Source organism: Centruroides vittatus, unplaced genomic scaffold (genome assembly GCF_030686945.1).
Source record: "Centruroides vittatus isolate TY-2023 unplaced genomic scaffold, ASM3068694v2 contig_10, whole genome shotgun sequence".
Taxonomy (NCBI): domain Eukaryota; kingdom Metazoa; phylum Arthropoda; class Arachnida; order Scorpiones; family Buthidae; genus Centruroides; species Centruroides vittatus.
In genome coordinates, this window is record NW_027120658.1 from 2,763,773 (window position 1) to 2,905,478 (window position 141,706).

The 141,706-nt window shown below is 26.8% G+C and overlaps 1 protein-coding gene and 1 long non-coding RNA gene across 6 annotated transcripts; one reads left to right on the forward strand and one right to left on the reverse strand.

The window, feature by feature from the left end:
* Nucleotides 1–2,205: 2,205 nt before the first annotated feature.
* Nucleotides 2,206–84,536, forward strand: LOC136971950 (ETS homologous factor-like). Of its 5 annotated transcripts, none has more exons than XM_067266500.1 (9): nucleotides 2,206–2,438; nucleotides 75,913–75,976; nucleotides 76,601–76,769; nucleotides 76,837–77,094; nucleotides 79,056–79,181; nucleotides 79,592–79,705; nucleotides 80,001–80,084; nucleotides 81,587–81,782; nucleotides 82,011–84,536. In XM_067266500.1, exons 1-9 carry the CDS (start codon nucleotides 2,314–2,316, stop codon nucleotides 82,147–82,149), a joined length of 1,275 nt encoding a protein of 424 aa, XP_067122601.1. In that variant the 5' UTR covers nucleotides 2,206–2,313; the 3' UTR covers nucleotides 82,150–84,536. The 5 variants fall into 5 exon arrangements, with proteins under 5 accessions (XP_067122601.1, XP_067122749.1, XP_067122684.1 ...); XM_067266648.1 differs by having other exon boundaries at nucleotides 82,817–84,536; XM_067266583.1 differs by having other exon boundaries at nucleotides 2,207–2,438; nucleotides 79,595–79,705.
* LOC136973725 (uncharacterized) lies at nucleotides 59,982–62,214 on the reverse strand. The gene is made up of 3 exons (XR_010880546.1): nucleotides 62,187–62,214; nucleotides 61,392–61,432; nucleotides 59,982–60,065 (listed from the first exon to the last, which is right to left on the reverse strand). It is a non-coding gene; the product is annotated as an uncharacterized lncRNA (long non-coding RNA).
* Nucleotides 84,537–141,706: the final 57,170 nt, after the last annotated feature.

Below are 141,706 nucleotides of genomic sequence, written 5' to 3' on the forward strand. Positions count from 1 at the left end.
AATACATTAATCTGTCCGATGTTCAAATTTTTCTCCGTTGCGTGTCGCTTCGTGTTGAATTTTCGTCGATTTTAAGCCTAACGAAAATTTTTATAATAATAATCGAGGCTATCGTATCGTTAAAAATTATTTCTTTATTTTGTTCAAACAAAATAAATATATTGAAGAATATAAAAACATGAAAATTATACTTTAGAAGTAAATTTAGTATCAAAAACGTTCGATTCAGCACGACACAGTCCGACTGAAAATCGTTCCGATTACCGGCGATTCCGATTACCGGGGTTCCGATTAACGAGTCTCTACTGTACCTCCTAATTTTGCCCCTAGTTTTATCGCCGTTTTAAAACGTATTAAAGAAGAAATTACAAATAAAAAATGTTTTAAATTAAAATAAAGTTTAAAAATATAGAAATTTTTTCTTAAAAGAAATATTGATCCATCAAATTTAGTAGAAGGATCAATTAATTATTGTTGAGCACGGTTGCGGTTGCTGTAGGCTTTCGTGCTTATCATGTTCTATCAATTCTTTTTATTAAACCGCAATTAAAATATTTGAATAATTATAACAAAGCCTAGATCAATCATAATATTTTCGAGTAACGGTTTATAACGGTTTTTCCACTCTAAAGATTGCCCTAAAATTCATTTATATTATTTTAATTCAATATATTCGACCGAAGATTTCAAGAAGCCAATTCTATTTTTATATGGAAAGAATTCGAGGTTCAAACTACATCTACTTATTATCAATGATATAATTATTTTTTATATCCTTTATAAAAGGAAACGAATGACAAAATAGGACAGAAAAACCATTTATTTTCCATTTACGCTAGACAAGAAAATATTTGTCTACAGAGTTTATTGATCTGTTAGTAAATTAGGTTTAAATAATACTTGCTATTGGAATTCGTAGAATCGATTGTTTAATCGATTTTTTTTTTTTTTATCTCGAATCTACTTAACAAAACTAAGTACGAAACTCAATTAACGTAAAGATAAGATTAAACAGAATTACGAAAGGAACAATTAAATCGTCCTGTTACGAATAACACTTGACATAACATTGAGTTTTTTAACCTTCAACCTTTAAATAAAGGCCACCTCCGAATAACGGACATTTTTTCGGGAACTCATAGAAGTTATAGTATAAGGATGTTAAAAGTAGGGATGTGGTATAGTGTAAGGGTATTAAAAGGGTATAATTCTTAGTTTAATATGGTTATAAATATGTTAATTCGCTCTATTAAGGCTGCGTTATCATCTTTATTTATTTTTTGTGTTTTCATAACAGTGATGTCGCTTTCTCTATCCCATTCGTGGTTTAACGGTCAGCGACCTTCACCTTCTCTTCAGTAAATCTAGGTCTTGCGTGACGCGTGACGATCTCCGTTGTTTTTCTCCTTTACTTCTTCTTACCAGCATCGACAGACCGAAACCCCGATTTAACCAATCACGTGATTTGACGTTATAACCGTTTACTGTTTTCCCCCTCTTATTGTAATTGCCATTTTTTGGCAATTAATTTCTCTTCGTTAAGCATATCGTTCTACTTAAGCTATTAACTTATAATTTTCTTATATAATTTTAATTTTTAACTTAACATTGCCTTAAAAACAATTAAATTACTCTTTGGTCGTGATTCTAATGTTATAAAATTATATTAAATTGATAAATTTAATTTAAAAATTTTCCAGTATAATTCTAATTTTATTTCTATTAGTTTTAAATTAAATCGAATAATATTGTAATAAATTATACGCTAATTTTCTCATTTATATATATTAAAAAATATCAAATCAAATAATTTATTTTAATTTTTTTTCTGCTTCCTTCCGTTAAATTTTCCCAAGTAAAAATAAAATTAATTAGAATTTAGTTGCAAGTTCGTTATTTAAAATTGTATATTTATATATTATTTATATTATAAATTATACAGTACAGAAGTAAACAGAACTATAATACAAGGGATGCGGTATGTTATAAGGGTATTAAAAGTAGGGATGTAGTATAATATAAGGGTATTAAAAGTAGGGATGTGGGTAAAAGTTAGTCGAAGCATACAACAGAAAAAGGAATTTTTAAAAAGAATCAGCAGGTGTAAGGGGGAGGAAAACTTAACAGAAAACAAGACCACGTGTTCAACAGGAGGAGGGAGAGAGAGAGAAGACGGCAGCGCCACTGAAACTACACTCCATCAGTAGTGACTGCGATTGGACAGCGTGCTCCGGAGACGCAATCAGTGCTTCTACATTGGACCGAAACACCCGTAACATCGCGGGAACACCGGCAAACAGCCGTATTATAACAATGTATTGTACGGCAAGCGGTCAGGAATATTATCAACGGCAGGATAGTCCAGCAACTGTATCTGCAGTGACCCACGGAGGCATTCCGATGCAGACAGGTGGATATCACCCCACTGGACTTTACAGGTGAGGCACCTCTTCCCTTCTAACACGTAAATTTATAAATTATCATAACTGTTAATGTACATCCTTCCGTTATAGTGTATTGTATATAACAATACAGTAGCTAACGTTTTAAGGTATATCTGCTGATCCCTTGTAAAAATAAGTAAAATATTAATAAAAATACCTTCTTCCAATTTGTTCTGCTTTCATTTTGGTTCAATTAAATATATTTTTCTTCGTTTTATACTTAAATAATTCATTTAAAAAATCACTATTTAAGTGTAATTAAACGGCAGAATTCTTCCCGGATTTATAAGTAATATACACGTCACCCTTACAAAATATTAACTTTAAAACTAAAATTTACTTTAAACATTTATATTATTCGCTTATATTATTTACTTAAAAGTATATTTTATTTTAAGTAATTTTTATGAAGTTGTTTAAACTAAAATTCCTACAAACTCAATTTTTTAAACAGGAAACGTGTTTGTTGAATAATTAAGTTCATTTTAAATTCTATTTAAAACGTACATTTTTAAATTAGGATTATCATTTAAATATAATTTATTCTCTATATAAAACTATAATTATTTTACCTTAATTATAATTAATTTATCTTATATAAATCATGAAAGACTGTAACAGCGAGTAATACAAAGATTAAGAATTTAAGACATTTATGTACAATACAGTATTTCTATAGTTAATTAACAAGCTATAGAACAGTTTTCATATATATACTGTGTTATTCAAATATTTTAAATATAAATTTAATGAAAAAACTATTAAAAATTCAACTAGATTTTTACACACTTCCCCTCTAATCACAGACAAAGCATTGTTAACCTTTGTTACTTTTTAACACATTAATAAGCAAAATGCAGTTTCTCCATACACGTTAGTCTTTATTTATATATAAATATTCATTATTCATGTCTATATGATGATAAGGCTTCCCTATACAGGTGATAGTTTATATCTTTAACCACAGAGGTCGCTAGTATAGCATTAGAGGTCTTATATTTAGTCTAGTGTTTCTTATCTTATAATTTATATAATTTTTCGTATTAAGCCAGATTTATGGATGTTAGAAGAGAAAATTCCGATTTATATAGTCAATTTTCTATATATTTTTTGCTTCAAAATATAACAACGTAATAAAAGAACTCTTACTTGTTTACACTATTTAACTGATCCTCGTATTAAGTCACACACTAAAAAAAGATGGGTTTAGAACCGATTCGTTTCTATATTTTAAATGTAAAAAATTAAATTTAGATTCAAAACAATCAAAATCCTGTTTCTTAATTAAATTCTTCAATTGTTTTTAAACTTAAAATATTTCAGATTTTATTCTTGTATTGCATCTGTGACGTCAAAACTTTGCAGTTTTATACTCTTAAACCTCATTTACGTATCGATTTTAAAATCTATATTCAAATAATGTAATAATTTACTGTATTTTATTTAAAAATTTCTTTATTTGGAGCATTTTTAAATGCATAAAATGAAGACATTCTCATACAAAAATACTAACGTAATGTAGACTTTTTTAGGTCTACTTAGTGTTAATCTAAAGATTAACACTAAGTAGACCTAAAAAAAGATTTAATACAATAGTGGCTTCTTTATAAAGCTGTAAATATTAAAATTTAAAAAAAAAATGTATATAAATATAAGTGAAACATTAATCTTTCCTTCAATTTAAAGGGACAATTGGAAACCTCATAAATCTTACACGCAAAAAACGCATTTTTGTCCTAGACAAACCCAAATTACATCGACGACAATCAAATCCTCTAGTCATCCAGATAGGTCAGTTAAGTTGAACGACTAAAAAGAGATGCGTAGTCAAGGTTTTGAGGCCAGATATTCTGGTTCCTCAATAAAGGCATTCCTGTGCATGGGTGACCATTCAACAACAACAACACAACAACAACAATAAACCAAAAAAAAAAAAAAAAAAGCCTGGTAGCTTTGATGTTAGTGGTAAATCTTTCAAGAAAGAACATTTGGATAACTTATGTACCTACTTAAGATATTTCTTTTATCGCATTCTTAGTGTTTCTTATTGTTGAGCTTGGCCTATATAGAATGATGTTTTTCATGACAGACTAAACTTAATTATCTCTGGTAATAACCTAGAATATAATAGTCTATTTTGTTTAGTTTACATATATAATATATCTGTATACTCAGCTATTATATCTTTATACAGAAGTATGGAAGTAAGTTTTTAACTTACTTTTTTTCTTGATTCATTAATCAGTGGGTGCTTCTAGGTTAAGTGTTCAACATAAAATAAAGTAATATGTTTTTACGTTCATCAAACTCTGTGTTTGAATTATATCATTAAATTTTCTATGCTTTTCTGTTATAATATATAGCCTATATTTATTTAATATTTTCTTAGCCTTAATATTCTGTTATTTTATGAAATAATTAGGTATTTTGACACTAGATAATTGTATTTAAACATGACTTAAATACAGTTAAAATTTTCTTCGAAATTGTATAATTTTACGGCTATTTAATTCTAATATGCGTACGTGTAGGGTACATAATTAACACATAAATTCTGTATCAAAATTTTGATGTGGTAGGGTTTAATCCTTAACTTAAACCGCATTAATTTAATTTTACTTAGTTAAAACGGTTTTATTTTTTATATTCTTCTTCGTTCGTATCTTGTTTATCAAATTCCATTAATTCAAAACAAAAGTAGGATCATGTTGAATTAATGGCTAAATTATCTCATATCGATCTCCACTTAGTACTTAGACAGGTTTTACAAAGCTTGTCCAATTAATTTAGAAAACATTTGAATTAAATATGTTTAACCTGTTTAAATATGATATATTATACTAGTCAAATCAAACCATCTTATTATCGTGTCTAAGGAAGCGACCATTTAATTGTTATAGATCCTGTGTGTATGTTATAATGCGTGAGTATGGCATTATTTCCAAATATATTTATATTTGTTAATGATTCTATTAACTAGTTAAGGGGTATAGACGATGAGAAAGACAACTGTTTAAGTGTCTCAACTTATTACGTTTAACGGTATAACTTCGAGTAACACTTAAAAGTCACGTCTTACTTTAAACACTAGTTTTTCGGTCATTCACACAGGAGTAGTGTCGAAGTTCTCGACACATGAGCTCAGCTTTGCTTCAGTAGTTTGTTAGGCAATTAGTTTAGAGACTAGAAATTATCATTTTGCTTTCGTGTTATTTAGTTTTTAAACACTATAACGAGTGGAGGACATTATTATATATTAGAGCTTACACTGTCAATTAACGCCTAGGTGGGCCAATTTCCTTCCTGCTAAAGATCTTTATCTGATTTATTAGTTGTGTGAAATTTATTTTCCACACTCAATATATATTTTGGTGTAGACAGAATATTCATTTTTTGGGAGGGTTGTTGTTGTTGGTGTCTAAAAAAAATTATGCTGATTTGCATATTTAGTATGTAAGTTATTAACTTTTATACATTATTACACATTATAAATTTAATTTACATGATATTTATCACGTTAAAAAATGCCTTTGAGTTAGTTAAATGGGAGAATTTTTAAGTTTAATTTGTTTTAAAGGAGCTTTAAATGTGTAAAAATTCACTTAAATTATAAAATATAAACGTATTTAAAAGTATAAAATGAATATTATTAAATAAAATATCATAAAATTAATAAATTGTACACTTTCTTACATTGTTGAAGTCGCATAATTTCAAATTTAATTGCCATTTTGCTAAGATTTTACGTATTTAATTAATAAATAAGTAAAATTTTTAACTATTAAATTAAGCTTAATTAAACTAAATCAAATTAACTGAATTAAAAAATAAATTATAATTAAGTCAAAAATATTTTCTACTTTAAAACTTTTTGAGATAAATGAGAGAAAACGGTTGTTCAATAAAATTCAAGGTATTGCAAAATATTGAAAGATACGACCAATCAAATGTCTTGTATTTTAACACCTCATAATAACACCATTGAAGAATAATATACGTGATTTTAGTTCAGCCCCCTTACCCTGACCAATCCAGTTTTCAATGTCGCTCTTTACGTCACAATCGTTTCACAATCATCGATTGACATTTTACGATGATTATTGTCTTGCAAAAAAATAATTAAAAATTATAACAGAAAACCTGCCAATAATTTATTTATGAGGCAAATTGTTATTTGGAGTGTGATAAATAAAAAATAACACTTATTTTTTCTGGTGCATACAAATATACAAATTATTATTTTCTAAATAATAAAAAAAATTTTGATTTTTATCTTATAATAATTAAAAGATTTTTACATGTATACTTTAAATATTTTTTATTTATATGTATATTTTTTTTCTAGTATTTCCTCTTTAATAATTTATAAGATATGTTATATAATTTTAAATTTTGAGCATAGAATTTTAATTTATATAGCAAATAAGCCTTTAAGATGAATAAAATATGTATAATAAGATACAGAAAATTTAATTATATTCAAGCTTCATCCTTGAAGAGAATTTTCCTTTCATTATTTAACATTATAATCCTTTAATTTATATTTTTAATCCTGAATCTTTGAAGATAATTTACACTTTTTATAACTTTTTATTGGATATAATTGTGGTAAAATATCCTTATATACTTAAAATTTTAGTATTGAGAGACTCAAATTTTAGTTTCCTGGTAACTAAACTCTCTTATGTATCAAAGTTTTAATAGGAGAAACCATGGGAATCTTCACTCTTGATGATAATCTAGAGAAGGTTGAGGAAATCCGAGCATCATAAGTAGAGAGAACAAGGAACATGTTATCATTCCTGTACACGGGTGATAATATGTATCTTTCTCTCGACAGATGACTATACGCTGTTAATCATTATACTAACCAAAACTGGATTCATCACTTTTTTCTCATAGCTATAGGTGACAGCTCTTCTTGTTTCATACAAGAATTCAAACTAATTTAAAAAAAAAAAAACTTTTATGCTTACAATAAAGAAAGAATCAGATCCCTCTACAAAAAATTTTTAGATTAACTTTGATAATTTATGCTGCTATTTATACAGTTAAATTTTTTATGATTTAATCTCTACGTCAATCCTTGCTTAGATTTAAAGGTTTATGAAAGCTTTTATTTAAAGTTCTGATTAAAATTCTCTCTTAGAAGTCATTAACATTACTCTGGATCTTTGTACTAAGAATTCAGTTCTTTCCACTAAAATTTTATAGTTTTAACAGAGACATTTCGCTTAAATTTTTCATAAATCTACAAAATTTCTATAGATTTTAACTTTATCTCAAACAATTTTGATATTATATTATATATAGAAAGTTATGGCCAAAGTTTTGAGTATCGAGTCCGTATCGATTCAATATAACATTTATAAAGTCAATATCTCCGTATATAAACTAAAATTTAAGGAAAATATTTAAAATTCTAACAAAAATTGTGTCTATTAGCAGAGTAAAAAATATATAAATCATTAACTTTTATTAGAATTTTTAAAATTTTCCTTAAGACATTAATTAAACTTACATCACAGTCAATAAATCTCCGAAGAAAATTAATTATTCGCTTCAAAAGTTGATGTATTGGCAATGTATATTATCATTTTAAAAACAATCTTAAATACTTAAAATTGTAAATTTAGCTTTATTAAATATTTTTAAACTTGCTTATAATTTTTAATCATATTAATAAAATTTAAGCTTCATTAAGGGTGAAGTCTTGATTCAAACACTCGAAACTTGGAAACGAGTGAAGTTTTTATTGTTAAATAAATTAAATTATACGCTTTTAACTTTATTTTTATAGCTTAAAATAAATTAAGTTACTTCTAAAAAAAGCTTTTGGCATTTATAATTCCTTTTTTTAAATATTTTTTATGATTCTTAAACATGTTTATCAAAGGCAGTATTGGCGACCTTCATCATCTTCTAGGAAATGGCCATAATTTAGTACTTTCAATTGTAATCCTATTGTACTGTTTTTAGTTTTGTTATGCTACCAGAACTCAAAAACAGTAGAAGAATAAAATAACATAAATAATGGAAATTTCTAAATTTAAACAATGGAAAAATGGCCATTCAATAAAAATTCCTTGTCTCTGCATCATAGCTGAGAGCTGAGAACATTAATATATATATCTTTTTTATTTTTGAGTTTTTTATACAAAATATAACAGTAATTTAATGTAATAACTCGTTTTTAGCCTGTAATAAATTTAAACTTGTGTTAAAATAAATAATGTAGCTTTTATTTTAGTTTACATCCCATATTGTTGATTTATCTGTATAGAAATCTATTGTTAGTCCTAGTCTCTACACACGCACACGCGCACACCATCATAGACAACACACACAACATACACAAACTAATACGTAAAGGGTCTATATATATATAAAATATATGCTATATACACTTTATGCAGCTTACATGTTTATAAAAACTGTATTGGTATATATATAATTCGTTATACCCGTTTAAAATTCACAATTAAAAGCAGTAGACGTAAGACTCAATTATAGTGTATATACCACCCCAAAAGAAAGAAAACTATTTTTAAATTAATTGTTTTTATTTCTTTAACCAGTTTAAATTAAGTATAGTCAAGCAAAGTAACGTTTTTTAATACGTTAATTACGTTTAATTACAATTAACATCGCGTGCAATCGAATATCATTTAAAATAATATTAGATTTATTAACTTATCCTATATAATTAACCCATAAAATGGATTAATCAAGTAACATTTCGTGATAAGTCTATAGACAAAACTCGATTCTACCAACACGTGTCTTAGTCACTGCCCTTTTATTCAATAATGTACAATGAATAAAGCTGATACAAACGATAAAAATAAACAATGGTAATTTTTACGTTTCATCGTTACAGTATATTTAATATAGATTAATAACGGTGCCTCACAAACTTGGCCTTATTCGTAGTGTTTATCTGCTCAATGAACTGAACCACAAAAGGGGGTATCCTCCTCCTCCGTCCTCCTAAACTTTTATGTATTTTTAGATATATATATATATATATATTTTTTTTTTTTACAGTTATTTCCTACAAAATAATCAATGAATCGAATCTTTGCCATTTGAGTCATAAAATCTAATATTTCAAAAAGTACATTGTCTTACATCATTTCATCTAAAATAAGGCTATTTTAATATTAAGGTTTACCTCAAAAAATAGCTGCTGGTCTATTTCTTTAACTTAGAAATAAAATTAAGTTTCTTAATTCTTAAATTTATTTAACTATTAAACGTTAATTTTAATTGCGTTTTAAAGCTGTTAATTTTATTTCTGAGTTAAAGAAATACTTCAAAGGTTTAAAACACAATTAAATTTAATGTTTAACATTTAAATGGATTCAAAATAAATGAGAATTAAGAAACATAATTTTATTTTTAACTTCAAGTTTCTTAATTCTCATTTAATTTTTAATGAATTTAACTATTAAACATTAAATTTAATTGCCTTTAAATCTTTTTTACATACTTCATTTCGTATAATTTAGTCAAGAAGAATTCTTCTTGTCTATGTTGAGTAATGCTACAAGCGAAGTTTCGTAATTTAATATTTCGTACATAATTAACGTTACATAATTCAATAGAATTAGTGTATTTTAAAAATAGTAATAGACTTGACAATTATTTTATACATCTTCTTATAAATAATATTATTTCCATTAATTTATATAATTATAAAAATGAGACAATATTAATAAAAATCTAATTATATTTTAAATTGTATGTACAGTAGAGTACAATGACGAAATGCTTGTTTTATATATACTTTAACACTAAATTTTATATTATAAATGTTATTTTTAATATTAAATATGGAAAAATTCGTCGTCAGAATTAAAATTTTACTCTTTTTTTACGTGTTTTAAGGATTAAATTTGATAATTCTTTGTAGTATTTAACAATGTAAGGACGTATTACTTAAATTATACGTCTGAATAGATAAGTTTGCTTTAAGATAGTATAAAAAGGAATTTTTTCCTAATTAAGTTACCATGTTTTTTCTCAATTCTAATCGCATAAGACAGTACTTCTAATGTTTATGCGTGCGTGAGATTTAGCTTCACGACCTTCGATAATGCAAACAAAAGAACACACATCATCATCCCCGTTCTTGCTTCTATAACTTTTATAAAATAACTCACAAAATTCACTAAAATATTAAGTAAATATTCATATTTACGCCGAAACATTCATAATTAACATACACCAACTAGTTTTAACACTAAATACGTTTAATTCAACTGAATTAACCTATTTAGTGTAGCTCTGTATGAGTCTAATTAACGAATTTTAATCGATATTTTAAAAAGTTTGATATTAAAATTAATGTTTTATATTAGTTTTAAAGTGTATATAATTAAATTATGTAAAGATTATGTCGAATTTTGATGACGAAAGCGGTCTTTGCCTTCAATTCCGGATGTCCCACTGCTCGTTGAAAACAGGTTTGCTTCTCCATAAGTTTATTAATAAGATGAACAGTAGATCCATAAAACTTTAGAGTGTTTTTTTTCTATAATAAAAAATAATATGTAGTTAATTTATACAAATCCTAAGAACAATATTTTCGTGTGTAAAATACTCGAAACACAATTTAATTAAGATGAAAGTAATTGAGAGCATTTCTAACCGCTTCTGTTATTATTATTACAAATAAAATTTTGTTAAATTTATAATAAAATATTAAAATTTAAAAATTCTATAAAAAGGGAAAGGCAATTTTAATGGTTATTAAATATTATAAATAGCAATTTTCTTGTCGAGATGTCAACGTGTCTCAATCAGAATTTTCTTCAGAGTAACTTCACGAGATAAACGATAGGACAAAAGTACTATTTGGGTTATTGTTAGGGGGGTCTACCGGCCTATGGATGTTGAAACAACATGTCACGACCCAGAAGCCGTGACCTAGGTCCCTGCAAAGGTTTCCCTGAGGATAAGCGGCTGTGGGCGGAAGTATCTGATTGATGTCATTTTAATGGATGTCTGATGGTCTGTAGATGTCTTTTCAACCGTGTGCGGTTCTTACCTTCCGATTTAATATTGAGAATTTACTATAAAATATATAAATATATATTTTCTTTTACTGTACACAGTTTAATTACAATTAAATTCTGTATAGTACAAATTTATTTTTATCAAATCACTGATTGCTCCTATCAAAAAGCTAATTTCATAAAAATTTTTATTAAAATTTAAATATTAAAATAAACATTATAATTATCATTTAAAACTCTTAAACTAAATTAATTATTATTCATGTTGATTCATTGAGTCTTATTCTTTCATTTTTTTCCGTTAAGGTCAATGCTCTTAAATTTATATAATAATCATTTTATAAAATTACTTAATATTAAACAATAATAAAATGCAACATTATAAATAATTAATATAAATTTAGATTCTCGTCGATCGTGTTCTTAAAGAATAGAAATTGTTTTATTGATATTTTATAGTTTTATTTAATATATTTTATCCGCTCGTTTAGTGTGATGTATATACTTCATTTAATTAATTAACGAATATATGCATTTATTAGGCTTATATAAATTATAAAAATATAATTTTATTAATATCTGCTCAATCTCTACCCCACTGGATCCTTCTCCCCTCTTTCTCATTCCATCATTCTTTCTTTTGGGAGTACAGCCTATTCAAGGCTCTACCCCCTATATTAAATTATATTAAACATAATATTATATAGATATAATTCACGCTAATTTAAATATAGGTCTATTTTATTTATTGTAAACCTGTCAGAGTTTAGATTTATGTTTTATTTAAGAAATATAATTATTCTATAAGAAAGTCCCTTAACGTCACATCGACGTATCCGTGATTTACAACTCTCATATGTCACTTCACTAATTGTTTGTTACAGATATAAATTACAGGTTTTGACCTTCATACCTTCTAAAGTAGTGTGATGAAACACAAAGTACAAATTAAATATTTTTATAGGATTTTTTAAACATATTTACCTAAAGACGAATTCCTGATAATTTTATAATGAACAGGCAATGAAATATATAAATTCTCCCTTATTTAAACATGAAATAAATGCAATATTTTCTTTTATAATCGTCAAAGTAATATAAATTTTAATTAGAAATAATCCCTAAAACACACACACAGCACACAATAAAGAACAAACATACACAAACATTTAAGTTTATCATTTGAATACAAATTAAATTTTATTTTGTAGCACGTATTATTTTCATTAACACTTGACCAATTTTAATTTTTTAATTAAATTTACAATTTAATAAATGTATAAAGTAATAAAAAGAATTGCACTGTATGCAACCTGTGTAAAATAATAATACAGAAAAACGTTGCAATCAATCAATCAATTTTATTGACCATGAAAAGGGGAGTCCCCTTTAAAGGAACAGGTATTAGCCAGGCTAGTGCTGTTATGTTAATTAAGGAGATAAAAATACTATTACCATTAAAAATTTATTTAGTATTTTACATTTCTTCTATTGGTCATATTTATGCATGAAAATAATAATAATAAGTGCATAAATTTCAATTTTATTATTGCACAGATCGATAATGTATCGAGATAATATAAATAATTCTTATCAAGAATCAATAAAGGAACACAGCAAGACGAATTTTGTTATTTTTATCTTCTATATTTTAATATTATTGGCGGAAATTCTTAGCAGAAATATGACGAAAATTCACGCCTACGCTCGACATTGGCAGGAAAGAATAAATACCTGCAATCTTTTGATTTATCTTCTCATAAATTCTTAAATTCTTCGTATGAATACTACCAGCAGATTCCATCTTTACCTACATTATACATTATAATTAGTTATATTCTTAGAATTCTAATAAATTCTGTAAATAAAATGCTAATTGCGTTGAATATACTGTAAAGTTGCTTGATACTATTTCTAAAAATATCGATAATTATTTTAGTTTATTCGTATAAACGTTTTAATGTGTAACAGTCAAACCTCTGAACTACGGACACTAACATAAAGAATGGCCGTTGTTTGAAAGGTATTTAATATATAGTTTTGTTTAACGTTTACTGAAAAAAATAGCGCCGTTTAGAGGCAATTCGACTGTATTTGCATTGTATTTAAAAAATCAAAACAAAAATTAAAATCTAAACTCACGACAGACACACAAACATACACAAATATATACGTAAAGATATTTATCGTATAAATTAGTAGCTAGTAACAAACATAATTATCAAGCTTATATACACTTTTTTTGCATCAGGAAAGCGTATTTAATTATAATTAACTTCAAATTCGAGGTTATTATTTTTAAAAAATCAAAAAATTTCTATTGTCTGCATGTACTTAATATGTAAAATTTATTGAAAACAATGTTACCACAATATTATGACTAAGCTTAAGAGTTAAGGATGTGTAATAATTTATCGTTTTTGCTTAGATCCATTATTTTTTTAAAGCCGTGATAAAAAAAACTAGAACCGATAATTGCCTGGTGTAGAAATTAATATTCTTTCCACGAAATATTAAGCATAAAAAATTGAAAACGGGAAGCCTTTATTTAACATAAATTTATGGCCTCTGTCAAAAACTTGATAATGTGTAACACACTCCAGCGAAAGATACGCTCTAGTAGAAGGGATATCCTGCATTTTAGAATTTTAAAATAAAGTGTAAAGCACACCTGTTGAGATAAATAAAGTTATTATAAAATATTTCCTTAAAAAAAGAGGAAAAAAAAAACATTTAAAAAATTTACTTTTTATCGTAACTTTTAAGAGCAACCTATCATACTTCGAATGGTGTGTTCAACGTCACCAATTGATTTACATTGATTAAGGTATTGATTTACATTAAATAAAAGCCTTAATTACGTTTATAAAGTATAGTTTTTAAGTTTTATACGCTTATATAATCGTGTTTTCGGGTAACTACACGTTATCAAAAATCAAATAGAATAAAGGTACACCTTACATAATAATCTGTTATGTATTCTATATAATTTATATAAACCCTAAATTATCTGATATGTAATCGCTAAAACTTGATTTCGGCGAATTGAGACGGTATAAAATTCAACTTCGATTATTAAAACTTCTACAAATCATTGACAATGAATGACAGATGCAGTTACATCAATTCTGAAGCTTCCTTAGTAAATAAGCACCTGCCAATAGGAAAAAAAAGTCATAAAGCATGAAACCTTCACCTCTACCATAAAGCTGCATCTTGATTAACTTATCCGAATGTTTCAGAATAGTTACACAATAAGAGGGGTGAACGCCTTTTCAAGACCAGATAATGATCAACTGAACAAGCTATCCATTAAGTAAAGTGTAACAATGAAATTATAGTGAGCGCCTCTCTCTCTCTCTGTTGTTTTTGGTTTGTTTAAAGTAGGTTAAGTTGGTCTTCTGGCGTTGACCGCAACACCTATGACGTCACTAGGATCTTGCATTCTTATATTGTCATTGATATAAAAGGGGGCGAAAACAGGTAAAAAGCTTTATCTTATATTGATTAAGTGTTATTTTCGGTTTCAGTTTAAGTGTTTCTATTCGAAAATGTAAGCCAATAAATGGACTATTGTGACTTAAATTAAATAGAGAAGTTAATTTGTATATTATAATACTAACGTGCATGAAATTCTGTTATTTATCAGCTTAGTATAATTAAGAAAGTAGCGTATAAGCTCTTAAACACCGAAAATAATGTATATAATTTTATGAATATATCAAAATTATTCATTTTACATACATTATAAACTTATTATAATTCAAATAAATATAAATTATAACATTATAATTACATTTTATCGTTTATTACTGCATAAAAACAAGCGGATTACGAGGATATAATTAAAAACATTTTCGTATTCACGCAACCTTTTTTTATAGTAAATAATAAGATAATACTTTATTTTATTATTTATTTTCCTGTTATAATTATAATAGTTTTGCTCACTGATTCATTTGTTTAAATTACTAAAACACGGTTTTAATTCTTTATATATAGACCTTCTATTGCTGTCAAATATGTACATCTGTTATATAAAAATAAAAATAAATTGCCTTTATTTTTTTTAAGTGTATAAGCAAGAACATATAACTTATTTAAGTATAACGTTATAACTTTATTGGCTTATTCCCAATTTTCTTATGAAATATTCATGAGTTATAAATTAAAATTTTAACCAATCGGAGCTCATTTTAGATAAAGTAAGACATTTATATGACTTTTATACGTTCCAAAATTTATATAATTTAACCTCTAATTGTTTAATTTTATGTATTTTTAGACGTTATAATAATTTATCAAAGATATGGCTAAATAATTGGAGCAGGTAGCTAGGAATTAATAAATTATCGTAATTTCTATCGGCGATTTATTAGATAATTCTTCATTTCGGATGTCAAGATATTATCTTTATATGACAAAAATTCAGAATTAAAAGATAGATTTTTTTGATTTTTATCCGGTAATATATATATATATTTATATTTAATTTATTAGCCATTTTTTAAGCTTTAAAGCAAAACATTTCCATTCTACTGCTTAAATATCCAGAAAAAAACGTATTTTTTTTGCAAGCTCTTTAAGCCGTAGAACAAATGGAAAAATAATATAAATAATCGTCATTACATCCTTGATAACATGCTGTATGCTTAGCCCATAATCCTGAACTCATCTATAATATCTATAAAGCATTTCTACTGATTACATTTAATGATTTAAACAATTTCGACCTTCTGATAGAAGAATCTATTTGTCGTAACCTCACGCATTATTTATATTATAAAAATATATATATACATATATATATATATCAAGATATACCAGATATCTATCACTTATATAACAATACACGCTCAAAAATAAATCTACGTAGAGTGCATAACTGTAATTTTATGGGTCAAGGGCCTTTGATATAAAGCAGGCAACTGACCATACAATGTTATTGCCTCCTTAGGCGCTTTCAGTAATTTCGTAGTTTGATAACTCGAAAAATATGGCACTTTTTTGTTATAAATTTTAATAAAATTATTAATTTAACGTTCAGAAAATGGAATAATAATAATTATAAGTGTGTATGTCCCCTCGTCCACGTGTTATTTGTATCATCTAACGGTCTAGAAATATTAGTTGCTATTCACAATATTTACATCATTGTATAGGGAGAAGTTAATATTAGATATTTTTTACGTGTTTATGACGTATTTAAGCATAAATATGTACACTAACAGTACATAAATATCATAAAATAACAGTTTTAAGTAACTATGCATTGACTTTAATCTGACATTACACTTGCATTTGCATCACCACCATAAAAATCAAAGTCTGTACCTTTCTAATTTTAAATATTTTATATTAAAAATAAATTTATTATAATATTTATGTATATAATTCATATTTTTTATACATAAGTTATTTGAATTTAGAAAACAACTTTATATAAGTGCAAAGTACTAGTTGTTACGAAAGTCTCGTGCAATTAATCAATTGCAATTAACAGAATACAATTAACTAAATTATAATTAAACTGATTAACTCACTTACTTTAAATACAATTATAAAGTTTCGTGATAAGTTTATAGACAAAACAATTAAACAATAAAAACTTTATTCGTTGATTTCTTATAGGGAGCTATCATTTTACAATGGTGCATCTTATTGTATCTTATCATTTATCATCACATTTCTTTTACTTTTTTTGTAGATCTTATTTATGTATGTAGAAAATATTATTATAAACTATAAGAAATCTTACAAACGGGTGATTGTAACCATAGATACAATAGATATTGTTTACCCTTGTATTTATTTAAGGGTTCTTACCCCCTTAGTTGATATTTATCTCAATTTTATGCGGTCCAATTTCTTCTTCTATCAGTCTACATACTTATTTATATTATTTTCCTTGTCTACATACATTATCATCGGTAGGATTTTCGACGAGGTGTGAGCTGCCCGCATTCCACCCATAACAGATCATACGAAAGGAAAAAAATATTCATAAATTCACCTTTAAATCGAATTTATATATGAAAATTTAATTAAATAAATACGTATTTTTAAAAATAACGTTTTAAATTTTTCAAAGCTGCAGTTCTCAACCGGTAGTACGCCAGAAGAATCTGTTAATGCTACAGAAGGTTGGGGTAGTACGGGAATGAAGAAGGTTGAGAAGTGGCGGTGTATAAAGGCAAACGAATTTGTTTACTCCGAAAAAAATATAGAAGAAACATTCAAAGAATAATAATACAGATGGTTTTTCTTGTCATTACGATAATCCTTGGTGTAAGATTGATGTGACCCTTACGTGGAACTACTTTTATATGTAAATATATCACGATCGTGATCGAAGGATGAATTTACTTATCGCTTGAAATTAAAAAAAGTAAATTAAATTATAATTAAAGAAAAAATTATTTATATAAATGACTTCATTCTATAAAATTTCGTATATATTATCACGGCGCAGATTAATCTGCATAGGTTAAGGTCCATTTTTATATTTATGTTTCGAATATATCAAATTTTGTAAACAATTTAAACGTGTCTTTATACAAAAGAGTAATTTATTTTTCAAATGACCATAAGCTTTCTTGTTTGTCCGAAATGGGTCAGTTACCATGGAAGTTCTAGGCTAAGTTTTCATTTAAAGTATTCGGGACAACGGCCCTTTTGCATACACATCTTGGGGCGACAACAAAAAATAAAAAATAAAAACAGATTTAAAAAGTCGTGTAAGTATAGGTTAGAGAAAGATAGACTTTAAATACATACCTGCCACTCCATATCCAGTGAAGGAGAAAATCGCCCATGACTGACAAAATGCTGATAATGTAAACTTATGGAATTACTCTTTTGTTAAGTTAAAAACTTTTCCCAAAATTAAAAAAAGTAAAATAAAAAATAGTCTTTAAGATGCCAGACATTTTAAAATAAAATTAAAAAAAGTCAAAATTTAATTAAATTTTTAAAAAATATAAGTTAATAAATTTCTTATTTTTAATGCATTTTTTAAAGAAATTCAATACTTTAAAACAATTTTTATTAATTGTAATAAAATAAATTTAATTAATTAAACTTTTTATATAATTAATTAAATTTATTAAACTTTAAAAAAGAATTTAAATTTATTAAATTTATTAAATTTTTTATAAGAATATATGTATATATATATATTATTTTATTTTATTTAAAGTTGAAAAAATGACTTTTTACGCTTAAACTATAAATAAATAAATAAATAAGGATGTGTTGTGTTATATTAGTAACAATTGCTTTATGTGAGTTGTATTGTTTTCAATTTTATTTTAAATTTACTTTAAATTAAATAAATTTTCTAGAAAGTAAGGAATTACAATTAAAATTTCGAGTGGTGTGACAAAAATTAAGAAATTTTACATAAATATTTATCTTTTATTCAGTTATTTTAAAAAGTAAATTAAATTTTTACACAATTTAACTAACGTTTCAAGCATTTCGAAGCAACAATTTAATAAGTAAACTACTATTTCTTAGAACCTGTCAATAACGGACTTTGTCCTTGGATGTTGTGAATTTACACAAGTTTATATGAAGAATTTTTTTCTATGTTTACTAGGAAAAAAGTCAAATAATATTTAAAAAAAAGCATTGACTTGCTTTTCTGATAGAATCTCAAGCATAAATATTGCTCATTCTTTCCTTATTATGAAGTTTTATGAGATGAAACTCAAGATGAAAGAGGGAAGAATATTCTGTAATAATATTAAAAATTTTTAAATTATACCTTATATTATGATATAGAATATAATTAATTTGAAAATTCTAAAATATACATCTAATTAATTAAATAAATTAGTTGAAAAATTTACTTGAGAGTAAATGTGGCTGATATAATTAGATTTTTTTTCATTAATTCTGTTTATGTTATTAATGCTATTTCAGTAATTATGTCCATGGGCTCTGCTTAATTGACTTCACATTCATAAAGTTTGCATTGCTTAAAACTTAATTGAAATCTTAAGATTTTAATTAAGATTCTAAGCAGTAATTTAAACTCTATTGAAACTTCTATATATAACGCATCTCAATTATTAATTTTAAAGATCTTTGCATCGCTAATATTCTCGGAGAAAATTAGCTTATAACACTAATTAAAAAATATTATATAAACTTTAATTTTCATCTAGTTTATCCGTAGAAGTATCTTCTGTAACTAGTGGACGTGTACTTAGCGAAACACATGTCATCAAACACCCCAAACTTGTGAGTAAAATAACTCTACAGGCACCTACTTAGCGGCCCATACTTATATTTCATACTACCGTATAAATATATGAATATATAATATTAATACAGTCGAACCTTCAATAACGGCCACCTTTAAACGGCGGCCATTTTTTCCCGTCAGCAGCCGTTGTTCAGAGGTTTGACTGTAGTAAATTTTAAAGATTATTGTTAAAGATTCCTCTAAATAAATTATTTATTAGAATTCAATGAATTACTGAAAAAAAACGTAACTCTAATTACATCGCTTAATTTAATTTTAACGACGTTGAACACAGTTTTTTAGACTTCATTTAAGTATCATTTGCTTTAGAAAATGCTTTTAAAAAATGAAAAATAAAATAAAATTTAAAGGCAGTGATTCAAAATTGATGTAAATCTTTATTTTTTTCTGAAAAAATAAAAAATAAAAATAAAAAATTAGTTCATTTACGTAAGAGTGCATTCGATCTTGATGGCATACTTAATGTGATCATCAAGGACGAAGAGATTCGAGGTTTCAACGGATCGTTAATTTAACATCATAAAACAATAACCTCATAGCACTGAAACCAAACCAATAAAAACCTTATAAAAGTATAATAAAATAGAAGGCTGCATGTACTAAAAACGGCACCCCTCCTTAATAGAGTTCACTTATTTTTTATTATTATAAACCATAAAATAACAAGCGAACAGCAATTTACATACCAATTAATTAAGTTAAATGTGTAAAATTTATTTTATTTTTTCAATAATAAATGCACGAAATACTATCCCTTTAAAAAATTGATAGCGTGAATCGTTTTAGTACGTATTTAATTATAAAAATAAGCGATAAATTAAAGTAGGAATTGTTAATTTTATTTGAAATGTAGTAAGGTAAAGTAAACGAGTTTCTGGTTAAATGGAATAAGAATATTTAATGAATTTAATAGAAGAAAAATGAATAAAAGAATAATAAGAGATGTGAATATGTTACAAATTTAACTTGCACGTTTCTTGTACTAGTTGAAATGACTTGTCATTGTGGAAAGACATAGATTAATAGCATAACAGTCACGGTGTTTGGACCTGTTACAATAGTTAGTAGTTCTCAGAACAGGTACAATGATAATCACTGATTATTAATGCTACAACTTCTTCTGCTCTATCAAAAGAAAAGTCATCCATTTGATTTTCTTCTTTTTTATCAAAAACATGTCAAAAATTTACCGTAAATAAAGATAATTTCGTTTAAATAATAACAATAATCGAAGTTAAACATACTAGAAAAGTAGTTTACATTTATATAAATAAAAATTTAAGTGTTTTTTTTAATGCCCTTTTACATTTATTATCCATTAAGTTACTGGCAATCATCAATCGATTAGTGCTGGAAATTTATGACATTTCTATAAAGACCTGTAAGAAAATCATTTATTTTATTAAATAATCTCTTCGTATTATTTTTTAAATAATGCATTTAATCTCCTTTATAAATGGATGCTCTCTCTTTCAAAGAGTAACACTCTTCATCATTAAAAAGGGAGTAACGGTTAATTCTCTCCATGTATTTACGTATATTACAAGAAAATAATTAAATTATAATAAGTTAGATACATAAAAAATTTTTTAAATATTAATTTTATATGTTGTAATTTAATTTATCTGCAAAAGTATTATTAAAAATTAAAATTGGAAAGGTCAAAATCTTGTGTGGGAAGATGCGAATTTCGAGCTAGATTATAATTCATTAGTTAATTAACATTACAGGTATACAAAATTTATAGTCTTTAAAAGTTTTTTAAACTCTTAATTATGAATATTTAATGCAAATTTTTATTTAATTTAACTTAAAAAACTTAATTTATTGCCTTAGAAAACTAATTCCAAATTTAAGAGAGTTTAGAAATTGTAAAACTTAATTTATGATTTTAATTAAAGTCGAATTAATTAGAAAAACCCTCTGAAGCTTTAATAAGATTATTAAAAATCAATTTTAGATTTTTTTTTTTTTTTATTTGATTTACGATAAAATTTTACTTTATTTTATGCCATTTACAGTAACATAATCTGTCTTTTACTGGTAATTTTCTTTATTTTTTTTCACAAAAAGAAATCAGAAGAGGTAATGCATTAATGCTTCGTGAATTTTTTATTTTAGGAAACAAAAGTCCAATGACATTAGATATGATATCAGTAGCTGTAGAAGAGCATTTAAAATTTCATCTTGTTAACACAGTTAAACTATAAAATATATATGCATAAGAAAGATGAGATAATGAAGGTTTAGGTTATATAAAAAATAAAGTATTACTTCTGTTACTTCATAGTAAATCACAGATTAATACGTGATTAGTTAGTGTAACCCTGTGAAGTACGTTGTTTTCTGACTAATTCTGGGAAGATTCTGTCTTCTATACGAAAAAAATGAGAATTTATTGCTTATTTTTAGTGAAAAATTCATTTTTACCCCTTATAAATGACTGTGATGCTCTGGAAGATGCAATGGTTCTTAGTGGATCATCATAGGTCGTCGCTTTTCTCAGGCTTTGAAAAGTGAAATGACTGAATGGATTTCAAGCTAAATAAAGAAAAAAACAAAAGAAATTAACTTTTGTATGGATTAACTTTTCGTTTTCAACTTGACCTCCTAGCACAAACTGTCCACGCTTCTATAAATGGAGCATGACTAGTGTCATGGTATAAAGTCATTGTACGTCATTTTTGACATAATCAAAATTTCTTGTCGATTTTAATTAAGTTTTTCTTGTTTCTTTAATTTTCCTCTTCTATATTTATCATTTAATGTAGATAAAAATGTTGCAAACGCGTCAAAAATCTTTTATAAAAGTGAAATAGTTCTCCCTCTAACCTAGTGTAAAGTATAATGTTTAAACTAGTAAACGTATTTTTTGATTTATTTGAAGGGTTTTCTAGAAAAACGTGTTTAAAAACTTTATGATTTCACTTCTAAAATCTGACAGAATACAAGTTTAAAAAATGTAATATGGTGATGTCTTGTCAACTGGAATGGCTTCTTAATCGCTGACAAGATGCAAAAGTGATAATAGTTGTATACATATTTTACAGGTACAGTCAGTAGAATTTCTTTAAAACATAATTATAAAGGATCTTCAATCATTTTTAAAGATTTAACTAATGATTTAGGCCTGAATCTAAAGTAATTTTAATGCCCTAAATAAATAAGAATGAACTAAGATTCTTATTTATTTAGCGCATTAAAATTTCTTTAGACCCTCAATCATTAAGAAAAAATAAACATGCCAAACTAGTTTTAGTTCGAATTTAGAGTAAATATGTGAAAAGTATTTTGAGTAACATCAATGGACCGTATTTTTAACCTCCATTGCTTTACAAAGTGATGCGTAAGTCCATCTTATTTTTAACTTAAATCATCATCCAGGCTCTTAAGATGATAATGGTTCTACTGTTTGCGAATGAAGAATTATATAAATCATGTCTCTGGAAGTTGAAATGTCGTTTCTATTTTTAAAAAAATACGGTTTCCTTTAATGATCTTCATTAATTATTAGCACGAAATCATGTTTATTGACTTTGAAATCGTGGCACTGCTACATCCTACAGATTTCATTTTTATAAATCTTATATTTCGTTGAGAAATTTCCTTATAATTTGTGTATTTATATTGTTATGTAGCTACAAAGATATAACTAACAAAATAAACTTTGCATGAAAAATTCGTGGAGGAAAAATTCGGTTTGTAAACATTGTGATCTTAGGTTATTCACTTGTATTTGATAACTCCAAGATAATAGTAGTATGATTCATGCTGATGCCACGTGCCCATCATCATCATCATCACTATCATCATAAATAATTCAATTAATTAAAATATATTGATCTATAATCGTCTTTTAAGATAAAATCTATGAGAAATCCTTATCCAATCTTCTTGTTTTTAATTCTTCGGACAATTTTAGAAAATTAAATTTGCAGATACTTAGTATAATTTTAAACATTTTTAAAATAAAATAAATGTATTATTTAATTAATAATTAAGGCTTTACATGCCCTCTAATTTAATTAAGTCATATCCGATTAAAATATACGAAAAATCATCATAAAAGTTTAGTCTATAATTACTGTACAGTAATCGATAGATGTGATGAATAAATTTACATCCTGTAATGTAAATAGTGTAAATAACAATCTAGATATAAAATAAATTAAGAGCAACACGCAAAAATTAAAAATAAATAAATATAAATTAAAATTCATGCTAAAGATAATCAATAATTGTAAAAGCCTGAGGTGATACAACCTTATCTTTTGCATTATTATTATTCACTTGTGGATAAGCCGAATTTGCATTTATCACAAAATATTTTCGGTATACTTACTACTTACAGGCTATAAAAAAATGATGATAAATTTATTTTTATATTCAAGCTATAATTTAAAATATAATCTACATTTTTTAAAGTAAACCATTGATAAAGGACACAGAAAAATATTAAATTTGACATTCATAAATGGTATAATCTTATTTTATAAATAACTATATTAAAATTTTATTCTGTGGACTTGTTCATAATTAAATAATTGCTATAATTATATATTTTATGTATTAAAAGAAGAGAAATTGTCTCTTGCAATGGACTTCGACTTGTTGTGGTTCTAAGGTATAATCTATAACAGGCCCTTCCACTTTAAATAATGATAAGTATGAAGCCCCTAAGCTAGGTAGGCCCTAAGATATACAGTCGTAACAGGAGGCCCTAAATTGCAGCTTGTTTAGCTTATCTACAAATTCGACCCTGGTCTCATCTTATACACAAAAAGCACAGTTTTCTCCCCTGTAATTTGATAGAGGTATTATTATTATGAAAATATATTTAAGTAGTTTCTGTGATGTTCGATAGGTATAAATCAATGGCATACTTTCGTGAGATAAATAATTTATTCGGTTTCGTATAGAAGAATAATAAATTATTTATCTTATTTTTTTTTTTAAGTTGTATTTTGTTAGAAAATTACTTTATTCTAATCGCATTCTCTCTCTCAAGATGTTGGATGATTTATGCTCCAGACTCTATTAAAAAAATAAATAAATAAATAAAAATTTAGCCTAAATTTATTATCGGAAGCATCAAAGAGTAAACCACTAAAGAAAATAAAATGATTTATGATTTTATTTATTCTTTTTTATAAAATTATTATTTAACTATAAATGTATCTCGATTCATTTATGCAAAATAACCTATGAATCACATTAATTTTTATTTTAACAGAAAAAAAAACATTTTACATTTATTAAAATTAAAAATAATAATTCATTAAGCATTGTTTCTACTGTTTAATTGTAATTTTTTAAATAAATTATTTATGTTGATTTATTTATTTATTTTCCTCTTTCAAATGTAAAGTGTAAATTAAGATTAAAAATTTTGTAAGGACACCCGCTAAGATGCCAAAATTTTTTTTTATTTTTTTATTTTTTACTTTTATTGACACCTATTGTCTGTTTCTATATGAATAGACTAGTAAAAATTTCCGTCTTTTATATTATATTTTAATATTTTAAAAAATTTATACATATTACTTCGAATTTAAGCTCTATCCCCCATTTTAAAAATAGCTATTTTTAAGAGGAAAATGCATAATAAATAGAAATAAATATAGTTTAATATGCTAATAATATACATAATTAATATGAAGTATAAAATAAACATTTTCATTATATACGGATATTTGTAAAGTGACAAAGAATACCTCAAAATTACGACTCATCTCCCGCTTTAAAGATGTTTTTAGAAGAAAATAATTGAATCAGAGAAAAATTTAATTTTAGTAATTTCTTTATTAAAAAAAAAATTCTTTTAATGTATTAAAAATAAAATATAACGAATTGAAAGTATAAAATTTTCATAGAAAGATTCGAATTTGATGCACTCCCACTTTTATATATGATTTCTAAGATAAAAAATGGAATAAAAATTAAAAGAAATTGCGGTTTAAAGAGCAAAATACACTAAAAATATGTTTTTAGAGTATTAAATTCGGACTTTAAAGACTTTGCATGTAAAAAGCATCACTAATTTAAGATGAATCCCACCTTTAAATTTCGAAAAACACGTAAAAAAAAAAAGGGTCTTGAATTTGAATTAATGTTGTATAATTTTTTATAAAGATATAAAATTAATAAAATTTACAAGAATTTTTAAGAAAAGATGTGCACGAGGAAGGAATTTTTAAAACAAAACGGGTGGAGAATGCATTATAAATTTTTTTTATTATTAGTTCATTCCTATCTAATTATTACGTGTACAAATACAAATATATTTTAAAAATATGTCTCCCGAAATCTAAAATAGCAAGGGGTGTAGATCTGAAAGACTTTTTACTTCAATTTATTACGTGTCATTGATCAAAACGAGGAAGAAGTTCAAATATTTTTACCAGAGCTATGCGTCTTTTAACATCGATTCTCTTCAAATCAAATATTTGGGTCAAAAATATTCGTGGATCATAAACATTAGACTGGATTGAAAGTTCAATATCTCTTCTTCATATTTAATTCCTTCTTAATTTTTTTTTACCAAGACATTGAAGTTTATCTTCTTCCTCAAAGTGAGATGCTCTGAGATTTTCGACTTTCTTGCAGTTTTAACACTCTTAAAACTTATTATTTAAAGAAAATAACTTAATAAACTGAGTCCTAAATGTTTTAATAGTTTAATAATTATAAAAATATATATAATTTTTTAAAATTAAATTGTCTCATAAACCAGTGCATCTCTCCAACAGATGATGTAATTATTATTATTATTATTTATTAAAGATTTCATCTTTAAATATTATTTTATAATTTATTTTGTTATAATTTGGTATTAAACTTATAAAAAGTTTAATTTTTTAATTTAATTTTCGATTTATTGCTGTATAAATTTAATTAAATAAGCGTTAATTGTGATTAATCGCGGTCACTGAAGAGGATTATAATTTATTAAGTACAGATAAACGTATAAAAACGACTTTTTAATCGAAAAAAATTATATTAATTATTTTTTAATTAAAAATTTCGGTTTATTAATTAGACAGATCTGTTATGTAATTTAATCATCATCATCGTCATCTTGTGTTATTGAAACATTAATGAAAGGTGGAAGTAGGACTGGACTCAAATCCTAAGCTATAGTATATAACAGGCCCTTCCCCACTGAATAAATGTGAGACCCTACCTATAGGCCTTAAACTACAGCTTATTTAGCATATAAATTAATTAATAATTAAACGAATTTAATTTATTTTGTTGCAATAAAATATATTTTATGTATTTTTCAAATTTATTTCAATTCTCTATTAATTCGAGGCACATGAACTTTTAACAATACGATGCTTAAATATTTAAATCTTCATCTTATGGAGGGGAGTGACCGCCGTTCACATACGTAAAAGACCAGTATTGTTCTATTTTCAGCGATATTTGCTCCACTTGGGCATAACGTGAACTTTATGGTTGGATAATTTGGTTGACTTTAGCCTAAATTACATCTTAACAGCATCTAAACAGTCTTAAATTTCTACCGAGATTACTGTATCTTACAGATATTCGATAAACATAAATAAATAAACTCTTATAGTAGTAGGCATAAAATATAACTTATGGCCTCGAACTTTAAGAGTACAACTTAGGGCCTCATGCGTTTGCGAGAGGAAAGGGGTCCAATATACATATATACAGACAATAGGATGATCCTACTGTAAATTTTTACATTTTAAATCAATTTACAGATAATAAATTGATATTTTTTAAGTTTAAATGCTGTTGTTATTTACCGAATAATTAGAAAAAAACACATGATTTTTGCTTATTTGCAGAAAATTATACGAGAATATTCATTTTTCTAATAAAATTTTAAAAATTTTAATAAATTCTCTTAATTCTCAAATATATACATATATTAAAAAATCTGTGAATTAAAATTAAATTCTTTTAATTAATGCAGATTTAATCGTTTCGTGCTTTTTATATCACGAGTTTTCTTAATGAGTAGTTGCATTCAAGCATTAGTTGTTACCGAAACCAGATTAGAAACCTAATTTAAATCTCACTTAAATATTCATATACGTGTTTGTATGTGTATATATATATTTATATATATATATATATATATATAAAAGAAGCACCTGTGTTGTTACAGGTTTGAAGAACCTGAAGAATTACCTCTTACTGTAGATAGTAGCAAGGCCGACGACCCATCATTTTCTATCTAACATGGGCTAAAATAGATTGAACTCGGCACCCTTGGATTCTAACCTCATGAACTTCGGTAACTAGATTCGGGTCACATGTTTATTTTTATTAGAAATGAGGGTACTGTTCATGATATAACAACGACCCCGAACATAGAAAGTGAAGAAAGTTACACATTACTTTCGAATTATCCCCCTTTTTTTTCTCATAATTTTGATTAAGTTAGAGTATAAATATATACAAGTTAGTAATAAATCAGTAACTTTATATCTTATTGATATTAAATTAAATGATTAAAGATGTCTTACATATGAAAGGGCTCTACTGAAAGCTTCGAGCGATTTGTAAGTTATACCGTTAGATATTGTAATTAATATAGCAGTATATTATTCGATTTGTTGAATATTAATCGGGGAATATTCTTAATTATTCATTTATACGTTGTAATCTAAGTTACATTCATTACGAACGAGGAACTTGTAGTGATTTCCCGTTTGACTAAAAGTTCGATAGCCTTTACGAGCTTTGCATAAACAGGAAAAATCTTTCCCTCAAACTTCCATCCCAGTAACATCTACGTGACCATCATGGGGTCCTTGACCATCTACCTAGCGTATCACACAGCTAACTAGACCACTGTGTAACCCACATAGTAAGCAAGCCGTGAGCAGTTAGCTCTATTTTTAGTCAAACGGAAAATGTAATAAAATCAAACGTCGAAAGATGGAGCCACGTTGCAAATTCGTAACACACTCGACTGTTTAATCGCCCCTTGAAGTTCGGCAACACTCGTCTATTTATGCGAATGTAACCACTCGATTTATCTGCATTAAAGCTCTGTATTTATCACGGTAAATGTAGACTTGCATAAGGCTTTAATAATTAAAAAACACGGCTGTAAACGTATTAAAGAAATTATTAATTATTAAAATAATAGAAGAAATTACTTTTTTTTGGATTTAAATGTAATTACAAACTTTAATTTGAAGATAATTTATGTGATATAAATCTTTATTATTATATTTTATCTGTATAATTACTTTCATAATCGTGAATGCAAGCTTGTTATCAATTTGATAGTTTTTGTTGGTGATAACAAAAGAAAAGTCCAACAGTTCCATTTACGTGAGGCAGACAACTGGAACAACAAAAATCAATTGTCACTTGCCTAAAAGGATTTAGTCGACAACAATGAAGTGTATTCCATATACGTCCTATTTACCAATATACACACAGAAAAAAATATATATAAGACGAAGACTATAATTGCAACGTTTGTCCTTGTAAAATAAAAAATAAATAAATAAAAAATTAAAGGAGGTGAGCGAAGAGTGTTAAAGAAATCCATTGTTTAGTAAATTTTATCCCGAACTACCTACACTTTTTGATAAAATACACTTAAAATTCGACTTAAATTTTCAAGGAAGTGGCATATATTTTCTTAAAAATTATTTTTATATAATTTTTTAATAATTAATTTAAAATACAAAAATCTGCGTATCTTATCTATTAAATGAGACTTTTTTCAATATTATATACCAGTTTTGTTACTTTTATTTTAAATTAAGACTAGAGGTCTCCACACTTTAAATGTCATTGCCCATTTTGGGGTGGGAGGATAATTTTTACACACTATTATATATAACAATTTTTTAGAGTAAAATATAACATTTACACACTTTAATACACATATATTTATTGTCTTTTGTATTATTTAAAGGTATTTAGTTTAGTATGAGTTATATGAATTTTAAATAAGTCGGTAAGTGTAATTTTCACAGATGTTTTTGACAGACAGATGTGCTACCGATTGCTGTTATTTTTCCACTCCTCACACAATTCTATGCACTTACCCAAACCGTCCCTCTATAACGATACCCAGATTGTGGCCACTCACCTAGCTTGGCGACCTATTTCTACTAGGAAGGTCTAGGTGGGTTGGTTAGTTAAATATAACTTGGTAAAGCTATTGGATGATAATGTACAGCGTCATCAGTCAAAGTCAGCGTAGTTCCGTACAGATATGTACTAAGCTTGATTTCGCTGATAAATTTAATACAAAATAAAATAATATATATTTTTTTCTTAAACATAACTTTTCCCATATCTCGAGTCGTATTTTATGTTGATTTTTTCGAAATTTTTTTCTGTAAAAAAAACAATGATAAATGAAGTTAATTAAAGTATATAATTCTTTATTTAAATAAATTTTTTATGATTTTAAATCAGGAATAAAGAGTGATTAAAGTTCATTATGGTAAAATAAAATAGGATTTACGTAAATTAAAATTTTTAAACTTGTAAATTTTCTTTGTAGTCATATAAAATACACTAAACGGATAAAATTATATTTTTGTAAACTTTTTTATATCAGGATCAAAATTCTTGGATTTAAGAAAAATTATAAGTCCATTTAATTTTATTGCCTTATTATTATCGGTTTTATATACCTATTGTCTTCTCTATTATTCGAGATAAGTAATCGAGATAGAATAATAGATTTTTTCCTTAATATCTTTAATTTTTCTTTCAAGGTTTCCTAAAATCAGAAATGATTTTATATTCCATTAAAATAATATTTTAATAGCTTTATAAAGAGAGAACTTTTTCAAGATTATTTCCAAAAAAAAAAGTGTTCCTCCGTAGTAATTTAAGCTCTATCATATTCTACGAATTATAGAGCATGTAACTTCAAGAGTTTACAAGAAATATACCATTAAAAATCATCTTTAATGATATCTGAAGGGTTGTAAATTATCTATTTAATATTTTAAATATAACTAAACACTTAAAAATTATTTTTTAAATACAGTAAATTATTTAAAAATTCGTTTATAAGAGAGTGTCACAGGTTAAGATTTGTTTTTAAATTTTTATTCTAAAAATTCATTTAATGATTTTTATAAGGGTTTTATTTAACTTTATATAAATTTTATTATTCTACTGTGAAGTGTTTATAAAATATAAGGCTGCTCTGTTTATTAATATATTAATTAAAAAATGATTAAACACATAGAAGATTTTTTAATATTTTCTATTTACGATTAATTATAAGTCGCATATTTCATTTAATATAAGTTTATGTTTCATAAAAATCTATTGGTTGATAATCTGTGATAATTTTTAAACTCGTTTAATGATCAGTCAGCTAGAAAAGGTTGAAAACCTCTGTTCTAAATAAATGTAGGACTATTAATTGCTTAATGATTTTATTTATTTTACTTTCATTAACTTGATATTTTAATTATTTTAAAATTTAAATAAAATTATTCACATAATTTTAATATATTTTAAATCATTTTACAATTTACTTATATCTTAATATAAATACATAAATTTCACACCTGTAAGCCTCATATGTACAGATTAACCTCTTCGAATTTTATATTATTTCTGTTTATTATTTATTATTCACCCTCTTCTGGATAATTAGAAGATAAGTAGACAGAAAATATTAATGTATGAATATTTTCTGGTTATTCCTCTGTTCTATTCATATAAAAATATGTAAATATGCAAACAGTAGCCAGAAAATGTTATTAAATAGAGGAAGATAGGAGAATAAGTTTAGAAAATATTATTATTATTATTTTTTGTGTTAAATAAAATGTCACCAGGTTAAATATCTATGATGTCAAGGCTGAGAACACGTATATAATCAATTTATACTAAACAATTGCAACACGAATAATAAATTTTTAATTATTTATTTATTTATTTATTATTATTCTCAAAATATGAAATTTCAATTTAATTTTCTTACAAATAAAAAATTTAATTTCGTTTTATTAATATAATCTTAATTAAAATTAGTAGAAAAAAATTCCTTTATATATATGTAATTACAATTATAGGTGTTTATAGAAAAAAAAAGGATAAAATTCTAGATTTATATTGAATTAATAAAATATTTTTTATATTAAAATTTCATGCTTGATTCAACAGGATCGAGTTAAGGCCTTAGGTCCTAAGCGATAAATAGTTGAATTTTTTTTTTTAATTAAGTTTTCTTGTACAATTTTATATATATATATATATTTTTAAATCGTATTTACCTATAATTTTAATTAAAATTCTTCTCAAATTTCTAAAGTTTCTAAAGATATTTATTGAATTTATATTATTTACTTTTTCATTAACACAGTTTTGATAGTGTAGCCTATATAAGATTTTTATTTAGTCTGGTGTATTTTTTCAGCTGCGTTTGATAGTCTCCCATAACTATAAAATTAGGCCAGTTAGCGCATAATAAGGATAATAAAAAATAAACAAAAAAAAGAATTAAGCTTGACTGAAGTAATGATTTTAAGAACTACAAGTGGTCGTTAGAAATATGGGTCAAAGGATTTTTTTTTTTTGTAAATCTATTCATAGTTATATAAATATTAGATAAACAATTAAAAATGCTCAAAGGAAACAATATTTTATTAATTTTTTAATTAAAAAAATCAGTATATTTTATACTATAACAGGGAAAAACCCCTAAGTTGAGTTCTGGTTAACGTTTTAAGGATTGTTTAGTGAATAAAAGTACTTTTAAAAAATTTGAATTTTAAAATTGGATTTTCTTTTAAATGGCATCTGCAATTTCTTAAGATGTTTACATCAATTTAATAACCTTACCTAACCAGTTCATTTATATATATTTTCTACTGTACTTTGCCTCGGAGGCTTACTAGTGTTTTACAGGCTATATCAAGGCTGCTGCTGAATTGAGAATGTCCTTAATCTCTCCCTTTAAGGCCTCCCTTCATAATTTTGTGTCATCTGATTTTTATACATCGGTATATAAACGATTCGAAAAAAGTTGTTGAGTTTTATTAACAATTATAAATACATTAGTATCGTAAAATTGAGTAATAAAATTCAAATTTTCTATATGCAATAAAAATGTTTTTGCATTGTAAACCAGCAAAATTTTTTTTTGCATTTTTTTTTTGCATTTTTTTAAAATAAAATTTAAATCTTGAAAAATTGATTTTTTTTATCTTTTTAATGTCGGTTTTAAATTAATTCAATAATGGTAATGTTTATTAGAAAAAAGAAGCTCCGTTTTTTCAGTTAATTACAATTAATTTTAATTTTAATTAACTATTTTAACAAAAAAAATGTATTTTTTAATTTCAATTTTTAAGCTAAAATTTAATTTTATTTAATAATAATAATAATATTTATTGGTAAAAAAGGGAAATATCCCGTTGTCCAATAAAAATTATTTTGTAATTATAACAAAGTTATGATATTTTATAAATTCTTCCATGATTTTTGCATGTTTCTTTTTATTATAATTAATGACTTAGTTATGTTTATTATATTGATCTATACGTAATTTTAATTTTTCTTAATTTTATTTTTAATTTATATTATTTTAGAATAAAATAAAACTTCTTGGAAATTACCCATTTATTTGCTTCGATAGACTTTTCTTTTAATATGCCTGTAGCAAGAACAAAGTAATAATAATTATAATTAAAAGATAAAATTTTTAAAAAATAAACTTCCATAGTTCTCTTTTATATAAGTATATTAATAATAGTCATTTAGAATAAAAAATAAAGAATGATATACCTTAATTATTCTTGACTATTTTATATTATATATCCTGTTAGGAACATTATACTTTGTTATTTTAAAAATAACAAAGTATAAATGTTCCTAAATAAAGTATAAATTTATGCTTAAAATATTTAATTTTAAACAAGTAAAAGTGGGATTAAGACACTTTAAATTAGTGTATTGTGTTAATTTATATTTATAAGTCGATTTTAAATAATTTTCCATAATTAGATTTATTTATTAATTTTTTTAATTTACTAACTGCAGAACCATTGAATAAGACAGGAACTTAACAGAAAATTAAAATGGGAAAATAATTTTTCAATTCAATTTTCGAAGGTCACACCTTAAAATCGTGTAAACAGATTTAACGTGTGACCTTCGAAGTGTATATTAAGTTAAATCTCTAATGTGCATAAGTAGCTTTAATCTTCATTAATAAATAAATAAACAAGTAAAACGATGTCACCGGAAGTTAATGGACTTTATAATCGATCTGTAACGATATTATAAATGAATATATCCGTTCTAACACGAAAGAAAGATGAGGAATGTCGTTTCGATACTTTATATACGACATGCTGAAATGACAAGATTAATTATTTATCGTTTCTTCGATGATGCAGTGTATTTTTTATGTGTTAGAAGCGTTAACTCGTTGATCATTCACACACCATTATGCCCATTGCTCTTCCTTCTGTTCCATTTGGCATAATTTACATTAATTCTATGCACCAATCAAAATATATTTACTAACAAAACTTACTCCCTACAGAAAAATTTAAAGGGTGATGCAAACTATTCTTCCAAATTTAAAATTAATTTAATAAGAGTTTTTATTCTCTTATATAATATAAAATTATATATTCAATACTTAAGTATAGATTATAGCTAATAACACGTTGGTGTGGGGTGAAATTTAAAAAAATTAGTCGGTAGAAACAAAATTAATGCGCGCTGTATACTTAATTAATGTATCTGCTGCGTGTATAATTGTACAAAATAATAAAGAAGTGATTGCAATTTTGGTGTTTTTGATTCAAGCTTTTATTAATTCGCAAATTTACAGGAGAGGAAAGATAATTTACAAGAGTTATCTTGCCTAGTATGAGGATAAATTGAAGGAGTTTAGAATCTTATAAACAGCAGAACACTTGATTTATAAAAATATATATATACTTTATTATATTTTTATACACTTATTAACATCACTATAGCCTCTCCATATACAACTCCACATTTTTAATCCTCCCTTTTTCTATTGAAGGGACTTGGAAGGAGGACTTTTAGAAAGCTATTTTTAATACTTTTGCAAAAATATTAATGGTTGTAAATAATTATTTATAATAATTTCAATGTATTATATAAAATAATAATAGTAAATTTTTCATTAATGTTAACTACAGTATTGAAGAAGAATTGGCGTTATCACTTATGATAAGATCAGTTGTTATTAGATAATGTCAAAGTTAATCTAATACTTGCATTATATCAATTTTTGGGTTAGTTTAAATGTAGAAAAATTTAATTTAAATGTTATTAACGTAAATATAGGCTAATATATAATTATATAATTTATTCGTTTAACATTCCTTTAAAATCGATCAGACTTCTCAAAATTTATAAGGATTTTTTAAAATAATATTCATTCATCATCACTCTGTTGTGTTTTAATGATAAATTATTTTATAACAAAGGATTAAAGACATTTAAAAAATCAATATAAATTTAACATTTGAAGGCAAAAACATACATAAAATTTTATTTAAAAACAACATTTCAAATATATCTGATGATAAATCTTAGTTGAGACTCCTGAAAGCCTATCTTTGATAATACTGCAGTTGCACACCCAAATGGGATTCTGATTATCTATCACCTGTGACAGCTTCATTTCTCTACAACATCCACTTACTGACATCTGTAATCTTATGATATTAATCTTGGTCTGGTGTTTCTTACTTTTATCTGTCACTCTTTCAAAACTACATCATCTGTCAATTATTATCCATCAATCCTTTGTTGGCATAACTCTAATTAAAATTTTTCATTAACCTCAGGGCTAAATTTAGTTACATTTATATTAAAAAAATCCATTATTTTTAATACATTTTTCCACAAAATATTCTTTTTACGAACATCTTTCACTGTGTGTTAATTGTAAACATAATATATTGACTTGTTCGTGGTGCGCATTATAATTGAGTACACTTTACAGCCTGTGTAGTCCTATTATTTTATGAATAATCTTATATCAAAATATATTTTTTCCAGCTTACAGCATTTCCTATAACCTTAACTAATTATAAACCTTATAAAATTTTAATTGGGTGTATTTTTTTTATTGTGGGGGTGGTCTACTTTTCTCATTTGGCAATTTTCTGTATAAAGAGCAAATGAATTTTTACGTTATATCAACTATCAAACCTCATAAATATATTATTATAGACCCGAATAATTACATTAAACTAGTGTTAAGACACAGTAAAACACTAAGCAAGCTGTGTTTGCATTGTAATGGAAACGTGTATAAACAGAAGCGAATGCTAGATAGAATCGTTTCGCAATGCCTACTTCTTGTTGATAAATAATTGAAACACATTTATTATATTTTTATACTTGAATAGCAAAAGGAAGAAAACAAACTATTCGTCATTTGTATCTAACATTATTGTTATCTTGTCAAGGATGTGACATCGCGCTAACTCCTGTAACATGTAAGATATATAGTAACACATTCTTCCCTTGTTAATATGTGTCAAGTGAAAATGCCGCTTTTGTGGCATGAAATTAAACCATTTAGTTAAGACACTTTATAATCGGTAGTATCCTGCATTATGTCAGAATTCATCTTTAAATTAATTCCCTTTTTTATACGTTAAATATGCTATTTATTTTATCCCTTTGATATCTAATTTATAGCTAAAAATATCATTTATCTATAAATGTAAAGCATTTAAGCTGAATTTATTAGGATTTTTCTAAATATACCCTTTGTTTATAAATTATAATAAATATCGAATTTATTTATGTAGAAAGTATTAAAAAACAAATTTTTTTTAAATAATGAAAGCATTATTTTATGTTTTTCATGAGTAATTTAATATAATACAACTGAGATTTTGATTAAATATCATATTTATTAACCGACAGTTTGACTAATAGTCACATCCTGTGACTACTCTCACTGTCATATAATATCATAAAAATAAAGAAAACTCCGGAGGAAGTTCATATCTTATCACTTATTTTTTTAAAAAATAAATAGAAAGTAAATTTTTAAAAATTTTTTAATTAAATACAATTAATTAAGCTTTTCGTTTCAAATTGTAATAAAAGTTTTCTGGTTGTTTATTCTAAAACTTACAATATTTCACTTTTAATATAAAATATACCCTTTATAAATCGATTTTTTTCTTAATATTTGCATTTATTTATTAAATTTACGCAATTTTTATTGAAGAATTTAACTCTCTCCCCTCATTGTTGATAGATTGAGCCATATATTATGGGTTTCCTACAACTTGCATAACGAAGTTTCGAAATAAATGTATGAAAGAAGAGAAAAAATAGATCAAAATACCAAGAATAGGAGACAAGAATTTGATGAAAATAGTGGGCCTCTTCTTTCAAAAACAGGAAAACTTCTTTCAATAAAAAGTTATCAAACTTAAAAGGATTTAATGTTGCCCTTATATTCAGAGCGCATTGTACTTTTTACGAAACAGGGCCTATATCAATATATTTAGTTACAAAAATCAGGTTAGGGGTCCGCTATTTGCCTTAAGCATGGGGCCCCATCTATCCCACACTTGATCCTTTTTCCAGCTGCATGTCCAGAACAAAACTGGGCCAAGAGAAAGACATGAAAAACAACAAAGAGCGAACATGTTTGACATATCTGTTCGATACAGCAGCAATCCTCCCACCTGCTGACCGCATTCGCCAAGCTTCATACTTCCCTATTGACCTCCACCTTCAACTTCTTTGTCTAAATTCGACTCTCATCTTAAACTTAGAAAGTATTTTCTTTATATTTAGAGCCGCAGCTTTCTTTTCTAACGCGAAATTCTATTCGTAGATCGTCACAAGAATAAATTTCATACTCCAATTACACGAAACAATATATTTTTATACTTATAATTCCGTACAGGGTCTCGATTTTTACATCAATTTAACTGAAAAATTAACAAGAAAATCTCGTTAAAAATCGAAATTGATGATGATTTCTAGAGTAAAGATGCTGAGAGAATACAAAAAATCTTGAATACCTTGGTTAAAATTAAGGAAACTTGCACACAAAAGCAAAATTCTAACTCGTTAATTTATCTATTGAACTTCATTTCATAAAAGCATTATTAATTTTAAACGTTTGCTGAACAATTAGGGTGGAGTCGCGTAAAGAGAAAAATTAGAAACGAGTAAGAAAAAAATAAAAAATAATACACTAAGAGCTAGCTAGTTATTAATGGATGAATAATGTATGAAGAGTTAAACAATAAAATACGCATATTTTAAAATATAATTCGTATATCTGCAATGTTGTAAGGAAACTATTTAATTTTCAATACACAGGGGTATTATTTAATACTTTCGTTATATTAAAAGCGTTAACAGAGTGTTTGTAACTTTAAAAACAAAGTCTAAACTCGTATAATTTTATTATTGTTTTATTGTTTCCTTTTTTTTTTAATTAAAGGAATAGTAACTAACTGGATGCAAGTTCAAAAGGAAAGTCTATTCGAAGGCAGTACAAATTCGTATATTAATTGGTTCGGTGACATTTCCGTGTAACACTGCCCTGGATACAACCCCCACTGTGGACCCCTTCTTGTCTCATGGGCTCGGGTTCCAGGCCACTAACCTTTATTCTGACTCATGCCAGAGGCTTTAATTCTACCTCGTTCTATACAACATATTCTCTAGTGTATTAAGTAGAAAGGTGCTTCTTTATTTCCTCGTTGATAGTTTTTCTAAGAATTTTTCTAGATATAGGATGTTATACATAACTCGTTGTTTATTATCTATTATTAGATTACATCTGATAGTTTTTATTAATTATTAAATTTATAATTAATAATTCCTTTTTTTAATTTTAATGTCAATTCTTAACTTGCTTCGAGGTGTGTTCTTACTTAAGGCTTTAAAAGGGCTTTAAAAAACCGAGACCTTAAAGAGAATAAGTATTATATACACGATATTTATTGTTCAAAAACTTGAATATAAGAATATATAATGTTATTTTTTTTGTTTACACATGGATAAAAGTTATTAAATTTAATAAGAATTTTTATGTTAGATAATGTTAAATAAGGCTTTTACTGATAGGAAGATATGTCGTGTTAATTTATAATTTATTCTAATTACTTTAATAATTAACTGAATAATTAATAGTATGAATAATTAAGTATTTATAATTCTTCTATATTTGCATATTTGCGTTCAATAAGTTAATGGAGAACAAAATAATTTAAAATGATTTAATTTATTTGATGTAAAGATAAGTCTCTACCCTAAAATTTTTTATGAGAATTTATGAATATTTAATTTAAAATTAATTATATTTTAAACTTTAAAAGCTTTTGATGTTCCTTTCCTACAAATCAATGTGATTGAATCATTTTTGATTGATTTGTAGGGGACATCAAAAGTACACCATTTGGATCACCTTCGATGAAAGTGCACTCGTGAAATTTTAATATAGTAATTTTGATGAAATTTTCAATTAATATTGATTAGATACATAGTGATTTAATTTAGAAATTCATTGATATAGTTAATCAGATCTACAATTAATTAATATACAGAATGATATAGTATAATTAGATCGTACTGCCCAATATGCGCAGTTGGGCATAATGGGCAGCTAGTTTATATATATGTATATATATATATATATATATATATAGTATACAGTATAATATAAATAGATATTTATTCAGTTAGTTACTGCAAAATTTAACCGAATATTCGCTTAAATTAAGAGTTCTGTGCTGAAAATTAAGTTTAAGTTCTTATAGAGTCGTACAGTACATATAAAGTGAATAATTCCTTTAACTATTTAATAAATCTTGCTTTAAATTTGACTTTTTACCGTATTTGTAGATCGATGATCTTAAATAAAATGAATAATATCGCTAAAAATCTAGATGTTTTTTCATTATTTTTCTGAAAAATAAAGATATTACATCTGATTTCTGTCCTTGATTAACTCGGTGAATATCGTATAAACAATTAAGTTGAATAATTTTTATAGTTTATATTTATTCATAGAAAAATAAATACGTAAATTAAACGATAAAGTCATATCTGACGATGTATCGCTGATAAAAAATTACAGGATTTGAATAATTTTCATAAAAAGGAAATGAATATAAAAATGGTTACAGTTAATTTAAATGAGTTTAATTCTATGTTTAAATCTTTACAAATTTTTTAATCAAGTAAATAATTTCTAGAATAATTTCAATTAATTAATTTAATTTATAATATTTAAAAGCTAAAAATAGACAATAATACACAGTCTACCCACGAATATTTTTTATTCTGCTTTATGCATATTCATTGAGAATAATACTAATTATTGGTGTAATAAATTATATTATTTATATATAAATTAGTTATAAATCTACGCATTTTAATTAGTATCGGTTATATAACAATACCGTAATTTATATAGACATTACGTCTCCTAGTATAATTAAAATATATTTATTTTAATTCTATAATTTCGTGAAGTATTTTACTATTTGAAGAATTCCTTAATACTTGCTACCTAGAAAACACTAAGAAGCAAAGTGTTATGAAATTAGAAGGTCTGAAAACAAGCACTTTGAATATTGTTTTTTTGACATTGTGTTTACTTTAGTTTATTCGAATTGTGTCCTCGGTAGTGGATGCCATATTTGTAGAAGTACTCCAAGGTGCAACCATGTTTGCATAGTTGCAAATACGTTCTTAATGATAAATATAGCTCTTCTTCTTAAGTACAATAGTCATTGTGTTGTTCTATGACGTAAGTATGCGGTGTTTGTACCCCTTTTTTTGGAGGACAGAAGGACTATTATAGATACTTCTATTCTTCATTGGGAAAGCACTAGTCAACCATCCATGAGATGTCGCAATATTAGTTACGTGATTTCATCAAAACTAGTTGATGACGTCAGATGATATACAAAAGGGTCTTTCAAGGCCTTTGCATAATATAACAAAGATATGGACGATTATTAATGATTTCATATATATCATTATTAGGGAAAAATATATTCGAATTTTAATAATAGAATAATAATAATAATAATAATTTAGACAAGAGTTAATGCCATAACGGGAATAAATTTATTAAAATTTTTATATTAATTTTTTAAAATAAATTCGTGATTTTTGTTTTCAATATTGACATAAATAAATGGTGATAAACGTTTTTAATTATGAATTCAATCTTAATGACATTATTTACTGACTAAATTATGATCATTTTAATTGTAAATTAGATAAAAATAGAGATGTTTATTATCTTATTTTAAATCAAAATATATTCTCAAGTTATGTAAAAATTTAATTATGATTCATAACCTGAGATGGTGAAGATCGTTATCCTCTAAGAACTGGTTTCTTTGTAAAATACCAAACTTATCAAAATTGGTAAATTCTCCCCACAAAATATGTCTCATATTTTAAAAATGCATACAAAAATAGAAATTTTATAAATTATTTTAATATATATTTAATTTATTGGTAAAAATTTCGTGGTAAATTATCATAACTTCATTATTAAATGAATGAAAATTTTACAGTTAACACTTGAAGAAAATTGTATAACTTGTTTTGTATAATGGAATTTATGAGAATACCCCCAGAATACTACCCGCAATATCGTTAGTAATGGCTATTTTTTAAAAATATTTTCTTAGAAGATTCTAATTTATATTATATTTAACATTTTTATGTATGTAACGAACAGACAAACACCCGTTCTATAATGTACTGAATACATCCACGGTGGCCAAACTGCTGCTCTTCGACATCCTTCTAGTATATCAGACCCCTAATTATCACTTGGGGGTAGGACTTTCTATATGTACTGTACAGTATATAGGCTCCCACGTGTTTCTGGTACGCAGTGTATGGCACGTATCGTGACAAAGTTCGTATGTGTATAAACTTTTTATACATTGCTGTAAATATAAAGAAAAAAATATTTATAATAATTATTATATTTTAAAAAACTTTGATTCAACAGAAAATAAATAACAAAGTTCATAAGTAGACCTAAAATGTAGGATGATGTAAATATTGCGACAGTCAAGCTGCAAATAAACATTTTCGTCAAGCTTCTGTTTGTATAATACTGTTAGTGCCTATCCTCTACTTCACAAGAAGTCCTAAAAATCTTTCTTAGAACTTAAGTAAATTTAAATATTTAAGTAATAAAAAAGAAGCAATGAATATCTTCTTTAAAAAAAATAGAAGCTTCTAGTTTTAACTGTAGTTTAAATATTTAAAAATTAAACAGTTTTTATGAAGTCTTTATAAGTTCTTTTTTTAGTTATTTTTAAGATAGGCATTAAGGTAGGTATAAGGTAAGGTAATATGTTTAAGATGGCTCTAAACCTATCTATCAAGTCGTATAACTGAACAATGAGGTATACAAATCTTTAAATTCCTCTCTTTCGTGCTTTCTATGACGTAGAACTTACCTACACGTATCAAAATAGGTTTTACATCATGGATAACCCACAAGTCAAATATCTTAGTATCATTGACGTTGTGGGCCACTCCGGTGTGTAATACAGTCAAATTTCTACCAATGGTCACCTCTAAAAGGCGGCCATTTTTTCAGGATCCTTCTTTTTGAAATGCATACAAGAAACGGCAACCTGTGAATAGCGGCCACTAAAATGGCCTCTATTCACAGGTTGAACTTGTATATATATATCATAAAGAAGGAGCGTATTATATACAGTATATTTCGGTAGAATTTGATATAAAATTATTTAAATTTTTTATTAAATATATAATTAAATTGAATCATTTGTTCTACTTACACTATATTTTATAAATTAAAAAATCTTTTCATACTTTGTAATTAAATAAATTTTGTTAAAATAAGTAAAGTTTTAAATTAATTTTCCTTATTTATTTATACGAAAATAATTATTTTAATACGTATTTTTAATTCAAAATTAGTATATAGACAGACTTTCGAAGTTAAAAATAATATATACTTGTATATATGGTTAAAATATATATTATTTTATTATTGTATAATATATTTTCTTCAATACTTACTAAATTATATATAAATACATATAAAGTCTCGCAATATTCGCTAGTTTACCTTGATTGAAGTTGTCTGAGTTTATATAGCTTTTGATGGTTTACAAATAAAATAAAATAAATTAAAATTAAACTTCCGTAAACAAACAAATATAAATTTCAAAATACGAAGATTTTTTTTGTATATATATATGTGTGTTTTTAATTATAATTAAATATTGCATAAGATATGACCCTTTTTTTACTTGAATTTTTAAGTAAAAAAAGGGTTTGAAGTTTATCTCTTATCATTTATTTTAAAGTTAAAACATTGTAAACAAATTAAATTAAATATTTTAAAATGTAATTTTTTAAAATTTATTTTTATATTAGGTAAATAATTTAAAATCTTAAAAAATAAAATAATAAATTAATTAATGTAAAATATATTTTTTTAAATATTACAACTAATTTTTGTTAAATTAATTGATAAAAAATCTTCTCCAACTTTATCAATTTTCTGGTAATAAAATATTTTAAATTAATTATGTTATTTTTAAATAATTAAGCTATACTTGAAAATGTTAATAAATAATTTATTAAAGTTAATTTTATAGCTCTATTTTTACTAGGGATAAAAATATTTATTTCTTATTTGTAGCGGATTTAATAATATTTTCAATGATAAAAACGTAAAAAATATATAGAAAATTGTATAAAATTATTTTATTAAAGTTATATTATCAAAATTTATTATATTGTTTTATAAGATTTTTATTATTATTTTAAAAATCAGGCTGAAGTTTTGACTAATATTAATCCTTTAAAAAACTTTTCTTAATTTATCATAGATAAATGATAATTTAAATATAATTTTTTTAATTTGATGTACTAATAAATATGTTATTAAAGTTTTTATTTAAAAATATAAAAATAAAATATAGATTAATCACTTTACATTATCTTTATAAATTGGCACAAAGTAGGATGTCAGACATGTGTTGATACCCTGAGGTTTTGCAGTTCAGCACTACTTTAAAACATTGCTATTGATAAATCCGTCTTCATTTTATATATTTATATACGTGTAAATATTCATGAATATGTCATTAATATATAAAGTCTTCTATTCCTATTTACTCGCTCCTGAATTTTTATTTATAAATATTTATTTTACGTGAAGCTAGCTTTTTAATTATAAATTTCTAATTGATTTTCCAGGCTTAACGTCCATATTAAATATTCATTTCTTCCCAAATTTCTCTACCAATAACGAATATAAAAATTGCTAAGGCATATTTTAACTCGTAATTTTTTTCTAATTTATTAATTATTAATATATAATTAATAAAGAAATATTCTTAGATATACTTTTAGATTATAATTTAATCATCGCAAGCTTGTTTCTTAACCAACAAATATATATATGGGTCTATACATTTTTTTATTTTATAAATTACTTTATTAAGTAGTTTTAATGTATCTTATTTTTATAAATTACCTTTAATAACTCCATAAACATGTAAAAAAATAATTACTGTTTAAAGTCGAGAATTTAAACTTTTTTCCAATATTTTAATTATCCGTATAAAAAATTCTAATAAAATAATGATATAATATCACATATATTCTTTGGAAAAGTTAAATTTCTCTATTAATTCGAATGTAAAGAGCTTATTGATTTAATTTACCTAAATGTAAATGCTAAGAACGTAACAATGGTAAGTTGTTTGAGGCTTTAAGCAAGCCTAAACTTGCAAGGCCTCTTTTTATATAATATAAGGCCTATATCACAGTGCACCTGATAATATACAAGAATTAACTTCCAGTACTTAATATACAGCAGAGTATAGACACGCACAAATACATATGCATATGTATTTGTGCGTGTCTAAAGTTCTTAAAATCTCTAGGCCCTAGGCAAAACGTAAATTATGTATGCTTAAAACCTCCACTAGCTAAGTGGTAAATTTATTCCTAATTTAGAAACTTTAAGCTAACTAAAAAATTTCTAAAGAGCTTCATAATCTGAAGCAAAAAAAGGCCAAGAAACTAAATTAGTTCTGAATTAAAAATCCTCTGTAAACCTCTATAAAGAAATTAATATCCTATAGATAAATATATTCTTTTTTTAAATTTTAAATAATGGCTCATAAACATCGCGGATAACATCGGTTTACAATAAAAAAATAATAAATCATCATCTCATATCATGAGGAACATCATGCCATAAAAATGATATGTCCTTGGTTTTAGTTTCAAAATATGCTTAGAATTATGACGATTTTAGAAATGAATTTTATTTAAAGATATATTTATGTAATTGTATACATAATCATAATAAAATACATTTCTAAATATATATTTTTTAATTTATAAGAATAAACTTTGCAAAGACCACTTGAGCTTCCTGTAAGGAAACCAATCTTTCGTGGCAACGTTCTTTGAAAAACCATAAGAATTATGCCACCGTTTGAAAAACCATAAAAATATAATTTAATATTTTAAATTCTCATTAATTTTTATGTAAGTTAGAGTAATTATAATGTTAGAAAAAAGTATAAAATGTGTACAGTACTGTACATGAACGTGTTACATACTTTAATCAGATCCATCAAAGTTTAACTCGGTAGAAGTTGTTTCGGTTTACTAATTTATGAAATTTATACGAGTATTTACATGATAATTTAATTCATTTTATCATTACATTAATAAATCGAGTAGCAATCGATGATTTAGTATTGAGACTATTGGACTTCTTCCTCAGATTATGATTAAATTAAGACAGATTTTCTGTATAACACTTATTAAAATTTGTATTTATTTATTTTTTATCATAATTTAATTTGTATTTATAAATTATTTTTAATTACCTTCCTATCAAAATTACTTTCAAGCAAGTAACACGTTTAACAAGTTCAAGGATACGTTCCATTATTCTAATAAGCACGAAAAAAAAAAAATAATAAGATTGACCAATTTAACTATTTACAATAATTAATATTAAAATTATGCTCTGAATAATATATAATTTGCTTTATAAATATGCTATTTATGAATTTAATTTCTTTAGAAAATATAAACTACATTTGTAACGACATTTTGTGTCTACAGAAATATTCGGTATTTTTACCTTTAGTCAACGTTTTAAAAATGCAAATTGCTTAATTATTGATACAAAAAATCTTATTTTTCTAAGTATTATGCTTATTTTTATTAATAATTAAATCAAATTTAAATTTAAACTTAATTTATAAACCTTATCGATTCGAAGAAGTGAAGTCAAAATATCAAGACATGCAGTCTATAAATCCCGTTTTTCATCAAGATTATTTTAAAATATATTATTAATTTTAATTATATTCGTAGTAAAAATAAATTTACATTAAATTTTCTCGTTATATTTACATTTATTTCTCCGAAAAATCATAATTTACTATATTTTATGAGTTAAATCATCCTGTGGTTACGAATTAATGAGTTTACATATATTTCGAAATTCTTCCCAAATTAATTATTCATAATAATTTATAATCACTACTTCCAATTAATTAAATAAAATTATAATTGTTAAACGTTTTCTAAGTAATTATTAATTGTGTTTAATTATTATTCCCTAAATTTTAATTATGATAAATTCAAATTTTTGGGGGTTTGTATCACAGTTTCTGACCTCTTTCATCTAAATTATCGCCCATTAAAATTCTATATTAATATATCACTGTTTAATTTTAATTAAGAGCATAGAAATATTTGTTAAATCCATTTAATACTTCGGTTTTAAATATAATTAAATGTTAATTGCAATAAAGATGTTAAAGTCCTTTATTACCTTAAACATTATTAATCATTTTATGACATCCTTAAGATCTTTATCAACAGGAATTTTAATGCTGTATAAAATTAAATATTTTTTTAAAATGTTTTACACGTATAAAACTTACTGTTTTATACGTGTAAAGAAGGTAAATTTATTTTAAAAATCTCAAAAACTGTTTAAATATGAATCCATGCCAGAAAGAAAATCCCTTTTAAGCAAGTTTTTTTAATTTTAAAAAATTAGTTTATAAGGGGGAAAAACTAAATAATTTTTAATTTTGTTACTCTTTATTACAAAATTAGAAAAGTTAATTTCTTTCAGGTGATGATGATGATGGTGATAGCGACGTGTCACGCTTAATTTTTCTATGTATTTTTAAAATGTTTTCTAGGATAATGTTGATTTATTTATATATAGGCTACATAAATGTATTGTTTATTATACTTAACTTAAGAAACAATACTTTTATATTTAACTTTAAATATGAACAACCAAACAGAATTAGGTTACGTCGTCATTTTGAAGGTTTTAACATTAAATAAATTTGATTTTTCCTCCTCCAACAATAGCAGTTTTTATTGTTATCTTCTTTCGATTCCACATTTTTCTTATAAAATTTTTAATCTTTTTTTTTATTTCTTTATAATTCTATGGTCAATTTTTTTATTTATTACGAACAATGTACGTTTATGGAATATATATAACTTACATACACTCCATTACCGGTTTTTTTATGCAATGTTAATGATAAATTGTACGAAATCACGAAATTTTATTTTACGCTTGACCTTATTTATCGACAATTTGTTCGATTAAAAATTTTTACCTTTTTTTTAAATGTGAAATTTAAAGAAATATTTGTTTTTATTCTTTATATTTCACATATATTTACCTAGTTTACCGTTCTAAATAACTAATATATTTCTATTTTGATGTATTAAGTATTGTTATGTACTATACAATACTATATTGTATGTAGTATAGTCATGGTAAACTTATTTGCTGTGGCCCTAAAGTATAACGTATAACAGGCCCTCCCCCTCTACCAAATCACAATATATGTAAAAATATGAGGCCCTAAGCTATAGATCATAACACGAGGCTCTAAGCTGTAGACTCGACACAAGGTACTAAAGATGAGGCCTGTTTAGCTTCGTAAATACGATCCTGTCAGCTGATGGCAACACGTGTACAGATTTTATTCACCTTCCATTATATTCTCTTTAATATGAATATTAATCTGTAAACTTTATTTCATACAAAAGTCAAATTATATAATTCTTGACGAGAATCTAGTAGAAAAAATCAAATAAATTTCATAAAATATGACGTATTATATATAAAACCCGAGTGACTTTCTCGTATCTGGCGCTGAGTAAATTTTATCCGATTTTCGGTGCATTAACCAATAATAGTAAATTGAGTATTCACGTGACAATGGGAAGTTCAAAAATAAAAATCATGGAACATCATTTATGCTTTCAGTTTATGTTGAAAGTAAATGCACTGATTTATAAAATATCGAAAAAAATATTTTAGAAACATGTTTAGTATAATAATTGGAGACAGATTTTACAGGTAAATTTATTTATTTATTTGTTATTAATTGTTTATAAGCCTATATTTTTCTTTTAATAGTCTCTTTACATACAGTAATTTATATATATCATTTGATGATTTTTATAATGATCGGTTCACTTGTTATCTGTCCGATAATAAGTGAATTTAATATAAAATTTGAACGATAAGATCATGTGATACTACTCTGGCAGGGGAGAGAACAATTTTAGTATTAAGTTCCAAACTTGTTAAGCAATGACTCGTCCCTCTACAGAAAAACACATCAAAGGAATTTAGGAATATAAGATCAGGGAACATAATTAACTAAGATAATCTAATTATAAATGTAACTATTCCTCAGTTAATTATGTTTCACTTATCCTTACTTATATTCCTAGTTATAGCCCCTTAATTTTTAATAATATAACTACTAACATTCTTCTAATTCTTAGTGTTGTTCATAATTATCTTCCCCAAATCTCAGTTGTATTCACAATTACATATTCCTAAGAATTAGGGAAATATAATTATAAATATAACTAAGAATTAGCATAATATAATTAGTAATAAATTAGGAATTAGTAGAATTGGCCTATTAAATCCGAAAAAAAAACGAATGACACCCGTTATAAAAAATTATAATAAAATTCTTAGACCATTTTTAATGTGTAATTTACTAACTCCAATCTTTGTAACCACACTACTAAATAAAATATAAATTAATTTACTTTTAAATATTTTATAATGATTTTTAAAAATATTTAATGTATTTGTTATTTTTTTTTTCAAGGTTACTTTTCTTTTTATATTTAGATTATGGTAAGGTTGGTTTCTGTGTTGAGTAAACATTTTTATAGTAAATGTGCGACTAGATAGGTGTGTAAATTTATAAATTAATTTCTTAGAAATTATAAATGAAAACAATCCTTCTAAGAAATTTTAATTCCATTAAAATTTTCTGAAGTTCTGCAAAGATTTTCGTTTTAATTAATTCTTTAAAAAAATTACCTAAAGTACTTAAATTATTTCATTAAACTTTAATATAAAAATTTAAAAATTTTACTAGTATAAAAATTAAAACAATTAATTTTCTAAAAATTTTATATATAATTTTCAAGGATATAAATATTATCTTTAAATTAGAATTGACACGAAAGGATTTTTTAAAAACATATTTTAAGTATAAATTACGCGATTAAATCCGTTTAATATTTAAAATTTGTGATTTATCGCGTCATAAAATTCAAGAATATTTCCAAATTTATTTTCGTTTTTAATGCTTAATTCTCTAAAATCCCTTGATTTATATATGAAATTATGCAATTCAAAATAAATGCATTAAACATCGAGAATTTATTTTAATGCAATTTAATTAAGAGTAAATTTGCAGTTGTCCTTGGCATCAAAGCCAAACCCTTTAGAATGAAATTCATTGTCATTGATTGGTTTATAAAGTTTTGATTTGGCTACAACTTAATAGCGCTACATTCGTAATTTATACGTATTATAAGAATTTATTTTTATTTTAAAATATATTTATATAAATATAAATAATAATAATAATAAAAATCATGTGAACTTCAGGTTTTCACTTCATAAAATATTCATTTCTTCGCTCATCTGTTATTTAATTATAGACAATATTCTAATTTTTTAAAAATAAGAATATAGTTAAAAATTAGAAGGAACAGGATGTTTTTTTTTATATGAAATAATGTGAATCACTGATTCTTCCTTTCTACATTAGTTTATTGTTGAAAAGATTTTTTGTTTCACATTTAAAACGGAAATTAACGGTAGGAAACGAAAGTAAGAATAATCAAAGGATATCCTACAGACCATATTAATTATGCATAAAAGATAATTATCATAATAAAGCATCGTCTTCAAGAATATTTCTTAAATTTAATCAATCTTACCATTTATATTCCTATTTATTCCTATAATTAGATCCAGGACTGGATCCTAGAACATTTTTAGTCATTTCTTCAATGTCGGGGGGGTCCATGAACTATTGTATATACGTAATTAAAGAGGGGATTTGCCAAAAGTATATTGTACACAACATGAAGGGGGTCAGAATTGTCTTAAGAGCTGTACAGGTAATTAATGGATGGATCGTATAAAATATTTATTGTAAATAATATAAATGCACTTATTAATAATTTAACGAATGATTTAGATTCGAATCTACCAAGGTCAGTAAAGAAATTAAAATTAGAAACATAACTCACGTATAAAACTTTTTAAAATTGTATTACCTTAAAAATGTGATTATTCAAGAATAAAGATATTATCACGTGTAGAATAATGAAAATAATATTTGTAAATTAAGAATATTTAATTGGGGAGACTTAGATGAAGTGATAAAAAGAGTATTGTAAATCGAATAATTTCCATAAAATAATAAAAAAAATAATTTATATTTCTCAATATTGATTCAATTCGAAGGTTTCCTGAAATTAAGCCAATAATTTTTATCTTCTTAATTATATTTCATGAAACATTTCCATTTAAATGTTGAAATTTAGTGATATTTTTATAAGAAGAAAAATTATAAATAATTCCTAAATTAATTGACATTATAACATTGAAAATATGCCAATTATCCTAAAAAGTCCCACTTTTTTATTTTCAAGGTAACGTCGGTAAAAACTATTTTTTTTAATGGCTAAAACCACGATTTTTTCTTAAATACTTACCTTGTAAGCAAGCTTAAACTGTAATGTAAAAAAAATAATAATAATAAACTTTAAATAAGTACATACTTAAAGGAGGAGCAGACAGGAAAAAGTTTAAGAGCGTAGCTTCATTATACAGTTTAAAGGTGTAAGGTGTGACCAAACTCGCTCCTTAATTGCAATCTAAATGCAATTTGTCTAATTTTGTAGTCTGCACATCAAGCCAAGCTCATTGTATTTTATTATGTTTTGAATTTTTAGAACAACTGATGCGTGGATAACACTGTTGACAATCTCGTATCAAAATGTCATTAAAATATTAACTAACTAATCAGATGACTTTGATCGTATTTTATTTATTTAAATCTCTATTTATAAATTACTCCTTTATAATGATTATGTGAAAAATTACATTATTTTCTACAGTTAAATAAATGCAATTTTAAAAAGAATTAACAATTTTATTCGCTAGAAAATTAAAGAAATAAGTAGAAACTTTGTCTATTTTATAACTAACTTTTAAAAAACAATTTTTAATTTTAATTTAGCCATAAATTTTCAATGGGTTTATTAAGATTAAAATCGAAAAATTAAATTGTCTAGCAGTGGGCCCTGAACTTAAGGGTTACCAATAACTATAAATAATTATATATTAATAAAAATATAAATAATTATATATTAAATGGAGCCTTCAAAGGGCCTCAAAATTAATTGGCCGTTAGCCAAGAATGTTAATGTATCTTGTTTCTTTTTTTATTTTAGCTCTATATTGTTTAAAATTCAATAATGACTCGATTTATTTAAGCAAAATATCTTTAATTTATCTAATTACATAATTATATTTACTTATATGCATTCCGATTTAACATATCTCCTCAAATACCTTCTCTCCTCTTCCTTATCCCTTCACTCTCTTCCTTTCTCCAGTTTCTACCTGTATGATAATAATTACTTTATAATAATCATAGACTATATTCGATAATTTAATTTGTGACAATACTCTATACTCTAGCTCATCTATACCCTTGTTTAAATTAGCCAATAGGAAGAGTTGACGAAAACACATAAGACACCTATCCTATACCCTACAAGATAATTATTTAAGACAATTAATAAGAGAGTATTTTATTGAAAATTATTTTATAAAGAAGAAGATGTAGACATTTTCTAGTCTTCACATCAAGTAGCAAGTAAATTTTTAAGAATATAAAAATTTCAAAATAAGGAAAAATTTTATTATTCTAGTTTTTGTTATAATTAGTTGTGTGATGCAATAAGAAAAGAAAAATGTAAATTATACAATAAGAAATCAATAATGTAGACATTATGAAAGTAGGGTAGAATTGATGGACTAATGTAACGCAACATCTAGGGGGTGCCTAGGAAACTGGCCCTATTTAATTGTTAAACACGTGAAGAAAACCTGGGAAACTCCACGTGGGCGAACCCATGACCAATTACCAGTGTTTATTGATGTTATCCATTCGATCATTGGTGGGAACCACTATGAAAGTGTAGTTAAAGAATTGTGTTTTAATTTTAGGTTCGTTAACATTCCAAAAAGTTTCGTTCTAAGTAAAATTTTATACTAAAAATATTTTTTTAAAATTCTTTTCAATTAATAATTTTTAAAATTTATAAATTTTATAGTTATAATTAATTAAAATCTTTGTCGTTCATACTTGAAAAAGTAGATTAATAATTTAGGTTTCATTTGTATTTGTTAACTTTAATACAGTCAAACCTTTGAACAACGGCCACTGATGGAAACATAAAAAATAAGGTCTCTGTTCGGAGGTTATTTTTTTGAATTTTTTGTTCAAGAAATAATTGTTGTGAAATTTATTGTTACAAAATAAATAATGGTCGTTATTTGGGGTGACCGTCATTAGAGGTTCGACCGTATAATTATTATATATTTAAAAATTATGTTATGTTATTTATATAATTCCCAATGATTTTTATATTATTTACATAAATCATTGAACGTTTCGTGTTTTTCTCTTAATAAAATATAAAAAATAATACTATTTTATAACTTAACCGAACCTTCAATAACGATCACCTCTAAACAGCGGCCATTTCTCCCTTTTCGGAAAGTATACGAAAGAACCTTCAAACAACAGACACCTTTTGCAACGGACATTTCTCATATTCCCCGTCAGTGGCCCATTTTATGTTCCGTTCTTCAGAAGCTTGAATTCACAATTAAAATCAATTATAATCACTCTTCCCATTAAGAAATGATAACTCAAATAGTAAAATTTAATAAAAACAATTTAATTGTGATTAAAAATACTCTTTAAACGATTTTAAAATAAATTCACAAATCTGTTTGTTTTACCAGAATTTTATATTTACCAGAATGAAGTGTTGACGTCAATACGACGTCAACACTTCATTTCTATAATACGATTGTATCAAAATGACGTCAAATTGACGTAAAATTATGTATTGTCTCAGTAAAATATAAGTTAAAAAATAAATTAATTCACAATAAAAAAAAAATAAATGTTATAGAAATCAGAATAAAAATTAACGTATCAAATTATTTAATTATTGATTTAGAGTTTTTTCATTCTTAAATAAACAACGTTTTAATATATTATCAACAGACTTGTTTTTCTTATAAATTTTGTATTTGATATTTATTTATCCATTTTTTTATTGTGCTATTACATATACACCTGAAGGTTGCCCAAAAGATATCACAAGATTTTTCCTCGTTTGTTATTTATTTATTTTTACTTTTGAAACTTTAAATGGTGTCATACACCCGAATTTTCGGCAACAAAAGCCAATTCTTTAACATAATCTTATTTAAAATCTATGGCCTTATACCACCGAGATGTGAGAAGACGTATTCTTTGCTGCATCTTCTGCAGTGCATTCCTCTATTTTGAAACTGAGTTTCTCCTCTTCCTCAAACCTCGTGTAAGAATTGCACCATTTAAAGAGCCAAAAAGATGTGTACGAGGCAGACGAGGCACAATACCCCAATGAAAGTGAGCGTTGCGCCTCATGTTGTGTGTGGGCCCTCATTGTCATATTATGCAATGGTAGCTATATTAAGCAGCATAATATATACACACTTATATATTAACCATTATAAGATTTTATATGTTTTAATCTAACTAAACTGTTTAAGCATTTATTAAAATAAAGTATAACAGATAATAACTTTAATGATATATCGAAGAAATGTAAAAACCCAAATGACTCACAGTTAAGAATTGTAATTAAGATGATAATTTAGATAAGGAAAATTAAATTAATGTAAGGTTATTCATTGTTAATAAAGTCTATACCACGTCTATAAATAAATCCCCTTATCTTCTGTAATTGTTACATAAATATGGTATAATAATGAATTATAATTAAATCGTTTATTGTGTTTATTTTAATCCACGTGTTTAGCGTGTCTAAATACCTTAAAAATAATAATTAACATAAATTAAATATTCAAATCTTATAAAGAAACAATATTCAAACTACTGGCTTACATCTTAAATTAGGGCTGATTGTTTAGATAAATTATAATCTCTTTAGCACAATACAATGTTATAATGAATATGACGTAACATAGAGTATATACTATATAGAAAAATAAGCAAAAATTATGTTTAAGAATTAAAAAAATTAGTTTACATTCTTACTGTTACATAAAAGATTATGTACTTGATGGAAAAATAAATTAAATTGCAAGTCATATAACTTATAAGAACAAGTTGTTACTTTTAAAAATCAAGTTATTCTAGATTCTTATTTTCAAGTTCATTCATTCCTGATATTTATATTTAATAATATAATATTTAAAGGTGATTTTGTAAGTTTTAAGTTCAGTAAAATTGAAATTATAGTCTGCAGGTCTGTTAAACAGGACTTATGAAAATAAATAAATAAAGTAAATATAATCTGATAGGAAATTTGTATATAATTATATTCAGTTTTTGGTGTATTATGTCATCTTTTATGAAATTTAAATAATGAGTACCTAAAAGTGAATGAGAGCGCCATTTTTTCATCTAGTGGAAGATTCGGGAATTTATTCCTGTTTCAATAGAATTGATCTCTTTGCAGCTCTTTTTATATTTTTGAATCGCGAATAAATTGTTATCAGCATTTCTTATTGCTCACAAGAACAAAAAATTATTCAAGTTTCTGCATGCGATCTTTCTGTTAATTCTAACTAAACTAAAATTATATTGAGAACTAGTAATAAATTATCAAAACATAAAAAAAAAATACTTGAGGAAGGACATGAAAAAGTCTCTCTTCTTATCGTTTTCTACTTCAACTTTCTCTTGAAAATCTTCATTATCATCATCATCATCATCATCATCATCATCTTTTAAATTTATTTAAATGCTAAAACACAATGCTAACTCCATTAAGAAAACTTAAGTTACATCCATTTTCAGTCCATTTTAAAGTAATTTACCATAAAATTGTCCATGGTTAAATGCATAAAGATTCCATGAAAATGAAGCGAGTCTTAGCCCACATTTCTCCTCTTTCAAATTAATTTTTTTGATAGCATAAAAAAGTTATTTCTGTCAATTAATTGCTATTATTAATAATAATCACCACAATCAAAATTAAGTATATAATTAAAATATACAAATAAATAGGTTATCGAATTCCATAGCCTTTTTAAGAACACGATTATTGATTTGGAATGATGTAATTTAAGAGTGCAATTACATTATATTATGTTAATTTATATCCAACTTTATATCTAACTAATTATAGGATGATTCAAAAGTTGCGTTATCCAACATTTAAGTACTCGCCAATTAACATAAATAAATTTTTTGTTTATGACTAACACAGGACAAACCGCAGCATTCTTCAAGAACTTATGACCAATATCTACTGTGAAATTGTTTGTATTGAAGAGCAATAATATGCAAATTATCTGAAAACATAATGAAAAGTTCAAGCTTAAACTATTATAGAAGAGTTTTTTGAACATTTACTGTAATAATGAGAAGATAAATAATACATTTACGTGTTCATAAACACGTAAATGTATTCTTTCTTTATTTTTTTTCTCTGCCATCTTCTTAAAATACCGAATTTTGTCTAATATTCCTTAAATTAAATATTCTCTGCAATTATTTTACTAGGAATTACTTTCCAATTTTTTATGCTAATGGTTTCCCTGTAAAAAGTTTGCATTATCTATCATTAAATTTAATAAATTTTCGATTAATAATTTAATTTAAAATATTATAGAAAATTTAAAAAACATATTGTAACAGAAAGAACAACAAAAATATACAGAAAATTAAATTAAATATAACTTGGGAAGTGTAACCATTAAAATCATCATCATCATCATCACATTGATTTAACAATTAAAGACATCACTGATTAAAATTGATATGCCAAGTATTTACAATTATTACAATTATTTGAGTAAATGTATACACGTATGCAAATGAAATACATGCCTACGCATAAGAGAGCGCTTTATTTTGGTCATGCAAATCAAGTAATTCACGTCTCACACACGACGATTCTGTCATTGAAAAGACAGAGCGTTACTGTTCGAAATTGTATTATCAGAACAACAGCTGTGCACCAGGACGTTTGTACTTGCCTCCTAGCACTATACAAGGTCAAGCAAATATTCTACGTTATTATCCGTAGGCTATAACATGTATTCATACTCAGTAGAACTTTTTTATTAAATGGTCTCAATGACAACCTTTTGCACTTCAAGATTGGTTAGGATTATACTTTGATAACCTTGGAAAGTTTTCTAGACACAAGACTCATTTCTGACTAAAAACACAAATTAAAAAACCCAAAAATATATGGGTTTTATCGTTATTTGACCCCTCGACTCATGAATTTTGCTCATAGGATGCGAATCTCTAAAGAAATTTCATAATTTCAGCTATTGTAAAGTAGCATACATGAGGATCTTTTACAATGCCATTCTTAATTGTATCGTTTGAATACCCCAGAAAACTGAATTAATTAATTAAGAATTTCTTTTTTAAAAAAGACCACCTTGATCCCTATGACCTTTGGCTTTGTGATTTCCTCAAGATAATCTTCACTGTGATAATTTATCGCAACTTTAGCGGATCTAAAGGCGAGCGTATCAGCAGCATCTCGCATGAAATACTGCAATCCACAATAAAACTTGCCATCCTATAGATCAAGATGTGGATAACGTGGGAAATTTTATCGAACATTTCCAATATAAATCTTAAGACCAATTTATGTATCAGCTTTTATACAATGTTAAACTATGGCTACCTAAAAGTGAATAAAACGCCATTTTTTCATCTAGTGGAAGCTTCAACAATTAATTTTCTGTTTCAATAAGAATTTTTTCTCTTCACATTTTTTTTGAATAAAATTAACGGTCAAACCTCGATATAGCGCTGTCCTCGTACACTATTATTTATTATCTTTGTGAATTACCGAATGTAGATTTTTATATCACAAAATAAATTGTCAGTAAATCTTGTGACTTTCAAACTCCGAAACCTCAAAATCGTTTGTGGACATCATTACATTAAATAGGCATAACTTTTATTCTTTGAGATTCTTCGGTTTAGCGCCACACTCGATTTAGTGATAATTTCAAAGACGAACAAACGGTGGCGCTATATCGAGGTTAGACTGTATTTGAAAGCAATTTCAATAGATATTTTACTAAATATTTTACTAAATTTTTCTAATAATTTTTGAGATAATAACATGAAACTTTTGAGGATATGGTGGCTCTTGGAATTGATCAGAATCTGGGTAGAAGGCAGAATGAGATGAAGAAAGCGATCTGCAGCAGAGATCAGACAAGAGTGAGACTAATAAGAAGAATAGTAAAAGTATGAAACTTGAGATATTTCATAATATATAGGGCCTATATATATGTGTGTGTATAAATTCCGTTCATTACAGAAAGGATTGATGGGATAAGGTAATGCAACACTTGGGCGATCTGCCATGGAGGAATGACTCCGGGAAGAACTTTTTATGGGAAAATGTCTCCTATTTAGGCTTAGATACGTGAAAAAAATCCGGAAAACTGCACGTGGCCAGCCCGAGAACCCACAACCACTAGTCACTAGTATAATTTTACAGAGATAAGATTTAAATTTACTAGTTTACTTGAGGAAATGTTCTTGAATTTGGAAATCTCATAGTTATTATTTAATTAAAAAAAAATTAATATTTTTAGTAAATTATATCTCATAGATCTAGTATAAAATATTATACCTGGTATACGACGAGTTCACCCAACCAAATCAATAATATATCATTGATCATTAATCAGATAATTTTGTGCATATTTAATGATATTTGGCATTATTAACTGAAGAATATGAAGTAAATTTTTAAAAATGCATAAAATATTCATTAATTTATATTTGATCAAGGAAAGAGATAACGAAACCGCATAAAATCGTAACACCCGATGGCAATTTTTACGTAAAATTTCATTTCAAATAAATGTTTTAAAAAACATTTTTACGGCCAATAATTTATTTTATTTTAATTATACAACTTATTATAATTATTGTACTGGAATCCCTTAACAAGGTACGAATTTCTGTATTTATAAACTCATTTTTCTTCAAATAATTCTAGAAATTTTTTAGTATTTTTTAATTTTTTATTTTTTACTTAGAAAAATTAACTCTTAACATCAGTACTTTCACTTACAATATTTGTAGATCCGTAGGAAATGCACTTGACTTAGAAGTAGGGTCAAGTTTAGCTTCTCTTCTGTAAAAATACTAAAAAAATAAACCCCCTACTGATTAAACTACTAATTTAACTTGTTCAGAATTGCCTCAATTATCTATAGAAACTAATTTCAAGATATTTTTATTTATAATATAATTTTTTATACATTAATTTCGGGATCAATATACTCATCTTTATCTTACCTAATGCATCTTTTTTTTTTAAATGGGTGAATATACAACTGAATAAAATCTATAATATACTATATACTATATTAAAAACTGGATATTTTACTTCAAGTTTTTATTATATTATAAAAATATTTTACAGATTTCAATGCCCATTTTAACATTGTAAAAGTTTAGAACTAAATGGGTTAGTAGGGCTATAAATTACTTTATCGAATCTTCAAGATATAGTATTATAATAAAAATGACATATATAATTTATTTTATGTTATAATTTTATATTTATACAATATATTTCTGATAAAATTTCAATGATTTTGGTTTTCTTTCTTCGTTAAGTAATATTTTTGTAGTAATGTCAATGCACTGTAATTACATTTAATGAAACGTACAATCACCTTTAAAACTTAGTACTTTAATTAAGTGCAACATTCCATACTTAATATAATGGTTACATCGCTGTCTGGCTTTAAAGACAATGCACATCAAGAACTGACCCAGTTTTGTCGCTTCTAATCAGTCATGGACCGGGTTTTTACTTTTGTTTTCGTTATCAACTTAAATTGTCAAAGTTCTCTTGCTATTGTAATCCATCTTTAATTTAAAACAAGAAATATAATTAATGTATGCTAAACCGAATCTTTCTATATTCTACTTTGTAATTTAAAAACAAATATAATATATTTATTTGCTATTTCTTCACATATTTCTTGTTACTCGTCATAAGTTTGTATGCTATTCTGCAGTAAATTTTTGTTGTTTATTTGCTATTCTCTATACTTCTACATACTTCTTTCCTCTTCTCCATGTTTCTTTACCATTCCACCATATTTTTATTTACTATTCCTTATATATTCTCTCATATTACTTCACCGTTTCATCATACATTTGCTATTTCCTTAAGTATTTATTTGTTACCCACAATAATTTTGTATGCTTTTTTTTCAAAATATTTGTGTTGCTTATTTGCTATTCTCTACATATTTCTTTACCATGCCCCATATTTTTATTTACTATTCGCTACATATTTGTTTGCTATTTTTTTACATATTTATTTGCTACTCACCTTAAGTTTATATTCTGTTTTCTCATATATTTGTATTATTTATTTGATTATCTCCATATATTTCATATGTGGAGATATGGCAAACATTCCACCATATTTTTATTTACTACTATTGTTATTTTTATTATATTTATTTCACAATATTTTTATTTACTATTCCCAAGTTATTTATTTGCCATTTCACCATAAATTTGTTTATCACTCACCCTAAATATTCAAGCTATTTTCCTGTATATATTATTTCCTATATATTTATTTGTTCTTCTCCATATGTTTCTTTGCTATTAATTTCTAAAAATAGTAAATATTTTAAAATTATAAATCAAAATTTCATACTATTCATTCTATAGAAGCTAATTTGCTTTTTAAAAAGATTATAAAGTTATTAAATTATTAAAATTTAACCAAAGGGAAAGAGTTGATTGTATTCTATTCTAAAGAACGTACAACTTGACTATTGTCACACCTGAAAGAACTAACAAGCAAAATTTTACAGTTCGTTTAGTAATAAAAAGGAAAGGTTAATTCAAAAAAAAAAAAAAAAAAAATTATATTATATATAATTTTCAAAAAAAGAATCAAAATGATTTAATTAATTACTTTTAAAATCTATCTCCTAAACTGTTTATATATATATTTATTTAGAGGCATATAACTACGTGTTGGAATCATATAAAATTTGCATATCACCTGTATATATCAAGATTTTTCGAGGTCTTTGACACAGTAATTTTCAAATGTATAAAATATTTTATAGATTTAAATCTATTTTAAGTATTTTAATAAAAATTAATTAAATTTTAAAATTTATTTTTTATAAATTAAAATATATATTTCCCATCCAGTAGGTCACGAACCCTACTAGGTTAGTGTTTCTGAATTATATGGAGTTTTTCAGTATATTAAAAATGTGTTAAATTCTAATAATTAAAATGATAATCTATATATAATTTTTTAATATAAAACACAAAGCATTCTAAATCCACCGTTTCTATAAATCACCCCCTCAGTATTAAATAAATAAATAAATAAATAAATAAATAAAGTAATTTCGTTTGATAAAATTTAAATTTCAAATTTATGTATGATGTAATAATAACAACACACTACATTAGGAATAAATAATATTAATGTGTTGTCAACTATTTTCTTCCCACTAAAAAAAACCCAAAACTTTCCCACCCATCATTATGATAATTGATTAACCTCCCGCGTTCAACGAGGCGTTGGAAATGCAGGAATTTATCTCACTTTCAACTTGTCATCATCGATATGATGCTACCGTTTGACTAACTTCATCCTAACAGGAAGGAAGATTACATCCAACACGATTTAATTCTTATCTTCCTCGTGATATTTAAATATCACGCGCTCAGTTCTTTACTCGTAATTAGTGATGATGATGCTAAATTTTTCTCTGTATTTTTACAATAATTTGAATTATTTTGTATTAAATTATTCCATAAAAAATATTTCAAATTTAAATTTAAAATTACTCAATTTTCAGTTTAATTTTTAAAAAGAAATTATGTTATATTTGTATAAATAAAAATAATTAATAAACTCGTACGTAACAATTTAATTTTTCTTGTAAATTATTATAAAAAGTTCATTTACCATGTTTGTCTGTCCTCTGGATACTTCTAAACCGAGCTGCACTAAATTTTGAAAAATAATAATAATTATTATTATTATTTAAATAATCTTTACAATTTAAAAATTGAAAGAGAAAAAAGAAATTACAATATTTATATAAAATAATTAATTATAATTAATGATGAATATTAAATGATTTTTATTTTAATATTTATTTAAACTTTAATTAAACTGGAATCGATTTAAGTAGATCTTACATACTAATTTATTCATTAATAGATATTTTAAATATTTAATAAATTTTTTATATATTATAAATCATTTATTTATTTAAAATTACATAAATATACTTCAATATAACAATTTAAAATTGACATAATAGATAAAACTGTAATAATTATTATAATTATAAGAAATTATTTTATTTTATTACAAAATGTATAATTTGTTTTGATACAACAAGTAACAAATAACTTGTATTTAAATTCAAATTGTAAAATTGAATACAGTTAGATTTATTTTTTACGATGCTAATTTAAAAATAATTAAATTCTTCCAAGTGAAATGTAAGCACACAGATGAATAAATACGTAAGAAATATCTTATTATCTTATGGTATCCAATTACCTCACACGAAAATTAAAATTAAAAAAAAAACAAATAAATAATATAAATAAATAGGAAAAAAATCCCTATCTTTGCTGATTATATTTGAACAAAATGCAAGTAAGTTTTTGATGGGAAAAAAGATATTGTACAGTTAGTAAGCCATCTTGATAATAGTTAATAAAAGTTATAATTTTTGTTTTTTCCTACTTGGTTAGATAAAAATAAAACAGTTCCCTTCTCATAAACGTTCTGGTATCAGAGTGTAGACGTTATCGAGTCTCGTTTCCAGACTACTAGGAGCAGACGTTAACAAGGAAACAATCTATTGGCTGACAAACTGACAAATCAGCATTAAATGTAGTGACGTCTATTTGTAAGCTCGGGTTTCCCAACTAGGAGCAGTTAATAACTAGTGTAACTTTAGCGCAGGCAGCATCACTTCATACTAAAGTTGTACTGTATACGATTAGTTAGAGAGGGATTTTTCTCGTCTCCTGTAACGTTTGAAAGTGATTTTTATTATTATTATTTTTATTTTTCTTGTTTTTATATATAATACTTTTATATGTCGGACTATTCATGTTAGCCCATTCTTTGTTATTGTGACCTCTACGTTGTTTAACCCTGAACTTAACTACCATACAGGTAAGATCAATTATGTTTTCCACATGTTTCCTGTTAAATAGTAAAATTTAGTGTATGTAATAATATAATTTTTTGTTTTTGTATTATCTTTTCGATAGTAGTTTAAAAATATTAATTAATTTTATTAATTTATTTTGATATATTTTATATAATAAACCCTTTAAAGTTTTTACCTTGTTTAAGTGTAATTCTACACATAATATACTTGTTTTTAGTAGAAATATATTATATAAATTGCTTTAAAATAATGAATATTTTAATTTAGAAAATAATACTTTTTTCCTTAAATTCTTCTAATTAAAATCCTCGTTGCTTAAGTTAATAAGCTTGTCCAAAGTGTCTAAATTTCTCTAAGTATGATCGTATTATTTATGAAATTTTTAAATGATGATATTTAATGATCTTCAAAGCCTTGTAATCTGTTCAATGGCCTGTTATTTGTTAATTGTAGATTAGAATTTTAATAATCAGGAAGAGAGAAAATCGGTGAAGAGGCACAATGAGGGTATACTGGACTATTGGTCCACCTGTCTCCTTGCTTCCTGATTGTACATGGGTCATTTATATCTCCCAAATGTGTGCCTCATACTGGTTTTTGTCCTAAAACAACCTATAGGGATAATTTTTTTTACAGAAATATCTCGGTGCCAGTTTTTTATTAAGCCAAAAAAATATTAAGTCTAATAAAAAATATATATGTATATATATAAATTTATGTGTATATTATATTATTTATATCATTTTTAACTAGTAAACTCTACTTTTTTTAGTGTGAAAATATACTTTAAATATATTTTACTTAATTATATCTTTAATACAAAAATTCAATAAGAGGTGAGGATCGAATTGCCTTAAGGTATCTAAACTTAAGTTCACAAGTAGAATGTGAACTTCTCTTTTGTGGCCCCGTGCATTTACATCGGATGATACGATATAAATCATGAACGTGTACACATTATACATATTTATTATACTAGAAGAAGACAGTAAAATATTAACTATATGTATATATATATATATAATATCACGTGAATGTTCTGGGGGTTTTAAAGTGTCGAATTCAATATATTTTTATTGTTTAGTAGAATAAAGCTCCTTTTGTATTCGCTTATTTTTGTATAGTATCTAATTTCTTATACAGTTAAATTACTTTAAATCATACTTGACTCGTTAACCCAGTAAATAAAATCCTGTTCTGTTCTGTATACCTAGATACCCACTTTTGAATCACTTTATAACCTTGACAATGAGACTATCAATTTAATTATTTTATATTAAAAGAATTAAAGAAATTTATAAATAAATTCTTAATTTTTTAAAAATATTATTTTGTTAATTATACGAAAATGTAAGACTTTTTTTGGTACAAAATATGTCGTGAAATAATGTAAATCTTATAAATTAATATTTATATAAAGAAAATTATCTAGATTATCACTGTATAATCCTATTTAACACGTAGAGTTGCTTGAGATTTACCTTCCAAATAAATAAATAAATAAATTCTTAAAATTTTAATCGTTTATTTCATAAATTTAATTAAAGAATTAAATAATTACTTTTCATATAATACAATTTATTTATTTTTAATTAAAATTTACAAATCTTTACGTTCAACTGAATGAAACTTGTTTAAGGATAACGATCCTGAATTATATAATTAATTTGTTTTTTTTACAATGTATAGATGCTAGATTTATACAAATATATAATAATTTTGCCGGTATTTTATAATATTTTCAAGTAGGTGGAGCCTATTGATAAATACTTGTTTCCAAAGTTTCACAGATTACCTTGAAATCAGCTTTTCACCTTGAAGTTAACATTGATTCTTTCATATTAATGTAATTATTACGTTATGCAATAATTTAAAGGTAAAAGGAATTTATAACTTACTAAAAAAAGTTATTGCTTTCTGTACAATAATTTAATGATGTTTAATACTTGCTTCATCCATTAAACTCCATTCAGATATTGATACACACTTAAATATATTACATTATTTTCTACGTATTCTTTAAAATTATTATTATTTTTTCATCTAAAAGGCTACATAATATAAATTAAAGGCCTATAATCTAAAAATTAAGGCCCCACAATCTAAAGGGACATAATTTAAATAAACTTTTTCTAAATAAATTAATAATTAATTAAATTATTATTTAAATATTGTATTTAATTACAATTAAATTCTGTTCAATAATGTTTGTGTATAAAATTTTAACACTTAGAAGAGTGCTTTGTAGACTATTTTTATTCTGATAATATTAAAATATCTCAATAATATTTGCATTTAATTTTAATAAAATATTTAAGAAATCTTCTAATTTATAATTTAATTGTTATAGATATAATCATTAATTAATAATTAATATAATTTAATTACTATAGATAACAGTTTAATAATTAGAGGAGAATGTTTTACTGTATTTTTCATATAATAACGCCTTTATGATTTTTTTTCTTAAATTAATTTCTACAAAAATATATTCTATTATGTTTCCTAAAGCGTATTCTATATTTAAAAGAATCACAATTAATATTTTATGGTATAAACATATGTATACAAGACCTTAAGTAGAGGAAAATGTGTTTTTTCTCATGATCCCGATTCAAAAATAAAGATTACCAGAAAGTTTTATAGGGAAACTAAAGTTTAAAAAAAGGGAAATAAAATTGGGCATTAGTTTAAATACGTAAACAAGGTTCTAAAATAGCTTAAAATGGCGTATTTAAGCATAGATTCTCACGTTCAAAGCATATTTTTAGGAAATATTATTGCAAGCTTAATTGCAAGTCAGCAATAGAAAAAGTTAATGCAACCCACGACAAAGACAACAGAAAATTGCGTTTTTATATAAAATTCCAGTGAAAAATAATTGAAGAAGAAAAAGAAATAGATAAAATTAGACAAATTTAAAGAGAAAGAATTAAAGTTTTATCTTTCTCTTGTGCAATATCCTGAAAGTAATTCTGGAATTTGAAAAGTGGAAGATGATGTTGCTGCAAGTTGGAAAACTTGCTAGAGAATTGATTAATTCTATAAACAAAAGTTATTACCTGGAGTTAAATGTAAAAACCCGAAAATTTTAAACCAATTTAAAGTAAATTGGTTGGTTGTAACAATTAATCATGTAGAAAGTGCAATGAAGTTGCAACAAGAAAATCGGGTGGAGCTGCTGCTAAGTGGATGTAACTATGATTGTTACATAATTGACTGTTCCTTATTTAGGGGTTTAAATATTTTGCAACTGTTACTTTAAAGATACAAAGGAAGTGATTCAAACTGGAGCAAAAATATAGAATAAATAAAAGATTTCTTCGTTTTTAAGAAAACTATTCAATTAAATATCCACAAACATATTAAAATAATGTGAAAATCTCGATGTAGGAAGCAAAAAGAATGGTAAAAATTAGTTATAAAATGAATTTTCTCGAAATTGCTGTTAAATTTCAGCAAAATTAAAGTCGAAGAATTTTCTGCATCAGAAATTCAACTTATTAAGTTACGCAAACAATTATTTTCTACAGAAATGCAAATTTATTCTGTCAAATATATATATTTGACAGAATAAATTTGCATTATATATATATAGACTCGTTTCTGCAATCTTGAAAGGAGTGTAAAATAAATAAATAATTTATAATTAACGATTGGCAATCTTCCTATCAAATAATCTACAATCTACTAGAATGTTATTGCGTATAGGCCTATGAGTTAATAAGAAGTTGGTAGTAAACCGATTTAGCTGTAATTTCAAGTATAAAAATATGTTCTCAATATAGAAATATTAGGATATTTACCTTTTTATTTTTTATTGATATTGTATACGATCTAATGCAAATTATCAAAAAGTAATTCAATCTTAGACGTTGTACAGACAGAACTTTGTTACCTTAAATGAATTTTTCTTTATGGAGTAACAAGGTTAAAAAAAATAATAATAATAATAAAATCGAAAATAAGAGCTCTCATTAGATTCGTACTGAGGATTATGTGGGTCTACATTATTTTAAGAACATGGATGAAAGTTATGCGACTGTAAAACATAATTGATGCAAATTAAAGCAGCACTTTGTTTCAGTGACCGAGAATTACCTTAAAATACCAGAAGGGTGAATGGCATGTTTATATTTCGTGTTTATCAATTTTTAAAACAGTACCAGCGTGCGTTTTTATGCTCACCCTTTCCCTTTGTTTTTATTTATAATCTCATAAGCAACCGTAAATTTAAATAAAAAATCGATTCCTAATTATTATTACTACTCTAAAATATGGAATAATTATTTAATTTCTTAATAAATACAATTGTTTTGCATCTTATAATGAAGGTTACGTATTGATTTCACAAGTGCAAAGTCCTATAACTGATATACGATAGATAACTCGTGCTTAGTTAAGTATTGAAACTTGTCTATAAATATCAGAAGATTTCCTTTGAATCAAAGATGACGTAGTTTAAGAGGAAAGTGTTATCGTACGCATGTAATTGGTTCAGGAAACCAGGAACTTATGACAATTATATCTGTTCCTAATAAAAAGAAAATAATAATAATAATAATAAGAAGAAAACCCCCTTTCTGTCTTATGTTATAAAAATCGAAAGTTATTTATATCAAGAATTAATTTAATGAAATGTTATTCCATTTATTATAAATTATTGAATTGATTTTCTATAAACGTTAGACACTTTATACGCTTATTGTTTATTGTGTATATTTGTTATAACACGTGAAATATTCATTTAAAACTTCATTTAAGTTGACACTCTTGATTCATCAGTGCACAAGTTCAAGGTTGACATAGTTTTAAGTAAAGAAAATAAAAGTCTGGCTACATGTGTTCTACCCTCCAGCGTGAAGATTCTCTTATTTAAATATCTAAGAATTTCCATTGAAAATTTTCTTGACAGGAAAGATGTCAAGGTAGAAACATCTCGATCTTTAGAAAAATGTAATTGTTTAGATTCATTTAAATGTTAAATTTTCCTGATGTCGTAATAATACAATTTTCCAATTAAATTATTTTTGTTTATCTATCAAAATAATAAAACTAAACATAATATAAATGCGTATATTGTGAGATTTTATTACGAATCCTCATAGGACCACTGGACTAGATAGTTAATATTCCTCGAGTTACTACTTCGTTATATGTATGTTCCATCATAAAATACAGCTGAGAAATAAAGAATTCGAAATATTATTATATATATAATATTTCACATGCTTTTTATTTCGCATTTAATATTATAACATATATTCTAACTTCTTGCCCCATTACTATATTACATTATTGCTTCTTCTATATGTATTTTATGTTTGAAGGTAAATAATATAAAATAAATAACTAATTATAATTAGTGATTTATTTCCCATTATATTACTTTAAACATAAAACACATATAATATAAATAAATATAAAAATAAACTGAAGATTCTTATAGTTAAAGAGGGGATCTGTAAGTTATATAACCTTTGTTTGCTCAATAAGTAAGAGATAAAATAACAATTTCTAAATTTATAAATCCTTATTTTAACATTTTAAATTTATATATTTTTCTAGAATAGAATTATATAACTTGAAAGTATCAACAATACGTAAGTTCTCCCTTTACAAGAGACTGTAATGGAAGTATATAAGACTTTTGAGTTTAATTTAATTTTAATAATAATTTATAACTGTTGATTGGAAGGTTGTTTTGGAATAATTATTTAGATCCAGGCCAACATTAAAAAGGGGGGATTTTTAAAACAAATTTTCAGATTGTTTGCATGTAATGACGTCAATTTGAGAAATCACGCGATATTTCAAGGACGGTGTTTTAAGGTTTGGTTTCTGACTGCTGCTCTCTTTGTATAAATTTAATGTTTTCACTATAACTAAAGCACGAAACGTGTATTCAGATATTTCGTTGCAATTAAAATATCAAAAAATAACAGTATACAAAAATAGAAAATTCGACTGACTTTATGACTTTATTTCATTTTTTTATACTAGATGACAATTATTAGTATCAAAAATGCATTAAAAATACATATAATACGTATAATATATAAATAAATATAAAAATAATATAAATTAATAAACTAAATGATTTTTTCAAGCATGATTTAATGATTTTTTTCTTTTGAGATGTGGAATAAAGGTTTTAATCCCAGCGTGTGGTCATAATTTGTATACAGGTTCAGCGATGTAGAAAACTAAAGTGTTCTTCACCCATTATTACTAAATCATTCAACCGCTTACACAGCTTACAACTGCTACTTCATTATTGATTCTTAAATAAATAAACTTATAGCCACTTAAATACATGTTAAAATATTAATAAGCACATTTTTATTACACATTATTATCTATTTGTTAGTTAAATTTTAAAGCCTTCGTCACCCTCGTAAAAACTGAATTTAATTTTAATTAATAAAACTGTAATTACGCTAAGTATTTATTTTAACGATTTTTATTGCCAATTAAGTGAATTTATCAGATTAATGTAGGAGAATTCCTAGCTTTTTCATGAAACTTTGAGATTATTTTATGTAAAATTTAATAAATTGCTTTAAAAATTAGAAAAATTAGAGTTATTTAATTCTCTATCCCGAGCAGTTCACACACACACAGTTGCAAACAACCTAAGTAATAAGCCAATGGCATAATCTGTTTCATATGAAACGGATTATTCTATTGGTTTGCTTAGTTAAAAATAGCCATTTGTACACAACGAACAGGAAAATACATCTGTATTTCTAAAATATTAAAGTGGCACTTTACATACTCAATTTAAGCTAAGTAAAAATGCCATAAATATATATAAACTGTAAATATTATTAAATAATATACTTAACAGAATTTACAACATTTAATTCTATAAATAACATCTATTTTTACAATAAATTGAAATCTTCAATTGGCAATGAAATATTTATAAATAAACATAAAAATAAATCGATATTTATAAATAACACGATTATAATTTAAAGAAGTTTATTTTAAGTTAAATATAATTATTTAAATATGCTTAAAATAAATTTCTTTAAATTAGCATTAAACTTATAATAAAATTACTTTAATTTATTTAATTATTAAGCATACTTTTTAAAGCATTTTGGATATTAATAAATATTTTTTACTCTTATTTATTTATTTATTTTTTGTAAAATATTATAAAATATTTAAAGGTTAATGATTTTCTACGAATTTTTTATTATATTTTTATTGCGGTAATTTCCTTTATCGTTATCATAACCACAGTTCTTGGATAAGCAAGAATGTCAATTTATTTAATATTAAATTACAGTTTAAACTTGAGTAGTAAAACATAAATAATTTTATACATAAGTAATTTACATTTTATAATATAAAATTTCTCATTAATATAAAAATTTAATTATATATATTATATTATAGGTCAGAAACCTATTTTTTTTATGGAAGTTTACATGATAATAATCGAATGGAATCTAGATTATAGATTAGAACTGTGAATATATAGTGTTTTAATTAATATATCCAATCATTTTAGGGAGAATAATTTATAGTTTATAACACATTTCTAGTGTCTTATCACGTTAGAAATGATAAAATTTGTTATATTGTTATCTCATAAACGAGATTATAACTATAGAATATGTAAAATTTTATCATTTAATTTGTATTTTTGTTCTGTTTTAGTGAGAATATTTTACACCAAACAATAAATTTTCTAGTATATTCTCATTGTTCACATCGATCAAAAAAAAAAATACTGTTCTATGAAGTGACATCCATATTGTTAGACATGTTATATATTTATTATCTGAGAATTTATTTAATTCGTAATATAGTTGCAAGATATCTTTACATTTTATTACAAACATAGTTACTTTGTCCATAAAATTTGTTTATATAACAAGAAATATAAGCTGTTATTTTTATAATAATCATAAAATTATTATATTGTTTGGGAAGATAGAAGATAACACTCATGTATTAGGCCATACTTGATCATAAATCAAGTAAAATAAATGATTTAATGATAGATTTTTTAAATAAAAATGAATACTTTTCGAACAGAAACAAATTTAACGATTTATCGACGATAATTTCCACTTTTTCGGTTTTATTTTATGTCCTACACATGCAAAAAGTCGTTAAGGTAATCAAATCTGGTTTACGATTATCATGATTAAGATAAAGAGCCGAAATTTATCTTATATGAAACTAGTACAATTAGGACATCGATCTCATAATCAATTTAATGCACAATTATATAAAAAGTGAAGAGCTATAAAACTAGTTATTATTATTAGCATTTATCTGATTTAATTTTTTTATTTGCATTGGAAAAATACACATAGAAACTATTTAAAAAAAGGTTATATATTTAATAATTACAACAGTGTAAAAAAATTCTAAGTAGATTTAAGTCAATGTTCTTGAATTTGGATCAGAAACTAATTGCCAATTTTAAAAATACACCTGGTAAGTCTGATAAACATTAATTTATATATATATAACTTACATATATATGTAATTATTAATGTCGTTTTTGTTATTGATAAGGCTCTAAATTACACGAATATATATTTAAATTAATTCTATAAAATATATTTTTAAATTCTTGAGTTTATTAATATTCCATTCATGTGTAGCCTTTGTTGTACTTATAATAGCTTCATAATAACTGCTATTTTATATTATTGCAATAAAATCTATGTTGTATAAATGTTGTTAATGTAGTTTCATTATAATCATGCCATTCACTACTGGGAATACATGAATATTTGATTAAGATATTCAAATAACTGCATACTTGTATCAATTTAAATTATATCTTATTATAATTTTCTTCTTTTAAATGTTTCTAAATATATATACATTTTAATATTTTACTGTTATTTATAGTTTATTTAATATTTAGATATTATTATTCGAATTTTATCTGTTTAAATGCGCGTTATACAGTGGAGATAAAGGGTTGTGTTGATCTGTGTATTCTGTGATCTGAAATTACTTTATTGTAATTTAAACTATTAAACTAGAAGTTACTAAAGTCCTTCTATCTTTATGTTTTGAGTCACCGAAGACAGTAGGGAAATTTTGGTTTAATTTTTCATATTCTTCTCATTTTCCCTATCTGCTCAGTATCCTTATGGAATCTTATCCTCTTACTCATCTCCTTTCTTTAGCCCGAATAGTTTCTACTCCCTAAAAACAATAATAATAATAATAATAATAATTGTATTTTACAAATTTCAATTTCGTTTATTATTTAATTTTATTCAACCATTTTAAAATAATTAATTATGATTATGTAATTGTATTAATGATCAAGTAACTTTGATATTTTAAGTGGGATGTTTAAAAAATTAAAGTTATACTAAATAAGATAAATATAATTCATTTAAATATTTAAAATTTTATTAATTAAATTTATTTGTTTAAAATATAATTATTAATTTATTAATAGATTTTTCTACCGATTATTCCAGTTATTTAACCTTTCTACCTTTTAAATTTGTAGGACTTTTAAACGTTAAAATTTACAAATTGAATTTGGAAAATTCTTTAATTTTTATAGAAAAAAGTGGCTAAATATGTCTAATATATTTTTTAAAAGTAAATATCATATTTTTGTTTAATTTACCAGGAAATGCTTAGCTTCATATAGAGCTATTACATAATAAAAAAGAAGGTTATTTAAGAAAATCCTTGAAAATTTTAAATAATATACCTTCTTTCTATGAAGTATTCAAGGCTATTTATTCCTTTATTGTTTCGAACTGATAAAATAACAGTTACTATTTTTATTTTTAAATCATAAAATAATTTTTTTTTTAATTTAGAAATAAAATACAGTTATTTTTATATACTTTAATATATATAGAAATATTGTGAATAGAGAATAAAGCAAATATAAATATGCGCATTTTCTCCTTAAAATAGCACTCTAAACTCGATATAACGCCCTCCTAAATAGTACCACCCTCGTAAAGTGTTGAAGAATACTCGCAGACGGATCTTTTCTATAAATATTAAAGAGCCTTTATCACTAAATCACGTTACTTTCAGACTCTCTTGTGTTTAGATCACGTGACTGTGTATAGAAGATTCTTCGGTTTATCGCCACACTCGGTTTAGCGCTAAATAAAAGTTTGTAATTTTTAAATCAATGAGAATTTTTGTAATATATAAATTCAATCAATAAATAATAAAAATAGATTAAAAAATTTATTGTTTTTATTCACTTTAACAAATATAATAACTCCTTTAAACTATTTTATATTGTATTGATTGATTGAGCTATACTTAGAACAATCCAAGTATAACAAGTACAGTACATTATTAAACTCGTATCCTTTGTTTTATTATTAAATATAATTTATTCCAATTATTATATAAATATTCGTTATTTATTTATTGAGAATTTCACGTATACAGTCGAACCTCTAATAACGGCCACCTCCCAACAATGCCACCTGTAAATGGCGGCCATATTTTTCTATTAACAAAAAGTTATTGCACAAAATAACCTCCATACAACGTCCATTTTTAATTTCGTTCTTGACAGTGGCCGTTGTTCAAAGGTTTGACTGTAATTTAAATTTTAAGCATATACAGCCACTAAATAAAGGTTATAAATATAAACTTTTTAATGTAAAATATGCAAATTTCTCAACAATTTTTAACATGAAACATTAAAAATAAAAAATTTATGTAGATTTATACTATTTACGTCGTTAAATATTTTTTAAATTACCTTATAAAGTAAAAAAAAATGGCGACGAATTACTCTCATTAAGCATAATTTAAATGCATTATTTTTTGTATAAACGTAAAAAAATTACTGTAAAAATAAATTTAAAAAAAAAAGATAAGAGAAACTCTCATTAACAGCTCCAATTTAAAATATTAAAAAAAAAACTTCATCACACCTTTTTCTTTAAAATGATACTATATTACTGTCACCGACCTTTGACCTAGTTGTGCAGAAGGTTACGTTGACATCCCGGTCATTAAAAGAGAGTTAAGATGTTGGGCACGATCCCGGATGTTGTGGGTCAACGATTTGCGTGCTCAGCTACGTCACAAAGGTCAAGTTTGTCACTAGCTGGTGCATAAGTTAATGAATTGGGTGATCATGCTCGACTCCGTGTAATTATTCAAGATTCTAGAAAAAAAAAGTATAATTAATATCTAGAAATTTATTAATTATTATTTTAATGCAAAGATGTTTAAATGCTTTATTTTGTCGTATAAGTTAATTGTCATTTAGTAAATGTATTTAATTATGATTTTTTTATTTATTTATTGCAAGGGTTGGTGCTTGTTTAGTGGGTAATCACCGCACATCGTTACGGATTTTTATTAAAAATAAATAAATAATAATGAATAATATATAAAATTATGTCTTATATAACTTGGAGTAAATTACAAATAAATATTTTAAAATAATTATTAATTTTTTTCAAATACAAAACTTGGCTTGGCATCAATAACGAAAGCTTAAATTCTCTTTAAATTCTCATTTAGTAATTTAAAAAATGATAATTTTATTTTTAAAAAAATATTAATAAAGAAGAAAGTTTATTCTATATTAAAAAAACATTTTTTTACATTTTCTTTTATTTATAATTTTATAATAAAAATGCACTTATTGTATGGTATATTATTACTTAAATTAAACTCTGACTATTCGTTTCCAGTATATAAAGTTATTTTATTATATATTGTATAACTGTATTTTCTTCTTTTTTATAATAAAATTACGATTCTACGAAGACGTATTATATCATAAAACACTTATTTTATAAATGTACAATTGTATAGATATACGAATAGTGGTTTTTTTTTTAATTCTTTGCTGTTTTCTGTCTTGTTGGCATAAGGCCATATAAAATGCACGCGCAATACTTGCGCAGTATATAGAATCATCTTCGTATGATTGTGAATAAACCACACTCTTCGAAGCAGCACAAATTATAGAACTAGTCGTCTGTGTCACATGGCTACTTAGCTGTTCGTTTGCCGTGACCAAGGTCATATTCTTCCAGCCGCAACCGTGTGAAAGGTGACCTTAAGATTAATATAAGATATTCTAAATATGCTAAATAAAATAGTTTAAATTCTCTATTGTCTCTTCCTAATATATAATAAACATTTAAATAATCGAAACTTTTTACTATAAACTTTTTAATAAATAAGTTTATATAATGGGTAAGAAATTAGGAAATTTTTAAACTATTATTCAATATTACATTAGCATGTGTAATCACTGAAATATAGCTGTAAACTGCTGTATAACATATAAAGAAGAGAAGACCGTTAAGGTCCACAATTCTGGATTATTATTTTCACCAATTCCACTCCCAAAAAAAGGAATTGGTCAAAATAATAGTCAAAATTTGATGGGCCATAATGGGCCCCTTACTGGATATAATTGTATAAAGTAGGGGAGCTCTCTAAGTTTGGATTATTATTTTATGCAATTGTAATTACCTCAAAAAAAAGCAGTAGTTAAAATAATGGTCTAAACTTGGTAGACCAAAATTGACATCCTACCTCATGTATTTTTTTCAGTTTTTATACATTTATACATATATTTTTGCGGTGACAAATGTATACATTTATACGCAGTAGATCGAGTTAAGAGGTAATTAAACTCGACTTTGGATTGTATGTTATGTCTGTAAATTTTGTTGTACCCATAGCCCTGTGTTTCGCTTCATTGTTTTGATGATCCCGCCTTCTTCCGGTGCAAGCAAAATTGCTATCGTGTCTCGCAACTATGTGAAAAATAAAGAAGCTACAACAAGACATGCTTCCGCGAACTTATTGAATGCTACAACCGGAACAACACTTCTCTAATCATATACTCAACGTTTAAATACTAACAAATTAAATAAAAAAAATATATATAAAAATTACCTTTTAATTTAACTTGTAATTTTTTTTATGAGGATTTATTCCATTTCAAAACTTGTATGGCTTACTCGTCGGTTACTCATCACTCATCAATGAGTAATTTTTTAAAAATTTATTCATAAAAAAAAATAGTTTTTCTGGAAATTATTTAATAAAATTCCCATATAAAAATATATTTTTAACATTTATTTATTATGCAATGACTTAAATGTATAAACAGTTCTAGTTTTAGAAATGATTTTATGTAAACAAAAATGTAATATTTTAACTTTCAATTTTAGTTGTAAATTCGATTCGTATTAATTAATTTTGAGTTTATATTATATATTTATGCACTAATTACAATTAAAACACTGTTAATTAATTTAATTTTAATACTTTCAGACCATACTGCGTGGAAGATATACCGTCAAAAATGATGGTTAGCAACGATCAATTAACTCCAGATGTAAGCGTAAATTACTCATTTTATAAAATCAATAAGTATGACAAACTTAAATTATGCGATTATATATGTGTAAGGATATATTACGAAGGTCTATACGTATACTTAAGTAGGTATATTTATAGTATAATCATTTTAAAAACGATAGAAATCGCGTTAATCTATTATGTATCGTATTTATTGCAGAAAAAACTCGTTTCATAAATAAATTGGTGGCATTTAGAGATGACGCAAAATTTAAAACAATAGAAATGACTTATTCGATGTCCAAACTTTCGACCTTCAACAGAAACAATACAAAATTTACGATATTCTTAAAATTTTCAAAGAAAACTTTGGGCAATTCGCGTATAAAAACGCACCATTATAATTCTCCTTGGCCTGTTGAATTATTGCCCATAATTATTGAATTTGTTTATTTATTTTTTGGTAACGTAATAACTTCTAAAGAAATTAGAAATTTTCTCTGTTTATATTATTAGATATAGAAAAAACGTACGGAAATCTTCACACATTATTTACATACGCAAATTAATATCTAAATGTAAACACCGTTAAAAATAGATTTATATAAATATATATATATATAATTTAAATGCATTAATTAAAGTTAATTTGTTTATGTAGTCGGGTTATATGGATGACCAGATGACATTTTATGACGTACAAGAGCCAAACCCTCCTCTGTATTATGATATGTCTTCTCTTCCTCCATACTGTAGTCCAACAGACACAGTATCTACCACGATGGCTGCTGCTCAAAATCAACCATATCACAAAATGCTCACAATTGAAGGTTAGTTTAATTATTTTAGTGAAAAAGAAACAAATTTTCATATTAAATTCTTTATATTTATTTACAGATTTCGTTGAAGCGGTCCCATTAAATCGACGTTGGGAAACTCTTTCACCAGATCAATGGCAATGCTCCGAAATAGCTGATTGGCTGTTAGATTGGGCAGAGAAACATGGTGTGGAACCAGAAGAAATTAACACATTGGGGTTTAGTAGCGTAAGCGGTCAAGATCTTTGTCGTTTGTCAGAAAGAGATTTTATAGACAGAGATTGTCAATATGGAAGCATGCTGTATAAATCGTTTCAAGAACGTCTTAGTTACTTTGGTATGTCACTAATTTAGTATATGTTAATTATATCATATTTATTTGTTCCATACAGTAAGCTCTTATACTAGTAAGTATAGACCAGTGATTTCCAAAGTGGACCCTTTTAAGAATGGTAGAACACTCAAGGTGGCTCTGGAAGGAAGGGAGTGGTAGGGGTATTGGAAAATAAGGAGAATAAAAATTTATTTTGAAACAGAAAAAATATGAGATGCATCAGTTATAGCTTTATGGGGCCCAGGAAAATTTAAATTAGGAGGCCCAATGTACAGGCTTTACTGGATTAAGGGCAAAGAAGACGACGACCCAATGTACAGTGCTGATTTTCTTTGGAAAGATATTTTCTTATAAAAGATTGGAGGGGTCCCAGACAATTGCCCCTTTTGCCCATAGGATAACGCGCAACTGAGAAACATACGCACTAAAAGGGGAGAAGTAATCCGAAAAGTTTGGGAAACACTGGTGTAGACAATAAGTAATATATATTATCATCCATGCAAACTACTAACAATTAGGAAAAAAAAAACGAATTATAATAAAATATTAAATTATATAGATTTAATAATTTTAATTATTAATTATCCCTTCCAAACCGGTGTAAATATTATTACTATTTAAAGATAAAAAGAAAAGGGGAAGAAAAAAAGTGATTTAAAGCAGCAATGGCCATCTGGTTATCTATGAAGTAGGCTAATATACTTTTTGTCTCCTTGAGTGCACTTAAAATAAGAAAGTGGTCTTCGAACATTGTATAAGGGCATTGCATTTGTTAGTTTATATCAGCAGTCTAATGTGCGTGTTTTTTCTTAAAAATAAACTTATTTGTCTCGTTAGACGGCATGGTTCAATCGTTTCGGAGTTTGAGACCTTATATTTTTATTTTAATATATCAAACAATTTATTCCAAAATTTTATGTGCTTTTTATAAGAATCACAATTAGTCTATTAAAGTATTAATATTGCTGAATTGCTCACAAACTACTATAGCCCCACCCTGTATAATGGCATATTTATTATATATATTTTTTATCTTAAAATAATTAATTTTAAGAAATAAATACATTAAGTAATAAATTCAATCTTTTATTATTTTTTTATTGTAAAAACTAACTGATTTTCAATATGTTACTTGCTAATCTCTTGCTAATTAACTTACTTAGAAAGTAAATTATTTTCTACAGATATTTATATTATTTTAATTGTATATTCTATGATTGTTTTTCCTTTACAAACTGACAGTCCGATATTAAAAATAAAAATAAAAATGATAGTTTTAACGCTTATTCGATTAACCTTGTTATTTCAACCATGTCATGGAGAGAATTTAACAATCATTAAGCTTACAGTTAACACATTAATGTTTGTATTTTTTATTTTTTTAGTCTGAATGCATAAATATTTAAATATTGGCTTTAAAAATGGAGAAAATATTTAAATTTTTTAAAAAACAGCGGAGTTTATAATTATTTTTAAGCTAAAAAAATTGCGGAAATATATATTTAATATTCGTATCTGATCATTAATTTTTTTAAAAATCTAATTAACTAGAAATACTCTTAAGATATATATATTTAATTTTATAATTTGTACAATTTATTATAAATTAATTAATAATAATTAATATATTTTTCTATGGATGCACAAGAAGAAATTATTCTCAATTTAAAGGTGCTTAAATTAAAATTAATCTAAGAGGCTTTTTATCCTTCAGAGGCATCCTCTTCCTGGATAAAGGTTTTCAAATGCCCTTGGAAAGGGTTTCAGGCTAACAACAGATTAAAATATCGAAGAAAAAAAATTACTTTAAACTTTATATATAAATTTATTATAAGTTATTTTAATATATCATGTAAAATAGATTTCTAATGACAATTAAAACTTTATCCCTATCCCCGATTATCACTTTAAACATAGAAATTACCTTGTTAGATATATTAAATATCTCATTAAAAATTCAATAGGTATAATTCCCAGACCAACCAGACACGATCAACAAGCCCAATTTAGTTGGCCAGATGAAAGATGGCCAATCCCTGGAGATTTTATCGATTTAGATGATCAAGAGAAAAGCTCACCTATTTCTTCAGGTAACTAATTAAATATCGATATAATTTTTTATTAATTTATTATTTTTTATATAATAGAACCACCTGTTTACTAAGGATACAGATAAATTTTGTTTGGTGCCTTGTTCAATTAAAAATAATTAAAATATAAAAAATATATATAATTATTTTTAAAATTTTTTAAGTTATCCACATATTTATGATGATAGAATAAGCTTAAAGACAATATATTATAGATAAATGTAGGTTGATACGCGATTAAATAAGTTCAAACATGCTTCAGTGATTATTGAAACAGGATGAATTGTAAAAAAATAAATCGTATTCTGTCCATTTAGTGTTTTTTTTAACACATAAAAGTGCTTTAAAAACTTAGAACAAACGTTTGATATTCTGAGAAATAATATTTTTTTCACTCTTTCTTTTTTAAGTAGATTCAGATAGAGACAGCACCACAAGTACAACAAGTACGATGACACCTGTTAATACAAAAACAAGACTTACAGATGCTTATTTTCCTGATAATATGTACAATCAAAAAACAGGTAAGTTTATTTGGAAAGTATTTACTGTATGCTCACCTTAAGAATCGAATTAAGTACACATTCTAATAATTCACGGATGGAGTAATTAAACAACTTGTAAATTTTTAATTACAATTAACTTAGTATTCTTTAAGTAAAAATTACTCTAAATAATCAATTAAATTGGGCTTTATTTTAATCAGAAATATAGTTTTTTTTAATGAGAAATTATCCTGTTAATAAAATAACTATTAATTAATTTATTAATTAATTACAATTATATAGATAATTAATTTAGAATATTGAAATATCTTAGTTCCATACGACATAGCTGCAGATATGAAGAAGAATAGAAGAGGAAGACCGCCTAAAAGAGAAGGTAGATCACGGAATAGACAAGGTAATTTTCCCGAAAATTCATCAGAAATTTGATTTTTAATTAAAAATTTCATCGATATTTCGCTTTTTTATGAATATTTAAGCCGGATATGACTCTAGAATCCTGGAATAATCCAGGCATCTTTTATAATTATGCTCAGGAATCATGTAGTTCATCCAGTTAATTTATTAAATAAAAATAAAGTATAAAAATTGTTATATATATTTGGCTACAGATTTTTATTATATCATTAAAATAACTTGAGTTTCTACTCGAGCGAATGACGGTAGATTTTATGTATTCTAATTTTTTATGCATGCTTAATGACGTGGAAAAATTTTAATGATAGAGTAGAAATAATATCATTAATTTTTGATAGTCTTGTTTGCTTTGAAGCAGAAAAAAAGGGTGAATTTTACTTATTTTAAACAACAGAAAAAAATAGGATAAATTTAAAATATAATTATTCCCGATTAGAATAATGAGTACTACAATACTTCTCAACCTTGAGTAAACAATATTGATTGTGATATTAACCAGTCGACCGCAAACTACTTGTTGGGATGCTTACCTACTCACTTTTTAAATTATAAAATATATAGATTTATTCCATACAAAAACTATATTTTATACTGTAATCCTTTTCATTACGGAAGGAACTTATTATTTATTGTAAATTGTGCCAACTTAATTATTAAATTAAATTTAAATGAATTATTTATTAATATATCGTGAAATAATCTGTTTAATTTATAAAGATCCTGTTAAACTTCATTAATATCACTTGAAAATAATTCTTCTTTATATAATTGGTAAAGCAAACGAAGTATTGACCTAAAAATACCAATTTTTTGGATCTGAATAGTTGAATAATCCAATTTTATTTAACATATTTTATACTTAAAAAAGTAATTTTAATTTTAGATAATAAAGAGCTTATTTTATAGTTAAGAATTTTTGTATTTGTATTTATTTATATATGAAAATTAAATTTTAATTTCTCTACATTACTAAAATATTGAATAATTCTTCAAAATAACTTTCAAATGGAAATTTAAAGGACTAATTTGAAAATCAAATAAATTAATTTAAGAAAAATACTTTTCCCTCTATTTTTCTAGTCAGTTTTCCTTTTATTTTTATCTTGTTCTTCAGTTTTTGTAGTAAGCTTACTACTAAGAGGAGCAATAACCTTTCCACCCTGTTAATGAATTGCTTAAGCTTATATGCTATAATTGCTACTATTTGTATACAGTAAATCTGTAGTATATGTTCCTGGAATATAGTAAAGTGTGCATAGTACACTTTACTGTACAATAGAATACATGTATAGGATATAGAACATATGTAATACAGTAAAACCCGGAAAGAAAACATTCCTGTTTACACAGGTTTTTACTGTATACACTTCATATTCTATCCTGCTTTATTACACAGTATACACTAAGATCTAGTAGTATATATACATGTATATATGAAGAAAAAAAGTGTAAAATTTTAATTATTTTTTACCTTTTTTTTAGGTAAAGCTACTGGAAAATTGTGGGAATTTATTCGTGATCTCCTATTAAGCCCAGAAACAAATCCAAGTTTAATAAGGTGGGAGAGGAGGGAAGAAGGTATCTTCAAATTCGTTCAATCAGATAAAGTAGCAAAGATGTGGGGAGATCGAAAACAAAATACAAAAATGACTTACGAAAAATTAAGTAGGGCTATGAGGTTAGTATCTTTAATAGAAAGCTTCTAAATTTTATTTTAATTTTATACAAAATTACTCTGTAATCTACAATAAAAAACTGTTTAAAAATCTATTTAAATTTAAACAGTTTTTTTTTTCTTTTTAAGAAACAATTAAACATCTCACCTATTTCTGCTGGTTTTTCTCATAAGGGTAAACTATAATATTTCTTTTTGAATTTAAAAACTAACATTTCTTTACTTTAATAGGACATATTATCGCACTGGATATTTAGTACCTGTTCCACGGGATCAATCATTACCTAAGAAACTGATATACAAGTTTGGACCAAAGGCTAACTTAGAAGTTTCCTTGGTTTTGCATGGAACTTCTTGTCGTTCTGATTAAAGTGCATGTGTTACTTCAAACATCTTGGTGGTGGTTTCATGATAACGTAAGATGGTGGTGGTTTAATTTATCCTAACTCCTAACACGTGGAAACTTTTTGACTGTGAAAATAATAATTTTTTCATCTAGTCTTCTTTTTTTTAAACATACAATGCATGTCCATAAACGTATTAAATTGGTTATGGTCATCATACAAATCTTTCATGGTGCTATTTTATGACATCATACAACTTTATATTGTTAACTTTTGATACATTCTACCTTAAATCTATATATATTTAAGGAAAAAAAAAACTTACAAAATATCAAAATGATACGCACAATTCTTGTATTCAAAATAGGTTAATGACATTCTCTATTGTTTAAATTCAATGTATGTTCCTAAAACATTTTGTTATTATTGTTAATCGTAAACGTGATATTTGTAAACAATTTTATCTATATTAAAATTAATAATTTACTTAAATAATATATTTTTACACTCAAAAATGGCATTAAAATATCACGTCTAAATATATAATTGAAAGAATTGTTGATGTGTAAGCTATAATTAACGTTAGTAGACATAATTAATTGTTACTTTTTTAAAGTATTGATTATATATTCCGCTGTATAAATGTTATTGATGTACGTACAATGTCTAAATTCCAAGCCTTATCTTGTTTAGATATTATTACAAGAGTCAAGTATTACTTCCTGTCTTTGGACGTCGACTAGTATATAAATTTGGGCCTAATGCAACTGGATGGAGGTGTAACTAACAGTTTTTGACTGGAAGTTTCATCATCACTGAATGTAACATCATAGTTTCCTCTGTTCCATTCGAAACAAAATAATAAATAAAATAAAATAAATAAAAAACAAAAAATAACACCAGAATTTTTCTGGTATATACTTCCAGAATCGTGTGTAGGATAAGTTCATCTTGTACAATTTACGTACATAAAGGTCTCTTATGTTGTACAGAAAGAGCGAATACATAAAATATCAGAGTCTATATATATAAATAAATAAATATATATATATTAGAGAAAAGTAAATAAATAAATAAATATATATTATATAAATATATATAAGTATATATGTCTGTTGTTAATATGACGAGTATTTTTTTTTTTTTTTTTCCTTTTCATCGACAAAATTTCGATGAAAAATAAAAAAATAAAGATTTTAAAAATAAATCTAATATTCTAGTTGCAAAGCAACGTAAATTCTATATTATTATTATTATTATACCATATGAAATAAATAGAGAAACATGGATGTTTACTCCTACTCGTACTTGCAATACATACTAGTCAATTAATAAGCAATTAAATTTGCTTAGAAGAGTTTTTATATTTTTTGTTCTTAAGTTTTTATTGATAAAATAAATATTTTTATATGCTTAAATACTGTTAATTTTCATTTATAGAAATTTTAAATAACTATATATACCTTAATTCATCTGAGAATATGGCTTGAAAGTTTTATATATATTATATATATGTAGGGGGGTTGAAAGTCTCGCAGCATCCATCGTTCCTCTATTTATTATTCATTTGGTTTGTTATGAAAGAATGTTGGCCAGTAAAGCATAAAAAAAAAATAAAGAAATATAAAGAAAAAAATTAAACAGTTTTATTTTTAAGGAAAATAAAACGAGATATAATAAGAGATTTTTATTAAAAAAATAATAACAACACTTTTTATAAATGTTTATGGCGATTTATATTTTGTATAGAAAGATGTACTATCAGAGGATTAAAGAAAAAAACAAATATAAGAGTATTTTTTAAAAAATAAAAAAAATTATATAAATATTACATATTATATAGATATTTTGTATTAGTGTGATTTATAACAATTGTTAACTAATTCTATTCAGCTTTATTTCGTGCCTTCATTAATGTAGGCATTTTTTTATTTCATGCCTCCATTTATAATGTTGATGTAGGCATTTTTTTATTTCTTTATATCTGATAAATAAAAGACCTTCTTCGAAAACTAAGTACTTATATGGCCACGAATTATGTTCCAGGATAATTATATTGTGACTTTCTATCCGTAAACTGAAAATGGTTATGACGTTGATGAGATTGAAAGTCAAGTTTTAATGATTGACATGGTTTAAAGCCATTACTCATTTTAGTGTTTTGTTTAGTTCATTTTTCATCTTTATAAATAAAGAAAATTGTGTGACATATATATATACATAGATATATGTATGTGGTGGTTGCTTCAGCAGTATGTCTTTATAAATTTCAGTATATAGCTTTGTATATAGCCTTTCGTCATTAACTGTCCCTATCACAGGATGGTTTTTGCTCACCATGTTTGTGTATTCTTTGTACAATATTGAAAAAGAATTTAGATTAATAAAAATATAGAATTTTATTTACTTGCAATTGTTGTTGTTATCTTTTTTTTCATTTAATTTTATCGGCTTTTATGGGGTATATTTTAGTGTTTATTGAAGACCACAATGGGCATTGCCTTGTATAATTATTTTGTAAATAAATAAGTAATAAAATAGTGTAATTGAATCTGTAGGATGAGAAAAGTCTAAATATTAGGCAAAGGTTCAATTGCAGTTTCTTCTAAGTCTTAGAATTTCATTTACGTTGATAATATTTAAATGATGACATCACACTTCACATGTATACCTCCTTCAGGTTTTGAATACAGACTTTGACTTACCCTGTACATTCCTTACATCGTTTTTCCTACTTATTTACATTATTAAATTGCAACAATGTAAATTAATATTCTATTTTAAACAATTTAAACTAATTATTATTATTTAAACCAATAAACATTAAAACTGTGTAAGAATAATAAGAAAAGTTGCATACATATGCCCTTAACACGTTTAAGTTTACCTCCCTCAACACATCTATCTTCACATTTAATGGTTAATTACGATTAAAAATATATTTTCCGTCTGATTAAAAGTAAAAATCCCTTCAAATAATTCTACAAATATTTCGGAAAAGTTAGCCAAATTATTGTATTTATTTACACAAACTAGTCCATGTCCTGATATGTCGTGCGTCATTATTAGAGATCATTGTCCGCACATTTGTGCCTAGATAACTAACACTTAGAGATAGTGTTATGAAGTGACCTAGATATTTACCATCCACCTCGTTATAACGCGATAACGATGTCTGCCCCTGAACGCTTAACGATAGCATAAAATTCATGAGAATGCGGTCCTGTTCGATCTACTTTGAGTCGAGGATGTGGCCGATAATAGTGTACTTTGTGGCAGTGAATAGGATAATGACCTACATCTAGTTTTCTTTATATATATATATATATATATATATATAACTTATATACATTACTTTTTTACTACGTATCGCATTACTAAGAACGTTATATCCATCTAATTTCTAATTATTCCATTATAAAAACGTTATTATTATTTTTATTGTTTTTGGCTATTTTCATTTCAAAAAATAAGATAAATTTAGTTTCGTTGAACCTAAATTATTAATCTTAGAATTAAATTTTACGTATTGGTGATACCTTCCAGCAATATTGGTGGCTCCATTAAAGCACCTATAGAAATTTATTGCCATGGGCTTAAAAGAAAATCTGTTGGAGCTAATCTTACAATAGCTGATTTTCCCCTCAGGAGATGCATTATCGGATATTTAATCTTTATTAAACTGTGTAACGACCACAGGATTTTATATCCGGAGGAAAATTGATTAAGCATGAACTCATTAGTTATTCACTGTTAGCAACAAGAAAATATACAATATTTAGGTTATTTTTAATGAATTCTAATTATTATTCTTCTAAAAAAATGATCCATAAGCATTGTTTTAATAAAGTGTCTGATAATGATCGATCTTCCTCAGCTCAAACTTAAACTTGATAATCAAATGTATTAACATTATTGCACGCTAATTAATTTAATAATTGAAAAATTTTAACACAATTTAAATAATATTTTAATTATTTTATAATATATTTTTTAAAAATACATTTAATTTTTTTAAATAAATATATAAATAAAACTTTATTTTAATCACACTCTCCTGAGGATGCTCTTATCAATTATTTCGTTTCTTGAACTGTTTCAGCGATATACACTAAACTTTTTTATACATTTATACCATAATATGATAATAAAATAATTAAAATCTTAAAATTAAAATTCCATCATCATTTCTATTATGAAGGATATTTAAATACTAACCAAGAAAACAAGATCAAAACTAAATAAATAAACAAATAAACCTTTTCCAATCCTCTTTAAATCATTATTTATCATACTACTTTAGTAATTCATTAAAATAATCATCATGAAAATAACTAATAGCATGATTTTCACGCACCAAAGACATTAATCTTTGAATTAGTTTGAATATAAATTAATATAATGTATGAAATTATAAAAATATACATTAAAAAATCGAAATTTTGATAATATAATTAAATAATAATACATTCCATATATTTTTATTAATTATCAATACATCAGTTTGGAAAAATTTCAAACGAATTGCATTGTACTTTCCATAATTATGCAATTAGGGAAAATACAATCCCATTGAACTCCTTAATTACTTCGTAGTAATATTATTGAATCAACAGTCGAATTTACCAGCGGAAACATGTGAATTTTACTGATAAAAAGGAAGAGGAAGGAGTTTCTTACATAATAAAATATTTTAAAAAATACTAAACTTCTCCACAATTAAAACTATTATATAATATGCATATAATATACACGTATATTATAATTTTATAATAATATAATTCAAATAATCCTAACTAATTGAGGCAAGCTATAGTTCGGATTAACGAGGATGGTAAGTATTAGATGATGCTTACGTTTTGAAGCTAAATTTTACTGTTGTAAGATATTTTACAGCAGCAAATACAGATGAGAATTGTTAAAGTCAAACAGGGTCATAGAAAAAATGAGTAGAAATGCTCATAACACGTGACTTGTGTTTACTCCACACGTGAGATGCAAATGTACAGTTGACAACATTATTATTTTAGTTAGGGAAATAGTAGTAGAAGCTATTCGGATTACAAAGGGGTTCGAATGACTAGGGATTCGGATTAACGCGACCGTGCTGTACTTACATATAAAAATTATATTAAATTATATAAAGATAGTTATTTAATAATATAAAACGTTTTTAAATATATTCTAAAATAAAATAATTTAATATTTAAAAAATTTATTTTCTTGTTTCTTAAGTTCTTAACTTACACTATAAATTCCCACAATATTAAATGTACTGTTATACATTAAAAAAATTATTTTATAAAAAATTTAACATGTTATTTATTTAATTAATTACTTTATTCTATGAGAATAAAGTCATAACAAAATAATATTGATTGGTACCATAAAATTTATAAGTGATCCGTTATTTAGGCCAAGGTTGGTGTATAAAAATTACCATAAATAAAGTTAAATTACAGATTATTTTAACTAATAAATTTGCATAATATAATATTTTATCTACTTATATATATATATATATATATATATTTTTTTTTTTTTCATTTTTATATACATTATAAATGTCTTGTAGATATTCGTACAGGAATCTTATGAATATTAATTATAAAATGACAAATTAATACAATTTAGAAGGTATAGAAAAATAAAATAATATTAAAATATAGAGGACGAACAACTTATTCTTTTAAGTAAATTAATGCTTAAGTTTTAGAAAGATAAACTTCGATATAACGCTATTTAATCTATGCACACGATGAGTGAACCCACAACCAATCACCAGAGCCGGATTTGAGGCGATTTGAGCGATTGGTGCCAATCGGGCCCTGCGCTTGAAGGGGCCCCGCATCACATCAAAATTTATATATTTAAAAATAGTACATGTTACAAAAATAAATATCTAGATATATTGTTATGAAAAATAAAACAACATATTTCAATATGTAAATTAACTGTTAATTAATGTTGTTATTTAAAATTTGAGCGGCCCCGCAAAAAAAAAAAAAAAAAAAAAAAAATTCAATTGGGCCTCTCAACTATTGGATCCGGTGCTGCCAATCACTAGTGTTCAATGAATAAAACCATTGAACACTGTGGGTTAACCTCTCATGAACGGGTTTGTCTCGTGCAGTTTTCAGGGTATTCTTCACGTGTCTAACATGCGAAAAATCCCACAGAAAGTCCTCTCTAGAGGCACTCCACTTGGCAGATTGCCAGTATGTTGCATTACCTTCTTCCATCAATACAATCTATAAAATCAAGTAGTTTTTATGAAGTACAGAATATATTATAGTAATACTTCGAATACTACGTAGTTAATAATTCTGTTTTCATTTATTCAATAATTCTGTTTAATTCGGTTAATAATTCTATTAAATTTATATAAATTCAAAAACTTATGTTTACGAAATAAATAAATGGTTGAACGTTAGTATAAATAACGTTAAAGGTGTAAAATATTAGTTGAGTGAATATTAGATAAATTAAAATAAACTAATTTTAATAGAGAGGGGGGTAAACACGTCTTCGTTTTGGTGTCAACTCAACCCTCATATTACAAAAATTGATATAATTAAGCTTATCTATATTCAAGATGTAATTATAGATTTGATTAGAAAAGAAAAAAGTGGTATAGTCAGCTACTAATTTTCTCCATGTGGTTGACTACACCATTTGGAATCTTGTGGAATGGCATAGATTCGGTACCTTCATGAAACATATATTTTATCAAGATTTAAATGTCTTCATTTGAATCTAAATGTAAATAAAATATGTTACCTTAGTTTCTCTTCATTTGATTTTCTCTATTTGTGTAATTGTATCTTATTGTATAAATTAGCAATGCCATGAACACAGAATGCCATGGAGAATCTTCCACATGGAAGATTGTCCATGGCATTCCTGGAATCTTTCACAGAACTGTGAAAGATTTTCCGTGGTATTCAATGCGGTCCTAATCGTAGAGAATCTCCCACAAAACTGTGACTGTTTTTAGAACTTTGGAACTCTACTCGTGCACCTGCGTGCAACTCATGTAGTCGTCTCCTTACTGTACGTGCATGCGACTGGCAACACTTCCATTAACACATGTCAATGGAAGTGTTGCCAGTCGCATGCTGTTTCCTCTGCAATTACTGTTTCCTCTGGAAGTTTTGTGTGTCAAAGTTACTACGCTATTACTTATTCTCCCGACTTTTAATGGCACTTCTCCGGTTTCATATTGAATGTATCTTGTATTTTCATACTTTCTGATTCACTCTGTCTGCTCAGTACCATACTGAGACCTTTCCTTCTTACAATTGACCCTTGACCATGCTTTACATCCTAATAATAATCATCGAGGAACATGATTTTAGATTAATTAAAATTAGAAAAGTCTATGAATATCGATATTTAAATATTTTTAAATTGTATTATTTAAAATCAAATTAAATTATTAAAATATGTAAGAATTTATTTTGGAGAATTTTTTCATAAAATAACGTAAAATATAAAAGAAATTAATTATATATTTTAAAATAAATTATAATAAATAATAAATAAATTAAACTCCAAGAGTGTTAAGACCTAAATTTCGATAAAATAAAGAAATGCAATCATTATACAATCCACAATTTTTAATTATTCTTAATTATCTTCGTAAAAATCTTATAATTATTTTTCTTTAAGGAAAAAGTATATAATTTTTATTTTATTTCATCATTTCATGATGTGTTATAAAATAATAATAATAATAATAATAATAAGAAACATCATAGTTTGATGTTAAGAAAATTGATCTGACGATCTGACTCATAATCTACATGACATTAATTAATAGAAAGAATATTTAATTATTATATTTATTAAATTACGTTCGATATATTGCAAATTCCTTCTTATAAACTCTCTTCAGTCATTGCAGAATAAAAAAAAAATAAAATAAACTAGGAAGAAAATAATCCTTTGGTCTTCTTCTTAGTGTTGTATCAAATGTACAAAAATTGAAGCAAACAAAACTTTTGAGCCACCCTAACGAAATAAAATCTATAATTTAATAAATTAGATGACTAAAGCATTTTTTTTATATCACGTTGCAACACTTTCATTCTCCCATGGGTCCTGGTGGGTGTACGTCTTAAAATTTTTTAAGCATGTAATTTAAATTACGAAGAAAGTCGAAAGGCAATCATTTTTATTTGTTTAGTTTCTTATATTCACTTTTTTTTTTTTTTTTTTTAAGTGACTGTCAAGATGAATTACGATGTATAACAATAGCCAATTCTGTAAGATTGAACACAAGATTAACTTTTTACTTGAACATACAATAGATAACAATCTATTATAAGGATTGACATCGACTTAACTACTTAAAATTTTATACATTACCTGAAATTTATCTTAGCGTGAACAGTCGAGCTCATGTTTGCTATGTGACTTGAAACATTTCATTATTTTTGTTGCTGTACATTATTAATTTTTTTTATAATACAATTTATTGTTTTTTTTTATTTTTACGTTTATAAACATTATTTATTCTCATATAAACATATACAACAAAGTTGCAGATAATTGCTATCTTAGTACAAAGTGCTACACAAAATACTTCAAGCGTTTAAAATGGATTTGTGAGCAGTAGTGCCTTATCCTATGGGCAAAAAGGGTAATTTCTTGGGGCCCCCATCAATAGGGACCCCAAAACAACTTTTATATCCAAATATTTCCCCCGAAGAAACATATATGAAGTCAACACTGTACATGGGACTCCTTCAAATTTATCTGGGCCTTATAAGGATATAATGCGCCACTAGTTGTAAGGAAATTTATATGTACAATATTGGAAAAATAATTGTAATTATAATAATAAATCTGTTGATAATTCAAGTGCCATTAAATAGGCATTGAAATCTAATTATAATAATGAAGTTTCATCATTGCATCTCCAAGTTTATTAATTAATTCTCAAGATTTTTTAATGTTCATCCTCACTCGATAATGTTATCTATCGTGTAATGATGAATAAAGTGTTATATTTTATATAATTAGACATTTATATAGATAATAATCATGAGAAAATGATACTTTTATAAAATTTAACGAAAATTACATGTTTCCCTTGTGTAGTTGTACTTTGATTATCCTTATCATTGCATTTGGTGATTCGGTATTAGTATTCCTTTAACAATGCCGCTGCCTATCACACATCATGATCTTTTATATAATACTAGCAGACATGCCTGGTGCTGTCCGTATTCTTCCCCCTCTCCCCTCTACCCTTTGACCAATCCTGACCAAAGTTTTTCATAGTCTCGACGACCCTACAAAAAACATAAGCTATCATAAAACTAGGATATTTTATCCCTCCCTTTGATTTTATTCTTCTATTAACTTCTAATTATGTACTTATTACAGTGTATGTTGGGTAGGATGTTTTTAGTTTGTATGGTTTATATGGCATATATTTTCCACAGGATCCTAGAGAGAAAATACGAAAAATTTGGTGCAGATAAGATTTAGAAGCGTATACAGAACAGGCAGATAGACATTCTATTTTATACAAAGAATGAAGAATTCATTAACAAAATTTCTTCGAAATTCTGAACCCCAAATCAATCAAAATTAGACATTTTAATCTGATTAAACTGAGATAAGAATAATTGAGTTATCTCAATTATTAAAACTTGAGAACTAAAAAATCTTAAGAAAAAATAAAATAAAATAAGTAATCCATCATTTAAATTATTAATATTTAGAGAACAAATTTGTTATTTTTAACATTCCTTAAATAAATTACACAGTATAATGAAGGTAAAATGGTGACAGTAGTAGTAAGGCCCCTCCTATCCTGAGACTTTATATTAGCAGAAATTATCATAAATAGTTTAATTCAAATCCCATCCCCCATCCAGCAACCCTCACGTGAGTTTGGCAGAAGTCATAATGGGAAGGCAAAGATATCTTTTACTTGGCGCTCAAACACAAAAAAATTGTGCTACTACTTAAACACTTGGCTTTTAGTGTTGGCAGGGAGAAGAAAGTTAAAATATAAAAAATAATATAGATAAAATATAACTTATTTTTCATGTATAACGAATTAAATATTTATTTAAAATATTTTAAGAGATGTAAAATTATATAATTCTGTGTAAATGTGTGTGTATTTAATTGATAAGTTTTCAAACGAAAATTACATAGTGAAATCATCTCTAGGATCTTTCTATTACTAAACAAACAGAAAAAAAAACAGTCTATTATTATACTAGTTATTTTCAAGGTCTTCTGAGAACGAGAAAATTTTTTCTTCAGCTTGGGATTTTTCTTAAAATTCCAGGTTTTCTAAGAATTTTTAAACGCATATCCTATATCGAATATGGAGCTTCTTTATTGCAAAAATTTTCTTAAATAAATGAAACAAAATCGAAACTACATACCCAAATGAACTCATAAAATAGCATTTATTGATGATGATATTCATACAATATTTTATTTGATTTAATTACTTCTGAGTAAAATCCAGCAGCAAGTTATCCTACGGGCAAAAAGGGCATATGCCTGGAGCCTCCATCAACAGGGGGCCTCAAATCAATATTTTACAAGAAAATATTTCCCTCAGAAAATTCCCTCGAAGAAAAATGTCTGAAGTCAACACTACATAGGGCCTCCTAATTCAAATTTTTCTAGACCCCATGAGGCGATAACGAGCCACTGGTAAAATCTCTATTGATACATTCAAAAGCACTAATTTGCTCTTCTTCATTTGCTATATTCTCCCTCAAATATCAAGTTGAATGAAGATAAATTATTGAATAAGTCAGTTCTTAATCAAGGTTGGCGCAAGAATATATGATGCCCCTAGACAAATAAACTTTAGGGCCCTCTACACATTAAATATATATGTGTGCGTGATTTTTCGGGCCTTTTTCTTACTGTTATTTCTGAGAATGCGTAAAATTAATTAATGTTAAATTAAGCAGTATTTTTCTAGAATTAAAAAAATCGAAAAGAATTAACGATTTATCTTTTCTTTGTTTATGAGGCTGGCGCCCTCCGTATCTTGGCACCCCTAGGCAATCTCCTGTTCCCCTAATGGTAAAACCGGCCCTGTTCTTAATACATCTTAAAAGAATTAAAACTTCATTAACACGTCGATAAATGTGTTTAACTGATTCTATAGATGATTATTTAATTTTTTAAAAATTAGATTTTATTAACTTAATCTTTATAATATCATTCGCTCAATTGAGAAAATGACGTCTAGTTGGCACGGTTCGAGTGATAAAATCGAGAAATTCGCCTCAATTTTCACACATTTTGAGGGTAAAAACTTGATATTTCACTCTTAAAAACGCATCATTAACACGAATTTTAATTCGATTTAATATAAATTTAATTTTATATTTATATAAATAAAAATCCCGAGAAGCATCAATATGATCTAAAGATATAAAATCCCATTAATGTAAAATAAATAAATAAAATTTTATATATTATCAGCGTATATATCTAGTATAACATTGGCTTAAGATAGGAGGAGAGAGATTGTAGATAAAACAGTAAAAAATTATATTATAGAGTAAAATCAGAATATAATTTTATTAATAAAATTATAAGTTAATATATCAAGTTTTTCTATAGATCAATATCAATAAGAAACAACACTTTTAGGTCAAACACTTTAAATTTCTATAGGTTAAATGAACATTTATAACACTAAAATTCTATTGACAAGCTGCAAAACTACTTATTAAAGATGGCTGTTTATTATTCCTGACGCCTTTGTTTGATACATAAAATTAAATATTTTTTAAAGAAATTAATTTAAATAGATAAAATTAATTGTTAAGTCAACATCCTTAATTTAGGAGGAGCTGTACTTAAACACTGTTAAGTGTATAATTAATTCCATATATTAACTTAATGGCCTTATATAAAAGACATGAATAAATCGGATGAGAAAAAAGTTTTTTATTAAAATTGAATTTTAATTTATCATTTTATCTATTAAAATTAACTTTTTTTCGTTGAAATTCTGTTAGATGTGTGCCAAATATAAATAAAATTCGATCTGTAGAACATATAATCTGAGATTTAGCTCTTGATTTGAGTGTTCTAAAGACTAAAGATGGCCGTTCTCACGCTCAAAATAGTGAGGTTGTATACTAATTTATTTCAAGAAAAATATCCGAAATAAATGAGTATTTACACTTATAAAATTAAAAAATGCCTTAATATAAAGCTCTGATATATCAAGTGTCATGTGATAGAACCTTGGGCCTTATCACACGATACACTTAAAATACAGGTCCTTGCACTCCTATTGTATAATACTTGTTAGTATTAGATAATAGTGCCCCTAATTTGCTAGTACTAGCACTAAACTGAGAGCTAGTATCGAGAGAAGCATATGTTTATACTTGAAGTTCTGAAAAATCAAACCTCGATATAGCGCTACGCTCGTAAAGAGCCTACGAATCTCACTAGAGCCTATAAATAATAAAATAGAAAAACCAACTCTCAAATTCGAATTTGTGTATGGGCCTCATCTCTATACGATTAAATCTCTAGTGTCACTATTTCTCATCTATAAAGTTGAAACTAAATTAAAAATCCTCAATTAGAATGGTACGTAGGTCCTAATGTTAACTAAACAGGTTTATGAGTTTGAGTCTGTAAAATTCGCGTGATTTCGTTATGATCGTGTACGAGGGTGGCGTTATTTAGGATGGTACTATATCGAGGTTTAGACAATTTATAATTATTATCGTTTAAAGTGAAATCAGCTTAGCGCTTAAATTCGATTTAGTGCCAATTTCAAAAGGCGAACAAATGGTGGCGCTGTATCGAGGTTTGACTTCATATTCAATTGCGTAGAGGAACTAAAACGTTGAGAAACTAAACTACAGAGTATATTAAAAATAAATTGTGAGAATTACTCATATTTTATTTGGTAAATATAATTGTATTACTCATACTCACGTTCAAAAAATTAAATTTATGAAGTTATTGGTTACAATCTGGATACGCTTAATTGCTGAATATTGGATAAATTTAAATTCAAATTGCAAAATTAATGAGCACATTCATCTTAAATCCTTTAAAAACTACTTTCGTATTGAGGATATATTGGCCTTGTTAATAATAACAAGCATAAGAAATAGCACGAGTAACTCATTAAAATTATTATTAAAGATTCTCTTTTCTTTCAATTAATGTTTAAAAGCGAGCCTTTTAAAAGTTTAATTGAAAAGAAGTTTATTATTTTTTTACTTACAAAAATATTTTTTTACAGAATATGCGATTTAATAATTCACACATACTTAAGGGTTTATTTTTAATATTTATGAGAGTCCGTTTACGAGTGTTTTACGAGAATGGCATTATATCGAAGTTTGATCGTATGTTATCATCATCATCTTTAGTCGGATTAAGTTAGTCAATCCTCTTCCTGTCCTTCCCTATGGACTATCTTCCAGCCCAATCCCTATTCTGCCTTGATAGGGTAGGAAAAGATTAGAAGATAGTCCATAGATTATCTTCTAATCTTTTCCTACCCTATCAAGGACATTTCAATCTTATTTCTTCATTTCTTTTTAGGTTTTCCTCAATAGAATATATACATTTTGAAAAAATGAATATATTTTTAATAATTAATATTTTAAATAAAACAGAAATAAAATTTTTTAAATAATAATTTTTATAAACTTTATTTCCAATCAAAATTAATAAATTTATCTAAATTATCTAGAATAAACATTAAATTTCCGAGCGAAACAATGACTTAACATCGGATGTCCGCTGACTAATAACGGAATGTCCAGTCAACTGTATGCAAGTTCTGTTTATAACATAAATAACAAAATTATTTAAAAATTAAACAATAATACAGCTGTATATTATAAATTTTTATTCAATTTTTAAATTATTTATAGTCATATGCACTTTTATAACACCATGCGTGCATTAGAAAACATTAAGAAATCTTTACATTATACTAACTTAATTATTTTTATAATTACATTAAAAATGAATATAATTAAAAATAAAGATATTTAGAAAATAATTATATTATCGTGTTAAATTATTTTTTAAAATATATTATATCTATTAAAAGATAATAATAATTTAAAATAAAAATATTATATTATATCAGGTTATTACATCTCAACTCCTTGCATGACAATTATCATCATCATTAATTATTCACATTAATATATTTGAAAACAAGATTTTCTGAAAAGGAAGAAATCGGATACAATTAATTACATTGATAATAGAAAAAAATATATAAACTGTAGCAATTTTAAATGATTTATGTACAAAAGGAACGAAAGGATGGGAAGAAGGAAGAAAGGAGAGGATATTTATGTACAAAGACTTTCATTGCTCTCTATCCTAGGTCAATTACTTCGTTGTTTGCAGTGTAAGTTGGAATTTCGTCTCTGAGGCCTTACTTGTTTTCAAAGGCCCTCGAAGAATTATAGAAGTCTATAATCTCGAAATATGAGAAAACTATGTTTGAGCTGGTGCCCCAACCGCAAGATTATAAGAGATTATAAATTTTTAAATCACCTAAGCTCTGGCAGCATTATAAGACGATGTTCTTGAGGCTCTCCTTATGCGATGTCTTCTATAAAGCAGAGATGAGAAATAATATAAATGGTTTTTAGGAACTGGTCCAAACTTACAGCCAGAATTTTAAATTCTTCCATATCTTAATATCGATTTCGTATAGTAAGTACGTGAAAACACGTCTTATATAAAAAATAATAAGTATAAATGTCAATATATCATTTATTAACTATAAATTAATTATATAATATATTAAAAAATTATATAATTATGTTAATAAATAATATAATTTAATTTAACATTTTTTTTAAATTTTGAAATAGTTAGGCTAATCAAATAAACTTTGACCCAAGGAAAATTTAAGTAGCCTATATATTCTGTATAAGAAATTAATATTATTATATTCAAATATATGTATAATATATTTATAAATCAAATATATATATATATATATTTATTTATTTATTTTATATTAATTATAATAAACAAAAACATTAGTTATCTTTATTTTACATTTTATAATCATGATTTGAATATAAAATCTATGAGAAAATATCTTTATATACATCTACATGTTAATTAATTTAGTATAACCTAATTAATTATCTTTAACAAACAGATTAATTTTAAATCTGAATTTAAAAAAAATTAAAAAAACACATTATAAAATTATTCAATCTTTCTACCATACCGGCATCAAGACCCCCTTTGTATTCCTATCACGGGTTTGGCCAAGTCTACACAGAGCAACCCCCTATTGTAAATCCGGGTCAAACCATTCGAACATTTCTAAGGATCCGAGCCGAACCCGAATCCGGATCCTGCAGAATAGGATAGGATAGGATAGGTTAGAATAGGATAAGGCAATGCAACACGTGCGATCTGTCAAGGAGGTGCTTCCCGGAAAGACTTTCTATGGGTAACTATCCCTATTTAGGTGAGGAAAACACGTGGCGAGGTGCGAACCCACGACTATCCGTTGACAGGATCATTCAGAACAATGAGAAGAACAAAAGAGTTTAAGTTAAATTGACCTCAAATTATTATTTTGTTAAATAAATTATTATAATAAAATATAATATTTTAATGCTGAATTAACTCTATGCAAAAAGTATTTTATGTAAATTGAATTTTATTTCAGAAAATTAGATTTTTATCGAAAGAATAAGAATACTTTTCTTTAGGATTAAAGTAAGCGGATTATATAGTAGTTAACCCACTAATTATATGCTATAAGAATAATATAAGCTGTAAACAAAGTACTTAATTGTAAATAAACCGTTTTAAGTTATAAAAAGCATGAAAATTTAAGTATTTAAGACTATTAAAGCTTCATTTCCGTGAAGCGTGTCAACCTTAAAGAGGGATTTCAAGAATATTTACAATAATAATTAGCATATAAATCGTTTGGTTCACTTATAAATGAATCTAAAAATATTAAAATAAATATATTAAATCATTAAAATCTATTATATTAATGTTGCTGTTATTTTAAATTTTATATTTTCTTTTATTATTTTTGATGAACTTTAATAAATTTTCAGCATTATCAATTATTATATTGAATTTCATAATGCTTAAGGCGATCGACAGGATCTAACGTTATATTATTTTATATATAAATTATATATTTTAAATATTATATTAAAGAGGAAATTCGTATTTTATTCTTTCATTAAAATATAATATTAACGGTTAAAAATTTCATAAAATATCATTAAATAACTACGTAATAAAGTAATAATGAAAAGTGCCAAATGTAAGGAAATGATTCTAATAAAAAAATAACAGTAAAAATCACATTTGAATTAAAAAATAAAATTTCTAAATTAATGTTTAACACGCCAAACATTAAGAGCCAAAACACATTTTCTATAATATTTGGTAATTCTTTTTCTTTATATTAAATATTACAAGGAAAAAATTGTAAGTTAGTAATATTGTTTTTCTTTATGTTAAATTAGTTGATAATTTCGTGATTTTTTGAAACTAATTAATTAAGAGAATTTAAATTTATAATTATAAAATTATTATTATTTACTTTTACTTCGCCCTCTTTGCCACACTTTCCCCTGCTATATATAACAGAAGGAAAGTGTGGCGAACGGTCAAAATTTAACCCCCTCCACAGTATTTTTTACATTTTCGAACTTTGAGGACCTTGAAACGTCGAGAAATGGAAAAAAATTCGCGGGTATTTTCTGTGTGTGTGGGGGGCACGATTTTCTTCACCCTCTTTGATGTTTAATAATAACTCCTGTGCTTTTTGTCGAAAATTTATGGAATTTTGCAGAGATTTGCTTATTAGGGGAGATAATGCTATTAAATTTTGGGGGTTAAAGGTCGAGGGGGGTGAAAAGATAATGGGGATAAATCTAAAAAATTAATATCAATAAAATATCTAATTTCTGCATGCATCATTTATTATTTGTAAATTAAATAATATTTGCGCCAATCAATAATTAATAACCCCATCTTTAATTATCATTCTCTATATAGTATAATATATATAAACAATATAAATTCTCTAGTGATACACGGCTGTTCTAAAGTCCGTGCGCAATTTTATACTCTAATAATGTAAAAATTATGCTGTAAATAATTAAAATCAATAACAGCTGTTAGAAGAAAGTACGCTACTCATTACGAATAAATGTACCATTATTGACTAATTCTGTAAAGCCAAAACACTTGTTTTATTTTCACTTCGATTGTCCCCCTTGGGATGCACTTGAGACCACTAAAACTGTAAATAAAATAAAATTAATTAGAATTATGTTGACAAAATTATTACGTCAAAAAACTTCAAAAGTTAAGCTTTCAAATATTATTTATTGCACAGTTTTTATATTAATACAACAGTTATTAAAGTATAAAACTGCACGTGGACTTTATAAAGTTCATGTACACAGGATGGTTCTGTAGATCTATGATGTATATAAAAGTATATATACACTTTTGTATATATACTACACAGATATACACACACACACACACGCTACAAACAACACACGTATTAACACACAATAATACAACGTACAGTATACAGTACATACTACAGACACACTACTATTGTAGGAAACAATAGCATTATATAACTATTCTATAATTGTAGCAGTTAATAAGTTTTTGAAAACAAGTTTAACTCTCTAATATTAATTTTTAAATAAACGACTTAATTATTCCAAAAAAATTAAATTAATTAAAGAAATTACATTAAAAAAAATCACCTGTATCTGGAGAAATTTTGAAAAATCATTCGGAAAAATTCATTCATAATGATTTTAAAATCAAGAAAAATGTTTTAAATCATTCAAAAATTATTTAAAATTAAATGATTATAATGTTACATTCGGGGAGTAGTGAAACTGTCTAAAACACCTTCCTTTCCCTAAGTGTCCATAATCTGCGTCTCGTATTCATCTAATCTCTATCTCCTTCTCGAGAGTAAAACGGGACCTGTTTAAGACGGAAACCTGCCCAATTCCGTCCAAAAATAATAAAAAAAAACAAACTCAGACAGTGCGATTCCGGTTTACACGGGGCAATTTTAATACTTTTAAATTATAATTTAATAAATTAAAAACTATTATTACATATATTAATTAACAATAAAACAAAAATACAATTTATATATTTAATTTACACGTAAACATTTCTTTAAAATAAATAATTAAAACACAGTCGAACTTCCAATAACGGCTATTTTTGGTGTCCGTTGTTCAGAGGTTTGATTGTATTACAGAATTTACAGCTTAAGTACGATTGGCGCATTTCAATATTAACTTTTTAAAAGCGATTCCAATTAAATTCACACGAATTTCGTGATCATAAACTCATTTGCATTGAACGCCGCAAGGTAAATTACAAAAATAAAATATTAATAAATAATAAACCGATAAATATTCTTATTTATACAAAAATATTTGTGAATCATTTAACAAGTGCCTGAGGCTCTGGCGCTCTCGACCTGGTGTGACGTGGATTACAATAGCCTAAATTAGACCGATATTACGTTAAAATTTAAATAAAATCTGTGTTAAAATGTAGTGTATACTAAGAAATTTATTTTAAGATATTCTTATTACACCTAACTTTATAAATATTAATAATGTTTCTATTCATTTCAATGTGTTTTCATAGACGTGGATGTCATTCTGACGTCACAGTACCTTGCGGCTATTTGCGATCGCCGCGCGATAACGACGTTTTCTGAAATTATAACCATTTATTTCTAAATTTTATCTCAGAAAATCGTGATTAATACGTTAATTCTGACGTCAATGGTCATACTTTTGAATTGGTTTTGTTTTTTATTTATTGTTTTAAATGAATTTCGTCTACTTGAATGTCACAGAACAGCTTCTGACGTCATACAAAATATATTTTAATGGTTAAAATGTTAAACAATGTCTTATAATCGATTTTATAGTTTTTATATATTCTATTTTATAAATATTTATTTATTTAATTTTAATTTATAATTATTTAAGAAGTAAAATTATAAAGTAATTTCTTAGCAAATGAAGTCAAACTTCTGAAATAGGCCAGTGTTGAGAACATAAAAAATGGCTGTTGTTCGGATGTTATTTTATATACGTATTTTTGTTTAAAAGAAAAAAAAATGGTCGTTATTGAGAGGTGTCCGTTGTTGAAGATGTAGAAAAATTGAACAGTTATTCTTCTCAAATCGTGGGTAAACACCAAAACCTCTGAGCATAAGACCTTGTTCTAGGATGTAGTAAACACTGTTCTATGTACAGTGAGTGTATGTATATATACATAGTCACACTTTAATCACCCACGTACAACTGCCATTTTTTATATTCCCGTCAGTGTCCGCCATTGAGAGCTTACTCTATTAAATATTTTGTCACATGGTGCTTCCAGAGAGAAAGGAGAGGAGCGTAAATAAGAGTATTAAAAATTTTCAAATTAATTCTTAAAACATAGAAACTAAATATAGACATAATTACGTTTAATAATATACGATAGTATTTAAAGGTATTGATATTTCTTGGTAAAGAACTGTTCACGAAATATTTAATTCCGATTATAATTTATTATAAGGAAATTCTTTATGATTAATAAATATAATTATAACAGAGACTATCATCTATAAGGAGGTCAAAATGGGAAATTATTTGCAATCCACTAATTAATCATTCTTATATTTTGACAAAGAAGTAAGGTTAAGTTTCGTAAAACCTTGATTAATTGGTCCATTTTTCAATGGTTCGAGAACCTTGATTAATTGGTCCATTTCGTAAATTTAAAATAAATTTTAATTATTTGCCAACTTTTGAAATTAAAAAAAATAATTAAAATTTATTTTAAATTATTATTATTAAATTAAATAATAATTTAGAATTTAATTTAACTACATTAATGACGTTTTAAATGTATTCTGAATAGATTAAATGCAATTATGTATTCCTTGATTAAAATTAAAAAGTAAGTTAATGGTTGAATTAAAGAAGAAGATTTGAGTAGGAAAGATAATTAATGATCAATAATGAGCAATTATTTTTTTAATTCTAATTAAACTTACAAAGCTACTTACTAAAAAAAAGTTATATAAATAAAAATTATAAACTCAAACATGTAAGCTTTGATATAATTAAATATAGGTTACATTAATTTTAGAAACGCGAATGGACTCCTACAGAATTATTAATCATTAATTTATATATTAAATAAAGAAAATAAACCACAGTTTTTCAATTGTTATCCTCTACATTCATTGTATATAATACTATAATGGATTGCTTGACAGTAAAGGTGTGTCCATTAATGTGTAAAGGTTAATACATCTATGAATTTAAATTTGGATTAACTCGAATGTAAACATGAGTACAATCGGTCAATTATGCTTCATACGTTTGTATGTCATTAATATTAGCAGTAGTATCCCCTTAGTATGTATCTACGTGAATCTAACATCCCTTAGTGAGAGTAGATTTGTATATACAGTTTAATACACAAACCTCTCCCTTAATATGTTTTAAGTACTGTACATATAAAAATATTTTCCAGAAGTATTGGTTATGGAATGTTATGTCCCTCTCTCCTCTATCCTCCCCTGAACACATCCTCTTTACACATGCACTTCTAAAAGACTATATAAAAATTTAATTATTAATTAGAGTGGTCAAAAATTATATTTAAGGATATAATTGGGCTTCAATTTTTTAAATAGCAGACCTATGCATTCCTATTGTGGTCCGTCCGTCCGTCTGTTAATCTGGAGAACGGAGTTAGATACATAAAAATCGAGACCAGATATGTAAAGTTTATTTTTAAATTAAGATATAATTACAATTTAAATAAATTCATTAGCATCTTACAAGATTCTTTACATCTTTTAAATGACCTGTTTTACAACAGAAGCCATTTTTAATTTTGTTTTTATCTCAAATAATTTAATTAACTTTAAAAAAAAATACAGAAAAATTCCTTTCAAATTCCTAAAATTTATAATTGAAATTAATTGTTTTTTAAATTAAATATAGCCAAATTAACTATGTTATATCATAAAATATATCAATGCATAGTTTAACTTTGAATATTTAAATACTAAATTAGTTTAAAAAAATTCTATATTATAAAATTAATTTATTACATTAAAAAAATATTTTTTAAGCTTTCCATGAATGCAGTTTTAATGCCCAGATCAATGTATGCGACTCAAGTGTATTGAACTTGGAAATAATATGCATCTAGGGTTTTATTAAATGACGTCACAAGTATCCTATCACTTACATTGGATAAAAATGAAGTTTACTGACCTCAATATACAATTTTTCTTTTTTTTTTGTTTAAATTAAAAATTATTTAAAATTAATTTCTAATTTCTAATGTTATGTTAATATCTGGAGAATTTATATTAATTTTTAAAAACAATTTGTTCATTTTTTTCTACATATAAAAGTTTTTCCTTGTTTTGTTTTATTTAATAAATAAATAAATTATTATTTTAAAAATAAATTAAATACTATTTCTAATTATTAATTAAAATATTAATTAATTAAATTATTATTGCTATTAAATTTTTATATGTGAAAATAAAACTGAATTTCTACTTTAAAATACATTTTTATTCTAATTATTATACTGTTATAATTAAATAAAAGACCTTGTAAAACAATACGTTTTATATTTAATTTAGATTCATGACGGGGAAGAGCCTACTCTAAAATCTAGGCATAAGAAAAGGAAGAGTGAGGGAATGAAAATCAATGATTTAGGCCGAAGAAAAGGAGAGATGGGGTTCAGAAGGGTCTAAGCTGAAGAAAGGAAGAGTGAGGAAATGAAAATTAAGGGTCGTCTAGCTGAAGAAAGAGAAAGATGGAGAATGAGAAGGGTCTAAACTGAAGAAAGACCCTTCTCATTTTCCATTTCTCCCTAAGTTGAATAAAAGAAAGTAAGGGAATGAGAATCAAGGATTAAGATTGAAAAAAAGAGAAAAAATGTGGGGATGAGAATCAAAGGTCTAGGCTGAAAAAAGAAAAAGAGTGAGGGGATGAGAAAGAAGATAAGAAAGAAGGTCTAAGTAGAATACTGAGTAGATAGCGTGAATCAGAAAGACTGAAAGTAAATATTGCATTTGTTCAGAAATATTTACAGAGTAGTTGTAATTACGTGAAGTAACAGTTTCATTAGATAAGGATTTAATGGGACAGGATATTAAAAATATTATATTAAAATAATCATTTTGTATCCTTACATTACATTTTAATTAAAATTTAATCTAAATAAATTTATTATATGTTTAAAAAAATGAGCTAAGTTAATAATACATAATACAGTAATGTATTTACAGTAGGGTAGTATTTCTCTACAGAAGAATTACATAATGTATCATGAGTTTTCATTGAATTAATGTTTAAAGAATATAAAAATACAATTGTATCGTAAAATGTTTTTTTTTATATTATAATAAAATATAACAGTAAAAATACGTATTCTATAATTAAACTATTACACTGTTTATAACTTATTTAAGTTATAAATAATGATAAATAAACAGTATACAGTAAATAAATAGTAATAAATTTAAATTATTTAATCTTAAATATATTTTACATTTGTTTATATTTAAACAACATGGAAAATTTATAAATTAATCCGGTTTATCATATAAATCTATATCCGTCTGGATAAAAATTTTAATATGAAATTTCACAATGTAACAATAATTAGGGTAATTGTAATTCTAGAATTACTTAATGAGATAGTTTCTGTTTAAATAGAATTAAAATTAAAATTAGGGCCTACTCAACAACCAAAAATGAAGAAAGGAAGAGAACAAAGGGAATGAAAAAAAAAGATAAGAAAGAGGATTTTTATTAATACAGTAAAACCTGTCAAAAACGGAACCTGAATAAAACGGAAACCTGGAAAACCGGTTTCGATTTACACAGGTTTTACTCTATTATAATTAAACTCAATTACTCAACTTATTTTATTTCATAAAATAAAACTAATATAAAATTTCTAATTTTAGTTTATCATTTCATTTCGTAAATTAAAAATAATAATAATAATAATAAATATTTATATTATTACTTATTATTAATTTTTTAATAAAGAGTAAATTTCTATTAAAAAATTATATAAAAAGGTCCATAGTAAGAAGAGCCACTCGGACACAGAAGGGCCCAAGACTTAATTTTTTGTGTAAGATAAGGAATATAAATAAAAATCTTTGCTCTTTTAAGCAGTAAAAAATTCAGTTTTATTAATTTTAATTCATACATTTTTAAGAGGTTTCAGTGTAATAAGGCGTCATTTCGAACCAATTTCAATTCTACCAACTCCGCTCCCTGAGTGTAATTGGGCTTCAATTATCAAATTTCACATCTTTACATTCCCGCTGTTGTATGTCTGTCCGTCCGTCCTTCATTAATCTCCAGATAGACGAAAATCGAGACCAGATATGGAAAGCTTTGTAACAAGAGGCCTCAATTAACTATATACAAAGTTTTCCATAGCAATTCTGCGCTCACTTTCAAAGAATTGAAATCACGTGACTTCCGGTCTGGACCGGCATTCACGTGGTTTCAATTCAAAAATCGTTTTTTAACCTTACCTCGAAACGGTGTTAGGTAATGAAAATCGAGACCAGATATTTTATATCCTATTTTAATATATATATTTTTTAATTTATAATTTTAATTTTTAAATAATTAATTAATTCACAACACACATTTCTTGATAAATAATATAAAAATTCTGTATTTATATATATATATATTTTTTTAAGTCATTTAAATTACTTCACTTACTTCACCATTAGTTAAATGGTAATTTTTCATGAAATTTTAGGAACTTAAACAATTTCTAATCCTTTCATTTAAATGAGTAATATGATTTTAACTCATATATTAACTTAGTTTCTGGTTTTCCAAATGAAAGATGGTCCTCCCACGGATTTTCCAAACTTGCAAGTTCATTACGAAACTCACTGATAACGTTATGCAATCCGAAACTCTCATAAATAAATAAAGAAAATAATTCATTTCTACGTGTTACCTCTGAACGAAAGCCATTGACGGGAAGATGGCCACTATTCAGGGGTTATTTTGTATGGTTTTAAAAAACGTGGTCGCTGTTTAGAGGTTGGAAAAAGGTGGTCCTTTATCGAACTCTCTAGGAAGAGCTTCTATAGTAATATATATATATATATATATATATATAAATACAGAAAAACCTTTGAACGACGGCCATTGACGGGAAGATGGCCACTATTTAGAGGTTACTTTGTATGAGTTTTAAAAAAATCAAAATGGCTGACATTTAGAGGTTGGCGGAGGTGTCCGTTATTGCAGATTCTGCAGTATACATAAATTAATTTTGAAGAAAATAATACAGATACTTATTAAATAAACAATTAAGCAATTTCTTATAAGAAAAATCGAGTTTATAATATAATAAATTAATATAAATTAAGTAATTTTACGTGAGTAAACTAAGCTTATTGAAATGAGCAAATTAATTAATTTCTATGAAGTTTAAATAAGAAAAACCTATTTTATTCATCGGGTCAAGATGAAGTACTTGACCTAATTAAATATATATATATTTTATTACACCGAATAGATTATATATTTATTCATCTGTAACGTAACCTTTAAAGCTTTCATCAAGATTTTAACGAACTAATAAGAGAACTTTTTTTTATACAGACCTATATATAGAAAGCCATACTTTCTATTCATAAAATTATATTCTTATATTCTATTAAACAATTATACGAATAATTTTACAGAAATAAAGCGGAGTTAGTTTATTCAACTCGATTTTCACATGGCTAATTCCACTTAGTTGCTGAATCACGTCTTAACAAACCTTTGCTGATATTATCCCTTTAATTGTAAACTATAAATAAATTAAACATTAAAATGTTTATATTCTTTATTTAGAAATCTTTTGCTACATGAGGGTATGACCGACCTTTTAACTTCTAACAATTTTCTCATTATAGAATCAAAAATTCCATCTTGTAAGTGAAACACGTGTGCAATGACGTTATCTCCCCTTCCTATCAGTACAGGATTTTCCAACTGGAACATGAGTAAAGTTGATTTTTATTAGTGAATTATTAACTTAATTTAATTATTCTGTGGTTAATTTACTTTTTTTTATGTGTATACAAAACGGAAAGTTTGTTTACGTAACACTAGATTTGGGCGTATTCCAATAGTTGCGGCTATTCAATTACACGTTTCTTCAACTTATAAACTTCATGATCATGCTTTAATTAACACGTTCAGGCTTACGAATTGTGTTCTAGAATTATTCAACATTTGTATTAATAAATAAACTAGTGTCTAGACTACAGGAGACGATACTTTTCCAGCGTGGTACCATTATAAAACGGACTTTTTGAAGTGAAATAAGTGGCCAGAAAGGTTATTAATAAATAATTAACGTAAAAAAAAAACATAAATTATGTTATTTTAAAGTTTTAAACTTGATTTAAACTTGAACTGAGTCTTAAATTCAACATGTTATCCATTATAAAACAGGCTTTTTGAAATAAAAATTCTGTAGGAAGGTGTAAATATAAAATTCTTTAATTTTAGAATATATTTTAAGAGTTTAAAGTTAATTTAAACTTGAACCAAACGTTAAATTCAACGAGTCATAAGAGTTCGTTGTAAAATATATATATATATATATATTCTTTCAGTTGAACATGACGCAGTTTATAAGAATAGATGTTGACACTAATGAATATTATTATAGAAAGTGATAAGACGAATGATCTGGCCTACTTTCTAAAATAATATGGAGATGAGACTAGTAACATGAGAATAACGAATAGACCTATAAGTAGAAGCCGTAAAGGAAAGAAAAGAGCTATAATTATGAGAAATACATGGATAGGGTTGGATTATTTATTGTCCTCGTGCCAATCCCTTCAGGTTAGAAAATGTTATAAAACACATCTTTATAAGTTCATTTCTTAAATAATTTTATATATAGATCACACTTTAACGCTTAATTTTACTACAGATCAAACTACTTTCAGATAATATATATAAAAATCCAGCAGAATTGTATAACTTTCCCGTCAAAAAAGTTAAAATTTTGTGTGGCGCCATCTGTTATGAGATTTTATTTATAATAATTAATAATATAAAAAAGTTTAAAAAGCGGGGGAAAAAGCTTAATTTTGAGGGTACAGATGAGTTTTAAGTGCGAATAACTAGTAGAATCTTCATTAAGTCTGACCCCCTCTATCTCCCCCACCCGTTGACCTTTAACTATCAAAATTTAACAGAATCGATTCCCCTAGTACACAAATCTCCCCGAAAAATTTCAGAAATTTTCGACAAATGGCACGGGAGTTATAAAGCTTCAAACTAGGTGAATAAAATCTGCCCCCCCGCACACACACATCTATACATACAGAAAAAATCCGCGAATATTTCTTCATTTCTCTACGTTTCAAGGTCTTCCGAGTCCGAATCTTGGTGAATCATTTTTGACCCATCGTCATACTTTCCTCTGTTATATATAACATCCGGGAAAGTAAAAATAATAAAAGGTCAACAAAGGGGATTACATTTAAATTAACGAGAATTAATCAATAAAAAGTGCTTATAAACTAATTTTTTACAAGATGTAGATAATCATTTAACGCTTCTTTACGTACAGACAGACACACTTGACGACCGTACTATATAAAATTTGGCATGATATTTATCTTCTAATATGTAAATTATAGTGAAAATATTGATATTATCCTATTGCAAGGTTTCGTAAATATATTACCTTGAGCGTGTCGCCATCATAAATAACGAAAATTATGGAAAAAAAAAAAGCTCTACGATGAAGCAATTTAATTATCCTACTCATATAATAATCTTCTGAAAAATTACCGTAATTTTTTTTTAAATTATTAAAACTTTGTTTCGAAAGTGGATAACCATTTTTATTTTACTTTTTCGAAGGATTTTCGGCATTTATATATAATTTAAATGCTGATAACAAGAGCCTACATTTATGTTATTTTAACAATGGATTTTATTTGACTCTGCATAAAAATTTGCATCAAAAATTACCATTTAAATATTTTCTTGGTCCGTTTTCGCTAATTCTAGCTTATTTTTACCAAAAATTCCTTCAAACTATAGCTCGCGAGCCTTAAAGAATTGTATAATAATCCTAAATAATTTATAACTTTACCAAAGATTCTTGCAAATTTTCCTCAAACTGTAGTTCGCGTACTCCAAAAATTTATACGTGATCCTATAGATTTTACTGTTCTTTTATCCAAAAACTTCTTAAAGCATGTTCTTCAAACAGTAGTTCGCGAACTAATATATGTATATATAATTATTCAGCATTACTATATTCTCTCTCAAACTGTAGCTCGCGAACTCCGGAAAATTACTTTATTCTGAACAATTTCAGTTTTTTTTTTTTTTTTGTTTTTTAATAAACAAATTAAGAGGAATTTACAGCTAAAAATTATTGAGAAACGTTAATCAAAAAACTAGGAAGTTAAAAATATTTTGTAAATAATTTATGACGTAAGCTTAAATAATATAAATTTTTAATTAATTTACATAATATTATATCCTGAAGGTAGGAGAAAATTGTTCCAGTTTTCAACACTACATAATTCTAATTTCAAATTTTATTATTGTTATTAGTTTATTGCTAATTTTCCGACAGAGGGAAGGTGGAGCTTTCGATATCTGTGGATCCACCCTTTACGCGTACAGTATATCGATTTAATAAGCCAAAAATAATATAAATAATCTTGTATATTTGTATTATTCTTATAATTATAATATCTGTGAACGTATTTAGATTATAAAAAGAGGTAAAATTGAAATTTGTCTACCATTGTCCGCGTGTGACCTACAGTTAATTGTTCGCATAAAAATAGCCCTTTTTTTCTTTTATACAAAACTTCCTTTATAGTCTCTCACACCTTTTTTTTTTTTAATAAAAACCTTGTACCTGACCTGAATCTGTCTCCCATTTCACACGAAATAGTTCAGTTTTAAATCGAAATTAATTTTTATTTATAAAAATAAACCATTAAATACATTTTATTTGTATAAATTTCTATTTAAAGCACTCGATACGTTATAGAAAATAATTAGAAATTCACCCTTAATCCCCATACTACACTATTGTTTATTAACGTGCTGCCATCTTTTGGTAAAATAAATCACTAATGTTTAATATTTTCCAGGAAAATTTTAAATATTTTTAAAAATAAAATTCTACTTTCGAAAAATATGTAAATATTTTATATTATATTCAAGGTAAAATTGTATTTAAATGCGCTTATAATAATAATATTATTATTATTAATAAAAATAAATATTTATTTATTTAGATTCTAGATTTAATAAGGAAATTTATAAAGATTTAAATGCCATTTTTATCTCAATTAAATCCCATTTATTTATTTATTTGAGTTTATTTTTATAATAATAATTTAGTATATTTAAGCTTAAAATTTATGGAAAAATTATATAAAATTAATAATCTATTTTAAAAATTTATTTTAATTTTTTAATTAATAAATGCATACAGAAAATAGCTTTTAATTAAACAAAAAAGTTTTTTTATAATTATAATATTAAATTATAAATAAAAATGATTAAAGGAAAATTGAAAATAAAAATAATATTAATTGCTGAAATTATTATTATTATTAGAGAACAATAAAATTAAACCCCCTTAAAACAATAATTTCTTTACAAAATTTAGGAATTAAATTTCTACGAAAAATTACAAATAAATAAAAAAATAATAATAATTATAAATTTCGAAAATTAATAATAAAAAATAAAAAAAATTATGGGATTTTCTTACAAAATGTTCTTCACTTTGCCACAATTCTTTAATTATTCTTCCTTGATTTTACTCTTTGTATTTGTGCAACAGAGCCTCAAATATTCAACTTTTATTTTGGATGATGCAAAACAATAGAAAGGCTTCATGGCTCTTAATTGTTATTCACAATATCCATTCTCCCCTTTCTCTACTTAATTAATATGATGATTATGAACAACACTTTTCCTGTAATTAAATGACACGCTTTTACAATTTTTCACTTTCACTATTTTTTTGAAAAATTAATTTAAGAAAAATATTTTATATAATTTTTAAACGTCTAGTATACATTTTTAAATAAATATTTTGTTTTTCGATTTTTAAAAATTAATTCAAGTATTACTTAACAGATGGCGCCACTAGGAGAGATAATAACTAAAGTTTTATTTTGTTTTTTTTTCATTTAAATTTTTTTAGGAGTGTTATTATTGTTTTATTGTTTTATTATTGTTTTATTATTGTTTAATTATTGTTTTATTTTGTAATTTATTTTACCAAATTTATACAATTTTATGATAATTCTTGCGTTTTTTTTTCTAAATTCAATGTGTGGGTCGTATTCAGAAACATACCTGTACAGTTAACTGAGTTTTGGGTCACCCTATACAAATCTGTTCAATTATTAAATTTTTTAATGTCTAACTATGTTTTATAGCTTTTAACTAACAACCATTGTACTTCAAGAGCACGTTCTTGATATTATGTATACATTTATTTTCTCGTTAATTATTGTAAAAACTAGAATAAAACGCCAAAACATTTAACTCGTTCTTTTTATTATTAAAACATTAATTTTTAAAAAATTTATATATAAATATTATATAATTTCAATTTTTATAATTATAAATTATTCCGAAAGATGGCGTAGCGTTGCAGTCAATTTTTTAAAAGTTTCCGGATTTTAACATTAGATGGCAGGAGTGGGATACGTTAGGATTCTTCCACTATTACCGTTTTCCGGAAATTTTTAAAGAAGATTCTTATAGAAAAAACTATTTTCTAGTAGAAAATTCCTGAAGAACAGATATTTTAATATTATGTATCTTTTTAAATGGGATATTTTAAGTCTAACGTTCGAATGTTGTATAATTTGCATACTGGTTATGGATTATAATCTCTCGCTTGAGAAAAAAATCATATTATTCATTAATTATGAAATTTTTCTGAATTTTATAAGATAAGACGAATTATTCATCAAGCAAACGTTAGAAAAAATCAAAACTGTGCAGTAGAATTGTGGAGCAAAGCGCTTTAAGCCGCGAGGATGGGTAAATAATAAGAAATCGGTTGACTCTTTCTTCTAACTTTTAGTACTTCACAAATGAGGTAGAAGGATTGCCTATGGATCTAGTCGTTTGCATCAATTAATTAGGGAGGTAGAATGGAAGGGGTACAAAAGAAAAACCACCGGCAACGACCGGATATCGGGTGGAATAGTTGAAGATCTTTTGAGTGGAGGTAGAAATGAAGCGGAGGGTTTTATAAGGAGGTTGACGGAGTTGGGATCAGACAAGCGTGTCGACCACCGGGCAAGAAGGGGAATCCGTTGGGATATGATGCCACAAGGGAATAGACCGCCCGCTGTCCATGGTCTTGCTGTGGCCATTGGGTGGAAAATCCGCGATAACGTCCAGTCGATGCTGTTGCTTGGTCGGCTTGTCTTTCAACCGAGTCCCAAATGTCGTCGCTTTTCCCTTTCTAATTCAACTCCCCCCTTTAGACTCCACCCCTACTTTGTTTACAAATGAGACCAGCACGACTTCAGAGCGGAAGATTCTTCTTCTCTACTTCCAAACGCTTTTGTTTCTTTCATTAATTATCGAAGCGAGATTCGTCCTAGAATGTAAAAGATTCCTTTTCTCTACACTTAAATAACTTGTTGCTTGAATAAGAATGTGATGCAGTGTTATAAATGCGTTTAATTGGTAATTAAAAATGAAGTAACATCTCCTTAATCGTGTTTTGTAATCCCTGGTAAGCCAGGAACATCTTTAAATTTTATTTATGCCTATTGATATTTAAAATTTTCCGCCCCCTCTGCATTTGTATAGACTTAGTAGACCCTTAAAGTAGGGCACGATTTAGATTTTTCGCTCCCCTCGCCAGAGACGTCGCTAGGTCTGGAGGAAAAAATTTACATAGGCCCTACAAATACATTATTTAAAAATTTATTTTGGGTATTTTTTATAGATATATTACTTTTAAAATAGATATTGTTAAGCATTTTATATTACAATATCGCGTAGAAAGATAAATTGTGGGATAATATCCAGGCCTGGGAATTTTATCCAGCATCCCCCTCTCGTAGGCCCTACCCCTCTGCATTTGCATAGTAGACACTCTAAAGCAGAACCCGATTTAGTTTCTTTCGTCCCCTTCTGCATTTGTATAGACTAAAGAAGGGCCCCATTTAGATTTACTCAGGCCCTAATGTATAAGGCATAATTAAACAAATAAGCAATAAATTTAAAACGAAAAGGCCTTATATCGAGTTTTTTATAATATTTGTGTTTTTTACATAATTTAAGGCCCTCAACAAATCAGAACCGTGTAATCCTATACAATGAAGTAAGCTATCTCATAAAATTAGCAGTAATTTTTATTTGAAATATAACTAAAAAATGCACGTTTTTTATTTATATTTTCGTAATAATAATAATAATAAAATATAATATGATTTAATAATTATTTAATTATAATTTTTTTTCTTTTTTGTAGGTTGAATGAACCGGGGATAGAATTAGATTTCTTTGCGAATTGCGACTTTAAACACTTTCCTAAAGAATTAATGAAAATTCTTTAGTCTCTGGCAAGAAGATTAATGAAAATTCTTTAGAAAATTTGGGTCTGAAACAATATTAATGAAATTCTTTAAGTTCTAAAGGCTGGTTGGACAATTTTCGTTAATTGGCCTTCTATTTATTTCAATGAACAATTAAGAATAATCTCTCATCCCCATCAAAAAATTTCCTATTTTAAAATCTTTTATTATTAATTTCGAATTTAATTGATCATCATTATGTTCAATTAATTAGAATTAAAAATTAAATCTACTTATGTAAATGAAGTCAGTCTGCGTGTCTGAACGTAGCTTATAAGCTTTCAAAATAGAAAACAAGTTTAAATGGATAGCAATACCTTATAAATTTATAACGTCGTCACCTTAATACCCTTATATTATTACAGAAATCTGTAATTAGATTTGCAACTCTGGCCTGTGGAGCCTACCCTCTCTATAAGTAGGCCATTTATACGAATGAAACTAATAAAAAATTAATTTTATTTCGCGTGTTTTATGTAAAAGAAAAACTAAATTTTGGAAGGACCTTTATGCCTGGTTCAGGGCATACTCTATCCATTCTTTTCTATTATCTGAATGGACATAGATAACTTCAGATTAGTTAGCATGGATAGACCTAATATTTAAGGTGTCTTCAAGTATTTATTTTACATATTTTTCCGAGATATTTATGGAATACGAACAGACAAATAGACGAACAATCTTTAATTCAGCGATTTTAATTGAAATTAAAATGGCCTGCATTTAACTTATTGGGCCTAAGCTTAATGGAAGACAATGCCACTTTATACCTAAAGGCCTAGTACTTTATAATATAAGGCCTTGTGAAACCTTTTATAATAAAGTATTATTCGAGGCTTTCTATATATGAACACTATATAGGGTTTTTGTCTTTAAGATAAATTAATTATTTAGCTCAAAAATGAAAATAAATTTAATGCAATTAACTGAATAAATAATTAAATAGTTTATAAAGTGTTTTTTGTCTTAGACATTTGATTTGATTAGACACTTGATGTAGTGATGAAATGATTTAAAAGTTGATCTATATTAATTTTAAAATATATTATTGACTGAATACACTTTGATTTTCCCATATTTATGTGATACATTCAACATCAACTCCCGATTTAATTTTGAATATTCCTCCTTTTTTCTTCCTTTAATTCAACAGTAAATAGCAATGTAATGTTGAATATTCTTCCTTTATTAACATTAAATCGAGATATTCCTAATAACTTTTCTTCCTTCGCACCTCCAAAGGAAAGGAGAAGAAAATCTTTGAATAACTGTTAACGTCATCACTTCTAATGTCTCTAAATTTACAATTAACGACATTCTTTCTCTATCGTTTACATCCATTTTACATTTATTCTTGACTTTCATTTATCGTTTAACCTAATTCTCTAGAATTTAAACCCCGTTTAAACTCTTTCCTAATATTATCAACTCGAATTATCTTCATTAAATTTATAATTTGGCCATCGTCTTCTATTAATTTTATATTATGGAGCTTTAGAGATTTTAAATAGCTTAAAGCTATATAATTAGAGCTACATCCCTTTATCACAATCTACTAAACTTAATTTTCAAAAACTTTTAGGAATAGGCAGAGAAAAATAGGTCTATGAAACAGAAATAATACAAAATTTTGACCCTCCAGCTGCTTAATTATTCAGAAAACAAAATAAAATAAAATTTTGTCTTAGAATTAATGGTGAGGAGAGAATGTTCACCTCTCAAGCCTGAAAAATTCAGTTTTAATTTAGTTTACTGTGAGAAAAATTCTTCAGACAGACAACAGACAAACATAATTGAACAATTAAATTGAAAAGATTTAAGCATCGTTTATGTTGTTAGATAATAAATAAATACTTTTAAAGTTATTCAAACCATTTATACTTGATCAAAAGAAGACGTAAACACAATTAAAACCAATAAATGAGCAATTGATACTTGATAAAAATGGTTCTAATGTTAATTTAAAAGACGTAAACACAATTAAAGCCATTAAATTTATGCTTATTTTATACACGAAAACCATACGCGTGTATTAAGTATTTCTGCTGTTTATTAGTAAAAAACGAAAAAAAAATGCACAGAATTATGCCATTAAAACTTCCTTTTTCCCCCTTCATTAAAGTGTATGATGATGTGAACAGAGGTGTGAACATGTGGTGCTTTGACACCGCTTCAGAAAGCGCATCCACCAGGGAGTAGTCGCGCGTCATGCTCCATTGTCCACTTTATACCAACCTAACAAGTAATCTCAGCCATTCACGCCCACTGCAATACAGTAAGTAAGCTGACCCTCTCATTAGAGAGGTACCTTGATAGTGTTCAATCCCCATCGGTAACACAAGACCCCTAAGGGGGTCGCCTATTACTTATCCATTAAGTTTCATCGCGTCACGTGGGCATTGCCTTCTGCGCTGGTAACACATGTCACGTTTCACGTGTTAATTTCGACTTATTTTTGCCCTTTTTTTATATATATATAACGAGGGTGGAATTTATTTTCAAGAAAACACAAGAGTTATTTTTCTAGAATTCCAGAAAGAGCGATTAAAATATAATTTAAGAGAGAGAGAGCCAAGAAGCGAAATGCTCTTGGTGCCACTCCTGGTGGGGGTGTTCCTTTAAAATTGCTGGTGTAGAGGAGTGGAGAGAAACGTGGAGCCAGAAAAATATGAGAAAGAATTTATCCGTTTAGAAAGAAAGAGCAATATTAAAACAGTAAAGCGAATGAAGCTAGGCAACAGATGGGAAGGTGTTGGCTGGGCAAAACGAGACCTTCGAAGTGTGTTGGACGTTACACATGTTTTGTCGGATGAAATGGAAGGGACCGTCAGATCGGTCAAGCGGACAAGAACGGTAAGCTTACAGTCCAGGGGTGGAGTGCATCGATACGGAAAATGGCGGCAAAAAAGCTCAGCCATCAGGAAAAGTCCGTATTGGGCACTGGAGCGTTTCAACCCCTAGACTTGTCGATACCCGTTTATTAAACGTCTGCTTGTTTGGTATAGGGTGGGGTAGATGACGAATGACCATGTGTTATAACTGTAACCGGGTGGCAAGCAATGCGGGGGAAGCAAAATGGGTTCTGTACAGCTGGGGTCAGTTATAGTGTGTTTGGCTGTCGGCCTAAGGATGATGGAGGTATTTAAACTATAAGACACGCTGACTTTTTGATATATCGGTGTTGTAACCTTAATAATTGAGAGGGTCGAACATTTTTTGGTGCCGGTGATATTGCCCAGTTTGAAACGATAGCCTGCAATTCAAGAGCCAGAAAAAAATAATATATATATATATATAATATATATATATATATATAGAAGGCCCTATATTTTCGATGTAATATTTTATTTTTATTAAAATATTTCTGGTATTGAAACAATTTTTAAATTAATTTTGAACAATTAATGGGTATTAATTTTGGTAATTAACACCTAAATAAGTAGATTTATTAATTTTTTAAAATTTTTTTATTTTTTATTTTTGTCGATAGGATTATCAGACAGGAAGTGATTTTCGAAGGTTTGTGTATACAAAAGCGTGTCAGATAAGTTCGATTTTAACATTTGAATATATGAGGCTTCTAAGCTGCGATTTAGGAAAGGCTTCTGCAGAATTGAACACACACTTAACTCCATTTTAACATGTGTTTTATTCCCTTTTTTAATATCAATTTATTAAGAAAATAAGATTAATTAAATAATACATTAATGCTTAATGCAATTAAGCAATTCCATTATTAAAATTAAACGTCTTCTCACAGTCGAGCCTTAATTTTTGTCGTATTATTTTACAGAACTGGCTAAAAAAATAAATAAAATCTAACAGATATCCTGATTTGTTTATAAGTTTTTTTACGGATAAGAATTTTGACAAGGTAACACAATCAGAATAATCAATAGAAAACGGGGGAGGGGGAAGAAAAAAACCTGATTCATTTCTTGTCTTATTATCATAGATCTGTCATCTTTCACAATAATCAGTGTGCATGATAGGTGTAGAAGGGGGGAACAAACCATGTGGTAAGAGATTTAACAGCAGAAGCCATATAAAAGTTAGAAGAGGGTGATGCTGTGGGGGGACGGGGGGAGTAAGGCGACATTTTCCGGGCGGACACATTGACGTCTGAGGCACGCGCTATTTCCCTAGAGTAGGGTGGGGTAGGGTGATTCTAGTGCGGTTAACGTCAGCGATTACCTAATTTTTCATCTGGTTTTCAACTTCGACGCACATCTGATCGATGTTTACAGTTTTCTGCTTCGTCCTAAAGACGATTGGTATCGTAGTCGACGGAGCGTGAAGCGTAAGGTACGCATGACTATGAGTCGGCAGAGATGGGCACATGACTGAATACGTAAAAAAAAAAAATAAAATAGAAAAAATAAAATATGAAAAGAGAAATTTGCATAGTGTCTGAGTTGGCAACTTCTTTGTGGCCGCACGTGTTAATTGCGTTTTCTTTTATTATCATCAGCGTCATCCCCTCCACCCCTCCAAACTACCGTCACGAAATGCTTAAAAGGGTGAAGGGGATGGCTGTTTGTCTGTCAGCAATCATTAATTACAAACTCAAACGGTCGTGTCGAGAGTTGGATAGTTGTTATGTGTTTGGTAATCAAAAGTATGGGATCCGAAACACCGTGAAAGAATCCTGAAAAGAGAAGTCATTAGAAGGAATCTCGGCGATCGCTGTTTGACCCCATGCAGTGCCTTAAATTAGATCTTAGGAGTGGTAGAACTTAAAAGTTAGGAAAGGAAAAGGGGGACTATTTATCAGCAAACTTTTGCTTTGTCGGTCCGATGGATAGAGGTTGTTGCGTCATGTGTCATGTGAGATTCGCTCGTGTAAACCGTGACAAAAGTATCAAAGGAACTAAATCTGACACTAGAAAGAATTGGCGACCCCCCCCACACGCGCGGGACTTATATCTGCGACTTGAATTCTTGTAAACTCCTTGATATATAAAATAGTTTAATTCAATTAATGTTAACCGTACTGTAACGGGCCAAAAGGTGATTTAGATTATCAAGATTAATAGAAAAGTAATTTATTTCTGCGTTTTTAATTTACCAACCGACCATTAATTTACAGAATAACTAAATATGGAAAATTAACAAGCGGAAATTAAGTTTATGATTATGTAAACACGACAGTTTATTTGAATTTTTTAAAAACTTTTAACTACATTAATACTTTTCCATGAGTAAATTTCCAACTTAACCCTCCCCTCATCCAAAATGGCTGCTTAGTTTATAAATTTAATTAATTCATTTTTAATATAATTAATAAATATTTATGCAATATAAAGCCTAACGTGGCATAGTTGCGCCTGTATTTAAATAAATTACTACTTAATTAATTAATAATTAAATTAAATATGTGACGATTTTATCTTGTACTGTACACAGTCCATAAATTAGATGAAATTTTTAAAAATTCTATGGAGTGGCCCAAAAGTCGATGACCGTTGTAAAGGCTAATTTGCTCTCTTATTCGAATAATTAAGCCTGTATTTTTATCGTTTTCGTCAACTTTATAGCACAAAAATCCTTTATTTAGAGCCCACCCCTACTTAAAATTACACCCTCGATTAGAATAATTCCATATTTTAATTGGAATTCGTACCGTATCCCGTATACTAGAGCCTGAATAGAGACTGAATATAGGCTGAACATGCCTGGAAAATTTAAAATGGACGTCCCTACAAGCGGTTTAGTGTTATGTGACTTTCCCAGGTGACGTCACCTTTACGGTCGAGCACTCGTTGTAGCGAGACAGCTTCGTTCTGTTGTGTTGAGGGAAGTATTTAATCCTACACAGCTAATCCACTTGGCGCTTACCCTAAGCCTATTTCCAACTGATTCATCTTTATAGGATAACATTGCCAGCGTAACATTATTACACGCTGCAACGAACGTTCCACGACTGAACTCTTCATTCTAGTGTCACAGGGCTTAATGTACAGTCGGGGATCGCTCGTATTCATGGCCTTCTGTCGTCTCTATGCTCGCGTGTTCTCGATAAACTATTTACAACAATAGAGTAATAAATACTAACTTGAAAGCTATTCCCAATGTTTAAATGCTTCCTGCCCATCTCCACTGATAACTATAAGAAGTTCCCCCAAAATTTTAACCTCTTCTCTCCAATTTGTGTTACTGTATAAACTAAATTAAGAACCAAGCGTAATTAATAATGGAATAGGGAAGCTCTTTTCAATCTTTATCTTCGCGTACTACCTGGTCCTTCTCTGTATAGACTCGCAGCACGTGCGTACTACCGGTTAAGAGTAAGCTGATTATAGAACGAAGTGAATTCTATGTTTAGTAACATAGCTTAAGCTACGTCACTCCAAGAAGAAGTTAGCAATGTCTTAACTTAATGGTGACGCGAGGAAACTATTAAAAATTTATTTATAATATACATAATTAGTTATATTAATGGAAAATGAGTAATGTTTCAAATGGAAGCCGCGTTAGTCACGGGTTCAGGCACGAAAACCGAAGGAGTTAAGCTATAAGAGGGGTGGAATTTTGGAAAATTTAGTATTATTATTGTGTTTAAATAACAATATACGTTTTATTCCACGTATTTTATACATTTTTACAAGAAAAATCTGCAATTCCTTCGGGTAATAGGGACAACAAATATCATTAAGAATCAACCGAACTGTAAAAAACTCAGAGAAGGCAACTCGTCTGTTCTAACAATATATATATAAAAAGTGGAGCTATAAAGCAAAACCAGTTGGGGAAATTCGTCCAATGGAGCACCCTCCGAGTGAATTCTGGCGTATGGTAAATATTTAGAAGTGAAGCACTTAAGACCATTGAAGAAATTTCTCTAAAAGTACTTTACTGTAGATCACCCCCGGGCCTACCTCAATGACGTAAAAGTTGCACGTACGTAACAAACATTAGAAAAGGGACTGGGTCAACTGTGCCACAGAAAAGAGTAGGGGAGGCACGCATTGCCTCGCGCCTGGACGGTCACTTTGTCTCCACTGTTCTGGGTCTCAACGGTGAAGCGAAGGGCGAAAATTTTACACTGTGTTGAAGAAGCAATCGGGTGGACGGAAACCGTCTATTCACTTGCAATGTCAGCTATGACAGCCTGGAGACCCCACGTGCACACTCAACCCACTTTGTTCGGGTTTAGCCAATCGTACCAAATATTGTGTGTTTTTTTCCAGATATTTGATAAGTTGGTCGAGAAAGTGGGCATTTTCAAAAAGTATGGCGCTTTCGGCTATTTACGGCCTTCTCTTCTCTCCTGTTTGACTTTAACATTTCAAACGTTTAATGCCTCTGACAAATTACCCGGAGAAATTATTAAAAATTACACAAAATAACTTTATTTACTTCACCAAAATCGTTATATTTTTTACTCCTGCCTATCAGTTAAGCTGTAACAAAGTTTTTGTGCGCTTCCCCCTCGAGCTAGTGAGCAAAAATCACCATTTTTTAAATCAAATTTCTTTTTAAATTTAGCCTTAAGCTCAATTTAAGGCTTAATTTAAAGAAAAATGAGATAAAATAGTGATTTTTTTGTTTACCAGTTTGACAGGGGGAGCGTACAAAACTTACAGCTTAACTGATAGGTAAGAGTTTTGAATACCAAGCAGTAACAAAGTTTCGTAAGCTCCCCGTCAAATAAGTAAGCAAAAGATGACCATTTTTTCACACTTCTCTTTAAATTTAGCCTTAAATTAACTTTATAATAAAACAATTACTTGGTTTCTACTACAATCGCTTCCATATCGTGCGAAACACCAACTTCTCCAAATCCTACCGCTCGATTGCTGATATTTTAGATTTCATTTGGCAATATTAAACTTTATGTATCAAACAATTACGGGTACGTTATGCTAAGCAGGCAATATGAGTAAGGAAGAAGAGGAATAAGAAAAAAAAAAAAAGCAGGTGGAAGTGAACATGCATGACAACACTCGACAGGACACTGACAAATACGTTCTCTGGCTGGAGCTATAGCCATGGAAATCAAGTTGTTAAAAGGGGAATTTTTCACGGTGCCACACAGCTACTATCCCTCTTTAATCCAGCGTGTCAGTTTGGGACAGATGGCAATGTCAAGAATTAGCCTTAATTGTCAACCAGTCTGAATGTCTTTATTAAGAATATCTCGGGTTGTTGGTTCTATTTGAAAAATCTAATGATTGATTTGTTCAATATTTTTGCTCCTTTTCGCTTTCAACTTTGTAAATTAAATGTTTGACGTTTCCCTATTAATTTGTTTCCTAACAACGGCTCTAATTTCCCATTTTGATCTCCAGTAACTTCACATTTTCACTCCAGACGAGGGGGGTTAAATCGCGCGGTGATGGATCTGGACACTAAAAATTAATTCCTGTAAATGTACTATAATCTTAATTATATATATTATAAATATAAAAACTTTAATTAAGTGTATTTAATTATTTTATATTCAATTAAAGTGCTCATCCCCTTCTTTACCGATCTCTGAATGGGTCTTTGTCGCGTGTTAGAGGCCTAATTATTAAAAATATATCAAAATTAATCAAATGTGAAAATATATTTTAAGTCATTTGTTAGAAAGGCCTCAACCTCATTGAAGAATTTTCTGAAATTCTTTAACGTTGAGGCCTTAAAACGGGTCTGTATCGAGAGACTCGTGGACCCTACGCATTCCAAACTCCTGGGCTTCCACACTATAGACTTATTTTATAAATATCCATTGCCTTTTAGCTTTGGGTCCTACACTGTTGAGTATTTTACATAAAGGTTAATCCGGCCCTACCCTAAATTGCTTATTCTAAAGGAATGAGAGCACGACTCTTGCAGTAGAACAAGTACTTTCCTTCTAGGCCTTCAAGTTTTATTTAAATACACACACACAAACACACCTTAAAGCACCATATCTCAACCGGTAGTACGCGTACCCCTGGAGTAGGCAAGAAAAGGCTCGATCTGTGTTACAATTCTACACACAAGACTCGTGAAGGTGCGCGAATAAAATAGGTTGAAAACTGCTGCATTAAAGTGTTGTAGGGTTATATTTTTTTAACATAAATAAAGCCATTTTTGCATACTAATGTGTGCAAAAATTAGTAGTATTTTACAAGTAAAATGATTAAATTGACTTTAAAAATTTGACAACTTGTGAGTTTTTTTTATAAATTTATATATATATATATATTTTCTCCCTTTTGAAAAATTGTCGACGGTATATTTTACGACAAAAAAATACTGAAAATAAATAGAGAGATATTCTATAGACTTATATTAATACTTGGTATCATGAATCAGCAGTAAAAATTTCTTGCTGCATTATGTAACTTCTACACGTTTTTCGCTGATCCAGGAAGGTTTATTCCTTTTATTTCTTTAGAATATTAAATAATAAACGTTATAAATTGTTAAAAAATAAATTTTTTAAATAATTATTTTATTTTTTTATTCATTTCTTAACTTAAAATTCGAACTTTTTGTTTAGAAGTTGGCTAAATCAACGTTACAATCGATGAATTAGCGCTTAGTGGATCGTAAGATCGTACGAATAAACATTGAATTACTTCTATCATTTTTTAAATTTATTATAGATTTTTATAATTTATTAAGGAACAAATTATTATAATTTTTAAATTTTAATAGTTTATAGACTGGTTATATAGGCTCTACACATAAATTAGGCATTGGTTTGTGTTTATATCGAGCCCAATTTTTCTTCGTTTGTAGCACTAATTATAATAAAATTATCTTTAAATTTAATCCGGGGATTATAAAATTATTAATTCTAAGCGAAACTCCTTTAATTTCAGCAAATTAAATAACATTAAAAATGAAATGGTGTGGTTGTCGGTGACGTCAGTTGATTGTCACACGAAATCTTTTAATCCGTTGGTCGTGTAGGAAGAAGAATAACAAACAAACCACTTGTCATAAAACTTCAAACACCGTGACGGAACCGTCGATGGTTCGGTTCAATTGCATTGTCGTGTGTGCGCGCAGGATTGAGTGGGGGATCTTTCGTCACTGGTTCCACCTCCGGTAGCGTAATTATGTTCGTTAAACCTGGACTAGAACCACTTAAGAACGTGAATAAGAGCCGAATTTGTTTGGCCCCACTCTTACCCCAGCAGGTCATCTCTTCCATTCAACTTCAGAGAGGAGTGCACCAAGCATTGAGGGGGGTATCTTCTATAATGCCACGCGTTCGCCTGTACTTGCGCTCCTGCTGGTTACTACGTTCTTTACGCGTCGCCGGTTCCTTTCAGCATCTGCAAGACGTCACAGTTGAAGCAGGGGGGGAGAATCCCGAGTGGAAAGTAGTGCACTGAGTCGGTAGCTATTGTAGAAAGTCCCATGGTCTTGTTAGTAAAGGTACCGATTTTACACAGGCTTTGGTTTAGTGAAAGATGTCGGAATTCCGCCGTCTTGAACTTCCAACATCTTTTGATCGCGAGAAACAAGACAAGAATTTTTATTTTTTTATTTTTTCCCCTTCTCTAGAACAAATAAACATGAGCTTAAAAGTTTAAAAAAATCAAATTTTCCAGGATTTATTCTATATTTATTTCATCTAAGACATACAAATTCAATTATATATTAATCCACAACAGCTTAATTTACTGAAGCTGCAAATAGTGAAATCTTTCTTATAGTTTCTCAATTAAAAAATCTAGGTTTGAAACCTATTAGGGAATTAATGATAAGGAATTAAGGTTATAAATAAGGATTAGTATCGAGATTTTGAAGTTGAAAGTGGGAACAAGTAGGAAACAATTGCACATCCTTTCGTGTATATTAAGTTATCATTAAGATCTACCCTTAGACACGTATCTAGTTTTAGAACTATATCCTGTAAGGGGGTTGAATCCGAAGTAAATTCTAGATTAATATTAGCCTACACTCTGCAAATTACGTTATAGAGAATGTATAAAGCTTCGAGTATGGAGCCTCGCTGTGTTTAAACGTATTGAAGATGATGATTAATGATAACGTCGATTTGGTGTGTCGTCATCATCAATTCTTTTGATTTTATTCGCGTTACGACAAGAAAAGCATCAAATAATCTGGGCAAACTAAGTCAAACGGGGCATTGTTGCACACTACCCTGCAGGAATCTACTAGTCAGGAATTTAGTGGTGTATTCAACATGCCACCTGAGGTACGTATATAAGAGGAAACTGCACGATAGCAGACAGAATAGAGTAAACGACAACTATACACATAACCAACCGTTTTTGCATGAAAGGTCTTACAACAAAGTAAAAACGTTTGGAGTTCCCATGAGGAAGAGAAAAGAAAGTTCTTGTTTAATGTATTTGCTTTCACGACCTTTGCCCACATATAGAGTAATTCGTGAAAGTACAAGCGGCATGAAAGAATAGACGACATCCAACATACATCGGTTACTGCCAGAGAAGACTGTGTTAAGTCGATAGGTCTAAGCTGACTTGAGCTTTGAATTTATGAATTTTAACAAGCGGGCTTGCCCTGTTTCCTATTCTTAATTCGAGACTCTACAAGGGCTAATAGAGGTTTGTTTCGTTTACTTTCTTTCTTTCGAGTAAAAAATGCTCTCGTTTACCGCTTACGATAAACTACATTGACAAAATTTTGATAGAAAATAATTCAGAAAAAGTTCAAATATAAAATTTAGTCGTTAAAATTGATAGTGTAATCCTTCATTAAACGCCTAACAATGCAGTATGAGTGAGTTATAAAGGGAACGAGGAAGAGGGAGGATGAATTTTCAGTCGTTATAAAGAGAATGAGGGAGAGGGAGGATGGATTTTAAGTGCGTTATAAAGGGAACGAGGAAGAGGGAGGATGAATTTTCAGTCGTTATAAAGGGAATGAGGGAGAGGGAGGATGGATTTTAAGTGCGTTATAAAGGGAACGAGGAAGAGGGAGGATGAATTTTCAGTCGTTATAAAGGGAATGAGGGAGAGGGAAGATGGATTTTAAGTGCGTTATAAAGGGAACGAGGAAGAGGGAAGATGAATTTTCAGTCGTTATAAAGGGAATGAGGGAGAGGAAGGATGGATTTTAAGTGCGTTATAAAGGGAACGAGGAAGAGGGAGGATGAATTTTGAGTCGCTATAAAGGGAATGACGGTGCGGGAGGATGAATTTTGAGTCGTTATAAAGGGAATGAGGGAGAGGAAGGATGGATTTTAAGTGCGTTATAAAGGGAACGAGGAAGAGGGAGGATGAATTTTGAGTCGTTATAAAGGAAACGAGGGAGAGGAAAGGTAGAGTTTGAGTGCGCTATAAAGGGGAGGTTACAAGTTTTATTTTTTTAGAAATTATTGATAATACTCACGATTTTCTCACTTTGAGATTACTTTTAATTATTTTTAATTCATCTCCTGTTACTTAATACACTAAACTTAAGTTGTTTCAGCCCTTATAGGCCTATCTCAATTTATGTAATGAATCTCGTAATTTAGTTTAACCTTTATTAACTTTTTATGATAAAAAATTAAATTTATTACGTTTTTTTATGTTAGAATATCTCAGAGTTTATGAAGTTGGATCAAAACTTTAAAAAAAAGGATTAAAAACTCAATGAGATTAATTTAATGGAAGTGATCTTAATTTATTTTTTTTAATGCAGACACAAAATACAGAAATTAGAATATTTAACGGATGTAAAATATTTTATATAAATACAGATAAAATATTACAAATTTATAACAATTGATTAACATAAATGAACAAGAAATATTGCATCGAAATTTAATTATAATTAAATAAACCAACATTAAATTAATGCAGTAACCGGGTCAGAATATTGATTAGTAAATTATATTTTTTTAATTAATAATAAAATACAGTATATTTTAAAGCAGAGAGGGGTAGAAAAGTATTTGGATGGGGTGCAGCCGTAGTACCATTTGATTCGAACCAGGGCTGGATTTACACTCGCGGGGCCCTAAACTATAGCATATATAGCAGTCCCTTTTCGCTTTATAATACACATAAAAATGTGAGGCCTTAAACTGGTAGCGCGAGGCCCTAAGCTGTAGCTTGTTTAATTTATGTGCAAATCTGAGGAGGCCCCAAAAATTATATTAAAGTGATATAAATTATAATTTTCTTTTAATAAACAGAGAAAAAATAGTTTTATTTAATTATTTTATTCATTTATTTATGACTTTTGAGAAAGACAAGAACCACGTTAATGTTGTAGAGGTTCAGTGGGGCGTTAATCAGTCTCATTTGTGACTGATTAAGGCCCTGCAACACCACTCTCAGTTCTGTTATTTAATTGTATTTGTGAATTACAAAGAAATATGTAAAATTAACTGTAATTTAATTTAAATCATTCACAGAAAATAATCTAGAAGCCATTTATACCCATTCCCTTGATCATAAAGCTTACATTTATCGAATATTTTACAGGCACTTAGTACTAAAATCGTTTATATCGCTGTTTATATTCATAATTTAATAATAAATTATGAATATAAACAGCGATTTTATGCTCTATACACATGCAAAAATTTGATTTTTGCTGTTTATCAAAAAGGGAAATAAAGTTATAAAAATGATGCTTTGAGAGTTGTTTAATTGATCATAAAATCGGAATGAGTAAGAATTAATTTCATCCTAATTAATATAAAGAAGAAAAGAGAAACCAAATTAAGCCTCATTTTCTACTGAGAAGTTCACAAGGCAAATAATCGAGATAATAACTTAGTGAAAACTGTCGGTCGTATACAAACACGTGGTTAAACAAACCACGCCTAGTATTTACGTCACCCGTCCAATGAGATGAGGAGTAGTGGAGTGCAAAGTAGTGGCACGTGGCACGTGCAACTTCCTCTTTAAAGTTCTTTTCTATATATCTCAAGGGTCATTTGTTTGCATGGTCAGCAGAGTCAAGTGGAACCGTTCAACCATTTATATCCAACAACTCCTACAAGCTGCCGCATGAACGGAAGAGTAAAAGGTACAAACCAATCAACCAAGTACTGAAAATAATATATATATATATTTTTTATCAAAGTCTTTTTTAAGAAAACTGACCAGCTGCCATCTTGAATTTTAAAGGTGAGTGACGATTAATTAAGTTCGTACATGCGAAACCGTCGATACTTAAAGTAGTCTACCACGTGATTTTAAGCTAAAATACTCTACAGGTTAGGGCCTTACTTTACTAGGGGACCTCATTCTATTCTCAAAGACAGTTTATTATTTGGTATGGAAGAAGGGCCCCTTACATGCTTAGAGTAGGGCCATAAGAAGTCTAACTCGTGGCTCTGCATCGATACTTAGGCCTAGTCTAGGTAAGTCTGGCAGACAAATGTGAAGTTAAATGCTATTTTATTACGTAAAAATTAAGAAAATATAATAAATTATTATTATTTAAACAATAATGTTATTAGATTTTTAATATAAGGTGAGAGTATTTTGAATTAGTGATATTTAATTCAAGATAATTGGGTTAAAAAGCCAGCTCAGAAAGTAATTTAATAGGGTTTTCTGGCTACTTTCTGAAGAATAAATTTTTAAAACAATAAATAAGGCCTTAAAATTTTGTTTTCTCTTAACAGATCAATTAATTAGATTATAAACCTGCATCACGTAGTGCAGATTATAAGCCAGGCATAAGAACAAGCCTACACGAAGCCTTCATCATGTGATGCAGGCCTCATACAGGCTTCTTCTAAAGCCTGAAAGAAGAAACTACATTAATTAAATAATTCTTTTCTATTCTTATCTTTTAAGTATAATTTTATTTTAGTCTTTTAAAAATAATTAGAAATACAGTAACTATAAATTTATAAATTAGGGTTTTCTAGTAGCCTAAATATGAACTATTATTTTTCTAAATTATTATAGAATTAAATACAATTTAGGCCTATAAACGTGTGCTACGTGGCCGAAATTTCTACCTATCATACTTAATTTTATCTAAGAGGACCTTTAGGACCGCCTATTCCCTCCCTGATAATACTGGTAGGTAATCATTGATTGAGATTGATGCATTTCCTACAGATTTCGGGGGAGAGATTTTGATACAGAGAAATCCTGGATTACTTAAGGATAATCATCCACATAAGGAGAACAAAGTGAAATTTGTTATGCAATTTTAAACTGATTAATGCATTGTAACATAGGGAATATAATGATCAATCAATCAGCCAGACTATTTACAAGTTTAATGAAGAGTAGATTCAATTTCTCGCTGATCGCCGATGTTATACATAAATTTAAATATAATATAAAGCTGTATAAAATTAATATTATACATTCTAATGTCTTTAAAATACAAAAAAATTATTATAATTAGAGATTTAATTCAGTAATTAAAGCATTAACTTGGCTGCATATAAGAAGGTTTAATCATGCTCCTAATGTAATTATAATTAACTTTATAACTTAGGTTGTATCTTAATTGTAATCACAGATATTTTCCATTAATTAAAATATTAAAAAAATTCGATCTTATCAACCTCGTTTTAACGTTACAAAACGTTAAAATGGGGTTGATAAGATTGAATTTGCTGGAATTGAAATGAGGTTGATAAGATTTTTTCACCTCGTTTTAATTATATAACGTTAAAACGAGGTTAAAAAAATAGGAAAAGTCTTCCTAAATTAACGTATTTCTATGTTATTTTATATATATAAAAAAATTAATGTTTATATAAATATTATACTTGAATACATGCATAAAATCACGCGAACGTTCCTGATAATTCTACTTAGAAAATGAAAATTAATTAATTTTTACAAAAATTCGTAATTTAAATGTAATAATTACTCTAACAAAAAATTATTTGTCTGCAAAAAAGAAAAAAAAAGGTTAAAGTACGAAGAAAAAATTGATTAATCAACTGTTTTTTCTGAGAATATTAAAGAGAAATTTAAGATCATTTCATTTTAGTTAGGTAAAAGTTAATAAAATACGTAGACCTATTTAATTAAATAGCATTGAAATATAAAAAAAAAATAAATAATTATCTGATATAAAAGTAATCTTCACACTTGATTTATGCCTTTTTTTATTATATTATTACTCAATAATAGCATTTAAAAAGGCTCTATACGTTAAACTTGGGCCAGATTTGCACGTAATCTGAACAAATTGTAACTTTGGGCCTAACATTCATATATTCGGTAGAGAAGAGCTTTAGGTCCTTACATTTTTACATGTATCATTACTTGGTAGGGGAGAAGGGCCTTTTATAAGTTATATTATAGCTAAGGGCCACAACGAGTTCAAGTCCAGTCCTCCAGTCCACAAATTTCATACCTTCTGGTTCACCCTAGCTACTCAGTATCTTACTGGGACCTTCTATCCTCTTTCTTATCCCTTTTCTCATCCCCTCACCTAGCCTAGGACCCTCGAGACTCCCTAATAATAACAATAACATTCATAAAACAAGCCCAGAATACATAAAACTCAATTCAATCCCTCTGAACTTCGTTGTTATTCTGTATCAAAGGGATGGAATAAGTAGATGCTGGATAACACAAGTGAATTCCTTATTTATTCATTCAAATTGTTTCTTATTTATTTTATAATAATAATTTTTTGGGCCTCGTAAAATGCCCTACTTCAAGTAGTAAAATGAAGCAAGAACTTGAAGATATGCCCTGTAAAATGGCACATCTCGAATAAATCGCTCTGCTAATCTTACAAGCATAACTACATTCAACATAAGTGATTATATTTGTCAAGACAGACATAAATTCACCTTGTTTAAGTCGGGACATATCTAGAAATTAAACTCTCGCTGAATAAATTCTCATTTTCGTGTACACAGGCAGGAAATTCACACTTCCTTATACAAGATGATACGTTCTATCATCAGTTTCTAGCTGAAAATTGACTGTATAATTTTAAATAGGCCCTTTAAGTAGGCCCTACAAAATTAAAATTAATTATAAGTTTATAATTATTTACATTTAAAATTTAAGCAAGAAGGCAATGTAACTTATAATATGATTATTTTTTAATTTCCGAATAATTAACCGATATAAAATTATTTTAAAGAGTTATATCCATTTTAATTGAGTTTAAAGGAAGGTTTAAATGATAGAATTTAAGTTTTTATTATAATTTAGCGAAACAGACGAAGTTACACGTGTTTTACATAATTCTAATTAACTCTGAACTTTGAACTTGAGTGTGTAAGAAAAACCACATTAGGGAACGAAACGTTCCCTAATGTGGTTTTAATTTTTTTATAATTTTCTGATAACTATACTTAATTTTAACAGGATAAAATGTTATTATGTTTCTGATTGTCATACAAAAGTTAATGCGTTTGAACATGAGGATACGTTTTAAAATCGAAATAATAAGGCATGTAAATACTTCAAAAAGCTTCAAATTTATGGCAAATTCACATCAATTAATTAAAAATTAGGGTCTAAGGAGCTTACATATATGTAAATTGAAACAGAAAAGTCATTTTTATCTCCAAAAACAATAGAAGAAACACTAAAAAAATAAGTGTTTTTATTCCTTGTCCTTCTTCACAGTTTAGGGATCCACAAGTCATTATTAACGTTTCTAAACGTAAATATGTACGAGGAAACACGAAATTATACTATTAAGAACTAAAAAATATACATAAAATTTAATTGTAATTAATTCTAAAACTTAATTCTAATTAAGTAAAATAACTACTTTACTCAGAGATGATAAGTAGAATGACAGCTTCAGTTTAAAAGTAACGAAGTTCATAAGCTTTAAATAGTTTTATTAACTAGAATTAAGCCATTATGTAAATAATAAATACAGATTTAACGATATTAATGCAAGACCATTTAATATGCAGATTATTATACAAAAATAAACAGGGATTGATTAGCAATAAGCTAACTAATCAAGAGAATGTACTGTATCAGCATTCAAATGCGGCAGAGGTGCTTTAAATCTTAAAGAATATGACCTTAATTTTGTATAATTAATCGGATATTATGCAATTAAATTCCAAGCTTATTAACTTTTAAATAACTCGTAAGATTTCTAGTTAAGAAATTTTATTTTGATAAATATTTCTCCGCTCTCTGATAGGATATGATAGTCTGTTCCTTGCTCAAATCTAATTTTTCTAATAATTCTAGGAGAAAATATAGTATATTTATAGAGTTAACTGTTTTACTTATTAAAATAATCATAGTCTTAATTTAAAATTTCTCAACTTGTAAGTCGTATTCTTTAAAACACTCCATCGCTTTACACTTTCCGCTCTTGCAATTGGTACACATTTTCTATTATGCTAAATATTTTTGTATTAGAAAGTACATGTACTGTACTGTACATTACTAGCCTCTGTACTGTGTACGTAAGTTAAAAGTATATTTTTAGGAACTTAATCTCAATTAATGACATTGAGTTTATATAGAAACAGAAGGGCTCGCTTTATGACGGATCACCAGAAACTCGTCAAGATGGGTTTATCATATCTTACATTAAACATTTTTGATTAAATTACGTTTATCTATAAGCAATTAGTCCAAAAACCCCATTAAAGACTAACTAATTGTAATATAAATCTCACAATCTGCCCTCAAGGCCTAGATGGATACAGGAATCAACAGGACCTTTTGAGGCCTGGGCCTCGAATATAGAGCCCAAATATTAGAATATTTTAATACTTATTTGTATTATTTGATGACTATTTTGGAGACGGATGGGACCAGCATCCGTATTTGGTCCGAATCTCATCTCTCGGATCCCATCAGAAATGGGTAATCAGCAGTCTTCTAGCTATCCTGCTCGCCACCTATTTCTATAGTTAATTACTTCTATTAATTATTTAATTTTAATGAGGCATATTTTAAATTAAAATCCGTAAAATTATTGTTTTACGAGTACTTTAAAATCTCTGTAAACCGGAATTCACCGTACCGAATTTTATTTTAATATGATTTCCGTTTTATTCAGGTTCCGTTGTAGACAGGTTTTATTTTACACAATTTTTTTAAACCTCGAAATTTTAAATGGGGATGGACATAAACTGATAATTCTCATTAAAGCTCCAGCAATGCTACTGTTAAAAGTAATAAAGTATTTAAACAAAGCAGCAATTTAGCACAGTGTTTATTCAAATATCACGTGACCATTAAAATTATTGTATAATTATAGATATTTCTTTGCAAATTACGAATTACATAACTAAGAAGAATGACTTTAAAAAAAATTCTGTAAGAAATAATATTAGAGTAATTACATAAATTATAGCATTTATATATATTTTATAAAAGGCAAAAGTTTCCAACTCAGCAAATATTAAAATTCTACAAGAAACACAACCGTTTCGAAAATCCACTAACGAAGGAGAAGAAGAGGAGGGAGGAGGAAGAGGAGGAGGAGAAGGAGGAGGGGGAAACGTCATTCTCTCAAAAGTTTTCGTGTTTGATGCTCCATCAGCTCAACTAAGAAAAACGTGCAGCTCTATCACTCCTCGTTTCCTAATACGATTGCATCTCCCTAAGGCAGGAGGTAGACCCCATAAAACACTTCCGTTCCATTTGTCGCCAGAACGTGGAAAATTGGAAGTCGAAACGTGAGGTAGAAGGCATGACACCATCTGGAAGAGGTCTAATACTTCTGTTTCTTTATATATATATATATACACTATGCAGATAAAAAAAGTCTTTCAGATACTGTACTTTTTTTTAGTTTTGAATTTCCTTTATTAATTATAAAATTTCTTACAGAAAATTGGTCTTTGAGAGGTTGTTTTCCTTGCTAAACAACCTCCCTAATATTTTATTCAAATTTAAATTCGATATGCAAATTGCTCTATTAAAATAAATCATTACTGTTTGCTGGAAAATAAGCAAATGATGTTGATTAGTTAATAACTACTTTTGTATTGCTAATGCTTATAAAGATAACTTTCGTGTTTGTGATGAATGTACGTAACATAAACATCGTGAAGTACATTGGCTTTGACAGAATAATGTACAATTTTAATTCCGATTTGACGTCATTCTTACATTTTTATTATGACGTCAATTTGACGTAATAGCGTACATTATTCTGGCAAAACGAATACACGTCTTTAGATGGCTGCAAAGTACTGTACATCGTTTTGCCTAAATGGTGTACAGTTTTTACGTCAAATCGACGTTTTCTCGTTAGAAAACAGTAACGGTGACGTCAAATTGATGTAATTGTGTATATTATTTTGACTATAAAGTCTATAAAATGCATCGTTTTGTTTAAATAGTGTACACTTTTTCGTCAAGTTGACGTTATTTTCTCATAACAAAACTATAACAGTGACGACAAATTGACGTAATAGTGTACAGTACATTATTCGGAAAAACGAATACACATAAAGTGTATCTGTTTTGTTAGAATAGTGTACGTCAGTTTGACGTCATTTTTTGCCTCCCCGATATAAAATATAATGTGCATACTCTTACGTCATTTTATGCCTCTTCATTATGAAAAGAACACAAGAAGGTCAAAAATGACGTCAGAGTGTTGACCATTCTGACGAAACGAATAGGGTTCAGTACATAAAATTCTTTTTATAATTATTCTGAATAAAATTTAAAATATTTATTTATATATAAAAAAAACTAATAATAAATGAATTAAGTTATTTTATTTTTCTTACTTTTTGCTCGAATTAATCTGCAAAGCTCTTAAATTTGCATAATTATTCGGAAGCAGAAATTATTTTTATTGATTTAGTAAAATTTTAGATTATTTTACATTTGGTTTTTAGATTAATATTAGCATTTTTTAAAGCATTTTATTTTAAAATAAATGAAAAATTTTAATTTTAAAAATGTAAAAAAAAAATTGTAGAACAAGGTTATTTTGATAAAGATGTCATTTTTTTATAAAATAAAATAAAAAAAATTCCAAAGCTACAATTTTCCGTTACTGGATACAATAGCGAGGAAATACAATACCTTTCCAGATATCTCTAGTCACTTTTATAACTGTAGAAACACAATACTTGAGAAAATATATCAAATCTCTACGACGAAACCGTGCCTTTCAATAGTCTTCAACGCATTAAACGCATAATTTTTCAAAAATTTACACTCTCAAGATTTAAAAAATTACAATTTTTACGTTAATTTGACGTCACCGCTTCATTTTCACAATAAGAAATTTAAAAATAATGAAGCAATTTACGTCAAAATGCATAAACTACGTAAACAATCTCGACCAATCAGACAAATCTTTCGATTTCATAAATATGAAACTGATTATTTTTAAACGTTTAAAAAATAAACACGTGTTTAAAATTAATAAATTAAATTATAATTATAATTAAAAAATTAATATTCGAGTTTATTTTATTTAAATGTATAAAAATTGAGGAATTATAGGGGCAAGTAATTGATATATTTGGATGAAGTTTCGGAGTGTTTTAAGGAAGAATTTCGATTGTTTTTTAGACATTTTTTTGTTTTGAAAATTGTTCAGATCAGAACAACAAGAAAAAGAAATATTTTTCGGTGCTTTTTAAAGCGAATAAATCTTTTTGTACAAATGCGAAATGTTGTTCTATCTATAGACTACACCCATTAAAGGAGCGACCACCGTAGGAAATTAGGCCTCGTTAGTCGAAATGCCGACTCGTTCTTGCAGAAAGACAACTCACCGAGCTTTAATTAAAGGTGGTGCACTGGGACAAGGAGGCAGAAGAGTAGAAGGGAGAAAAAAGGGTCCTTAACAAAGTTAGGACTCCCTTACTGATCAGTTTCCTGAGCTCTAAGCTTACGTTCTGTTCTTGCAATTATCTATTGTACCTTTCTTGTATGTGTGGTTATCACTTGTCTCTTTCTGTAGATTTTGTGTCTATATAACCTTTTCTTTCTTTATTATTGATGTTAGAATTCTTTGTAAATCGATATTATCCTTTGGTGTTAATGAAATATTTTGCTAACCTCCTATCTCTTCTATTATCTTCAATTGTTTATCTGTCCTCAGTTTATTTAAGATAAAACAATATTAAGTACGTTTTTACTTTTAATATATTAATTATAATCGGTACGATTCGTTAATTAATTACGTTTAAATATCCCTTTTCAACCGATAGTTCGAGAACCCCCTTTTTAAATGTGTTCCAATGCATTAAAGGAAATAGGTTGGGAGTCAAAGAGTTCTAAACAAAAATTAATATTTTTAAATTGAAATTTGTTGGCATTTTTAATTGTAGAGAGCGAGTTGACTTATTTACACGCAATTAATCAGTAATATCTTATAAAATTATTGATTATCAATGCAAATTTAAGTTATTTACTCATGAATTCTGTATGTTCATTAACATAATATTAATTTTTTACATGTTAAATTAATTATAAAAAAATAATATAATATAATATAATATATATGAAGCCAGTTTATTCCATTTTAATTGAATATTAAATTTTTAAAAAATAATTTAAATTAATAAAAATATAAAAAATTGGGGTGAATAGTGAAAGTTTAAATTGTATTTTTATTTAGAATTACTTCGGTGTGAACCACCAGATGGCGCCACTAATGCATTTAAACCTCACACCCGAAGTTTCGTGACGTTATTGTGAATATTTTATTTATTTATTTTTTTTTTATTTTTTGCCCATTATTCTTTACTTATATTCAATATCCAAAAAATATTTGTATAAAAAATAATAATTATTAATTTAAATTCAATTTAAGTTTGTCCAATTAATAAAAAAAAATAATAATAATAATTAAAATGTAATTATTCGAGTGAATAAATTCAAATATTTAATATATAAAATATAATTTTTCAGTCTTTTAAAAAAATTTATTCCATTCAAAAATGTAAGGAAATTATTTTTATTTTTAATGAATTTATTTTCAAAAGCTCTCTCCTTCAATTTAAATAAATTTCTATTCACTTTTTTAAAAGTGAAATAAAAAAAAAGAATAATAAAAATAAAAATCGTTTAAAGTTTTAAATGCATTTAAGAAGCTGAAAATTAAAGTAATTATTTAGAAAATAAAATAAAATAAAAATATATTTAAAATACAGTCAACCCCCGATTTAGTGCTATGGTGAATTCGGCGCTAAATCGAGTAATTCGAATTGTAGGAATGGAGCCAAGATAGATTTTGTGGGCCTGCACGTCACATGATTTGTGTGGCTACGTTTACGCACAGGATCCGTTTAACAGCGCTATACGGGAGTCGCGCTATATTGAGGCTTGACTATATTAATGTAACATAAATAAGCTTTATGTATCGGTGTTCGTATTTTCAAAATTTATTTTATAACGGATGATCTTACAACACAAAGGGTTTAGGAGTTAGGGGGATGAAATTAGGGGAAGGGTGGAGTGTCGAGGTTATATAATAGACTACATTTTCCACAGGGTCCTACAGAGGGTGTATAAAAAAATCTGGTGCAGATCGGTCAATGGGTTTAGAAATGCACTGTGAACAGACGGATAGACGTTCTGTTATATAGTAAGTTATACACTGTATATAGTTTTATATTTTCCTTAGAATCCTAATAAAACATTTGGTACAGATCGGTCAAAGGGTTTAGAAGCGTATAGAGTATAGACAAACAGACAGGCCTTCTATTTTATACATATACAAAACAGATAAACTAACAGATCTATTTTTATACGTACAGTATATATAAAATAGAAGATTTGTTCATTTGTCTGTTCGCTACAAGCTTCTATCTGTCTGTACCGTTTGTCTGTTCGTACATATTTAATACTTTTAAACGTATTAAACGAATAAAACATAATTAAAAACACGAAACTGAATTATTAACAGAAAAATACACTTAATTAAAACATAAAAATTCATTATTAATCAGCAAAATTCCAGTTATAAAATATAAATTTAATTTCCAACAATTTTTTTTCTAATGGATATTTTAACCGGTTATTAAAAAAAAATAATAATTTAATTTAGATTTATCTTTGTAATAACTTATTTTTCTCATTTTATAAGTTGAATATTTTTAAAAAAGAGTTTTTTTAAAAGAAAAAAAAAGGAAAAAATTCAGTACGTTGGAAGAGAGAAAGAGAAAGAGAGAGAGAAGCTCTCAATAGTTAAAGAGTGAAAACAAGAACAAAGTAAAAAAGTGGATCATAATTATGTCTTGGAAAAGAAGAGAAGAAAATTAATTGCTCTGTCTCTCATTAATGAGAAAGAAACGCTTCTTTTTCACAACTTCATCCACTTTCCTAATTAAGTGAAAGTGTTTCTATTCTGGCATGAATGGAGAGAAGAGAGTATTTGGGAGGGTTGTGGCTAACTAGTTGTCGCCTATACTTCCTCTTAAAACCATTTTTAAAATGAACCCCCTCTCTCTCCTTCGTGTGATTTACAAACTTATATTTTATTCATTAAAAAAACTTTTATATAAAACTTAAATATTTTTATTAACACGCTTTTCTTTTCTCTGTAGAAACACGAATACCTTCTTCCCTGTTCGTGTGAGGCCTCCACTATTATTCGTTAACGAGTTTACTAGAGTGGCGTTATATCGGGGGTTTGACTGTATAAACGAGCTTTTCGAAGTAATCTTTCATTCTAAACGGGGGTGTGGAATTAGGTGAAAGGTGATGTGTCCGGGTCATGTTTTATTCATAAAAACTTTTATATAAAACACTTTTCTTCCCTCGGATTGTTATAAAAATTCGAATCCCTCCCTTCAACTTTCTGTATTCGTGTTTCTATAATAATCTGTGGGGCCTCCATTATTATATTCTTGGAGAACATCCCTTAGCCAGGCGCTATATCGGGGTTTGGCTGTACACGCGAGCTTTTAGAAGTAACCTTGCGTTTAAGGGGTTGGAATTGGGTGTATGGTGGTGTGTACGGGTTATATTTTATTCATGGAAGTACTTTATTTAAATACTTTTATTAACATTTTTCTTTCCTCGGATTATTGTAGAAACACAAATCCCTCCATCCCCTCCCCAACTGTTCTATCGTGTTTCTATAACGGTCTGAGAGGCCTTCATTATTAAAGTCTTGAACATTCGTTAACCATGCACTTTACGAGGGTGGCACTATATCGAGGTTTAAATTAGTCTTTAAAAGTTTACTTTAAAACAAATTTATTTATTTATTTTGTAACCTTTGTAACCTTGTGATACAAAGAAGTTAGGAGTTAATGGGGGATGAAATTGAGGAAAGGGTGAAGTTTCTAGTTTTTATTTACTACAAATTTTGTTTTGTATGCTTCGTATATTCGTTTTTTAATATATACATACGGTGAAATCTTCTAATGTGACCAGCTCAAAGTGATCATCTTACACAGGTGTACAGTACATTAGCAGTATTCACTGTATAACGTTGGCTACATCTATATAACCTCTGTATTAAGGACAGTATAATTTTACACTCAATAATTTATATAATATGACTTTAAAGTTAAATTGTTTCCATCATACATATGCTAAATTGACATAAGCTCCTTAGGATAAGAGCATCAATGGATGAGAATGGAGATAGGTCTTATCCTTTCAACGTGACAGAGTGAGGTTGATTGTTATTAAGCTGTTTATGAGTCCTTCCCAAAAATTAAATTATTTTATAATTGCTTACTAAGACAGTTATTTTATTATAAATTATATAAAATTACTTCCCAATCAGTGGTTCGCGATATACGTCATGGTCATTACAATTAACCCATAGGCCTACCATAATGGCAATAATTTAACTTAATTTTATAATTTTAATGTCGTTCCTCTATTTATGCTGTTACGCGTTCAACTTTAAAAATTGAATCAAATAACACGGGGTGGCCCAAACGTCAGTTAACTAATATGGTAAATTAACGTGTCATTCTCTTCATCAATTAAAAGAATAAATAATTAAATACATATACGTATATATATATATATATATGTGTGTGTGTGTGTGTGTGTGTGTGTGTCTGTATGTCTGTCTGTACACATAATATCATCTCAAATGAGCTATACTAGCTTCAATTTTACCTATTTCTGGCGTGTTTGACTCTCAATTGATCCGCATAATTACATGAGGGATGAGAAACGATTCTCGTCATTTATCATTGATAATTCGAATGTTTCACACACCCACGACTCGAGGCATTCATAAGAATCGTTCACCAGCAATTCACGTTTATAAACACGAATTACTCGCAATAAATGCAGAGTGATCGAATCCGAACCCATGACAGAATGAACTGGTTCGAACCCACTCTGGTATTAAATAATCGAAGATGTTCAATGAACCTTTAAGACCTCGCTTTGTAAATAATAAAAATACTTAAAAAAACTTAATTAATTAATTATCGATTTTAAAGATGAATAATTTATATTAAAATCAATTACGGATGAACTCGATTATCGTGTTCAACGATACGAATATATTTAATTTTCATCGATTGCATCAAAATTAAGCAATAAATTTATAATATTATATAGCCTATAGTGTAGTATTATTACGTACCTATAGGCCATAGGCCATAATGTAAAGCTAAAACACAATCAAAATGTACGACAATTCTATAAAAATAACCCCATTTAACCTAAAAATTAACTAAATAAAAGGGGGAGAATTATAAAACGATGCAGTCGAACCTCTTAACAACGGCCACCAAACTGGCAAAAAGAAAGATGGCCGCCGTTTAGAGGTGTCCGTTATTGAAGGGCGAATGGTTTATGTTATTGGGAGCTCATTAAAGGGCGAAAGTTTTATGAAACCTTCGGATAAAATTAAACATTCCGGTTGGAAACTAAGCGAATACAAAATTTACATATTGCAAATTAAACCCGTGTCCCAATTGTAGATACAGAACACTGCAAATCCATTTCAACGGTCAACAAGCGCGCGCGCGCACACACATAACATTTAATATCTTTAAAATAGAAAGGTCCAATTATCACGTCTTTAATTAACATTAAACATTTATTGGACTTAAAAGCTTATCTAATAAATTTTAAAAAAGTGTATAAGTGTGTTTATAAGCTATTTCTTATTGTTACAGGGCGGCCCAAAAGGCGGCTAACCGTGTTTTAATTTGCGTGTTACAAATAGTGATTTGTGTGTGTTAAACAGGGTTTTGTGGGGTTTATAAGTGAAGTTTCGAACGAAGTAACTGATTTTTGAGCTACCCTGTATCGGCGAATTAGTGAGAAGTCGCTTATTATTTAATCACCAGATGAATTTTTTGTTTAATTTCTACAAATTCTCGAGAGAATGTTTTCTTGAATTTCTTTTTTTTTCTTTACTTTATTTCTTTGAAGTACACACAATCTCCTCTTCTCTCTTCTTTAATCCTTAAACGAACTAATGAATTTCCTTTTAAAGCTTTGCTTATTTTTTTGGTAAGAATTCTGAGTATTTTGGATGAACATTTATTAAAAAAAAGATATTTAAATTAAATAATAAATAAAACTTAAACTCGAGATAAATTTTTCTAAATATTAAGACAATTTCTTCATTATTTTCTACTTCAAGTCAACAAGTGAAGCCACTAAACAATTTAATAATAATGGTAATGCCTAAGCGAACATTGACTTCTGTTGGCCTCGATCTACGTAAGAAAACGAAAGAAAAGAAAAAAAGGTATTTTTCTGGTGTATTTTAGTGGCCAAACACGTGACCTGTCCTAATTACAAAAGGCCTTAGTTAATACGTGTAATTAACCCTTTGAGCCCTGGTTTCAAAAGGGGCCTACAAAGCGCTTACTCGGTAAGGGTCCCAGAAAGAAGTTCTGTATTAAGAGAAAAAAAAATCTCGTGTAAGAAGAAGTATTTGGCCGATTATAAACTATTATGACGTAAGTACAGACATTACTGTACAAATATGTTGGCCTATGAATTCGCGTGATTAACCTTTCGTACTGCGTGTCACGAGCGGCGAGTGGGGAGAGTGAAGGTGGGGTGGAGTGAGGGGGGAGAGGAACATCTTCCTCC

Bases quoted from the DNA above. Each gene is read 5' to 3' on its own strand.
- LOC136971950 (XM_067266500.1), top strand. From the start codon at position 2,314: ATGTATTGTACGGCAAGCGGTCAGGAATATTATCAACGGCAGGATAGT. The intron at 76,770-76,836 runs GTTAGTTTAATT...ATTTATTTACAG, and splicing joins CAAAATGCTCACAATTGAAG to ATTTCGTTGAAGCGGTCCCA. The intron at 77,095-79,055 runs GTATGTCACTAA...AAAATTCAATAG, and splicing joins AGAACGTCTTAGTTACTTTG to GTATAATTCCCAGACCAACC.